Source organism: Trichosurus vulpecula, chromosome 9 (genome assembly GCF_011100635.1).
Source record: "Trichosurus vulpecula isolate mTriVul1 chromosome 9, mTriVul1.pri, whole genome shotgun sequence".
Taxonomy (NCBI): Eukaryota; Metazoa; Chordata; class Mammalia; order Diprotodontia; family Phalangeridae; genus Trichosurus; species Trichosurus vulpecula.
The window spans coordinates 114,326,147-114,460,037 of record NC_050581.1 but is presented as its reverse complement, the minus strand read 5'-3'; the positions used below and the strand labels follow the sequence as shown (position 1 = coordinate 114,460,037).

Sequence of the window (133,891 nt, the reverse complement as noted above, 5' to 3'; positions counted from 1 at the left end):
CTAGCACATAGTAGGAGCCTGATAAATGCTTGGTGGCTGATTGAAAGACTAAAAAATAGTTAAGGGTTTTTACAGCTCATAGAGGTAACAGATTTAGAATTCGAATTGATCTTAGAAACCATCTAGCCCAGCCTCCTCATTTTACACATGAAGAAACTGAGGCCCAGAGGACTGACTTAACTTTCCCAGAATTTACATAGGTAACAAGTGGTAGTCAGGATTTGAATTCCTTTCCGTCGAGCTCTAAGAGGACCCACGCTCAGATTCCTTCTCTTTTCCTATTATCTCCATGACCTTGGGAAAGTAATCTTCCCTCCCTGGGTATTGTTTTCTTCATCTGAAAAAATGTAAGGGTTAGATGACATCATCTACAATTTTTTTCAGCTCTGAATCCTATCATACTATGAGCCCTTGGTAAAACATGAATGGAGTATTTATTTGGGTCCAAGACCTTTAGCGTAAAATAGAAATCACTCTCATAAGCACAATTATAATAATGAGTATTGTTGGAATCATTTTTCCTAGGTTACAAACGAGAAAACCAAGACCCAGAGTAGGGGTGGGAGGCCCTGGAAGTTGCACATCGCGTTGCTACCCAAACTAGAACTGGACACCTGGCGTCCTGCTGCAGTCCGCCAGTAATCAGAGTCAGGGCTTAGTCTGTGCAGTAGCAGGGTCAGGGCTCAGGCTCCATGTAGGTTTAGGGCTCACTATGACTAGGGTCAGCTGGCATCTCAGTGACCTCTGTAGGTCACTCTCTTTCAAATAGGCTGCCCTTTTGTGAGCCAGCCAGAAGCATTCTCAGGAAGCCCAGCTAAATAGCTGATGTCTCAGAGCCCTGCTGCCTCAAAGGGCAAAGTTCCTTCTCAGATTCCCCCAGGGGGTGCGGGGTCATTTGCTGCTACCAATGGCAGCTTCTGGTCCCGGCGGAGGGATGGAGTCTGGGCTTAGTTCTGGGCCTTGGGAAAGCGAGCGAGCATGCCTGTCTGTTTCTGGTCCTTGGAGGAGCCCCAGAGTCAGTCATTCATTCAGGCTGACCACGCCTTTGGCAGGTAGCCCTGCACAGAGAGCCAGGGCTGCAGCCCCACTAGATGCCAAAGCCCTCTTGAACCGGGGGTCGGGGCCAGCCAGCCAGAACGACGACGAGGTCATGGCGAGGCCAGCACCATGTAGTTCTCCCACTTGGCAGACTTGTGCTTGGAGCTATTCCCCGCATGTCAGCTGGCCTGGCTGCTTGGTGGGAAAACAACCGGCCCATCCCCTCTCCTCAGTCATGAATCCTCCGGAAAGAGAGGGAGGCCGGTTCCATCTCAGCTTCCCCACCTGCTGAACAAAAGAAGATTCACCGGCTCCCTGGCCTCGGACCTTGCTATCAAAGGAAATTCCACCACTTTCCTTGGACATCCAGTTCAGGTGTCACATCAGGAAGCTCCTGCCAAATTCTGACTTAAATCTCCCCATCTCCCTTCCTCTCTCACCCTGTCCCACCCCATCATCACCACCCAGCCCCCTCCTTCTCCCATCTCCCAGTGTTTAAGACATGAATAGTCTTAAGCATCAGAGTTTGAATCCTGGCCTCACCAGATGTACAACCTTGGGCAACTACTCTGAACTTCAGTTTCTTCTTCTATATTACCCAGCATTTAACACACAGTAAGCATTTGATAAATGCTTGTTGACTAACTGATTAGACAATCTCTAAAGTTCCTTCTGGTCCTAAATCCTACAAAAAACACTTTCCTGCCTACCACTTCCCCCAATCCTCCTCCCTTGTTTAGACCTTCGTTTCCCCAACAACTGCCTCCCAATGCACTAAGTGTAAGGGCATTCTTAGCCAGCCAACAAGAGAAGCTGTCAGCTACTGCTACCATGACTGTGGCTATCACTTTCCCTACTACCACCACTTCTACTACCATAGCAACTCCATCTGTTGCTACTACAGATATAATCCACACAAGGTCATCTACAAAGATCACTTGGGGATCCTTCTTCCATTCAAATTCAGGGATGGATAACCTTTCATGATGGTAGCCAGAACCTCTCATGAGCATGTGAAGCGGTGAGATTGGATTGGAAGCCAAGGGCTCCAGTTTCAGATTTCAGCTCTGACACTTTCTACCCTGGGAACCTTGCTCTGGTTCTCAGTTTCCTTATTTGTAAAATGGAGGAGATTGGACTAGAGGACTTCAAAAATCTCCTCCATCCAGGGATGTGCCAGTGAAGGTTTAACAGCCAGCTTCTCCCAAAAGCATAATACACTTTTAAGTTTAATCTGAATTATTTGCATTTTCCCCATCACTTTCTTAAGATGAGACCACAAAACAATAAATCAAACCCTGATTTGTGATGATGTCAGGCTCATAAATGCTCACACTGAAAATTAATTGTACGAGCTGGCTCCAACATATCCATGCTTCCATCTCTAAATCTACTAGCCAAGACATGAAAAATGAAAAATTAGTACAGGAAAATAACTTTTTGAGTTTTTTTAACTGCAAAACCAGATGCACTTTAAAAAAAATCTATCTCCCAAAGGGCCCACCAACAGAAGTGCCTCGAGGCCTATAAGAACCTTAATTTGTACTTGTTGGGTTTGCATCTTGACTGACATGCTGTTTCCTAGCTCCATGGCTTGAGGAAAGTCATTTTCCATGCTGCGCATCAATTTCCTTCTAATATACAGTCATGAAGGGGTACCTCTTTTTTATTTTCACTTTAGTCATGTTGTATAGAAGAATTACAACAAATGGGAGAAACCACGAAAAATAAAAAACAAAACAAAAAGAAAAGAAAATAGTCTGCTTCACTCTGCATTCAGACTCCATAGTTCTTTCTCTGGATGCGGATGGCATTTTCCATCATGAGTCCTTTGGAATTGTTTTAGGTCCTTGCATTGCTGAGAAAGGCTAAGTCTATCAAAATCAGTCATCACACACTGTGGCTGTTACTGTGTACAGTGTTCTCTTGGTTCTGCTCACTTCACTCAGCATCAGTTCATGTAAGTCTTTTGAGGTTTTTCTGAAATCTGCCTGCTCATCATTTCTTATAGCACAATAGTATTCCATTACATTCATATACCACAACTTGTTCAGCCATTCCCCAGTTGATGGGCATCCTCTCAGCTTCCAGTTCTTGGCCACCACAAAGAGAGCTGCTATAAATATTTTTGTACATGTGAGTCCTTTTCCCATTTTTGTGATCTCCAGGGATATCACTTGATACAAGGAAGAGAATTGGTGAGTGCTACAAGATTTCGCAGACTTATTAAATCTTTGAATGGGAAAGGCCAACCTTAGAGGACCCTCTTTGGGTAAGAGGTGGGTCATACTAGGCCCACTTCTTATTCAGTGCTGGAAATCCCTATCGTAGACAAGGGAGGCAGAGGATGGAGAGATCAGTGCTGCCTGGAGTAGTCAGCAAAGACTTCTTGGAGGAAGTGGGATTTAGATTCGGCCACAAAGGATAGGGAAGATTTGGAAACAGAGAGAGGAAAGTGGGGAACATCTGGAGGGGGTAGGGGTATGAGCTGTGAACTAAGGCAAAGAGGGAAATGAGGAAATTGTGAAATGGTTATTACAATTGTAGCACTTTAATAGTTTGCACTGTTTTGCATGCATTATTTCATTTGATCCTCAGAACAACTCTATGAGGTAGCTGCTATTATTATGAGGTTGTGAATCATTAAATGACTTACCCAGGGTCACACTGAAAATAAATGGCTGGCTTTTCTGACTTCAAGTTAAGGGCTCTCCTCACTACTCCACTGAGCTGAATTCCTCTTCTGCAGTCAGGCAGAAAGGACAACAGGTTCAGATTTGGAAAACAGGGACTGTGACAGGTCACAGAGAGGGCCTGGGACCTGTGAGGCTAGGGCTGTGGACCATGGCACTGGGGAGGCAGAGGCAGAGGACAAAGGGAGGCATCCAGTAACCCCATTTAAAATCAATTCAATACAGTCAGCAAACATATTAAGTGCCTACTCTGTGCAGGTCCCAGAGGGTGATACAAAGCTGGAGGAACACAGTCCTTGCCTCCAGGAGGGAAAGAGGCTAAAGGAGAATAAGGCACAGACCACTACATCTTAACGTTACACGATGAGCTCAGGAGAGACAGTCAAAGTGCTTGGTGAAGTCTGATGGAGGAAGACTCTTTGTAAAGCCTAGGGGGATGAGGATGTTCTCTGAGGTTCCTTCCAGAGTGAGCTCTAGGATCCCATGAGCCTGTGAGTCTCTGGAGCGGGCTGCCCATTTTCCAGCCTGCCTCCTGCGGCTGTTTCCCAAGTGTTGTCTCTGCAGCTGGGTGGTCTCTTCTGGAGCAGAAGATGTGCAGCATCGGGAGCCAGCTTTGCTACCACGAACCAAACCATATGACCTCATGCTCACCACATCATGGGGTTCTGTAGGTGGTGGGGTGGACCTTGCCAGAGGTCCTCCAGGCCAAAGCTTGGTATGGTGTTTCATAGTATTACAGGATTTAGAGCTAGAAGGAGCCCTAAACATCCTCATGTTCAACCCTCTTATTAGGGAAAAGAGACTGAGGCCCAGAATGGGAAGGGAATGGAAGTGACTTCTCTGTGGTCACTGAAGTAGTAGGAAGCAAAGCTAGGATTCAAACTCAGGTCCTTCAACTCCAAATCCAAGGTTTTTTCCTAATACCACCTCATTGGAAATATTAGAACAAGTACAGGCTAGACCTCAGTAGAAACCCTTTTAGACCAATGGAGGTTGGTTGGTTCATCTAGGTGTTCCGACATGTCATTGTCACCCTTGTCGTCGTTGTCTTCTCCTCCTCCTCCTCCTCCTTCCTCCTCCTCCTCTTCCTCCTCCTTCCTCCTCCTCCTTCCTCCTTCCTCCTCCTCCTCCTCCTTCCTCCTCCTCCTTCCTCCTCCTCCTCCTTCCTCCTCCTCCTCCTCCTTCTCCTCCTCCTCTTCCTCCTCCTCCTTCTTCTTCTCTTCCTCCTCTTCCTTTTTTTTAAGACTGGGTCTCCTTATCTTGCCCGGGGGGGAGTACAGAGGCCATTCATTCCCTGGTTCTATACCATTCTGATCAGCACAGGTATTTTGACCTGGTTCACCTCCACCCTGGATTGGTTCAATCCTCCTTAGGAGAGGTTCTCTACTCTTGGGAGCTTGCCGCATCAATGCTGAACTAACGAGAACACCTGATTGACTTTTGTTCTACTACAACTCAACTTTTCCAGTATCAGGGATTAAAGGCATGTGCCAACACACTACTCAAGTCTTAATTTAAAACCATCAACCTTGTCACTTCTCGCCCTTATGAAGTCCTTCCTTCCTTCCATCCAGCTCAAGCCATTCTTGCTCCAATTAAGATAAAAGCCATAGGTTGGGGACTCTGGAGACTCAGGTCAGCCAGATTGTGAAGAGTCAAGACTCTCTGATTCCTTGAATATGAGTGTTGGGAGGGATCTCAGAGATGATCTGGCCCAAATCCATCATTTTGCAAATTAGCAAATTGAGGCCAATTTTCTCACAGACCTAGGACTCCAACCTAGCTCTTTTGACTCCAAATCCAGGAATTAATTTTTACTTCTAACCCAGAAGCTCTTTCCAATGTCTCAGGTTATCAATAAATGATTCATCATATAAATGTATGAGTTTATGCCCAAAGGGCTATAATACTGTTCATACCCTTTGTTCCAGCAATACCACTGCCCAACGACACTTTTTTAAAAAAGGGAAAAGGACCTATCTGTGCAAAAAATATTTGTAGAAGCTCTTTTTGTGGTAGCTAGGAACTGGAAATCAAAGGGATGCCCATCAGTTGGGAATGACTAAACAAGCTGTGGTATATGGTTGTGATGGAATATTATTGTGCTATAAAAATGACAAGTAGGATGATTTCAGAAAAACCTGGAAAGACTTACATGAATTGATGCAAAGTGAAGTAAGCAGAAACAGCAGAATGCTGTACACAGTAAGAGCAATAGTGTGCGATGAAGCACTGTGAATGACTTAGCTATTCTCAGCAATACAACGATCCAAGACATACCCAAAGGACTAATGATGAAGTGTACTATCTGCCTCCAGAGAAAGAACTGATATTATCTGAATACAGACTGAAGCATGCTATTTTTCACTTTCTTTCTTTCATTTTTTTTAAAAATTAGAGTCGTTTTGTCCAAAATGACTAATATGGAAATGATTTACATGATTTCACAATAAATAAATGAAGAAATAAATAAATGAGTTCCTTCCCTTTCATTGGTGATTCTTAGCTTCCTAGCAAGAAGACTGCACATAGAGTCAGCAATCAGCTGACTCATATGAATCATGAGGTTTTGTGCAAATTTCAGGAGTTTCCCTAAAATGGCAAAAACAAAAGCTCCACAAAGAGTAAATAACTCAAAATAGTTTCTTTGCCTTGAGAATGGACTTTTGTGCTTCTATTTGAACACAGAGGGGTCAAATGTTCTGTGAATTCACTTCAAACCAAACGTTTACACCTTCTTCTGGAGATTTAAAGGTACCTAGTTTCTTCATCCTTTCTTCCAATTCCCTTAATCCATGCTGGGAATGTACAGTATCATGTCTAGGACTCATATGCTCTCAGAATAGCTCACAAAGAGGGCACTACCCTTTTGTAGCTACTCCTATTTCTTCCCTCCCAACTCACACTCAGAGGTAAGGTTTCCTGCAGGGTAGCTAATACCACAGGCTTCATAGTATACTGTGCGTGTGGGCTTCTAAGATTATATCTCATGAGCCCCAGTCAATGTGCTCACCTATAATAGTCAAACCATAGACATACTTAGCTCAAAACAAAGCCCTCTACCAAGAACAATAGCTATGAAATATTCCCCCCTAGGATGTACTCACACAAATATACAAAGCATCAGTGAGAAGAATAGACACACACAGAGAACACTAGCAGTTGGCCCCTGATGTCTTTTCCTCATGAAGTTCTCACATTACTTGTCTTGGGGCTCAGTGTCTTTTCCAAGTGCATTATTTAGTTGGAGTCCCTGGATCTGCTCCTCTCTGAAGTTCTCTGTAACTCCCAACTGCAAAGGCTAACGTCCCTTTGAATTTATGGTCAGTTCTGTTTGCTGCCAGAGATCGTTTCCTTGAAGCTGCTCCCTATTTGGAATGCTATCTCTTTCTGTTTGTCTGTCTGTCTGTCTGGAGCATGCGTGTCTCTGTTCCCTGCTGGATGCCTTTCTAGAATGCTTCAACTTTGTCCAATTGCTTCTTGCTGGATTGTAACATCTCCTTTTGAGTAAGTACCCTGTGTTAAAGTTATCATCACCAATAGAAAGAAGAGAGAGAAACTAATCTTCCCAAGAGGTGAAGAAAGATTCTTTCTCAGGGGCTGAGTTTTTGCTCAACTGCTGATTTCTGGCTGGATTAATTGCAGAGCTAACAAGTTTAGCTTTGTAAAGACAACCAGGGGCATGGCCAATCCTCAACTGGCCTATGGCAGTTACCTCTTCCAATTTGTCAGAATTTTTTTCATACTTCCTAAGGGGATACAACATACACACACACACACATATAAATATATATATATATATACACACATTTCTGCATTTAGAATAACACCTCATTGTTTCCCTATTACTTTCTGTGATTACATCTTGAAGTGGAAGAGAGAGGAGAAGGGTTGGTCAGGGTCTTCTACCAGGTCTTCTACCCCACGCAATTAAACATTTCATCATATCCCTACTATGTGTGAGGAGGATGTGTCCTCCCACAGCCATCCCATTCCAGTAAGCATTAGGCTTTTGACAGACTTCTCTGAACTTAAAGAAAACAGAAATGAGAAATATAAATAAAGCTGTGATGAAATAGCGCAGGTAGACGGTATCTATCAGTCAATCATGACAGCATGCTAGATACTGCAGAGAAGCTTCCTCAGGTTGAGTTCTCCTTGGTCAGGACTAGGGTGGGTCATTCTGATTCTATCTTTTACCATGCATTTACCATGCAGGTGGATTATGGGAAGAGACCAAACAACAGCTATTGCCAGTAGCTCTGAGGAGGGCACCAGCACAAAGCCAGTACATTTAAAAAAAAGAAAAAAGTCAGACTAGAAATCAGGCTTGATATAGTTTAGATGAAGAGATTAAGGACTATATTAGGTTCTTCTACTCCAGCCCTTTCTGTGTGTGTCTCTCCACTTCAACAAGTCTCTTGTAAACAGCATATTGTTGGATTCTGGTTTCTAATCCATTCTGCTATCTGCTTTCATTTTATGGCTAAACTCATCTCATTCCCATTCACAGTAATGATGACTGTCTATTTTCCATCCATACCATTTTCTTTTGTTTCTTCCTTTCTCTTTCTTTTTACTCTTTTCCTCCTTGAATCTATTTTGCTTCTAACCACAGTCTCCCTTAATCTGCCCTTCTGTCATCCCTCCCCCTTTCCCTCCTATTTCCCTATTGGTAAGCTACATTTCTATACACAGCTGAGTGTGTGTGTATGTACACACACACACACACACACACACTCACATGTTCTTCCCTCTTTGAGCCAGTTTTTCAGAGAGTGAGATTCAAGCATTGTCCACCATCTTTTATTTTCTCCTTCACTGTAAAAATTCTTCCTTGTACATCTCTTTTATGTGAGAAAATTTCTCCATTCTACCTCTCCCTTCCCCCTTCTTCCAGTGCATCCTCTTTCTCATCTCTTAATTTTTTTCGGGGGGGTGGGGAGGGAGATATTTCCAATATAATTGACTCACAATCCATGCCTTCTTCAGTATTTGACCTTCCAGTAAATAGCCTTAATTTCTTTAAATATTGACTGATATGATCTCCTTGCTGTCCAAGGGATTTTTATTGAGTCTCTTATGATTATTCTTTCCTGTTTACCTTTTTATGTTTCTCTTGAGTATTGTCTCTGAACGTCAAATTTTCTATTCAGCTCTGGTCTTTTCATGAGAAATGCTTGAAAACCCTCTATTTCATTAAATATTCATTTTCCCCTCTGAAGGATTAAACTCAGTTTTGCCAGGTAGGTTCTTGGTTGTAATCCTAACTCCTTTGCTTTCTGCAATATCATATTCCAAGCCCTCCGGCTCATTTAATGTTGAAGCTGTTAAATCTTGTGAGATCCCAGCAGTGGCTCCATGATATTCGAATTGTTTCTTTCCGTCTGCTTGAACTATTTTCTCTTTGATCTGGGAGCTTCGGAATTTAGCTATAATATTCCTGGGAGATGTTTAATTTGGGGATCTCTTTTAGGAGGTGCTCAGTGAATTCTTTCAATTTCTATTTTACCCTTTGAATTTAAGATATCAGAGCAGACTTCCTTGAAAACTTCTTTAAATATGATATGTAGCCTCTCTCTTTAATCATGACTTTCAGGTAGTTCAATAATTCTTAAATTATCTCTCCTTGATCTATTTTCCAGATAAGTTGTTTTTCCAATGAGATATTTCATATTTTTTTCTATTTTTTTTTCATTCTTAAGACTTTGCTTTATTATTTCTTGATGCCTCATGGAGTCATTGGCTTCCACTAGTTCAATTCTAATTTTTAAGGAATTATTTTCATCAGTGAGATATTGTACCTATTTTTCCATTTGGTTAATTCTGCCTTTTAAGGAGTTCACCAGTGAATTTTTGTACTTTATTTTTATTTGGCTAATTCTGCTTTTTAAGGAGTCCTTCTCTTCAGTGGATTTTCATGCCTCTTTTACCATTTGGCCAATTCTGTTTTTTAAGGTATTATTTCCTTCATTATTTTTTGGTGCCTCTTTTACCAAGCTGATAATTATCTTTTCATTAATTTTCTTGCATTGTTCTCATTTTTTTCCTATTTTTTCTTCTACCACTTATCTCTTTAACTTTTCTAGGAATTCTTATTACGTTTGGGTCCAATTAGTATTTTTTCTTTGAGACTTTTTTTGTAGCTGTTTTCACATTGTCCTCCTCTTCTGAGTTTATGCCTTGGTCTTCGCTGCCACTATAGTAGCTTTTTATGGTCAAATTATTTTGTTGTTTACTCATTTTTTCATCTCCCCCTTTTTTGGATTTTAATGTTAAAGTTGGACTCTGCTCATCTGGGGCTGGGGAGGCATTCTTCAGACTTTTTCAGTGCTGCTGCTTTCAGAGCTAGTTCTGGGGATCTGCAGTTGTTTGGTGCTTCAAAGGTCATGTGAGGCAGGGATAGGTGTGGTCACTGTTCTCTGGTCTGTGCTCTGGTCTTTATTTAGGAAGGGCCATGGTTCCCTGCAGCCATAAGTCCTGGTGCTCCTCTTTGCTTTGGTATCATGACCAGGACTCCTTCCTCTCTACCCTGGAATTGCAACCCAGAACTATGTATGAGCAATAGAGTTGCCAATAAGCACCAGCTTTACCTAATGCTAGCAAAGGGTCCAGTTGTGCAAACCCCTTACCATCTTTGAGCTGAAAGCACCTGAAGCAGCTTGCTCTTTGCTCTTGCTGTCGTCACCGTGGTCCCAGCTGCATGTTTGGGGTCCAGACAGGCGTCCACTTTAGTGCCACAAACTTCTCCTGCCAATTTCTTAAGTTTTCTTAGGCTGGAAAAATGTCTCACCTCTACTTTTTGTTGGCTCTGCCACTCCATAATTTGATTTGAGGCATAATTTTTAAGTTGTTTGGAGGGGAATGTTGGGAGAGTTCAGCTGGGTGGCTGCTCCTAATGTACCATCTTGGCTCTATCCCTTTGACTTTGGATCTTCAAAGCCCTTCCCTTCTATGAGGCTGTAAAATGAAGGAGCTAGACGAGATGATCTCAAAGACCCTGGACCAAAAAAGGACAAGGGTGATGACTTAGTATCAAGATGGTTAACAGCACATCCTGAGTCCTTTCCCTCTCCTAAGTGGATCTGGGTTCAAATCCCACCTCTGACACTTACTTGTGAGACCTGGCTTGTGCAAGTCCTTCAACTCCCTGCGACTCAGTTTCCTCAAATATAGAATGAAAGCTCAGACTAGCTGTCCTCTGAGGACTCTTCCAGCTCTGGATCTATGATCCTTAGAGACTTCTTTTTAAGATTCCCTCTCCTCCAGACTCCCTTCATGAAAGAAATCCAATTATGAAAACAATATCCTTTTTCAAATTTATGGTATTTTGCCTGAATTGCTCTTAGACTTTTCATTATCCCTAACAGATTATAAACTCTTTGAAGGCAGGAACTGTGTTGTGCCTAATGTTAAATCTTTGGGTTCTCAGTGTTCAACAGAACACTTGCATATTGCTGCAAATTAAATAATTACTGAGTGAAGTAAATTAGACAAGTCTGTGCCCGAGGCTCAAAGACCCAGATAATTATTAATCTAGGGTTTAGATTGTGGAGGGCTGTCTAGATAACAACTCCACAATTTCCTGTGCTTATGAGCTTGGATTTTTGTGGAGACCCAAAATTTGACTTGTTTTCTAACTATAATCTCTTCATCCCATCTACCACAAATCTAGATGCTTTAACTAAAGGTATGGAAGGAGATGGGCCACATGTCACAATGCCCTCCCAGTCTTAGGGTGTATGTAGAGGTGTTCTATTGCTATGGGAACAAGTCCAGCTCACAATTCTGTCTTCTCCCCTCCACCCTCCCCCAAGCCTGAGGCATTACCTAAATTTAAACCATTCCTCCACCCCACCTCTCACCCCAATACTTATCTCTTGCTTTTAGATTTCTCCACAGCCCACAGGGATTGAAGTCCTCCAAATCAGATCCCTTCTTCCTTCAAAGTAGATCCTCTCCTGTCCTCCAGTTCCTCTAGAAAGAATCTGATTTGGTTGTTTCCACAGCTGGGATTCCTAAGGAATTCACTGTTTCTCTTCTCCCACTCTCTGGGTTTCTTAGGAAGAATAATATTGAACACTCAAGAAATGGCAGGGCAAGAATGAGAGTGTTTTGGATGCTTTGACTTTGAAGAAATATTATGACTCCAATCCTCAGTTTAAGCTCAAGACCTTCCCCAGGAAGTTTCTGCTGACCACCCTAAGCCACACTTTACCTCCTTCTAACAGTACAGTGAGAGCTACACAGCCTAGCTCCCAGTTAAGAGCCAGCTTGGTGCTTTTTTCCACATTGATTACCCTTCCTGTCCCCATATATGTCTTCTTCCAGACTGTGAAGCCCCTCAAAAGGACAGAGACCATGCCTTCTCCTCCTGTCTCCCCTACAATTCATAACACAGGGTCAGACATGTAGGAGATATGCATTAAAGACGTATCTGTAGGTATAATTCGTGTTCATTTTAAACACCAGAAAATAAAGCAAGGTGAGAAGGAGGGTCGTAAGGGGAAGGGGAAGGGATACTGAAAATGTCAAAGCTGGAAAGGACTTTATGCCCCTCACTTTAGAGATGAGAACAACTTGTTCAGTTTCACATAGTGAGTTGGGTAGGGCTGGGCTGAGGTCAGGGCTGAAGGACTGAAGTCAGATATCAGAGCTATAACTAGGAATTCTATGCCCAGGGACAAGTGCCTGTGGTAATGTGGAGGGATATACACAGGACCATGCTAAAGAGCTCACCTGGGATGTAGCCTCCTAGGAAGAAAGCTTAAACTTTGGCTACTTATAGAACCTTGTTATAACTAGGTTAACTAGCTCCTGTTGTTTCTCAGCTGCCAAAGGACTAGGGTACTAATTTAGCTCCTTTAATTTTGATGCCCTAGGGCAAAGCCCCTACAGTTACAGTACTTGAGTATATTCAATCCCATAGGTAACAAATAGGATATTGGGGGAGGGGGAAGGGGAAGTACATATCTATATCTAAGGTTCTGGTCAATTTACTTCTCCAGTAGTTCAGTGGACTGGATATATATGATAACCCCTCAGTTCTTCCTCAGCTCTCATTCTGGAGGTAGAATTTCTCCAAGGCTCCACTGCCCCGCTCCTTTTCCTCCCCAGCCCAGGATATGAAGATCCTGTGCCATCAAATCAGAGACATGGCAACTTTCTTTTAAAATTAAGACCTTTTTTTTTTTATTATTAATGTGTGCCTGCGAGTTTGCCTGAGGGGGAGGGATGGGGAAGATTGCCCAGGGAGATACTCATTTGAGAGGGGATGGAGAGGCAGAAAAGAAACCAAACCACACCAGCATCTTTGAAAAAAGCAAATTAAAAAAGGATTCTCCACGGCCATTGCAGGGGGCTGGGATAGGGGAGGAGGGGTTTGGGAGAAATAAATCAAAGAGGGAATTCTCAAAATAACTCAAACTTAAAACACAAATGGAAAAAGGGGAAAAAAAACAAAAAACCCCCACGAGAATAACATAAAGTTAGTTCACTACTGCCTCCCAGGTATGTCCCTTCTCTCCCTCTCTGATGTCTCTCTGCTTCCTGGTGCACTGGTCATTTGCAACGATAACAGAAAACTCAAACTAAGGTGTTGGTAGGTTTTTCAGGCTGGAATCGCAGGGTATCCCCTCCCCTTTCCTGCTTAAAAGCTGGTCCATGGTTTACTGGTGGGGTGGGCTTGCCCTGGGCAGCGGCCTCTATGCGTGTCCACTCTCCAGGCTGTTGTCCTTGGCCCGGGACCCGATGTCAGAGCTGAGCATAGCCTTGACCTCGCGACCCTCGGAAGGCCTGGGGTTGCCGGGTCTGCGATGTTGGTAACTGAAGTGGCGGCGGAAACGGCGCTGGGGCGACTGCTGGCTCCGGATCCTTTTGCCTTTGTGGTTCTCCTTGTCGTCCTCCGGTCCGTCGGCGCGCACACTGGGTCCCCATCGGCCGGCCCCGGCCCCACGCAGGGGAGGCCTCCCTTCTCGGAAGCCACCGCGCCGACCCACCCGGCTCTGCTCCCCGCCGCCCGCCAGCTCCGTGTCCGCGCCGTCCGCCGGACCTCGTCTCAAGGCCAGAGCCACGTACTGCGAGCGGCGGGCGAAGTGGAGCGGGTAGGCTGGACGGCGGGGCACGCAGCTCTTCCACGTCTCGTGCTCCCCGGCCGGCGGAGCCCCGTCGGTGGGCTTCTCGGGGCCTTCGGCTCTGGGGCAGCCGGTGCGGCTTTTGCGGGGGGCTTGCGGGGGTGGTCCTCCGCTGCTGCGGGGGGGACCTCGGCGGTACTCGCTGCGGTCAGCCGCGTACTTGCTCCCCTGCACCGGAGCGCCCCCGGGCCCGGTGACGTTGGCAGCCTCCACGCCCTTCTCTCCTTCCACCACGTCAAATTCCACGGGCTCGCCATCCCCGACGCTCCGCAGGTACTTGCGCGGGTTGTTCTTCTTGATGGCCGTCTGGTGAACGAAGACGTCTTCCTTGGTGTCGTCCCGGTTGATGAAACCGTAACCGTTCCTCACATTGAACCATTTCACCGTCCCCCACACCTTGGTGGCCAGCACTTTCTTCTCTCCGGACGGAACCAGGGTGGGAGCTGCCTCGACCCCTTTGCTTTCGGAACCAACAAGGGGACCCTCGGGTCGAGGTTGGGCCGTGGCGGTGGCCACAGCGGGAGAAGTGGCACTCTTCATCTCGGTCTCCCCCAGGGGCGCTGACCTCCGGAGCCCCCGGCCACTCCTGCTCCTTTTTCCACCCCCCACCCGGCCCCCCACCCCAACCGTGGCCCAGTCGTCTGGTGGGGGGGGGACGGCCGCTAAGGCCGCGAGGCTTCCCCGGGGTCGTTCTCTCCCACACCCACCGCACAAAATCCTGCTCAGCAACCTGACATCTCTGAGGGGCTAGGTAGGCAAAGAGGTAAGTTTTATAAGAGCCACTAACCAATCGGAAAGACGCTCTCAAGGCCGAGAGTTAGATTGGCGGGGATTGGCCAGCCCAAAGGTAGGTCACAAAGGTGTGGATCTGTGCCTCTTAGGCCCAGGGAAAGGGGGAGGGGCGATAGAATTCTCCTGAGAGGTGGGAGAGAGGCCCTTGGGAGAGTGAAGAGATGCACCCTAGAATCCTCAAGCTTATCACTTCCAATTGTCCTCTCAGCCTGGCTGTGAAACATGCCAAGGATCTTGCTTAATCACTGTGTGAAATGGACACAGCAGAACAAGTCTCCCTTAAATTTAGGAAGTACCTTGATCAGAGTCAGCCTTTCCTCTCCTTGACCCTTCCTTCGGTGTTGGTATGAATCATAGGTATAAATGCATGGTACTGTTGTTGGGTATTTTGTTATTGTTTGGTTGTTTTCAGTCATATCCAACTCTTGACCATCCCATTTGGAGTTTTCTTGGCAAGGAAATCAGAAACGTTTGTCATTTCCTTCTGTAGCTTATTTTACAGATCAGGAAATTGAGGCAAACAGCATTAAGTGACTAGTAGGTGTCTGAGGCCACATTTGAATTCAGGTCTTCGTGATTCCAGGTCGGGCACTCTATCTTCTGTACTACCTACCTAGCCTTGTTGGGTATTGGTACACCTTATAGGAGTCACACCTTAAAAGTAATCTAATTTAATGGTTCTTAAGCTTTTTTGGTCTCAGGACCCCTTTACACTCTTAAAAATTATTGCAGACTATCCTGCAAAAGAGCGTCCTTTATGCAAGTCATATCTATCCATATTGATCATATTAGAAAATGAAAACATCTTAATATTATTATGAAAATAGTTTTGACCTCATAGACTTTCTGAAAGGGCATTGTTGTTGAGTATAAACTTTATTGGATTCAGAGCTGGAAAAACCTTAGAAATAATCTAATTTGGTGATTCTTAAAACTTTTTTGGTCTCTGGACCCCTTTACACTCTTCAAAAATTATTACACCATCCCGCAAAAGAGCTTTCATTTATGTGGGTTATGTCTATCCATATTGATCATATTAGAAAATGAAAATGTCTTGGTATTATTGTGAAAGTAGTTTTGACCTTATGGACTTCCTTGAAAGGGTCTCAGAAATCTCCAGATATAACATGTTGAGAACATGTTAGATCTAGTCCCAACTTCATTTTATAGAAAAGAAACTGAGGCTGAGAGAAATTACATAACTTGCCCATGGTCACACAAGTAGTAAGGGGTAGAGGCTGAGACCTAATGACATATTTTTTTAAATTTAACTCACTTTTTTCTTGCCACACTTCTACAACTTGTCGTCAACATGTATTTATTAAGCACCTGCTGTATGCCAGGTGCTGTGCTAAGTGCTAGGGGCATAAAAACAAAATCCCTTTTCCCTCAAGGAGTTTACATTGTAATGGGAGACACAGTATGTGTGTGTGTGTGTGTGTGTGTGTGTGTGTGTGTGTGTGTGTGTGTGTGTGTATGGGTGTACATAGTATATATGTGTGTAGGATCTTCATCCAGGTCATACCCACTAACACCTATGGGTTCCTCAAAGTTCAGTCTGGGCCCTCTTCTCCCTCTACACTATTTTACTTGGTGATCTCATCAGTTCCCAAGGTTAATCACCATCTCTATGCTAATGATTCTCAAATCTATTTATCCTGCCCCAACCTCTCTGCTGCCCTCCAGTCCCACATCTTCAACTGCATTGAACTGGATGTCCGGTAGGCATCTACAACTCAACATGTCTAAAACAGAACTATGTTTCTTCCTAAACTTTCCCCCCTTTAAACTTTCCTATTACTGTCAAGAGTGCCACCATTGAGAGGCAGCTAGGTGACACAGTAAATAGAGCACTGGCCCTGGAGTCAGGAGGACCTGAGTTCAAATCTGGTCTCAGACACTTGACACAGCTGTGTGACCTGGGGCAAATCACTTAATCCTGATTACCTCGCCTTCCCCCTTCCAAAGAGAGAGAGAGAGAGAGAGAGAGAGAGAGAGAGAGAGAGAGAGAGAGAGAACCACCATCCTCCCCTAGGTTCACATCCTTGCTATCCCTCCCCTCCACCTCCCCATATCCAAGCTGTTGCCAAGGCCTGCCAATTACATCTTTGAATCATCTTTCAAGTACGCCCTCTTCTCTGACATTGCCACCATCATGGCACGGGGTCTCATCACCTAACACTTGGATTATTGCAATAGCCTGCTAATAGTTCTGCCTTCCTCAAGTCTCTCCTCACTCCAACCCATCTTCTGTCCAGCCACCAAAGTGGTTTTCCTAAAACAGAGGTCTGACCATGCCATGCTACAACTCAGTAAACTGAGGCTCCCTATCACCTCCAGGAATTTGACTTTCTAGACCTTCCTAACTTATCCACCCCACCGCCAGACACATTTCCAGTCTTCTTACACCTTCTACTCCACCATTAAAGTACTCTTTGATTCAAACTTTCAGTCTCTCACCTCTATGCATTTTTTCTGTCTGTCTGTCCTTCATATCTGCTTCCTTCAAGTCCCAGCTAAAATCTTACCTTCTACACGAAGCCTTCCCCAACCTTAATTCAAGAGCCTTCCCTCCGTTAAGTATTTCCTATTGATCCTGTATACAACTTGTTTGAACATATTTATTTGCATGGTGTTTCCCTCATTAGATTGTGAGCTCCTTGTGCCAGGGACTGTCTTTTGCCTTTCTTTGTATCCCCAGCACTTAGTACAATGCCTGAAAGTTAGAAGGAACTCAATACATACTTATTGACTGACTGACAAGATGATGAATAAATGAAATGCAAGACTCCCATGGAGGGAAAGTGCCATTGAGGTGGGAATGGGAGAGGGGGACTAGGAAAGGTTTCTCCAGAAGGTGGTGTTGATCTGAGTTTTAAGGAAATGAGAGATTCCAGGAGGCTTTGTGGTAAGGAAAAAGAGTATTATTCCAGGCATGGTGGCCAACAGTGCAGAAGCACAGAGACAGGTTGTGAAGGGCTAAAATGCCAACCAGAGGACTGTGTATTTGATACTAGAATCAATAGGTGGCCACTGGAGTTTCCTGAGCAAGTGAAATGACTTAGCTAGACCTGTGTTCTAGGAAAATCCACGTCAACAGCTGATGGTTTAGAGAAAGGAGACACTTGAAGCAAGGAGGCCAGTTAGGAGCTCAGTGAAATAGTCTGAGTGAGAGGTGATAAGGGCCTGAATCAACTCAGTCAGTAGCTGTAGGAGTAGAGGGAAGAGAAGGGCATTTATAAAAGAACTGTTGTAAAATTGGAAATGACAAGATACGGCAACTTACTGAACAGTCTAAGCAATAGATAAAGAGAAGAATCCAAGATGACACCAAAATGGTGAAGGTGGGTGATTAGAAAAATGGCAGTGGTGCCCTGGACAGTAACAGAGAAACCCTGAAGAGAGGTGGTTTTGTAGCAGGAAAAATTGTGATCTGTTTTGGAAACATTGAATGTGAGATGCCTACAGGATCCTCAGTGAGACTCAGAGAGCAGAAGGGACATATCCAAGGTCACACAGTGTGTTAGTGGCAAAGCTGACATTTGAACTTAGATCCTCTGATTCCAGTGTCCTCTCATCTCACAATGTTGCTTCCTTTAGACAAGCCCAGGGAAGAAGGCTATAGGATCATAGATAGAGAGCAGAAAGGAATCTTAGGGGTTCATCTACTAGTCCAATCCCCCCTGCCATTTTTGCAGATAAGAAAACTGAGGTCCTCAAGAAGTTGTTATTTTCCTGTGGTCACACAGCTAGTAAGTTGCAGAGCTGGACTTTGAACCCAGGTTCTCTAGCTACACATCTTTTTCCCCTATGTGCAAGATCTCTCTGTCGTATGTCTCCACAGTAGAGCCATATAAGCTGTGAACTAACTGGGGACAGTAAGCCTAGGAAGCTTGGTGCCCCTGCTCCTTGGTCCTCTTTTCTTCTCTGAGCCCAGGTTCCTCTGGCTCCTCTGCTACAGGCCTGTACAACATACAGCCTGTGGGCCACTTGCAGTTTGCCAAAGGATTTCAGGCAGCTGTCATGTGACCTAAGGCAACCAGGCAACCAGCTGTCTCCAGACAAATTTATTGAACTTGGATTTAGGAAAATCTGAGTTCAAATCCCACCTTAGACTCTTACTACCATCACGACTCTGGGCAGATCACTCAACCTCTCAGTCTCAATTTTTCCAAATCTGTGGAAAGGTTATAATAATATCTGCCTCACAGCGTTGTTGTGAGGATCAAATGATTTAATATACATACATTGTCTTGCAAACCTTGAAGTACCACATAGGTGATAGCCATTATTATTATCATTCTTATTACGAACGGATATCAGTGGGTGGAGTCCTATAATCATCATCACCTGGGAGCATGCCTCCCACGAGGATGAGGACTCATGGGGCAAATGTGAAGCTAGAAGGAAACTAAGGGATCGTCAGATCCCATATTGCCCAGTGGCTAATCCAGGAACTAGGGCTAGTCTGCAAACGATAAGTCCACGAAAACTTCACTACCAAAGGTCCTTCCTTCTTAGAACCATTATGATGACAAAGTGAACCCACCACCTTCCCCTTCTCCTCCTTTTTCCTTCTTCTTGTTCCTCAAACCCAGATCCTGATGCCAGTACCCTGAGCCTCCAAGGGTTACTATCTTGAGAATATGAAAGGCAGAGGGGTCCGTGGTAGAACTTGGAGAGATGGAATCTGGAGTGGAATCTGCTTCATCCTCACTTTACAGAAAAGGAAAGTGAGACCTGGAGAGAGAAAGGCCCAGGCCTAAGGTCATCTAACCAGTCAAGGGCAGAATGAGAACTGGACCCCAGGACCCCAGCCCACTCTATGTCCTGTTCTCTTTACAGCAGCAGTATAAGGTAACATAACTAGCTCCGACTAGGCTTGGGAGTGAGAGAGTCAGGAGTGATCGGGGTCTAGATTCTGACCATACTACTAACTAGCTGTGTGGCCTTACTTGGCCTCTGCTAGCCTCAGTTTCCTCATCTGTAAAATGATCATCATAGGAGGTGGATATACCTCCTAGGATGGTGGTTATGAGGCACACACTTTATGTGCCTTCTAGTGCTGTGGAAGTATGAGCTATTATTACTACAATGGCTGAAGAATAAACCGGCAAGCTCTGGGAGGCCCAGCCCCTTCCTCCTTTTTCTAGTTGTCTACCAGGGGAAACACTGAGAAGGCATGGGGATGGGCTATTTTGAGATGAGCTCATGGCCCAGGGAGGATGTCTGGGAGGAGGCCTGGTGGAGCTGGGAGGGTGGGGTGCTGTGGGAACTCTCCTTCCAGCCTCCTCCCTGGCCCTGCCCAGTATTTGGCGGGATGTAGCTGTGTGGGACTGACAGAATCGTAAAGGGGCCTGTCAGCTCAAAGTTGGAGGGGCGAACTCCACCCAGAGAAAGAGGAAGGAGCAAGAGAGGCCCTGGGCCAGACAAGAAAAAGCCAAGTCCCTGGGACGTTTTCCACTGACCCCAAGAAACCTTGGCTTCAGCCAGATCAAGGAGGCCGGGGGACCATGTGCTGGGGACTAGTTGGCTCTTGAACCAAGTGACCGTACTGCAAACTCCTGCTCTTCTTTCTCCCTTTGAGATGGGGTTCAAGGACAGAGTATTCCAGAGGCTCCCTCCATGACAGCCTCCACTCAGTTCAATTCAGAATGGCTTTACCAAGGTTCCACTTGGTGAACAAGCTGATGGTAGGTTCCACAAGAATGAAATCTAGTCTCTGCCCCCTGGGGACCACTCATATGAGTAGGGGGAAACAAGATTCCATAAGTAACATGACAAAAGGCCTAAGCCTAGACTGTGTGATTCAGAAAGTGACTTCTGCAGAAGATCAACGCAGGGAAAGTTTAATGAGGGTTGGGATGGTGTAGTCAGTTAGTCAGTGATGTACCAAGCACTGTGCTAAGTGCTGGGGTTACAAAGAAAGACAAAAGACAGTCCCTACCCTCCAGGAGAATGTGATCTAAAAGAGGAAACAACACGAAACAACTGTACAAACAAGCCATAGACAGAATTAATTGGAGATAATCAATACAGGGAAGACACTAACAGCAATGGGGATCAGTATAGGAAGACTTCCTGGAAGAAGTGGACACAAAATGAGGCCCCAGAAAGCCAAGGAGATTTATATATGCAAGAAGTGGGGTGGGGGCATTCCAAACAAGAATAAAGGCTGAATGGGTCACTGAATTTAGTGTCAGAGGACCTGGGTCAGAATTCCAGGAGTATGTGATAGATAAGTAGACAATTGGGAAGGAAGGGAGGAAGGAAGGGAGGAAGGGAGGGAGGAAGGAAGGAAGAGAAAGAAAGAAAGAAAGAAAAAGAGGAAGAGAAAGGAAGAGAAAGAAAGAAAAAGGAAGGAAGGAAGAAGGAAGGAAAAGAAAGGGAAAGGAGAGAGGAAGGGAAGGAAAGAAGGAAGGGAAAGAAAAGAAAGAGAAAGGAAGGAAGAGAAAGAAAGAAAGAAAAGAAAGAAAGAGGAAGGAAGGCAGAAGGAAGGAAGGAAAAGAAAGGAAAAGGAGAGAGGAAGGGAAGGAAGGAAGGAAAGAAGGAAGGAAGGAGGGAGATAAAGAAGGGAAGAAAGAGAGAATGGATGAAAGTTGGATAGATAAAGCATTTTCTAAATGCTTACTATGTGCCAGGTATTGCGTTAAGGGGATAAAAATACAAACAGAAATAAAAGGTCCCTATCCTCAAGGTGCTTATATTCTGATGAGGAAAGATAACATGAAAAAGGGAACAGAGGCCATGAGGCAAGACTGAAAAATTTGCAGTCAGGAATGGAGCCAGAAGAGAAGTGAGTATGGATGACCTGGGTACTTCACAAAATGGCAGTGCCAGTCAGGAACTTGCCAGTCAGGCTGTGATTCTCGGCAAGGCCCTTGAGTCTTCTGAGCCTCATTCATACTTAACCAAGAATCCCTGAGTGATACATTTTCAAGCAGTGCACACCCAGCCTTTGCCTAAGGACCTCCAGTGAGATCTTTATTTACTGGTAGTTCAGTGGGTACTGTACTGGACCTAGAGTTGGGAAAAAGTGAATTTAAATCCTTAAAAACCAGCTGTGTGAGCTTGGGCAACTCTCTTAGCTTCATTCAGTTTCTTCATCTTAAAATAGGGATCATAATAGTGCCCACCTCTCAGGATAGTTGCGAGGATCAAATGAACTAACACATTAAAGTGATGCTAGCTAGCCAGGTGGATAGGTAACTTACATTCTATATAAACCATTTTTATTATTGTTGTGATTATCATTATCATCTTATTCCATCCTCTAGAAAATGAAGGCTTTGGACAAAATAACCTCTAAGGTCCTTTCAGATTTAAATCTTCTGACCAAAGGTCCTGGGAAGGGACTGTTATATTTCCCACAGGTCTATAGAACAATCAGAGATCCATACTCCAGGATGATCCAGACGGCCATTCAGGAGGCCCCACCAAGCCATGTGGTGGGTCCAAACCAGGTCTGTGGCATGAGCAGAACAACACCTCATGTCTTTCTGAGGCTCTGTGGAACCTGTCTATAATGTTCCTTCCTTGCCTAGGGGAATCAGATGTACAGAGTACAATACATTGGAGAGAGCCCCATGCTGGGAGAGCTGGGAATAAGCTTTGACTGACACCTGGTGATCTTGGGCAAATCACTTGCCCTTTTGGGGTCTCAGTTATAAATGGGATGGGTTAGAAGGCCTTTACAGTGGCCACCAACCCTGGCATTCTAGAACTCTGTGACTTGTCCCCAAGAGTCATGTAGTGAGTTAGAGACCCTAACTTCTTTTCACCATACAATGAAGCTCTTCTCATTGTCTACTTTATTTCTAGACTTAGATCTAGTCACAGAATCTTTGCATTAGAAGAGATCCAGGAAAGTCATCTGGTCCCAGGCCCATAGATAACCAAAGAAGGAACCACTTTTCCAAGGTTCTGGACAGGTGGCAGTCTCAACTTCTGCTTGTCCACTATGGGGTGGTTCTTTTTTTTTTCAGAAAGACCTTTCTTCTGTTGAGCTACGTTTGGCTTCCTGTAACCTTCTCTCCTTGGTCCCAGTTCCGCCTTCATCACAATAATGCAAGTAAAATCATCTCTTCTACAAATGATGAAAGTGAGGCCCAGAGGGGTCAAACAAACTTGCCCAAGATTACAGACACAAGTAGCCAGTAGCAGAAACAGGATTTCAACCCAGGTCTCCCCTATCTCTAGATGCAAAACTCTTTCTACAACACCGTGGTCCATTTTTTTTAGAGAACAGAAAAACTGAGGCATTGAACTTCTAAGTGTGGTGAGTTTCATGGAGAGCCAACATGATGGTGGAGAGGGGAGGGGTTAACCATGGTTTAATTTGGCTGCTGTGGGGAGATTTGGAGAGACACTCTGGAGAGAAACAGGAAGACAGGACAATCTGTCATCTTGGGAAGACCAAACCCTACTGGAGAAACAGGACTCACAGAAAACCACATGAGAAAGATTTTAAGTGTTAGGTTGCATGGTCCAGTTGGACAGACAGTAGGGTCTTGGAGAAGAGAGAGATCGTTGTGGGATGGGGCTATTTTGTAAAGGCTTTCTGGGCAGGAGGAAATACCTTTGGAATTGGGAAATTTGAATTGGCAATGGGACATCTGGCATGAAGGGGAGGTCGGGTCATGGCATCAAAGTCTTTGTAGAATTTCACAACCAGAAGGGTCCTCAAAGATCATCTAGTCCAACTGTCATCATTAATAGCTAATATATACATGGCACTTAAAATTGACAAAGTATTTTACATATATTATTTTAGTTAACCCTCAAAATAACCTGGTGCAGACCTAAATAGAAAACTTCCCTTCCTTCCTGACCAGTCAACATCCAACCTCTTCTTGAATACTTCCAATCATGAGTAATTCACTACCTCTCTAAGCAGCCCATTCCCCCTGGAAGCAGCTCCAATTGTTAGGTGATTTCTCCTTGTACAGAGCCAAAATCTTCCTCTGTGCAATGCCCACTCCTTGTTCCCAGTTCTATGCTCTGGGTCCAAGCAGAATGAATCAAACCCTTCTTTTCTATGGGCCACCCTTTACATATCTGAAAACAGTCATCATGCCTTGCCTAAGGTTTCTCTTCTCCAAGCTAAATGTCTCCAGTCTTCAGAAAGGTTCTTAGATTACCTAATACTTCCTGCCATATTGGTCACCCTCTTCTAGACACACTGCAACTTGTTAAAGTTCCTCCTTAAATGTGGCTACAAATTGCAGCACAATACTCCAGAAGTGGTCTGCCCAGGGCAGAAGACTCTCATTTAGAGAACTCTGACGCCTTTTAATGGAACTTTATTTTTTTAATTAAAAACATTTTTGTATCTTTTGTTTTTCCATCACCTAAGATTCTCTTGTGTTCCTCACCCCCTCCCAGAGATCCATCCCAGGTTACAAAGAATTTCTTTTAGAAGAAAAAGAGTAAGATGAGAAAAAATGTATAGGCAAAATTGATCGATATGTCAAAAAGCCTTGAAAATAATTTTCCACACCCATGGACCTTCAACTTCTGCAAAGCCATGGGGGTTGGGGAATGTCTTCTCATATGTCCTCTTTGGAGCCTGGCTCCTTCTCCATCATTTTGCAACAGTCAGATGTGTTTGTTTTGTGGTTGCCATTCTTTCCATGTACCCTGTTGTAGTCATTGAGTTATCTTTTTCTTGGCTTGGCTTCGCTTCCTCTGCATTAGTTCCTGTGAATCACTTCCTGCTTCTCTGTATTCATCATATTTGTCATTTCTAACAGCACAGGAATATTTCATTACACCTATGTATTACCATTTGTTCAGTCATCCTCCAATCAATGAGCATCTACTTTGTTTCTGGTCCTCAACTAACACAAAAATGTATGTGGAGGACTTCTTTTTGTCAGTGACCTCTTTGGGGTATGAGTTTAGTAGTGAAATCTCTGGGTTAAAGGGTATGAACATTTTGGTCACTTTTTTTTTTTTGACCAACATGGAGGCACCCTTATAGGGCCTTGCAGGATCACATCTAGGTTGCCTAACATGGAGGCCCTACCACACAGGTGAAGGTAATCTCCTTTGATTGACTGCCTGCATCTGTGAAACTGGAGAGACTGAGCCCTTCACTCTCTTTCTGCCGCTCTCTTGGCTGTGTCCAGAGGGCGACATCTCAGTTTAGCCGCATTGAGGATACCATGAACAGAACTTAACTAATAGGGGAAGGATTTGCCTTTCCCTGCTCCTTCTCTTACCTCAGTTCTTAAGAATAGGCCTGGGGGTGTTTGTTTCTATTCTGTGTCAATCATGGTTTTCAGTTTGTGGGTGTTGGTCGATGATCCCCAGGGACTGAAAGGTCCAGCCAGAATTGTATATGGGATGATGCAGCTAGCCAGGCCTCATGGAATCCCTGAAAAGCCAGGGTGCCTGGGGCTTGAGCCCAAGGGGAGTTTTGGACTTGAAATTGGAACTATATTCTATAGGCACTGAGCTAAACTATGAACCTAAACTCTTTCCCCTCCCCAGAGAATGAGGGGAGGGGTATCAAGCCCTGCCTCTTAGGGGCAATAAGTTTGTATATTTGTGATTATACCTTTTGAAGTAAATATTTCTGCATAAAAACTAAGTTGACTTTTAGTGGCTAAATGAGCTGGATGCAGAGAGACCCCCCCCACTAGTTGAGGGAACAACAGTGGTCACTGGAGCCATTTGCGGTGCACCTCCCATTACCCTTAAGGGTACAGGAGAACCATGGGGGTCAAACGGTGAAATCTAACCTACCTGGCCTTCAGGCAGTGGGGGCCAAGCCTGTGTTACATTTGCCTAATTGCAAATTGATTTATGAAATGATCCTACTGATTCACAGCTCCTCCAATAGTGCATTAGTGTGTCTATCTTTAAAGGAGTTTTTCTTAATCAGAAGCAGAGAGGCAGCCTGGCATAAGCATGAAAAGAAGAGACCTCGAATCAGAAGACCTGGATTGGAATGCCAGCCCTGCCACCCTGGCCAAATAATTTCACCTGCCTAGGCCCCAATTTCCTCATCTGTAAAATGGTACAGCGATCCTTGCCCTCCCTATATCAGAGGGTTGTTCAGGGAAAAAAGCCTTTCAGAACCTCACAGTACCATAGAAATAGGAGTTATTGTTATGATTATCATTCTTATTGAGCACAGGCCCCAGCAACCCTGGCCAGACGCTGTTGGAAGGAGCCCTGCCTTGTTAAACAAGGTGATGACGGCATGTGTGTGTGCTGGTGTGTCCCTTCCCCTGCCCCTAGGCCTCTCCCTGGAGCTGGAAGGGCTCAAGATATGGAGAGAACGGCCATAATCACCCAATTATTATTCCATCCCATGGCAACAAGCTGGAAATGCAGTGGGCTGCCCGCGTTTATGTTCCTGAACTCCCAGCCAAGGCAAACTTAGCCTGCCCATGGGAGAGTCCCCCTTCCTGATCATCCCCACTCTGAGAAACTCAGGCCCATTACCTAATTATGGCCAGGATCCATCCACCAGCCACTGCTGAGCCACCCGCCCAAGTTATCTGGTAGCACCTTCTGAAGGGGCACTTGCCCCTGGGCCTAAGGGTCAGGGGCCAAGATGTCCCTTCCCTCTCCTTAACTGGGTCCCCACATACCTCAGCAGAAGGATTCCATTGAGAGAGGTCAAGAGTCGAGAGCCCTGAGCATGGGGAAAGATTGAAAGTGGAAGAGGAAGAAACCATCAGGAAGATTAGAGGGTGAAGGCTGAGGATGGAGGGAGTCAGAAAACTAGAGATCTAGGACTGTGAGGATGAGGAGGAGAAGGAAGGAAGACCATAGAACATCTCCAGCTGAACATCTTCCTGGGGAATTGAAAGGTATGATGGAGGGAAGGATGGAGGGAAGCCTTGAGCCTCTGGCTTCCACACGTGGACTAAGAGGAGCAGGGGATGCTGCCACACAGGGTGGTGGTGGTGGTTGTTTTGGAGGCAGTTAGGTTAAGTGACTTGCCCAGGGTCACACAGCTCACGAAGATGAGTCTTCCTGACTCCAGGCCCTGGTACTCTACCCACTGCACCACCTAGCTGTCCCATCACAGGGTCATATATGCTAAGTACTAAATAAAGGTTATTATATAGATTCTATGAACTTGGGAAAATCTGACTTGGAGCAGATGTGGTCAGTAGAAGCTTAAAATGGATGGTGAAGTCAGGACAGAGTTTGGGAAGGAAGAGAGGAGGGGGAAGAGCCAGGAGAAATTCCTGCCTGCAGTAGGAGGCCCAGGATTTGGAGCAGTGGGAGATATGGCAGGAGTGATTTGGGTCCAGCATATAGAGGGACTTGAATGCTGGGAAATGGATTTATTCCTTGGCCGTACTGTTCACACTGATGACTTTAGAAGAGAGTGCTCAAGGTCCTAGTGTCTCCACATCAATGGCCACCACTCTAGATCAATTTCTCTTGCACGGATTATTGCAATGTTATGTGCTGATATGTCTGCCTGGCCAAGGTCCATCCTCCACGTAGCTGCCAAGGTAATATTTCACATCTGACCATGCCATTCCCTTGTTTAATAAATTTCAATAGCTCCCAATTACCCCCAGTATTAAATAAAAAATGCTGGCTTGGCATTTATTAGAGACGATTCATAGAGCTCCAGATCTGCAGTCAGGAAGACCTAAGTTCAAATTCAGCCTCAGAAACTTAGCTGTGTGACCCTGGACAAGTCTCTCACTTTCTGCCTCAGTTTTATCATCTGTAAAATAAGGTTAATAGAACTTCTCTCCCAGCATTATGTGAGGATCAAATGAGATAATATTTGTAAAATGCTTTGCTAAGTTAAAATGCCATATAAATCCTTGCTAGCTGTTGGTTATTACTTAAAGTCCTCCTCCTGGCTCCAACCCGCCTTTCCAGCCTTATCATATATTGCTCTCCTTCATCCCCTTAAAGATCTAGCCGTACTGCCCTTCTTCCTATTCCTACACAGGCTTTTCCATGTCCCACTGCTTTACCCTTGTCCGTACTGTTCTCCATGACTGGAATATTCTCCCTCCTCACCTCTAACTCTTGAGTCCCTAGTTTCCTTCAAAGCTCAGCTCAGATCTGATCCCTCCAGGCGCCTTTTCCTGATCTCCCCCAGCTGCTCGTGCCTTGTTCTCCCCAAGTTATCTTTGATTTATTCTCAATACACTCTTATATGTGCACATCTTGTCTCCCCCTTAAGACTATAAGCTGCTTGAGGACAGAGACCGTCTCACTTTTGGTCTTCTTCATCCCCAGTGCCTCATCCCTAGCGAGGGGCAGACACTTAATAAATGCCTGTGAATTTGGGAGGAAAACGGGAAAGCTGTGTGACTTACCTCCCTGAACCTCAGTTTTTTCTGGACTAGATGATCTAAATTTCATGAACCTACCCTTAATTAAAAAAATATTTTAGCACCATATTTATAGCCCAAATTTTCTTACCACTTTAGGGTTTACAAAATACTTTCCTTAAAAGAATCCTAAGGGGCAGCTAGGTGGCCCAGTGGATAAAGTACAGGCCCTGGAGTCTGTGTGACCCTATGTGTCACTTAACCCTATTTGCCTCAGTTTCCTTATCTGTAAAATGAGCTGGAGAAGGCAATGGCAAACCACTCCAGTATCTTTGCCAAGAGAACTACAAATGGGGTCACAGAGAGTGGGACACAACTGAAAAATGACTGAACAAATTAAAAAAATGAATCTGTACCATCTCTCCAGTCAAGATAATCTCTCTGGTGCATAGACCTTTCCATGTTCCTCTTTTCTTTCTCTCTAAATATTGTCAAGTATCTGTCTATTACCTGACTAATGTCCAATCAGAATAGGAAGGAGAGACTCTAGTCAGTAAGATGTTTTCTTCTCAGATTACATCTAACACTTTCTTTTTACCCTTTCTGTTGTGTTCTTTAAAGTTTTCATTTTTAAAATTAGCATACGTTTTTCTTCTCTCTTTCCCTCTGGATCAGGGGCCTTCTGACCTTGGAACATCCTTCCCCTCTTTGGCCCCCTTTTCCCGTTGGTGTGTTCCTTCCAAGTTGATCTCCATTTTGGGACTTGGCAAAGGCCAGCTATGTTTCATTCCCCTCCTGGTTGGCCTTCTAACTCTTCTAACTTTATCAACATGTCCCCTCAAGGGTACCTTCTCAGGCCTTTGCCTTTACCTCTTCAGCAACCTTGGAGGTATTATCTTCCTCCATTAGGAGGTAAGCTTCTTGAGGGCAGGGACTGTGTCTTTTTCCTCATATTTGTATTCTCAGCAGTTAACACAGTTCCTGGCACACAGTGGGAGCTTAATAATGGCATGTTGCCTGTTTATTCTTTGTTGTCTGTCTGCCTTCCTAACTCCTGCCCTAATTGAAAAAAAAAAGAAAGAAAAAGAAATGAAGGAAGGAAAGAAAGGAAGAAAGAAAGGAAGGAAGAAAGAAACAAAGAGAGAAAGAAAAAGAAAAAACAAAACCTTTGAAGAAATATTCCTAGTCAAGCAAATCAAATTCCCACCTTAGCCACATAAAATTGTATGTTTCATCCTGCATCTTCTGTGGTGGTTTTCATATAATGTTGGGAATTATAACTTATTTGTGTTTTTGTTTTATTCATTCATTTCTTCCTCCTCTTCTAAGACCAGCACTGACCTTGGCCCTTCATAGGACTTGAAGGAATTGTCTATATTCATCCCTGACCTTTTTTTGATTTATAATATATTTTCCATGCACTCTGCTGGCCAGTAGTATCCAGGGTCAATACCCTAGTCCAGGAGTAGGGAACCTGCGTGCTTGAGACCACATGTGGCCCTCTAGGTCCTTGAGTGTGGCCCTTTGACTGATGCTGTAGCTTCCCCACCCCTGCCCTGGTCTATCTTCTTGGACACAGATGAATAATCCACCATTCATGGTCCTGAGGCTCATGCTGGCCTCTGCCCTTTAAGGGCCACCTGGTTAGATTCGTATTAGATTTGCTGAATCTTCCCTGCTAAAATTCCTTAATCCAAGGGCTTTCTTTAGGTTGGAAAACAGGGAATAAGGGAGCTGATTATAGACAGATCCTATGAAAATGCCCATGTCACCTACAGTAGATGGCTAGCATAGGCAAATAGGAGAAACAATTTTCATGATGCAAAGTCCAGAAAATGCCCCTGGGGAGGATGAGAGGTACCACTGGAGCATTTTGAGCTACAAACTCTGGCAAGGTGGATATCTCAGTCCAGGATTTGGGAGGGGCCCTCTGGGGAAGAGCAACAAAAGTAGGACCTTGTAGAAAGAGCATTGGTCTTGGTGCCTAAGGATGGGGTTCCCATCCCATGGAAGTACCTCTACCCTTCTGAGCCTCAGTTTCTTTACCTGTGAAATGGAGACATTAACATTTGTACTAACTATATTATAAAGTTGTTATTAGAATCAACAGAGAGAATAGATGTCAAACACTTTAGAAACCATGATGAACTATATAAACATAACTTGAGGCTCAAACCTGTTGGCATAAGCTCTTAATGACTGACCCTCCTGCAGGCATGGAACATTGAATAATCATTCTTCACTAATAAGGAGAGTCATATGCAAATAGGCTTGAGCCCCAGGTTACATGGGTATCAGCCAGACTTCTTCTTGCCCAAGGAAGACTTGGGTTCAAATCCTCCCCTTGACAGTAGTTATATGACTGCAAATAAGCTGTTTCGCCTCACTGAGCCTCAAGCTACTCTCTAAGGCTATGGTTCTTTACCTTTCATGTGTCATGGACCACTTCAGCAGTCTGGTGAAACCTGTGGACCCTGACTCTGAGTCATGTTTTCAGATACACAAAATAAAACACAAGAGATCATAAAGGAAGCTAATTATATTGAAATATAGCTATCAAAATAATAATTTCTAAAAACACAAGTTCACCAACTCCTTGTTAAAACCCCCTGCTCCAAGGCTACCTACTAATTCACGGATGGGTTGCAATGAAGGGTGTGCTGGTAAATGTTTAACAACGAGCTCAATGTGGTGGGGGGAGAAGTACATACACACTTTTTTTTAATTTAAAGAATTTTAATAATAGTTTATTTCCAGGCGGAGCCAAGATGGTGGCGGGTAAGCAGGGACTAGAGTGAGCTCTGTACCGAGTCCCTCCAAAAACCTGTAAAAAATGGCTCTGAACCAATTCTAGAACGGCAGAACCCACAGAACAGCAGAGGGAAGCAGGGCTCCAGCCCAGGACAGCCTGGATGGTCTCTGGGTGAGGTCTATTCCACACGGGGAGCGGAGTGGAGCAGAGCCCAGCCTGAGCAGCGTGGAACAACCAAACTTGGAGTTAGGTGGATGGGGCCCCTAGCGCCCTGAATATGTGAGCTGCGGCAGTTACCAGACCCCTCGACCCACAAACACCAAAGACTGCGGAGAAGGTTAGTGGGAAAAGCTGCGGGAGTGGAAGGAGTTTGCAGTTCGGCTTCCAGCCCCAGGGGCAGCGGAGGTGGGGCAGCTACAGTTGCTGCTGCTTCTGGCCCCAGGCCCACCTGGTGGGAGGAATTAAGTGGCAGATCAGAGCAGGAGTGCACGGCCTGCTGAAGATCTAAGCCCTGCCCAGGCTGGGGGTTCTTGGGGAAGGAGTAGTGCAGGTGAGACAGAGCTGGCACCTCCCCCCCAAACGTGGAACATAGAACTCATTAGTCTACAAGCAGTCATACCCCACTGAAAAACTCAAGGGTCAAGTTAGTTGGTTGGGAATATGGCCAGGCAGCAAAAGCACACCCAGATTCAGTCTCAGACTTTGGATTCTTTCTTTGATGACAAAGAAGACCAAAACATACAGCCTAAAGAAGACAACAAAGTCATAGAACCTACAACAAAAGCCTCTAAGAAAAACATAAACTGGCCCCAGGCCATAGAAGAACTCAAAAAGGAGTTGGAAAAGCAAGTTAGAGAAGTAGAGGAAAAATTGGGAAGAGAAATGAGAAGGATGCGAGAAAACCATGAAAAACAAGTCAATGACTTGCTAAAGGGGACCCAAAAAAATACTGAAAACACACTGAAGAAAACAACACCTTAAAAAACAGACTAACTCAAATGGCAAAAGAGCTCCAAAAAGCCAATGAGGAGAAGAATGCCTTGAAAGGCAGAATTAGCCAAATGGAAAAGGAGGTCCAAAAGACCACTGAAGAAAATACTACTTTAAAAATTAGATTGGAGCAAGTGGAAGCTAGTGACTTTATGAGAAATCAGGACATTATAAAACAGAACCAAAGGAATGAAAAAATGGAAGACAATGTGAAATATCTCCTTGGAAAAACCACTGACCTGGAAAATAGATCCAGGAGAGATAATTTAAAAATTATTGGACTACCTGAAAGCCATGATCAAAAAAAGAGCCTAGATACCATCTTTCAGGAAATTATCAAGGAGAACTGCCCTGATATTCTAGAGCCACAGGGCAAAATAGAAATTGAAAGAATCCATCAATCGCCTCCTCAAATGGATCCCAAAAAGAAATCTCCTAGGAATATTGTTGCCAAATTCCAGAGCTCCCAGATCAAGGAGAAAATATTGCAAGCAGCCAGAAAGAAACAATTTGAGTATTGTGGAAACCCAATCAGAATAACCCAAGATCTGGCAGCTTCTACATTAAGAGATCGAAGGGCTCGGAATGCGATATTCTGGAGGTCAATGGAGCTAGGATTAAAACCTAGAATCACCTACCCAGCAAAACTGAGTATCATGTTCCAAGGCAAAATATGGATTTTCAATAAAGTAGAGGACTTTCAAGCTTTCTCAGTGAAAAGACCAGAACTGAATAGAAAATTTGACTTTCAAACACAAGAATCAAGAGAAGCATGAAAAGGTAATCAAGAAACGGAAATTGCAAGGGACTTACTAAAGTTGAACTGCTTTGTTTACATTCCTACATGGAAAGATGATGTGTATGATTCATGAGACCTCAGTATTAGGGTAGTTGAAGGGAATATGCATATATATATGTTTATGTATATATATATATATAGGTGAATGTGTATGTATGTATGTATCTATGTGTATATGTATGCATGTGTATGTATGTGTGTATATATATATGTGTGTATGCTTATATATATATATATATGTAAAAGAGAGAGAGCAGGCACAGGGTGAGTTGAAGATGAAGGGAAGATATCTAAAAGAAATAAAATGAAATTAAGGGATGAGAGAGCAACACACTGAGAGAGGGAGATAGGGAGAGATAGAATCCCTGAGACAGTAAGCAATCCGATATAGATTATACATGTGAAATTGTGTAAAACATTTCCATGCCAGTTATTTACAACACACTATTAAGTTGAACCTGCATTATTAACATTTTATCCATCACTTTCTTAAGTATAGACAATCTACAGAGGAATAAATCAAGCCCTGATTTTAAGCATTTGCTGATTTCCGAGGTACCGGGTGTGAGCGGGCTTCAGCACACCTAGGGTTGCAATCTAGAGCAGTGGAAGGAATTCCCCTACCAATGAATGTAGAGATCCTTAATCTTGTTTAAGCTACTACATGTACTTGTCAGTAACAAAGTTGCATTTCTTAAGTCTATAATTCATCAGATTTTATTTTTAAAATTTTAATACCTTAAGCCATGTCTTATCATGTATCAGTCTTTAGGGACAGCATGTACTTCCCTTTGCCCTCACCTAACACAGGACCTGGAGCATGATAAGAGTGAAATAAGTACCTGTGGGTAAAGTTGCTAACATCAGAAAACAGCAGACAATCCTAAGTAACAAATAATAGGAAAATATTTTCTATTGGGCTTCATTTTGCGTTTGTCTATGTTGGGTTTCTCTTGGGATGGGAGGGGATATTTCTCTTCCTTGCTGTGATGGACCCTAAACGTAAAAGCCTGCTTATTTTCCCCACGTGGGCACTTACCTAATCAACCTACAATATCATTGTTCAGTTGTACTGACTTGGTGCTTTCTCTTTTCTACTCTGCTGCGTAGTTCTCTGGGTGCTGACCCTAGTCTGCATATTTCCTAAGGCAGAAGAAGTCCCCCAGAGCCCAGGACTGTCTCTGATGAGAATGCTGATTGGAGAAGTTTCTTTACATTCTCTTGGGGTTATACTCCAATTATAGGATCCTAGTGGTAGAGCTAGAATGGACCTGGGGTGGGGGGACTAACCAGTCCATCCTCCTCCCCCTCCCCTATTAACCCCTGAGGAAATCGATACTCACTGAAATTAAGTCATCAACTCAAACTTGGAGTTAATAAATGTCAGAGGTAAGAGTTAAACGCAGAGCCTCTCCCTTCAGAGTCAGTTCCCTTTCCGCTGTAGCAGAATGCCTCCTAAGGTCTGATGATGGTGATCCTCGTGATGACACTGACCCTGGTATGTGTGATGATGGTGATGGGGTGGGGCGGGTGGTAGCGGGGAATAAAGTTCTCCCTACCTTCAGGGTGTTCCCAGTCTGGCTAACTCACACAGGGAACAATGAGAGATAGGAACAGGACATGATAAGTCAAGTGTGAGATAAAAAGTAATTGAGATGAAATATATTTAGTGTCTGGCTGCCTTTAGATTCACTCCTTCCACGCCACCAGTCAGGGGTTTGGATGGGTGTGATAGAAACAGCCCCGTATTCCTAATCTCAGGCAATTCAAGCACTGGAAGACAGGGTCCCCAGTTTCCCACACCTCTCTGGCTTCCTTTCAGCACCAAGCCTGGGGTGGAGGGGGGGAGGAGCTCAGTTCAGGTGATGAAGACTGAAGCCTTTCATCATGGCTGAGAACCGAGACAAGTATGGACACATGGAGCTGGGAGAATCAAACTTCATCAAGGGTACTTCTAGGGGCGATGGGGGGAAGGGGAGAGGGTTACAGGAAGAAAGCTGAGATTGTGAGACTCCACTCAGCACCAACTCCCCTCCCTTCTCTCCCAACACCTCCCTCCCCCTCCCACCAAGCCAGTTTCACAATAGGGGTCAGCAGAGGAAATGAAACATGCTGAGAAGGAGAGAGAGGAGACTTATAAGATTTGGGGCATCGTAAATCAAAGGAATATGATGGAATGACATTTCCCCTTGTGTTGGTGAGAACATGATATGTGTATATTTTGGGGGGTGTCGTATACTGGCAAGTGGTCTCTGGATAACTATATCCCTGATGAGCCTAGGGAAGTGAGTAGGGCTTTGCAAAGATGGCAGACTAATAGAATCTGAAAGCTCTGACCCTAGAAATTTGGAGTAGGGCTGGAAAGTCAGTCCAGTTTTGAACTGAGAGAGGTACCAAGAGTGAGGTTTAGAAGAGGCCACAGAAACAGTGCATTTGTAGGCATGCCAACATCCAATACTTCCTCAGCATCTTTGGAAGTCTAGCCTGTAAAAGATAAGTCAGCCAGACAGTGGCAAAGGAAGACAACTCTAAGTCTTACCAGAGCCCTTCCAATCTGGGTCACCATTTCCTTACACCCTAACCAAATGATACCATCACTATTGTCACCAATGAAAAAAAGATTGACTAGCATCACCCATACCAGTGTCACCAGCATCACCATTACCATCACCATCACCAATGTCCATGTAGTCACCGATATAACCATCATGAGTATCACTGGCATCATCCCCATGACCAAAATCACCATCCTCATCACCAACATCATCATTACTATTTTTTACTATCAATACCATCAAAACATTTTCATTACCACCATTGTCCTATTTGCAGTCCTCAACAATTAACCCCACTCCAGCCAATCAATACCCTTTATATTTGTCAGTGTCCAGGGGCCACTTGAAGAAGGTAACCAAAAATCATTGTCTATAAAACTAGCCAGAGGTTGTGTGGTTTGTCCTTTGTTCTCAAAGAGGACCATGACATTAGGAAGATGATGATATGACTTGCAATTGAATTGGATTTGAGGGAGGGAAGGCTGTGCAAAGTCACCAGCCTCACTTTCTCCTCCAGAGCCACCTGGGTCCAGTGGCCAAATGTAGATCAAGACAACTGGAGATGGCCCAGGTTGCAGTGGGGGACCTTGGCTTTTTTAAGCTAAGGTCTTTCTGAATTCTCACTTTGAGTGAGGCAACACCCATTCAGTGTTCAGTGTTCAGGCCTGTTTAAGAAGTGAGTCAAAGGATAGCCCCTTTAATTAAAAAAAATCAGACAGGGAGGGGAAGATCCTCAGGGTTGCTGGCCAAAAGTGAAGACAGAAGAGGTCATGGTTCAACAAAACTCACAAGGCAGAGGCCACAACCATTCATTCTCTTTGCCCTTGTGGTTCTGCACCAGATTTTAAATGCATTTATCTTCATAGCTTTTATAGACCTTTTCACAAAGCCTTTACTCAACTGATAATCAAATAAGGTTCACTGAGTATCTATTGAGTGCAGGATGCACAATGGAGTGCAGGATACTATGGGGGATAAAAAAGAAATCTAATACTGTAAATGACCTTTACCCAAATGGAGCTGCCACTCTATTTCAGGAAATAAGGCATAAGGTTAATGGAGAGTTAAAGAGCAATACCAGAATTAAATAACAATAAATGAGAAACAATATAAAAGATCCCATTCAGTTATAGCTGAAGATATAACTCTCATTTTCCTTCTATTTTCCCTACCAAATAGAATAGTCTTTGAACTTAAACCAGAACAAAAATGGTTGGTAGGGATTTGAAACCCAAGGTATAGAGGGAGATTATATGCTGATGAAAATTTGTAGGTGGTTTAGTAAAACCTCTACTTGATGGCCAACTAAGCATGGTACTGAGGTAGGTGGTCAAGGCAACAGTAGGGTCTCCAAAGGCAAAGTCAGGGGGTTCTCCTAGAGACTCGAGCCCAGTCACAAGTGGAAAGGAGTATCTTTTGCCACCGATGTAGCTGCTGCCCAGAGGCCTGCTCCATCACCACCATAGCCCTCTCCCCCTCAATAGCACAGAGCTACAATTTTGATGCTCCATTGTCCCAATTCCATCTAGCAGTCAAGTCAATTTATGAGGTCATGTTTCCAAAGGGGCATGAGGTCTCTTCGGGCCAGGGGGCTGCATAAATATTATCCCCTGTGGGAGGCTCAGTGGCTTTTCCACCTCAAAGGCAGCTTTGATTAACCTCTGGCACTAGGAGCTGGGGAAGTTTCAATCACAGTTTATAATGTGGCCTCCTCCTCCTGCAACTCTTATTTGCCCAACTGGGCTTTAGCCTGGTCTAACCAAACACCTACAGTGCTATTACTGCCCAAGAATGCTCATAAGTTAATAGCTGAAAAGCCATCTTCATGGAAAAAGGAAAGAACTCACACACCCTGCTTCTAGACATGTCCTTAGAGTCAAGAGCTGAGGGACTTTGGAACATAGAATGTCAGAACTAAGAGGGACCCTGGGATGCAGAACATGGAATGTTGCCTACAGAGGACTCCTAGGATATTGGATGTCAAAGTTGGAGAGACCCTAGGAAATACAACATGAGAGGGACATGCAAAGCTTAGAAGGATCTGAGAACATAGAACATGAAATGTTACATCCTTAGGAGACCTTAAATCAGAGAATTAAAGGAGTCGTAGCACATAGAATGGTTTTCTTTGGCTGCTATATTTTACTGCTCATTTATGTTAAATGAATGAAGAAAGCATTTTATTCAGTGCTTGCTATGTTCAAAGCATCTTGCTAAGCACTGGGGATACCAAGAGAAAAAGTAAGACAATCCCTGCTCTCAAAGTGCTCATATTCCTCATATTCTAAAGGGGGAGATAGGATACATGGAAAATGTCACATGCAAGGTGGATGGAACGGTCTCATAGTCGATTAGTTCTACACACAACAAAGTGATGGTAATTCTTCTTTAATGTTATTTCCACTGATAAAAACATTTCAGTTGTTTATGCTGAATCATTTGATGGTGCCAAGAACTGTCTTTTTGGAGTCTTTAATGGGTATGACTATAGCACCTACAGAAGCAGCTGCCAAGGCTGCCTCTCCATAGAGGTTGCTTTCCAGGATAGTGACTCTAGGAACTTTGCTAGAAGCGCCTTGCAGTTCTAGAGGGTCTTGGGTTTGGCATCTTGGGATGTCTGAGAGGATATTATGGAAGGTGGTAGTGGTAGTTTTATTTGCCCGGCATATGTTGCCTCCTGTCTCTCCCTCAAGGTACCTTACTGATTCACCTAAGCTTGTTTTCCTTCCCTGTGGGTGGTTGGAAGGTGGTATGGATGGCACCTTCTCTGCAGGAATTTCTTCCCCCAATGATGGCTATAAGGGCTGGGCTGAAAGGATCAGTGCCTTAGGGAGAGCAGACACTCCCAGGGTTCCTGTACTTACCTCGTATGAGTTTGCTGTCCACAAAAATCCCTGGAATTTTTCATTGAAATTATTATTTAGCTTCCCATTCCTACTGTACTTGTGCAGTTGATTTTTTGAACCCAAATATGAGTCTTTACATTTACTCCCTATTAAATTTCATCTTATTTGATTTAGTCTCTTATTTTTTTCCAATTAATATGTTACTGGATCCTGACTATCATCTAATGTGTTATCTGCGTCTCTTCTAAATTTGAACAGGCATGTTCTTGTAAATTTCATCCAAGTCACTGATAAATATATTAATCAGAACAAAGCCTTGGGGCAAACTGCTAGACATTCTCTTCTATATTTGTTGAATTAATTCAGTAAATAAAGTCTAAGCTCAGGTACTATCTCTTCTGTGTAACATTCCCTGATTCCTTCTACCTCCTAGCTGTTTAATGTTCTCTCTCCTGAAATATTTCTATAGCACTTTCTCTGGTTTTTCTTCTATTTTCCCTTTCCTTCCCCAGATTGTATAGTACCTGGGTTGCCACCCCCACTGACACCTGAGTCTCCCCTCAAAAAAACTCTCTCAGGTTCAAGGTACTCTGTGGGTACTATGTGGGTCTGTGTCTACACAAAACCATAGCTAATGAGCCCCCACCAATGTGCTTATTTTTACTAGTCATCAATAGAACACAACTAGTTTAAATTAAAAGTATTTAAAGAAATAGCAGAGTAAGAAAAGTGACAATAGAACATTTCTCCCACAAACATTGGACAAGCTAAGAAATATACATGGAGAGACACACCCATGTGGAGAACAAAAGCACCCTCAAGGAGCAAGTCACACCCCTTATGCTACAGGGTGAATGATATTTTCTGGTGTTGCCACCCTGGCTCCACACCATCTCACATGATGCGCCATTTCTGCCCGACTGGCTTTGTGACTGTTACTGGGCAGATGGCTGCAGAACTCCTTTCTGCTCCCACTTTCTGACTTCGGCCTGAGTCCTCAGCTAAGGTCTTACTCACCCACCTAAGAGATGAAGTGAGTTCTACTTTCCCTATTTCAGTGTGGAGGCCAGGTCCTTAAGCTTCAGTTCTGTTAGTGAGGGAGGAAGGTCCTTAGCACACTCATTATCAGATTAGCAAGGTAACTATTAGTTGATTTCTCTTCAAAAGGACAGGAATATTTCCATTTCCAGCGTCCTGGCCTTAAGCCACTCTTCTCTCCAAAAGAAGCTTTTCCTTGAAGAGTCAACCTCTTTTGGAACACAGAAATGGAATAGAACCCTCGGGTATTTATTACATCTTTACACTTCCTGCCTCAGTTTACCACCAGCATCATCTCTGTATCAAGTCTCCGGCTTATTTAGGTCTAAAAAGTCTCCTTTAATTTCACTCAGTTCCTGCTTGCCAATCTGTACCCTTCAAAATCAATTTGAGAAAAAGTCTTATCACGAATTATCAAGAGCTGTCTGGTTTGAGGCCCCAGTGTGTCTTAACGCCTCCTCATTTTTTTCTCCATCTTTAGGTCTGCCATGCAAATGGAGGGAAAAGGCAAGAATAATCCCTCAGGTGGAGTTCCACCTCACTCCTTTGTGCCAAATTCTTGCTTTTTTAGATAGATGAGAGAGATAGAGAGAGAGAAATGGATGGATGGATGGGTAGATGGATGGATGGAGGGATGGATGGATGGAGAGATAGATAGATGGAGAGATAGAGAGATAGACAGACACACAAATAGATAGATAGGTAGATAGACAGATGGATAGATGGACAGATGGATGGATAGGTAGATAGATAGATAGATAGATAGATAGATAGATAGATAGATAGATAGATAGATGGATGGACAGATGGACAGACAGGTAGATAGATAGATAGATAGATAGATAGATAGATAGATAGATGGATGGAGAGATAGATAGATGGATAGATGGACAGATGGATGGACAGATGGATGGACAGGTAGATAGATAGATAGATAGATAGATAGATAGATAGATAGATAGACAGATGGACAGACAGGTAGATAGATAGACAGACAGACACATAGATACACATATATGATGTATATCAGTATACATAAGTATATACTAATGTATAAATATAAAAGTAATATACTCATATACAAACATATATTTATAATTGGCAGTAAGTATTGTAGGTTTTGAGCCACGCTACACAGTTTATTTACTTAAGATCACAGGTTTAGAGCTGGAAAGGACTTTGCAGCTCATCACCTTCGACTTCCCTCATTTTACTGATGAGAATTGAGGCCCAGAGGTCAAGTGACTTGTCCAAGGTTACACAGATAGTAACAACAAGAACAAGAGTCAGCATTTAAATAATGTTTTAAGGTTTACCAGGCACTTCGTGAGTGTCTCATTCGACCCTCACGATAACTCTGGGAGGTAAGCAGTAATATTATCTCCATTTTACAGTTGAGGAAACCGAGGCAGGCAGTGACTTGTCCAGGGACACACACATCTAATAAGTGACAGAGGTAAGATCTGAACTCAGTCCTCAGAGCTGAGCAGCCAATACCAGCACGGAGTACTGGCTCGTTTGCATAACATTACAGAACTAGAGTCACACTTTATGAGCAGTATTGGTGAAGATCAGTGGGAGGGGAAATGAGCTTGTAGAAAGCATTCAAAGAAACATGGGAAGACGTCTGTGAACTGATGAGAAAAGAAATAAGCAGAACCAGAAGAATGATGTGACGATAGCAAAAGAAGTGAAAACATCGCTCCAAGGAAGCTAGATTCTGAGTGATTGAATAACCAGTCATAGCCCCAGAGAACACATGGAATATTCCTCCCTGGTCTCAGCAGAGAGGTGGGGTACTACCAGGACAGAAGGCTGTATACATGATCAGGCGAGGCTACTGAATAGGATGTTTTGCTTAAATGTTTTTTTTCTCTATTATTGCACAGGAGGATTAAATTATTCTTTTCCTTGGGGGCAAAGGATAAAGGGAGATGGTATTTCTGGAAATGATCATGTTGCATGAATGAGGGGTATCAATTAAATTTCTTTTTTTTTAAGAGTCAGTGGTAAAAGTACTGACAGAGGGGAGGGGGGACGCAGGAATCTTCACTCTTCTCCACTTGTCCAGGGAGCAAAGGTGCTCAGACCTGTCACAAACATCCTTGTCCTGTGATCCCAGTGGCACACGGGGTCAACAGATGGACCCAGAGGCTACACTGAGACTGAAATCGACCTTGGTCCTTTCTCCTCTGCCCCCAAGGCGCCCTACCCACAGCATCCTTGCCTGGGCTCAAACAGCTGCTTCCAGGCTGCTGAAATAATATGTTTTTTCACCTGCAGGAGTAAAGCAGTCAAGGGGGACAGCATTACAGGGCGGATCTGGTTAAGGTCATAAAAATGTTGCAGTAACCTATATATTATTTTTATGCTGATGGTTAACACAGCATATTTTATAACTGTGCAGAAGTCCCGTAAATCAGAGCCCCCAAATGTTGACTCGCACACGCAGGGGGCTTGGGGAAGGGGGGGTGTTGCTGCCCCTGGCTCTCCCACACAAGGACCCACAAATGCACACACACACGCACACACGCACACACGCACACACACACACACACACACACACATTGGGCCCAAAGCCCCTGGAGGCAAGGGGAAGGCAGGAAGAAGAGCCCTTGGGAAGCTCCCCAACCATCCTGGGGACTGGCCATCCTCGTGGGGGGTCTCCCAGATATTTTGATGGATGAGTTGTCAAGAGAGAGAGCAGAGGCTTCCTCTCCCTCCCCAGTCCCTTCCCCCAACCATGGCAGAGGAGAGTGAAGAAAGAGCCAGGATCTGGCTGTAGCCACCAGGTCCTCTCCAGCCACCACTACTGTCTCGCTGCAGACAGAGTGTGGTCAGGTAGGTCATTTGGGAACAACATTCCCTGGTCTGGGGACTGCAGATCTCTTTGATGGGGGTAAGACTGGTTGTCACCCACAGAAGGGATGTCTGGTGGGATTTTCCATTGGTTGATGTTGAAAGGTCAAGTGGGGAAGGTGGGGAAGAAGGAGGGGGGAAGTTTGGACAGCTATTTCTTTTCCATTCTCTTTTTCCACTGTGGAATTGGGGGTTGTGGCCAGGATTGGGAAGTTAGACATTCAAACTAGACCAGGCATCCTTGGAAAGACAGAGGGAGGCAGTGCATGGATCCAACATTGTCACAAACTCCTAGAATGTGAGGGCTGGATGAGTCCTGGGGCATTTAAGTCAAACCCTTCCTGAATCACAAATCCTCTCCATAACATCCCTGGCAAAGTAGTCATCCAGCCTCTGCCCGAAGACCTCCAGGGATGAAGAGTTCACCACTTACCAAGGGTGGCCCTTTCCATTCCTGTGTGACTTTAATTGTTGGGAAGTTGTTTTCTTTTTCCTTTTAGCCTCTTATCCCTCAATATCCTCATGGACCTCACTGATGTGGGGACTCCCTCTAATAGTCCCAGTTATAACCCATTCTTACCTTCTCATCTTGGGTGACTAAGCAGAAATCTAGCTTTATCCATCTTCTGTGAATTTCCCCTATTTCTGCCCACTGGAGCCAAGCTGAGCAAGTCTGATCTTCCTGCATGACTACATTTCAAGAATTGGAAGCCATTGATCATATCCCCTTAATGCTAAGTCTTCTCTTCCCCAGGCAGAACAGTCCTGATCCTTTCAACCCATTTTCACAATACAACATGGCACCCAGTCCCATTTCCATTTTAGTCTTTCCCATATTTGTCCATGTCCTTCTTCAAATGCAGTGCTGTACATGAAACTGAGCACAGCTCATAGATGGGGTTTGCCTCCCACTGGATGCTCTGCCTTATTAATGCCATCTAAGATCACATTCCTTCTTTTGGGTGCTGATGTCATAATATTGACTCACACTGAGTTTGCAGTCCCCTGAAAGCCAAGACTTTTTCCAATGAACTCTTTCCTATCTATACAACCCCCACAAATATCTCCTGTCCTTGTTCCTTTGGTTGATAGCATGAGACAGCAGATCTGGGTCTGAATCCTGGCTACCTGTCTGACCTTGGGCAAGTCACCTTTCAAGGTCTCATTTTCCTCACCTGTAAAATAAGCAGGTTGAGCTAGGTGTTCTAATGTTCCACCCAACTCTATGATTGTAGGATTTATTTTTTAATGGGGAAGGCTTAGTTCCCATATCTGAGAAACTCGCAAGGAAACAGGATGCATCAGCATGACGTAATTTCAAAATACTTGCAAAAGAAAAATATTTTAAAATGTGAGTGACTCTGGTTCAAATTGAATCCAGCTATGCTGAAGATGCTGGGAAGATAGCAATGACCAATTATGATGTCAGGGGGCCAGTGATGAGGCATGTTACCCTCCTCCTGACAGAGGCCATGGACTCATGACAAAGAATGATATGTATATATATATATTTTAGGACATGACCAATGAGGGAATTTGTTTGGCTTAACAAAGCATGTTGGTTATAAAAGTTTGGTTCTTATATTTACTTTTCAGATATATTTTTAAAAATATGTGGGGGGTTTTTGGTAGGGGAGGAATGAAGGTGGAAGGAAAAAAAATAAATGCTTGTTAATTGAAAACAATAAAGTTTTTTTTAAGTGATTAGCAAGAAGTTTGGTCATAAATTGAAGGTTTTCTGGAAGAAGTGACTTAGAAATGATCTTTTGGAAAGCATTCTAGTATCTAGAAAGATAACACTTATATTATCTAGCCAACATAGAGAACAAAAGGAGATTTACATCCTGGATCTGGGCATTGTGTACTACTGTTGGATGCAGATTAAGATTGTGGGAGTTTTCTGAGAAGCCACATCACGCTTCTGGCTCACATGGAGGTTTTGGTTCTTGAGAACCTGGCTGGAAAATTCAGGCCAGCCAGAGTGAGGGGCAGGTGGTGGGATTAGCCAAGGGCTGGCTGGGTATAGATCAGGACAGGTGCTGGCTTAGAATGGGATGTTGGACAGGATGCGGGTTGGGGTTGGCAGTTGCTCTCAGGGGCCATGGAAGACCAGGGGGAAAGTTGAAGGCAGCAAGGTGTGAGAGAATGAACTCTGCATTTGGAGTCAACAGAGCTGAGTTTGAGCCTGGGGCCCAGAGGCTTATTACTCAAGGCACTCATAGTCTAATGCGGGAAATAACATGCAAACAGCTATAGACAAACAAGATATAGGCAAGACAAGTTGGGGATGAGTAACAGAAGGAAGGCGCTAATATTAAGGAGGATCTTAAGAAAAGCTCCTTGTAGAAGGTGAGATTTTAGCTGGAATTTATAGAAAGCCCAGGAAGTCCAAAGACCAAGACTGAGAGGGAAAGAATTCCCGGCATCAGAGCTGGGAGACGGAGTGTCTTGTGTGAGTAAAGCAGGAAGGGGTCAGGTTACAAAGGGCTTTAAAAGCCAAAAAAGAGAGCTTTCTATTTGATCCTGGAGGTGATAAGAAGCCACTGGGGTTTATTAAATAAGTGCGACAGTAATCAGGAAGTTTGGAAAAGGAGAGGCTTTTGGGGGGAAAAGAGGAGTTTTAGACATGTTGAGTTTAGGATGTCCATAGGACATCCATTTTGATGTGCCCAATAGGCAGGTGGAGATAAGAGTATGGAGGTAGTTAGGAGTGGTTAGGGCTGGATCAGTGCAGAAATAATTGAGTGGAGGGGAGCTGGCGAGATCCTCAAGTGAAACAGCATAGAAGGAGAAGCAAAGAGGGCCCAGGACAGATCCCTGGGGAACGCCTGCTATTAATGAGCTTGGCCTGGATGTAGATCCAACAAGGGAGACGGAGAAGGAGTGGCCAGACTTTTAAGAGGAGAACTAGGAGGCAGCAATATCATGGAAACCTAAGGAGAAGAGAGTAGTGATGAATTGAAGAGGGTGATTGACAGTGTCAAAGGCTGCAGGGAGATCAAGAAGAATGAGGATTAGAAAAAGGCTGTTAGATTTGGCAGTTAGATCATTGGATGGGGCAGCTAGGTGGTACAGTGGGTGGAGCACTGGCCCTGGAGTCAGGAGGATCAGAGTTCAAATCTAGCCTTAGATATTTAGTAGCTGTGTGACCCTGGGCGAGTCACTCAAGCTCCATTGCCTCCCCCCCCCCCCCACAAAAACAGAAAGATGAAGAAAAAGAGACAGAGTATTTTTCAAGGGTCTCTTCTGTGCCCACTATTCTATATATGTGTCTTGTTATTGTACTAAGTTCTGGGGATGCAAATACAATGCCGTCTCTGCTCTCAAGGGGCTTACGTTGTAATAGGGGAACACAATTCACATATAGGAAGGTTCATCTACAGGGCCTATGGCAAGACCTAGAGGGCCTTCAGCTTTAGTCTTAGGGCAAATGGCAAAACCCAGCTGGTAAGAGAGTGAGAGTGCAGCAAAAATGCAGATGGCAAGGCCCAGGTTTTCTGATGGTGCCACCGCCGCATCAAAGAATGCCTTTGGGGAGAATCTGCAGAGACATTCATCATAGACAGCGTGGAAGCTGAGGTTAAGAGGTACAAATCAGGGCAGAAGCAGGGGGCACTCAGTGCCCCAAGGATTCTTTCAGGGCCGCTTCAGCTGCAAAGTCACAGTTGTGCACAGGCAGGGGTCCCGTGGTCTGCTTGCTGGTGACCGTTTGCAACAAGGGCCAATATGGGATGAGCATGAGCGAGAACCAGATTCTCCATCTATTCTCCATGTATAAGATCAGATTCTAAATATGGCAAATATGAATCGCAGGCAGCTGAACTCACCTCCAGAGTTCTGTTTCCTAAGAAAAAAATGTGCCTCAGGGAGAGGAGGGGACTGGATTTGGGACAACCTAATACCTGCTGTGACATCATTGGGTCATTTAAAATACCTGTGACATTGTTACTACACAACCAACTGTCCCCTTCCATGCTGCTCCACCTAAGAGAGGTGAGAGGTACAGCTGGGTGGTATATAGCATGGAGAGCACTGGAAGTTAGGAAGATGAATTCAAATCACACTTCAGACACTTGCTGGCTGCATCTTCCTAGGCCAGTCACAACCTGTTTAAGCCTCAGTTTCCTCATTTGTAAAATAGGGATAATAATAGAGCCTGTGTCCCAGGGTTGTTTAGAGGATCAAATGAATGAATATTTGCAAAGTGCTTTGCTGTTTTTATTATACTCTTTTAATGATTATTAATATAAGTAATAATTTATAATAATATAATTTTTTATTATTATTCTCTGTTTCTGTTCTGTTTTAGCAGAATCATTATGTTAAGTATGGTAGGTCTACGTTTTCTTCTTCTATAGGCATTTTGCCTTGTTAGATAGGGAGAGTCAGAGCTATACTTTCAGGGAAGAGGCTAGGTAGCCTAGTCTATAAGCCAGTTTTTTCTTCTATCTTTCTATCTGTCTGTCATTCTGTCTGCTTGCCTATCTATTTATCTAGCTATCTGTGCATCTGAGTCTTCCTATCTCACCCAGGCTGGTACTATAGGGGCCCTCGTGGGCCTGGTCATGAGAGCTCTGACTTGCTTCATTTCTGACCTGGTCCTGTTGGCCCCTCCCTAGGCAACCTGGTAATCCTACCCCTCTGCGGTCTTCACCCTGTTAATGCCAACCTTAGTGTGGATGCTCCATGGGCTTAGCCCACTGCAACTCAGAACTCCTGATCTCAGCATTCTATCCAGCAGCCTTAACCTCCAGGTAGCTGGGATTGCAGGCTTATACTCCCATGCCCAGCAGGGCCAGTTTTTATAAACATCTTATTACCCTTTGCAATCTAACTGATTCAGGTCAGGCTTCAAGTTCCTTTCTGCCATCCATGAATAGACACATACTAATTCTGAACCCAAACCCCCAAAGGTTCCCATTCTCCCAGAAACACAGGCGCAGACCGTGGCATCCTTATGTTAGGAGTTAAGGCATACATACAAAGACAAATAAAACACATTTGAGGAAAGGATCCAAGACCACGTAAGGGTTCTGTTCTAATATCCTGCCTGCAGAATGAGTCTCCATGCATATCAGAAGAGCTCCTGACACAGATCAAGGTAACTGTTTCCCCTAGGACAGTAGCCCTTCAGCCTCCTTGTGGAGAGCTGGCAACCCCTTTCTGGTGACAGCAGTTTATAGAGGCCTTGAATCTGAGCTGGAAAGGATCTCACACTTCACCTAGTACAATCAATTCCTAAGCAGGAATCCCCTTTAAAACAACCTGACTAGATGTCATCTAGCCTGTGCCTGAATGCCATCAGTGACTAGATGACTTTGAAGGTCCCATGGATCCATAACTTGAACTGAGGACACAGGGAGAGGTCAGCTTTGAGAAGGACATTCCTTGTTAGGGGAATAGCTTCTGAACTCCAGCGACCACAGGTGGTTCATGCCCAGCCGATCACTTCTGGTGAGATTTAAGAACAGACTGGCATGCACTGGACCGGACCAGTTCCTTCACAGGCCAAGGTTCTACCGCTTTAGGGTTGGAGGCTCTGGAGTCCTTCACCACCAACTCGCCGTATGACCTTAAACAAATCACTTCTCTCCTTTGTGGATATCCCAGAGCCTTACAGTCATTTTGGAATTCAGGAAGCTTCCACAAGACTTCATTAAGTCAATAACAATGAAAGCAACAGGCCTTCATTACAGATGTATTTTATTTTAAATCAAACAGGGATAAGGCATAGAGCCTAGCAAGTGACATAAAGGCTCAAGTATGAGGGAAAAGGGGCAGAAAAATAAGAGGTCAGGGCAAAGGAAACATCTGTCAGAAATGGGGCAACCAGTGTTTGATGACGATGGTTTTCAGGCCACAACAGGAGGAAGAAGGAGATCAGCAATGGTCCTACAGGAGACGTCTCTCCACACTTGGTACACCCAGCTTATCAATCCTCCCAGTCAATGGGTGGGGCTGCCTGGGTCCTTCAGCGTTTCTATATCAGGGCAGCCTGATGACGCCAGTGTAAGGAAGGGCAGAGGCTGTCATAGATACTTCTCATGGGTTACTCATTTCTGATGTCATGGGCAGAGATAAATCATGGATTGGCTAATGAGGACTCTACTCCCTAGCATGAGAATAGGAACTTTCAAGCATAAAGGTTTTCAGCAAGAATTTCCCTCCCAAAAAAGCAGGGCAGAAGGAAGGGGCGTGTTTAGAACAGAGGCAGCCTCTGCTATTACAAAGGAAGGACGAACAAAAAAAGCAGAGCAGTTTTTCTTTTATTTTTTGCTCAGTATTTTCATCTATAATATGAGGATAATAATTGCTAAACTACCTACCTCAGAGGGTTGATGTTAGGATCATAGGAGATAATTTATGAAAATTGATATATAAATGTGAGTGTGGGAAAAGCAAGTGATTTGGTGCAGTTGTAGGAAAGCAAGACAAAGGTCACCAGCCCCACCCTGCCCCTTCTTGTCTTGTTAAATGAAGTTCCAGAATAATATAAGTGGCCAGAGTATTAGATGCCAGGGCTGTGAAGGGAGTTGAAAAGAATTTACTCACCCCAAAACAAATATCAGATAGGACTAGGGGAATTGCACTGAGGTGGAAACAAAGCAGTAAAAATTCAGATTAACCTAAAGAAATCTAGCTGTACTGGCTGGGTGTGGCTATGGATCTGACTCACAAAAGAGCTAAAAACACTCCCCTGAGGAGGCGACCACATAGCCGACTCACAAAATCATAGAATCACAGAATTTTATAGTTGGAAGGGATTTCAGTAGCCTTCTAGTCTAACTCATAAACCAAAAGGAATCTCTACTCCAATTGTAATTCAGCAGCTATTATTCATCAGAGAAGGAGCAGATAGCAGTAGAAGCCTGGAAGAAAAATAACAGAGAAAGTAGCTCATCAGATGGTATTACTTCTCAATTCCACAGAGAGAGCAACACAGAAAATGTCATTAGCACCTCTTCAAGGAAGTAGCAAGCAGCAGCTTCAAAGGCTGAAGAGTTTTCTGATGTTCAGAGAGACTTGACAGCTGGAGGAGTTTTGATTAATTCTTCTATAGTTCATCATAAACATCTAGAACTTGGAAGAAAAACAGGATGCTAACCATTGCTATAAAGAAAAAAAATATTTGTCATAATCAAGAGAATACAAAGTCTGGAGCAGTAAAGATTAGAAAAAGGTAATTTTTTTTCTGATGAAACTCATTTTTTCTTTCAAGTCTCTACCAAAACCATGGTCAGAAGTCCTAGTAAGTCTATAAGTTCTGGGGTTTTTTATATAGCTATAAAACAGCCATCTGAAAAATGCTTTGAAGATTTTTTTTTTACTTCCAGTGGACCTAAAAATATTTTGTCCCCAAAATGAGAATGAAAATTCTGATGAATATATTAATATAGTGAGAAGCAGAATTATTTCAGAATTATGAAAATTCCTTATTGGAGAAGAAAGGTTCCAGCACAGCTTTACAACATACACAAAATTCTAAGAAATTTATATGAGAGAGAGAGAGACAGAGACAGAGACAGAGACAGAGACAGAGACAAATATGCCTCAATGGTCTGGGAACTCATCTGATTTTAAATTGACCCTGTGAAAATTTACGAACTTTAAATCAAGGCTAGACTTATAAAAATGGACTTCATGAAAGGAATGCTTAAAACAGCCAATGTGATAAAAGTGTGGTTTCGTGATGTAAAAACTTAAAGAATATGTATTAAAATCTTGGGAACTTACTGCTATATTATGGAAAAACAAGTGATTGCAACAAAAGGACAGATGGACTATTAAAACTTTTTTAATGATGTAAAAAGTACAGATTTGTCAGATTTGTTATACAAGTCAATAAAATTAAATATTTGATTTCGTTCCAGTTAATTCGCACACAAATGTACGATGATCTTTTCATGACTTTGAAATCTGCTCTATACCAAATGAGATAATATAAAAAACATTATTACTCTGACTCCCTGGAAACAATGAGGCTGGGTTTTTTTGACAATCGCCACTAGTAGAATCATAATGCTACCTTTTATGTGTATTTGTAATTATTCCCCAAGGACATATTTTACCAGCAATAGAATTCTTATCTTTCGTACTAACCCCACCCATTCCTTCCTCCTAGATTCCTCATTTCTTTTTGAGTATACCATCATTCTTCCAGTTGGGCAGGCCAACAATCTAAGAGTCATCCAATCTCACTCACCAACCACACTCAACCACAGTCTCCTTGGTTCTGCCTCTTCCACATCTCTCAAATCTATCCCCTTGTCTCCTCTCAAAGGGTCTCCATTCTGGCTGAGGCCCTCACTATCGCTCACCTTGACTGTTGCAACAAATCCATGTACACTCTGAACTATTCTCCCTGCCAATTTTTCACTTTTCCAATCCATCCTCTGCACAGAAGCCTAGCTGATACTCCTATGGTTCAATTCTTACTATGTCATTTCCCTGCTAAAGTATTGCCTCTAGGATAAAATGGAAACATGTTTGGATTTGGAGTCATAATCTGACTCTGGTCTACCTTTCCAGGCCGATTACACGTTCTTCCCTCTTGTGTGTTCTACATTCCCAGCTACCTCCCTTTGTACAACCTGCCTCCCATACCTGAAATGCCTTCCCTCCTTGTCTCTAACTCTTTGAACCCTTAAACCCCTTCAGGGTTCAGCTCAAGTGCTTCCCTCTAGGAGGCCTTTCATCACTCCCTCAAATTTCAGTGCTAACTCACCAATCCTTTTAATTAACTTTTTGTATATTTTATATTTATTTATCTGCACACATGCTATTCTTTCCCTAACTCCCAATAGAATATAACATCCTTAAGGATCTTCTAAGTATGGTTTCATTTTGGTCTTTGTGCTTCTAACACAAGGTCTGACATACCGTAGGTACTTAATAAATGCCTGTTGAATTGTTGAATAGTAACAAATGTAAAGTCTTACCCTCGGATTCAGACAATCAACTTCTGAAGAACAAGATAGAGGAAGCATGGCTAGATGACAATTTTCCTGAAAAAAGATCTGGAGGTTTTGTTGGTCTACAGGTTCAGTGTAATTCAATAGGGAGATGTGGAAACCAAGAATGCTAGCTACTTTCATCCTGGCCAGGCACTTATAGACCTTTCAGGAAAAAGGATATGTTGGTCCCACTGCCCTCTGCCCTTTTTAGGCCACATGTAGAGTATTGTGTTCAGATCTGGGTACAAGGCTTTAGGAAGAATAAACCTGGGAAGCAGTTGGAAGCAGTTGACCTTGAGTCCATGCCATACGGGGAAGAAGCTGAAGAACCTGGGGAAGAGAATGCTTTGGGGAAATTGGATGGTTTTCTTCAAGTTATTTGAAGGACTTGAAAAGAGGCAAATTAAGTCCTGATATAAAGAAAAACTACTTAACAATTAGAGCTATCCCAAAGTAGAATAGGCTGCTTTGTTGTTGTTGCTTGTCCTTCATTTTTGAAGAGGACCAATGACGTCATGGGATGATGTCTTGACTTATATGCAAATTGGATTTAAGCGAAGCAGATTGCACAAAGTCATCAGCCTCACTCTTCCAGAGTCATCAAAGTCCAGTGGCAAGACAAAAGTCAGGATGACTGGTGATGGCCCAGGACATAGTGGATGATGTTGCCATCTTTGATTTCTGACCAACCTCTATGCCCTCCACAGCACCTCCTTCGCTGCCTTCATGGCCATTGGAATAAATTGTTTTCATCTGCCCACTCCACTGGGAGAGGTCTTCTAATGGTTGGAGTAGAAACCCCCCTAACTTACCAACATATTTGAGGCCTTTTGGTTACCCTCAACCTAATATTTTAGCTCATCTGCCAAGATGGTTTTACCAGAGTGTGGCCACTGTGTATACTACAACTTCTTGAAACCACAGGTGAAAAGTTGGGTGAAAGGCGGACACCAAAGGTGGACGAGCAGCCCTGAAAAGGGATCACAAGCCCTCACACCAGATGTGCTAGTCCTTTCTGAACACCCCATACACTCCAAAGTGGAATAGCCTGCTTTAGAAGGTAGGGGATGCCCTCATAGAAGGTTTTCAAGCAAAGGCTGAATGACCATTCTCAGGTAAGTCATGGAAGGACTTTTGTTTCATGTATTTGTTTTAACTAGGTGGTTCCTGAGGTCTCTTCTAGATCTAAAACATCCTGCGATTCTGTAATTGGGGGAGATAAGGGAAAGCTTTTCAGTTATTTTTACCATAGCAGATAGGACCTCTGTGGAATGATGTTAACAAGGATTTCGCAAGCAGAAGACGAAAGACTTGTGGCTCTGCATTGGTTGAGGGCATTGATCTACAATGAAAACATAGGACTCCCCCCAGCCTCCATCCTCCCCTAACACCTCCCCCTCCCCAACTCCTACCCATTCAAAAGCAAGACATAGCACTTGATATGAGGAATATGAAACAAGGTCACAGCCACTGTGTGATCTTGGGCATGTAACTTCCCCTTTCTGGGCCTGAAACTCCCCCTTTCTGGGCCTGACTCTCCTCCCCTGGAGGGTTGGACTAAGGGTAGGGAGCCTGCAGCCTCCAGGCCACATATGGCTCTCTAGGTCCTTGAGTGTGGTCTTTTGACTGAGTCCAAGTTCTACAGGATTTGTTCTGTGAAATTTGGATTCAGTCAAAGGGCCACAGTTGAAGACCTAGAGGGCCACATGCAGCCTCGAGGCTGCAGGTTCCCCACCCCTGGAATCTCTAAGATTCCCTCTAGCTCTTGTTCTCTATGGTTCTATCCCCCCTTCACCCTGGGGAGTCCCCAGTGTAACGGCTGAGATAGGACACAAATATGATGCCCTAATTAATCACATCTGATCAATCAAGGAAAGATTCCTGCAGGGAATAACTTTTTTTCTGTTTCCCATCCATCCTGTAGTCCACGTATGGGGATCACATGTACATTAAAGGTAGCTAGGTGGTGCAGGGGATAGAGTGTTGGGTCTGGAATTGGGAAGATCTAAGTTCAAGCCAGACTCAAACACTTACTAGCTGGGTGACTCTGAGCAAGCCACTTAACCTCTGCTTGCCTCAGTTTCCTCATCCGTGTAACAGGGATAATAATGTATAGCATCTGCTTCTCAGGGTTATTATGAGGCTCAAACGAGATAATAATTATAAAATACTTAGCATGGTGCCTGGCACACAGGGGTTGGTATATAAATGTTAGCAGCTACTACTACTACTACTACTACTACTACTACTACTACTACTACTACTGCTACTACTATTCTTATCACAGCTCATAGCTATGGGCCTGAGGTGGCATATGTGCTTGGGCAAGGAGCCACATCATCTAGATCATTCCAGGACTATTGTAAGGCTCAGATGAGATGTTGGATGGAAAGCACCGCAGAAATGTCAGCTATGATTAGGCTTCGGAGAGGCAGATTTCAACCCATCATATGGAAAAAATACCCAACATCTAATTCAGTTCTAAAGTGGAGAGAATTGACGTAGGAAGTAGTTCCCTGTCACTGGAGGCCTTCAAAAGAAGGCTCAGAGGGTCACTTGCTATAGATACTGCCTGGCGGGGTACTCATTCATGTTTTGATTGGTGCTCAGAGATGCCCTATGAGGTATCTTCCAATTCTGAAAAGCAGTGATTCACTTAAATGTAGTAAAATGTTAAGCTATTATTACTTCACAAAGTCTAAATCTGGGGTTCTCAGGTTTTTGTGTGTCATGGATCCCTTTGGGAGTCTGGTGAAGCCTGTGGACCCCTTCTCAGAATAGGGTTTGTAGCTACAAAAAATTATATATATACACACATATATATATACATATGTGTATGTATATATATACATATATATAAAATTACAAAGAAAGCCAATATATTGACAGAAAGATGTGTTTTTCCCCATCCAAGTTTATAAACCCCCTGAAATCTGCTCACACTGTAAACCCTTGGGAGTTTATAGATCCCAAGTTAAGAACCCCTGGTCTACACTTCCAGGGCTGTATCCCAATGAGATCGTACAAATGGGGAAAAGGACCCACATGTACAAAAATATTTATAGTAGCTCTTTTTGTGATGGCAAAGAATTGGAAACCAAGGGGATTTCCATCCATTGTGGAATGACTGAACAAGCAGTGGTATATGAATGTAATGGAATAGTGTTGTGCTATAAGAAATGAGGAGCAGGGGGATTTAAAAAAAACTGGAAATACTTACATGGACTGATGCTGAGTAAGGGGGGCAGAACCAGGAGAACATTGTATGTGGTTACAGCCGCATTGTGCGATGACTGACTTTGATAGACTTAGCTCTTCTCAGCAATGCAAGGTTCTAAGACAACTCCAAAAGACTCATGATGGAAAATGCTAGCCACAGCCAGAGAAAGAACTATGGAGTCTGAATGCAGATTGAAGCAAAACTATCTGCTCTCTCTTTTTTGTTTTGCTTCTTCTTTCTCATGGTTCATTCCATTGGTTATAATTCTTCTTTGCAACATGACTAATGGGAAAATATGTTTAATGTGAATGTATATGTAGAGCCAATATTGGATTGCATGCTGTCTTGGGTAAGGGAGGGGGAGGAGAAGGAGAAGGAGAAAAGTTGCAACTCAAAAGCTTGTGGAGCTGAATGTTGTAAACTAAAAATAAATTAATTAATTTAAAACAAACAAACAAAAAAGAACCCCTGGCTAAAGAGTCATCACTTAGTCCGTGCATTGTGCATCAGTTCAGATCCTAACCCCTCCGTGTTTTAGTGGACAAATTCATGAGTTAATGTGGCTGAAACATTCCACCCCGTGGTGGCCAATGTTCCGGTGATGAATTTTTCCAAACTTGAGCGTTCAGTCCTCAGTCAACAGAGGACCACTGCATTTGGAGTCAGGAAAACCCAAGCCCCAATCCCATCTACTAGCCGTGGAACCATCGGCAAGTTAGAGAAACACTGGCTGCAAGCTAGAAGGGACCCTGGAGGTCATCTAGTCCAAGCCCATCATTTTACAGAAAAATTGAGGCTCTGCAAGGAAAAGTGACTGGCCTTCACGTCATTTTGGTAAGGCGCAGGATATCGCCGCCCCCCCCCCACCCCAATAAAGGAGTCCCTTTCCTCTGGCGTTTAAAGAGCTTCCCAACCTGGGTATTTCCTACCTTTCCAGTCTTCTCTTTTTGCCTTTTTTGGAATCTCTAATTAGCACAATGCCTCGCCCATAATAGGTGCTTAACAAAGGTTTGTTGACTGACTTACACAGTATTCCTATCCAGGCACTCTGTAGGTCTGCCCATGCCATTCCTCGCACAATCTCTGTAGCTTTGAGATGGTTGGCTTTATGCTTAGAATATTCTGCCCTCTTCACTTGTGCTTCCTGGAATTTGTTTTCCTTCAAAACGACTCAAGAGTCATCTTCTCCATGAAGCCTTTCCTGACCATCCTCTCCCCCTTCTCCTAACTCCCCACTGGTACTGCCCTCCCTCCCCAAATGGCTTCATATTTATTTTGAATATATTCTGTATAGTGTTTATACATATATATGTTTTATACACATGAAGGTATACATGTTGTCTTCTCTGTTAGAAGGGAAGCTCCCTGAGGGCAGAGAATACTTTGTTTTTGTCTCTGTATTCCCGGTACTTAGTGCCCAGAAGACAGTAAATATTCAGTAAACACTTAGGGATTCATTGGTCTCCCAAGGTCACAGGGTAGTGCTTGGAAGAGAAGGCAAGTCCTCTGATGAAATTCCAGCTCTCCTTCTAGCCCGCCATAGCTGCCTCCCTCTCTGATCCTTTCCTCATCTCTAAAGTAGAGAGGATGTAATACTTGCAGTACCCACCTCTCAAGTGGCTCAGTGGATAGAGCCCTCAGCTTAGAATCAGGAAGACTCCTTCCCGAGTTCAAATCCTGCCTTAGTGAGCCTGGGCAAGTCACTTAACCCTGTTTGCCCCAATTTCTTCATCTGTAAAATGAGCTGGAAAAGGCAATGGCAAACTGCTCCAATATTTTGTGACCCCGCGAGGGATCACAAAGAGTTATACATGACCGAAATGACTGGACAGCACCCACACCATAGGGCTGTTTGGAATATCAAGTGGGATAATGTGCCCTTGGCACTTTGCAAACCTTACAATCATCTGTGAATGTCAACTGTTACCATCTTCATCATTATTATCATTCTGTGTCCTCAAGGCCTTTCCAGCCTGGTAAGGTCTTCCAGAGTGCATCCCATTAGCATAGCCTTCAAAGACTCTGATCCAGTCATCTCCACAGCCCCAAAAGACACTAGGGGAAGACTCCACTGGGAGCAGCTCTGCTGATGGGATGAGAGCACTGGACCTGGGATTCTGGAGAACAGAGTTCAAATCCTGAGCTGTGCTCCTGGCTCGCTGCTGTGTGACTTCAGGAAATTCCACTTCCACTCAGAACCTTAATTCCTCATCTATAAAAATGAGGTGGGGGGGTGGGTTTGGATCCCTCTGGCTCTGATGTCTCATGCTCCAAAGTCTCTTCCAGCTCTGACTATACAGTCTAACAGTATTTTGATCTGGAAGGAATCTTGGAGACATTTAGTTCAACTCCCTTATTTAACAGAGGAGGAGACTAGACCCAGGGATTTGCCCAAGATCCCCCGGGTAGTGAGTGAGCAGCGGAGATGAGATTTGAATCCAGACCCCCTGAGTCCACTCCATCTTCAACGTCTCTCTCAGCGTTCAGTCCTCAGATCCTCAGACTCCCAAGTTCAGAATTCTTCCCACTACAGCTGCTTCCTGGTTCCTCTGCCCAGAGACAGGCCTCCTGTGTGCAGAGAGGAGGCTCCTCCAAGGGGAGGGAGGGAAGGGAACAAACGAATGAACCCTTGGAAACATTTTAGTGGAAATGTGGGCTCACTGCCCTGAGGAGCTGTTGCTGGGAGCTGGACGACAGAAGCTTGGACAGGACTGAATGGGAAGGTGATGGACGAGCAGCCCATAACCTCCAGGGTGGGGAGCGGCGGCAACGGTGAGTGGAAAACAAACAAACAGAGAAGCTGAGGGAAAAAAACCTGCACCTGGCGGTGGGGGAGGGGCTGGGGACAAGGGGAGCCACCTCACACAGTCCCTTGTCTCAGAGCAAATAGCTCAGCTTCGCTTGGCTCCTGGGACACACTATGAGCACCGTCCTTCTTACAGCTATCTGGACAGGCTATTGATTCATTCAAGAAGCATTTATTAAATTCTTCAAGATCTGGAGATGCGAATCAGGATTGGTGGTATTTTAATGCTAGAAGGGCCCTCAGAGACCATAATCAGAGGAATCACTTTACAGATGAGGATCGGAGGCCCAGATGGGTTAAGTGATTCGGCCAAGATCACACAGGTCCTAAGTGGTATTGCTGGGCTTTGAGCCCTGGTGCCCTGATGCCACATCTATCATGCTTTCTACTGCTTCCCAGGGGTTAAGGCTCCATCTGGAACCAAGGTACAAAGCCCATTCTGTGGCCTGGGTCAGAGCTCTGGGTGGTAGACAAACAGCTGGTCTCTGAGAACAGGACATATGCCTCTTCTGTTCCTATAATTATGGTGACTCTGCTCTGCCTTCACCTGGGGCTTCCTGTCCCCCAGACCTGTCTGGAAAGGCAGCTCATTTTTTGAACCCCTCCCTCAAGGAGGACTTGAAGCCTCCAATTTAACCCTTTGGGAAAGGGGAGAATTAAGGGATGCACCTGGTGCTGGGTGTGACCATCACCTCCTGGCACTGAGCTGAGCTTTCCAATGATTCATCCTGGCATCCTGTCCTGGAGACTTGTCCTTTCCATGACACCTCCTTTCCCCTGAAACCTATCTCCTGCCTTCCCAGGCCACTGAAACCAAAGTTGTCCAGAATCTTGGAGGAGTGATGGAGGAAGGGGGATTTGGAGACAGAGATAGAGATTGTGCCATCCAAGGACTGATGGAAGGAAATGGGAATATTTACCTTGGAGAAGGGAGGATGAGTGGGGGGGCCAGGGATGATAAGCTGTTCAAATATCTGAAGGACTGTCATGGAGAAGAGGAATTACATTAATTTTGGTTCTGCATAGAGGATAGAGCTAGAAATAGGTGGAGAGCCATGCTCGAAATAAGGAACACATTTCTAAGAACGAGGGCTGTCTCTACATGGGCTGCATCCGTTACCTCACTGGATCCTCCAAAAAAGCCTGGCCGTAAGGGGAGCTGCAGGTGTTGTTTTCTGTATTTTATAAAACCCAGTTACAGCAAGAATTATCATCATTATTATTATCAATTATTAATAATATTCATTATTAACTGACCTTTATATAGTGTTTTAAAGTTTGCATAGTGTTTCATATACATTATCTTATTCATATACATTATCCCAGCTTACAGATGAGGAAAATGACTCACTACAATTCACACAGCTGAAGAGGGGTTAGGGGTGGGGAGGATACAACCACCATCCCTTGTGGAGGCTACAGTCTAAGGAGGAAGCCACAGCTTCTATCCCTGTTCTCTCTCTAGATGCCCCAACTTTAGGAATGGGACTAGTTTCTAAGCATTGGAGCGAGGTGAGATGTTCACATGAGTGTCAAGTAAGCATAAATGCTGGAAGCAAAGTTGCTGCAGGGACTGGGACCATAAGACCATAATACTATACCTCTTGTTAGTCTCCTTCCCTCTAAATGTGAATGGATCAGGGTTTGGGTTGGGCTGGCCTTTGGTTCTCTTTATCAGTGTGATGCAGTGGAAAGAACAGTGGATTAGCAGTTGGGAGACCTGGACCCAGATTCTGAGGACCAGTTCAGTTTCCCTTTCTGGGACTCAGTTTCTTCTTCTGTAAAAATGGAAGAATAATCCTTGAACTATCTGTCACATAGGGAGGAGGAAAGCATTCTATAAATATTAAGGTGCGTTAGAAATATGAACTATGTTGCTACTGCCTGATTACTAGGGAATGACTAGACCAAACTGTCCACTTTGCATATTAATTTGCACTCCCCTCAGGAAATTATCTTGTGAGGTTAACATTTGCCCCCTTTCCTCCCCTCAGACTGTGAGCTCTATGAGAGCAGCCGATCTCCCCCAGAGCCAGCACGTGGTGATTCATTGATGCTTATTGCATAAATATTTACCCATATATTTGAAGGGCTGTCACATGGAGGATGGATTAAATTTATTCCACTTGGCCCTGGATGTCAGAACTAGGAGCCTGGGGGGGAGAGGGAATTTTAGAGGGACTAATTTAATTTTGATACAAGGAAAATCTTCCTAGAAATGACAAGTTGATTTGATGTACAAGAAAGCAACTTGAACCTGGAACTGGAAGACCTGGTTCAGGATTCTGGCTTTGACACCCGCCAGTTGTGTGACTTCGTTCATGTAATGTGAGCATGAATTGTGCCTCAGTTTCCTCACCTGGAAAATAGAAATAACAGCGCTTGTACTACCTGCCTTACTAGGGTGTTTCTGGGAATGCACTTTATTCATCTTAAAGAGCTTTAGAAATAGGGGCTGTGGCAATGATGGTGATGATGATGATGATGATGATGATAATGATGATTTTTATTCACCTTGGGAAAATCATAGCACCTACAGGATCCTCAGTTTCCTCACTAGGAAATAGGAAAAGCAATTCTCATTCAACCAGCCTTACAGGGTTGTGATGACAAATGCCCTCTGTAAACATTTAAGTTGTATAGAAATGTGAATTATTATTTAGGAAAGTATTTCAGTTGCAAAGTGAATTGCCTCGTGAGGTAGCGAGTTCCCCATCTTGGAGATGTTCAAGTGGAGGCTGACTGACCTTCTGTCAGGATGCTACAGAAGAGCTTCCTAAGGAGTCGTTCACCCCTATATTTCTCTGATTCTTTAAGAAGTTGGAATGGGTGTGCAATGATCAACTATGATAGACTTAGCTCTTCTCAGTAATGCAAGGATCTAAAACAATTCCAAAGCCTCATGATGGAAAATGCTGCCCACATCCAGAGAAAGAACTGTGGAGTCTGAATGCAGATCGAAGCAGACTGTTTTCTCTCTCTCTTTTTTGTTTCTTCTTTCTCTTGGTTTTTCCTTTTGGTTCTAATTCTTCTTTACAACATGACTGATGTGGAAATATGTTCAGTATAATTGTATGTGTATAACCTCTATCAGATTGCATGCTGTCTGGGGGAGGGGAGAGCAGAGGGAGGGAGAGAAAATTTAGAACTCAAAATCTTATAGGAGTGAATGTTGAGAACTAAAAACAAACAAATTAATAAAATTTTAAAGAAAAGGAAGCTGGAATGGACTGGTAGTAGTAGATTAGGGAACATTTGATTTTCTTTCATTGATGCTACAAGAACCAGGGTCAGGATACCATTTGCTTCTGTCCTCAACAAATCCTGGGCCTATTTGCGTGTAAAACACCATTTACACGGTGGGAGCTATCATTGGCATTATCTCTAGTTCACAGATGCACAGAATGGGTTTTAAAGCTGCTGATGAGTTTTGGGGATGCCTAACCCAAGCATGTGAGGACTTCTCTTGGTAGAATGGATGGACGGGAACAATTTATTCACCGCTGGTGTGACAGTGATTAAGGGCCTTCCACCCTTTAAGCCTTGGTTACCATTTATATAAAATTAGGAGGTTGGACTATATCCTCCCTAAGGTCCATCCAGCTCTGAATTTTTAGGCTCCTCTGTTCCCCAGCTCCAAATCCAAGACTCATCCTACTCTATTTGGCTGTTTCTTCCAGAATCTTCTCCCTAATCTTCTCTCCCCATCCATCACTCTTCCTACTTCTTCAGGTACTTGTTTATGATCCTTCACCTTTGTGGTAGAGTTTCCTTCAATTAAGTTTCTAATGCATCTTTTTGTAATGGCTCTGTCTTCCCTTGTATACACACCTGACTCTTCACAGAATGGCCATTCAATACATTTAACTAATAAAAGAGAAGGAAGATCATAGGATCATAGACCTAGAAGGTATCTTAGAGGCCATCTCAATCCAACCCCATCATTTATAGAGGAGTAAACTGAGGCTTAGAGTGCTTAAGCAATTTGCCTACCATTACACAGCTAATAAACTTCACAGGCAGGATTAGAACCCAGGTCTTCCTGACTCCCAGTCCCATACTTTATCTGTTTAATATCCTAGCTCTAAAGTTTACTAGTTAATGGAACTCAGAGCAAGCCAATCAACCCTGAGTCTCAATTTGTCATCAATATAATAGGAATAATCATTTCTAACTCACAAAGTCAATTGTAGAGAAATTGCTTTGTTAACCTAAAAAAGCCTTTAAAAATGTTTTTAAAAATTAAAACAGCTCTTCATTATAGAAATGTGAGTTTTCATCTACTAGCAGGAGTTTTAACCTGGGATCATGAATGTTTTTAAAAAATATTTTGATGACTGTATTTTAATATAATTGGTTTCCTTTGTAATCCTATGTATTTTATTTTATGTGTTTAAAAACATTATTCTAAGAAGAGGTCCATAGCCTTCACCAAAGGGATGGCAGACAAAAAAAAAAACTTAAGAACCCTCCTAACTAGATTTTAAGTAGCCTCAGACATGGTCCTCGGGGGTGAGGAGAAGTCTCAGCATGTTCTGCTCACCCAGTCATGCAGTCTGTGGCCAACGTGAATTCTTGTGATGCCTTTTAAGTGACCTGAAGCCTGGCTCCAGAGGCCAAGCACAGCCTCGGTAGATGAGATGTTTTTGGGGAGGTGGGAGGGGAAGAGAGATGAAAACACATCATGATTGCTCTCCTAGTTCCTGTTCCCAGTGGATCTGTGCTAACAATGAGTGGTGCGTACATAACACCCAGAGGACAGAAGGGGTTAGGACACCCATGTAGCTGCAGCTGTGATCCCTTCTTACTCCAAATATGTGGAGAAGCAGGAGTTTCATAGCCAGTCTGCCCATACCAGAGACAGTCATTGCCCTCCCTTCTCCTTAAATACAATGTCCATTCCCCACCTCAGCTCCAGTCAGTCCCCATAGCTAACATGTCAGCAGATGGCTCCCCTTGTGAAATGCTTCATGGAACTTCCCAACTTCCCCTTTACTTAAATAAACCAATACCCTTTTCAATTCAGCTCACCACATTTTCACTGGAAAAAAAATTTTTTAAGAACTTTGTTCTTCAGTCTATCCTGTTTGTGATTGCCTCTGTGATTATTCTGAAGCCATGACACTGCTTTTTTGAATTTTGTAATATAATAACTACTAATATGGACATTTTCAAAATAAATGAAATCCAAACATATAAGGAAGTTGGAGTTCAATGGGAAAACTGCTCACAGGTTCTCCTTGGAACTGCAGACAAAGGAGTTGGTGGTGTTGGTTTTATTGTGTGTCCAAAGGCAACAAGAAACATCATTTCACGGGACACTCGGGCGTCTAGTGTTACAACGCTCATGATGAGCACAAGCAGAAAGACCACCACGAAGATAATTGCAGCTTGTGCACCAACATCTGTGGCTGAGAATAAGGAGGTAGAAAAGTTAGAGAAAAACACTCAATAAGGCCCTCTGGATTAAATCAACATGTGACACCTCTAACTACTGGGAGCCTGGTATGCCCTGAAGATGCTTCCAGGGATCAAACAGGTCAATCCCCATGTTGGCATTGGTGTCTGACCTGGTTCTGCTGCCAGGAAATTTTTATGGACTCTAGTTCCTAGAGTCCCCCCAAATTCTCCAGACTTTTCTTAGCTCACAAGGTTAGTAACAAAGACTGTTCTATTCTGTCTACAATATTACTTAATCTAAGAGCTAGACAGATCACCAAAAGGGGCAAAGAACAAAGGAGCCATGTTCAAAAATTCCAGTAGGCCTAGATAGGCAGCTGGCGTTATCACACCGCTGATACTCCTGTTCTCCTCACTAGAAGCAGTTATCCCCTTACTTGCTGCCAAGAAAGAGGGAGCTTCAGTGTGCCAGAGCAGGAGTCTTTTGTACAAATGCTCAGTTCCAGCTCAGCAATCAATCTAAGAGGCTTTTTTCTACACCATGAGGCATAGGATAGGAAACAGCCATAGACTACCTTGCCCGTTCTCTGAAGTCCATATCTGGACTGCATCAGGTAGAATAATGTATTGTAAATGCTGTCATGGGCTGGTCCCTGGTCACAAACAGATACACTGAAATCAGTGACTTCATTGCAAAGCAAAGGGGATAATGATGAAAAAATACATTGGTAAATATGGAAAAAGCCTTGCAGACAACATGTAAATCTATTATCTACATATCATGAATGCTTTTTTCTTTACCATATTGTTGGTATTGGTATTATATAAATTGTCCTTCTGGTCCTGTTCATTTCACCCTGCATCAGTTCATATAAGTCTTTCCAGGTTTCTCTGAAACTGTACATTTCAAGAATACTTTTTTTCTATGAATACTGAAGATAATTGGGATTTGTTGGTCATGGTGAACACCAAGTAACATCATAAAAGTGAAATTAACCATCTCTTACGTAGGAAACAACTGATTACAGATATTTGTGCCTTTGGGTGGGGGGGAATCAGCTTTGTGTGTACAGTTGAAGCATTAACTTCTTAAAACAAAGTCCAAAATTAACATATTAGAAGAAAGGATAAAAAAGAGAAAATATCAAAACTTGACCTATTTAAAGTATTCATGCAGAAAAATAGAAAATGAGTAAAAGAACAAACTGTGATCATTTCCTACAAAAAATTTAATTAGTATAATCTAATTGCCACAATAAGGAGACCAAAAGTGCCTAGAAACCACCTTAACCAGCAAACACTTGATCTCTTTGCTAAGCAGAGAGATATAGCAGCCAAGGGCAACACTATGTTAGATTATAAATTCACTCGTAAAATCTTATGGAAGAGAGTGGGGGAAGATCGTGAGCAGTACTACCTAATAAAACTCTGAGAAGTGGTAAAAGGAAAATTGAGTTTACAGAAAGCTTACCATGAAAGCCCACTAAACCAGACACCCTGAGAGTATTGAAGGATGAAATTAGAAGGACAATAAATAGATTAAAATGGTAAAGGTCTGTCACTATTTCTATAACAAACTACTTTCTCCATCAATGACTGTGGAATTATCACATATGATTTCTAATATCTGAGTCTATGTTGGTGACATGAGAAAAGTAAAAGATAATAAAAATGGGAAGAATGATTGGTCAGTTTAAGGGTCCCCAAAGGAGATCAGGGTTGGAGGAGGCACCATTTTGAGACTAGAGGGATTGATTCCGAAGTATATGTAAGAAGAAAAGATGCTGAATTATTGGGAAAAAAATAATGTATTACTATATCCCCCAAAAGGGAGATTAAGGAATTATCAATAGTAACCAACCCACTAAGCTATTTTCATTTATTTTCTTTTTCTTTTCCTTTCTTTTTCTTTCTCTTTCTTTTTTCTTTTCTTCCTTCCATTATTCCTTCCTTCCTTTCTTTTTCTTTCAGACCGGGTTTTCCTATCTTATCCAGACTGAAAGTGCCATGGTCATTCACAGGGCCGATGCAAGTACTGATCAATGTAGAACCTTTGACTGTCTCTACTTCTCATACGGGTCAGCTAGTGCCCCGCCTTGGGTAGCCTTGTGTCCCTTCCCCACCTCCACTCTGACTTCCTGGGGATTCAGCCATAGTGGTGCCAGATTTAGTGTGGATACCAGATTGCCTTTAGTCCTACTGCAGCTCAGAACTCCTGAGCTCAAGAGATTCACCAGCCTAAACCTCCCTAGGAACAGCAATTACATTGTCGGACTACTTTTTAAACTTTATGAAAATAATTTGCATAACTATCAAGGAAATCAATGATGAAAATACAAGAAGGAATAGGTTTTTGCTAATAATATTCTATAGAAGCATATGTACTTATAGCCACATAGTTGATTAAAAAAATATAAAGATTTCACTGTGCTTTTGTTGATGGTCAAAAAAAGAGAGTATGATTTGGTAGAGCTACATACTGCCATAAAGGTTTGCCTCCAATAAGGCATTTCTTGTGCATTCCTTAAAATCATGAAGATTCCTCAAAAAGTGGGACAACGGTGACAAAGATGTCTGATACTTCCCTATTTTCCTTCCTAAAATGCCCATTTCTATATGAAGTCTTTCCTGATTTCTTGTCCTCCACTCCAGCTGCAAAATGTTTTTCTTGTATTTAGTTTATATATATTTATATGTGTGCAAGTTGTTTCTCCTGAAAGAATGTAAGCTCCTTAAGGGCAGGGACTGTTTCAGTTCTGACTTTTTAACCTTACCAGCACCTAACACAGTTCCTGGTATCTCATCTGTGTTTGATAAATGCTTCTTAATTGATTGATTGATTGACAACCCTCTGAATCAAAATGTCAATCAAAGCACAAAACAGGTTGATATATACTCCTCAGAGGGGTTTGACTTTGTCTTGGGCATGACCAGTGCAGTGTCCAAATGAAAGAAGCTTCCCTAACCGATGCTGAGATCCTCCATCTGCTTCTGTATGGGGATATTGTGCTAATGGCATCATACCCCAGAATACTACAAAGCATCTGAATGAGATCCATCATGATTTTAGAGAATTTGGCCCATTTATCCACACAGAAAAAATCAAATGCTCCAATAATGCCCTATTGTCCGGCCTTGGCCCATAGAGCTGGTCCTTGGGCAGATGCTGAAGATGGACAGTGAACCTGGCCTAGAATTGAATGAATGGGAAGGAGCAACTGGGCTGGATGGTATTTGGGAAAATTCAGTTCTTTCAATGATCCCAAGATCTGCCCTGAAACAAAAGGGCACCAATTTCTCTCTCTCTCTCTCTCTCTCTCTCTCTCTCTCTCTCTCTCTCTCTCTCTCTCTCTCTCTCTCTCTCTCTCTCTCTCTCTCCCCTTATTTTTAGTACAATGCAGTGTTCTTCTGGAAATACTGTATGGCTTGTGAATAACCCAAAACCACTATCTCTGAGGAATTTAATCTCTAGGACACTCAAAGGGCATTGGAGGGATTGGTGATGGGTATAGATAGACTGCAGCATAGTATGAATGAATAAAAATGAATGAAAAATTATTTAAATGCTTATTATGCACCAGGGATTATCGTAAGTGCTGAGGGTACAAATATAAGCAAGCAAGTTCTCTCAAGGAGATTCCATTTTAAAGGGAGAAGATAAAACATAAAAGGGAGGTAGAAAGTGGAGGGGAGAGAAGTCACCATCATAGCCCTATGATATGTAAATGACTGGGAAGTGACCAAAAGGACTGGTTCTGGTCATAATAAAGCAAAAGGTCACCAATCAAAGTCAGGAGTCCCAGGGGCAGAGTCTAGGGGGTTCCAGGATGAAGTGGTTGAGAAGAATGTCTGGAATATAGGCAGCAAAGTCTAGAATGGCCAGGCAGTGTTGTGATGACATAGTTCCACATGTGTGTCTGAAGCAGTGAAAAAGACATTACAGAAATGTATGTCAAGATGGGTCAATCACAAAGAGAGGAGAGTTGGTCCCCAGGGAGGGAGTACCAGTGGCTGAAGGCTGAGAAGAACTGTAGGGAATGGAAGAGACAGGGCAAGGACTGAAAGAGAAAAGGATTGAAGAGTAAGGGAGAAAAAAAGAAGTATATGAAGAGTAAGGGATTACGACAATAAAAGGGACAGAGCAAACAAGACAACAAGAAGGGCCGAGTTTTATAAGAGCTGTCAGAGGCAGGAGCTGCAGAAGAAGCAATGCAGGAGGTGCCTTGGGCAGAGTCCAGGACACCCAGGAAGCCTGGGAAGGTCCTCTAAGCTTAAATGTAGCCCCATGGAGGTGGGTTATGAATTCTGTCTAATGTCTAGGGCAGAATCCCTAATAGCAGGATCTGATATTTCTGAGTCAGCTGGCATTAAGTCATCCTTGGGAGTTCTAATGGATGAGCTGAGGTTGCAGGTTCTAGAATTGACACCAAAGATTCTGGGGTTACCACCAAATGTGGAGAAAGGCTCTAGAGGAGCTGTTCCCCTTTTATTATTCTAGGGACCCTTTTGGCTGTCTGGTAAAGCCCAAGAAGACTGTGGTCTTCTCAGAATAATGTTTTTAAATGCATAAAATAAAATATGTAGAACTAAAAAGGAAACCAGTTCTTTTGAAATAGTTATCGAAGTAATTTGTTTTTTTTTTTTTGAGGGGGGAAGGCAGGGCAATTGAGGTTAACTGACTTGTCCAAGATCACACAGCTAGTAAGTGTGTCAAGTATCTGAGGTCAGATTTGAATTCAGGTCCTCCTGACTCCGGGTCGAGTGCTCTACTCACTGTGCCACCTAGCTGCTCCTATCAAAGTACTTAAAAAAAAAAAAACAATAAGGCTACTGACTCCAGGTTAAGAACCTCTGCTCTAGAATTTTGGTTAGACCAGAGAGTGACTGAGCACCAGGGTTGGTTTTTCCAAGGGGAGTTTAGGTCTGCCCTCATTTGGTTGTGTCCTCAGAGATTCGAGCAATGAGGATGCTCCTTCCCTAGCTGTGGTGCCCACAGCTGAACACAACCCTCCCAATGTGGTCTGACCGAAGCAGAGGACACAGGAACCATCGCCTCCTTCTTCCTGGATCCTATGCCTCTCAGAGGAACCCAAGATCACATTAATTATTTTGGCTGCCACGTGCCCCTGTTGACTCATATTGGCTCTGAACTATCTTTCCAGGATGATTACACATTACTCCCCCTCATGCACTCTATGCTCCAGTCAAACTGGCCTGCTCGGTGTTCCCAGTGCATGACGTTCCATCTCCTATCTCTATGCCTTGCATAAAGTGTCCCCACAGACCCAGAATGCTTCCCTCCCCCACCTCGGCTCCTCAGAATTCCTAGCTCCATTCAAGGCTTAGCTCAAGTACTGCTTTTTACAAGAGGCTTTCCCCTGTGTTCCCAGTCCTTAGTGCTCCCCTAACAATCAGAGATATCAAAAAATGGAATGGGTTTCTTTCAGAGGTAACACCTTTTCCATCACTTGAAGCCTTAGAGACAAGACTGGATGCCCATCTAGTGGGGATGGTGCAGAGCAAATCCCTGCTCAGGGAGAGAACTTAACCTCTGAGCTTGACTTATTTGATCTCTACAACAAAGAAACAGGCTAAATAATCTCTCAGGTCCATTTTATAGCCTATTAACAAGAAGCCTTTCTGAGCCTCCTTGTAGGACTAAGAGGTTATAATTCAAATAATAGCTGGTATTTATTTACATAGCACATTAAGGTTTACAAAACACTTGGTGTACAACATTTCATTTTATTCTCTCAGCTTTGTGAGACAGATAATGTGAGGACTTGGGTGTCCATTTTACAGACGATAAGACTGAAGACCAAGGAAGGACAAGTGACTTACTAAAACTCGTGTGGTCAGTAAGTATCGGAGCCTGGACTCAAACCCAGGACCTCTGAGTCCAAAGTCCAGGCTCTCCCTAATACTTTTCTAGCCTCAAGTGATAACCTTTTCCAGCATACCATATTTATGCCTTTGCAGTGAAAGTCACCTTGAGAAGGCTTCTCTCTAATTAATCAGTAGACTTGATTACCTTGATCTAAGCATTAGGAAATATCTAGGCCTTTGAAGCTGGGATCAAGGCCAAGGCCTAAAGAAGCTCCCATCCCAAATTGTCGGCTCATCGTTAAAGACCGGTCTACCTGCACTTGCTTCGATTTCGTTAATACTTTTAAAAAGTGATATTGGTTTTCCCCTTCACAGTGGAGCCAAAGATCTACAGTTAAGAAAAACGAAGCAACAAATTGGCCGTGTCTGACAAAGTTTGCCTCATTCCATACCTGGAGTTCATGAGCTTTCTGCCAAAAGGTGGCAGACATCCTTCACAGTCAATCTTCTGAAGTCGGGACTGGTCAGCCCATAGATCAGAATTAAACAATCTTCCAGTGTTGTTTTCTTTGGACTTCTTGGTTGAGTGCCAAAATGAGTGGTACCAAGTGGTACAATGCCTAGAGCATTGGACCTGGAGACAGGAAGTCCTGAGTTCAAATCTAGATTCAGACACTTTCTCTTCCCTTTCCTCCATTAAAATTCCTTAAGAAAGCTGTCTAGCCCCTGTGCCTTCATTTCCTCTTCTCTCAATTTCTTCTAAACCCTCTGCAGTCCATCCTCAACATCCAACTGAAACTGCTCTATCCAAAGTTACCAGTGATCTCTTCATTGCCAATTATACAATGATCTTTTCTCAATCCTCATCCCTCTTGACCTCTCTGAAGTGCCTTAAACCGCCCATCACCTTCTCTTCCTGGATGCAGTCTTCTTTCGAGGTTTTCATTACACTGCTCTCTCCCAGGCCTTTTCCCGTTTGACTACCCCTTCTCTGTCTCCTTTGCTGATTCTTCATTCATGGCATACCCAGAAGTCATGGATCTCATTACTCCTTCCTCCTCTCAGCTGTTTCTTAGGGCATCTTCTCTTTTCTCTTTATACTATCTCACTTGGTGATTTTGTCAGATCCCTTGGGTTCAATTTTCATCTCTGTGCAGATGATTTCTGCAGTCATATACCCAATCCTGAGGTCTAGTCTTGTATCGCCAATTGATTTGCGGACATCTCCAACTGAATAACTCATAGGCATCTCAAACTCAACATGTCCAAAATAGAACTCATCATCTCCCCCCCCACACACCCTTAACTCTCCCTGCTTCTGAACTTTCATATTATTGAAGAGGGCATGATCAGTCTCCTAGTCACCCTGGCTTACCTTAGTGCCATCCTCAACTTCCCTCTTGTACTTACTCCATGTATTCAATCTGTTGTCAAATCTACTTTTGCAACATCTCTCCTGTGCATCCACTTGTCTCCGCTCATGCAGCTACAACCTTAGTTCAGGTCCTCATCACTCCTCATGTGGACTATTGCTATAGTCTTCTAATTGCTTTCTCTCTCTCTCTCTCTCTCTCTCTCTCTCTCTCTCTCTCTCTCTCTCTCTCTCTTCCCCTCCCTCTCTCTCTCCCTCTCTCTCTCTCTCACACACACACACCTCAATAAATTTCAATGGCTCCCTATTACTTCTAGGATCAAAAACAAAATCCTCTGTTCAATATTTGAAATTTTCTATAACCTAGCTTCTTCCTACCACTCCAGTATTCTTGGACTTTATGACCTTCTGTCCATTCCATTATATAGTTGCATTGGTCTACTTGTTCCTTTCAAACAACACTCAGTCTCCCATCTCCACGCCTTTGCACCGTCTGTTCTCCTATGCCAGGAATGCTGTCCCTCTTCAACTCCATCTCTTGGCTTCTCTGGCTTCCCTCAAAACTCAGCTCAAATCCAACCCTCTGTAGGCTTTTCTAGGTCCATCCTCTTCCCCATCAACACACATACACACACACACACACACACACACACACGCATTGCTAGTGCCTTCTTCTTGAGATTGTTGTCGCTGTTCACTTGTTTCAGTTGTGCCTGACTGTTTGTGACCCCATCTAGGGTTTCCTTGGCAAAGATACCGGAGTGGTTTGCCATTTGCTTCTCCAGCTCATTTTACAGATGAGGAAACTGAGGTAAACAGGATTAAGTGACTTGCCCAGAGTCACACAGCTAGGAAGTGTCTGAGACCACATTTGAACTCAGATCCTCCTGACTCCAGGACCAACTCTATCCACTGCACCACTCTTTGAAATTACCTCCAGTCCACTTTGCATATATTTTATGTACCTAGTCATTTACACATTGTCTTCCCCATTGGAATGTAAACTTCTTGAGGGCAGATGTTATTTCTGTCTTTGTATACAAAGGGCTCAGCACAGTCCTTAACATATCATAAGCACTTAATAATTGTTTGTTGACAGACTGACATATAGATTTCTTGGGGTTTGGGAGCCAAAAGAGCTGTGTCCGGAAGTTCTGAGGCATTGTTGAAGTCCATGGTGAGAAGCCGGAGCTGAGGGACCCTGACTGCTAAGACATATGTAGACGGTTTGTGCATAAAAGTCAAAATGGGCCATAGGATTTAAATCTGAATGTGATCTTAGACCTCACTGAACCCCCCTTATTTTATAAGGAGGGACCTATGACCCGAAGAGAAGAGATTTACTCAACATGACACGGTTACGTCATGAAGAACCAGGATTTGAATTCAAGACTCCAACTTTCAGCTCTTGTGTTCTTTCTTCTCTGGCACCCTGTTCTTCCTTGGGCCTCTCTCTGCAAATCACCATCCCATAGAGTCCCCATTGGCTATGGAAGAAAAGGAGAGGGGCAGAAACTTCTCCAGATAAAGGAAATTAAAGCACAGGGTAAAGATATGGTCTGGTCGCATCAAGCCCTAGGTTCCTAAACCCTGGCCCTGCTGCGTGCTAGGCCCTTCCAACCCAGCCATGAGTCAGGTTTGGAACTTGCTCGTGCTCTTTCAACTCTGTCATCTGTAATCCCAGCGACCACGTCTGCTTGTTTGGGTTGATGTTCTGGGCTATTTTCACCTTGTACTCTATATAAGGATGTCTCCTGAGCTCTCCTCTGCTCCCCCAACCAAGGGAAATGCCATTCAGTAACATGAAAATTACATTCCTCTAACATCCATTAAACAAAACCCTGAGAAAAATAATCATAACTCCCAGATGGGTAATACAAGAGTTGTTACTGCCATTTTATAGATGAAGAAACTGAGGTTCAGAGTGGAGAAGTGACTTACCCAAGGTCACATGTGTGTTAATAAGGAAGATGGCTATGGGACTCAAACCCAGTTTCAATCTTACTGCCTCCCTAAGATGCTTTTACCTCCTGGATTTCTAGACCATATGTGGCAAAGATTTCCAAAGCCCAAGAGATATTGTTCACTTATGCTCCTCTGGTTCAGAAAATGCACTGCAATGTAATCAAGGGAAAGGGGTACGGTGCATCAGAGGAAGAAAAGTCTTCCAAGAGAGGTTGTTTCTAGGGTTTGGGGTTAATGACAGTTGAGGTAAAGCCCTAAGAGCTTTCCATGGACTTGGAAAACCAACAGGGAGTGGGAGGAGTAGGGGTTGGGGGAAAGCCAGACTGGCATATAGTTTAGGTGGAATGGCTAAAGTAGGATTCAGAGAAATTGGCACAGATATCTAGGCTTCAGTGGGCTATGGAGACCAAGTAGTTTGCCAAAATGCAGTTACACACCACCATTACCATCACCATAATCTGTGTCGCTGCCATCATCATTGTCATTATCACCTTCACCATCACCACACTCATCACTATTGCTATCATTGCCATCATCACCACCGCCATCATCACTGGCATTATTCATGATTATTACCATCACCAGAATCAACAACATGATTATCACACTCACCAGCGCCATCTTCATCACCACTACCATTATCATCGTCATTGTTCATCATTATCACCATCGCCACAATCAACAACACAATTATCACACTTACCAGCACCATCTTCATCACCACTACCATCATCATCGTCATTGTTCATCATTATCACCATCACCAGAATCAACAACATAATTATCACACTCACCAGAGCCATCTTCATCACCACTACCATCATCATCGTCATTGTTCATCATTATCACCATCGCCACAATCAACAACACAATTATCACACTTACCAGCACCATCTTCATCACGACCATCACCATCCACTATTGCCATTGTTATCACCCTGACTATCACTAGGATCACTTCCCCCAGCCTCATTATCATCACTCCTGCCATCATCATCCTCAAAACCACCACCACTACTCCTAAAAACCCTAATCCTCTACCTTCAGGCTGAGCCATCATCCTGGCCAGAGATTCATACCTGACTCCAATTAGTAACTGAAGTCACAGACTGACCTCTGATCATAGACTGCACCGAAGCCCACTGTCAAAGTTGCTTTCTAACCACAGACTGGTCCTACCAACCATCTCACATGCACACATATTACTACTGCCTGAAAGAAGACCAGTTGAAAGGTAACTTTAACCTGCTCCGAATAATATTATCGATACTTAGCCAGTGGGAGTAAATTACTGTATTCCATTCCTATTACAGGAGACACATCTCGAATCACATGTCCCACTGCCGGGATGGGAGGAGGAAGAAGAGGGCAGTCTCCATAGAGGAAGGTCATTACTCTCCAGTAATCAAATGGACAGTCCGGAGATTGGACTTCTGTCAATGGAATCATACTCTCTTCTCCCCTCCCTCTTCCTTCCCCCCAATCTCCCTCAAGCCTTCATCTCCCCCTTCCTTGGGCACTGACCTCGGTCAAGGGCCCATAAAGACTTAATTATCATCCAAATAGATTTTCCAGAGCAAAATTCCAAGTCAAACCCCTGGTTTCCTCTCGGGAAAGCAAACATGTTTATTCCCCATTGACAGGCAGCCCAAGCACTCTCCTTACTGACATATGCTGTCATGGGGGAAAAGGGAGCATTTGTAGCTAAGGGAAAACAACTCATTTTTCTTCCCTGGAGGCCCTTGTTTACCTAGCACCGGGGCGAGGGTGTTATTTCAGGGTATTTGCAGAGAATCCGGTTGTCAGCATTTCCGAGCTGAAGATGAGCTCCCAGAAAAACTGAGATGGAACTTCTCAGGATAAGGGTGTGTGTGTGTGTGTGTGTGTGTGTGGGTGTGTGTGTGTGTGTGTGTGTGTGTGTGTGTGTGTGTGTGTGAGAGAGAGAGAGAGAGAGAGAGAGAGAGAGAGAGAGAGAGAGAGAGAGAGAGAGACAGAGAGAGACAGAGAGACAGAGAGAGAGAGAGACAGAGAGAGACGGGGAGAGGGAGAGAGAGACAGAAAGAGACAGAGAGATAGAGACAGGGACAGAGATAGAGACAGAGAAAGAGAGGCTAGGTGGGATTGGGGTTGGGATAGAACCCATCCTAATCCTTTTCCTGACCAGACTACATTCTTTCTCACCTAGTTTATTCTGTTCCCATTCATTCTAATTCTATTCCACTCCATTCCAATTCCTAGCTATATGACCTTGGTTAGTCAGTTAACCTCTCTGAGCTTCAGTTTCTTTATCCATAACATGTGAAAAATAATAGTACATACCTTACCAAGTTGTTGTCAAAATCAACCGGGCCAATGCATGTGAAGCACTTTGCAAAACTTCAAGTGCTATAAAATGGTAAGCTGTTACAGTACTAATAAATTCCACCCATTACGGTCCATTCCACTCCAAATGATTCACTTCTATTAAATGGTCATTTATTAAGCACTTCTAGGTGTGATGTACATTCCATCCAACTTATGTCAATTCAATTTAACAAGTATTTAGTGAGGCTTCCTGTGTGTTCTCCCCTCCCCTTCCCTCCCTTTCACTCTCCCCTCCTCTCCTCCCCTCTCCTTTTCTCTCCTATCCTCCTTTCCCCCTCCCTTTCACTTTCCCCTCCTCTCCTCCCCTCTCCTTTTCTCTCTATCCTCCTTTTCCCCTCCCTTTAACTCTCCCCTCCTCTCTTCCCCTCTCCTTTTCTCTCCTATCCACCTTTTTCCTCCCTTTTCCTCTCCTCACTTCCTCTCTGCTTTCCTGTCCTCTCCTTTTCTCTGTGCCTTTCTTTCTTGAGACTAAATTTAATAAAGATCTATATAAAGTCTTGCACTGAAGTTCGAAAATTGAACTCCACAAATATAAGATGTTACATTCGTAGAGCCAAACCATATGGAGCTGTAGCTTCCATCAAAGAGTAAGGCCAAGGACTGTAGCATATGAACTCCTCCAGCAGAGATGCTATACCCTGAAAAGAACCCAGGGGCCAAGCTATCTGCCTGGTCCAGTAGGGCATCAGATGCCCAGTAGCTGAGCAATCTGTCCAGTGCCACTTGGCAGTAGCTGTGCCCAGCAACCAAGCACTTTGCCTAGCCCAGCTGCACTCAGCAGTAGGATGAGATCAGTGAGGGCTCAGTGACCTGTTTGGCCCAGCGCAGTTGTGGATCAATCCATTTAGTGGAGATACCGTATTCTGTGAGAATGGAGCCCAACTAAACCACCCATCCAGTGGAGGTGCCATGCACTGAAAGAATCTGGCCCAGCCTAGCTGCAGAACGATTCACTCATCAATTTTGCAATACAGTCAAATTCGTAATGACTTTCCAGAGAACGAAAGCAGCATGACAAGGTCCTGCTGTTCCAGAACTGTGCATTATCTTTGCCTTGTGCATTCCTTACACATGTGCCTCACTACAAGTTTTCTCTTCCCCCTCCCTTCATGGACTCTGTGTGGACTCGTGGGAGAGTGTGCCCCCAGGTTCTGGGAAGAATGCGTTGTAACTACTGTTTCTGTCATACTGTTTGAATAAAATACCTTTGATAAGATATGAGTATACTGGCTGATTATTAATGAGAGGCACACTGGTGGGGGCTGATGAGCTACAGTGTTACAAGTCGTTACCCACAGGTTACCCCTAGAATCCAACATCGTAGTTGATCTTCTGGCAGCAGGTGACCCAACCTGCCAATGACAGCATGAACTGAAGAAGTGAGCTCCCAAATGAATGCTATATATGAATTGAATTGAGCTGAAATAAATTGAATTCAAGAGGTAACATGGCATAATACAGAGGACATTGGAGTTGGATTTGGGCACTGGATTCAAGTCTTGTCTCAGACATAAATGAGCTATATGACCCTAGACAGGTTATTTAACCTCTCTGTGTGTGCCTCCGTTTCTTCATCTGTTTAATGAGGGAGTTAAACTAGATGACTGGCTCTAAATGATGTTCCTATGAATCTAATTTGTTGGATTCACATGCTGCAGCAATCTCTGGGAAAAAGATCAGGTAGTTCTTAGTGAGCCTCAAATCCTTTATGTCTAAAATGAGAGTGACAACCAAAAAAAACTCAAATGAAGTTATAGGCTGCTTTAATCAAAGGAGAGTGTCCAGAGTGAGGGCTCTGGTGGTCTACTGTCCTCTCCTCTAGTCAGGCCACAACCGGAGCATTGGACCAAGTTATGATTGTCACATTTTATCTTATTTTGGTTTTTGCTTGTCACATTTTAGAGAAGTCATTGACAAGCTGAGTTCATTATGAGGTAGGTGATGAGGATGAGGAGGGGACAGAGGAGAGGACAAGAGGCAGGAACTGGAACACAATCTCTGTCTTCCAAAGTGAAGCAAAATAAGAGGGATCAGGCTTCTGTTTGGCCCCAGAAAACAAAACTAGGACAAGTGAATCAGAGTTAAAGCTGTCAGTCCACCTGAAAGGAAAGAAGACCCTTCTGATCAGCAGAGTGGCCTAATAGTAGGACTGGCTGTGTTACAGAGTAGTGAGCTCCCCCTCATTGGAAGTATCCAAGCAAAAGTCGTATGACCGCCTGTCAGGACTGCTGTAGAGAGCATTTCTACATGGGATAAGGATATTGAGTAGACGAACTCTGAGGTGTTTTCTGACCGTAGGGAAATCTAGGAACGAGCATACTTCTATATAGGCATATGTCATGTGTGTGAAGGTGTACAAGTGTGTATATGAATGTATGTATGTGAGAGGAGGTGTGAGTATATATAGGAGGATACATGTGGGAGTGTACATGTGAACATGTGTCCGTATGTGAGTGTGCGCATGTATGAGTGTATGTCTCTGTTTGAGTATGTGTGTTGGAGTGTAGTTGTGGGAGACATCTAGGAATCTGTGGTGTCTATTTGTGAGCATGTGTATGTCTTTGGGTCTCAGTTTCCTGATTTGTAAAATGAAGGTGTTAGATTATATGGCCTCCAAGGTCCCTTCTTACTCTAAACTCTGTGATCATATGCTACAATCAATGTATGCGTGAGTGTAATTGTGAATGTGTATGTTTCTGTGTGTGTGTGTGTGTGTGTGTGTGTGTGTGTGTGTGCGTGTGTGTGTGTGAGCACTTGTGTCCCAGTCTCTCCTTCCTCCTCCTTCAGGGCTTATCATGGAGGCGGATATGACAACCAGCAGAACTAAGGAGGCAGCTTGGAGATAACCCCATATCACCAGGGCTTTAGCAGGGCAGAGAGAAGGATACTGGGCTCCTCCCCAGGCGACAGGCCAGATAGACACCAGCGCCACTGACACCTGATAAGGACACCTCCCGGCCCCTATCTGGGAGGAGGATGTTGGAGTTGGAGGGGAAGATTCGGGATTCTCTTTCTCCAGCCTTTGCCCTGGAAAGACAATGGACCCTTCCTTCCGATGGGCCCTCTTTGGGACCTCTTGCACCTCACCCCCGTCGGGGACCGTGTCCTCTAGGCTGAGTCACCAGCAATGGGGATGAGCCTCCTGGAGTGATTTCCCCTTTCTTGCCTTCTGCCCTCTTTTGATCCTTTTGGCTTGGCTGTGAACCAACTAGCGGAGGAGCTGGATTCAGTTTATGCCTTGGCTGCAGCTACTGTGGTCTAAGTCTTCTCTCCTTCAGCTCCAAGGAGGGGCCTGATATCTCTTAGCAAGACCACATACACCCAAGTCCAGCGCAGACAGCGTGTGAGACTGAGGAAATGGCTTGAAAAGGCCGAAGGAAAGCATGAGGAATTACCATTTGTAATGACTCAAATTGGGATCCAGTTACTATCAAGGACATCTTAGAGAAAGGCATAGCTCAAAGAAAGGCCTATCATCAGCCAGTTAGCAAATATATATGTTAAGCCCAGGAAGTCACTGTGCTGCAGAAGAGTAGAGACCCCAGAGAAGAGAAAATGGGGTTAGGAAGATAAGATTTACACAGATGAGGGAATGCCAGCTGAGGGTCAGAGCCAGTCGGGACTGTAGAAGCTCAGAGGAGGGAGCCATCAATGTGGACTCAGACTGGCTGTGTCTCAAAGGTTGGATAGAATTTGGAAAGGCAGAGAACAAGGGTAAGGAAGGATCCAGCGATTTGAGCTGGGGTGGTCTGAGCCTTGAATGATGTATGGACTTTAGAAAGGCAGAGGAGAGTGAGGAGGGAGCCATCAATGTGGACTCAGATTGGCTACGTCTCAAAGGATGGGTAGAGTTTGGAAAGGCAGACGACAAAAGTAAGGAAGGATCCAGCAGTGTGGGCTGGGATGGTCTGAGCCTTGAATGATGAGAAGACTTTAGAAGGGCAGAGAAAAGTGAGGAGGGAGCCATTAGTGTGGACTGTGTTGAGCTGAGCCTTGAATAATAAGTAGAATTTAAAATAATAAAAATAAGTAGAATTTGGAAAGACAGAGAAGAGTGAGGAAGAGCTGGCAATCAAAGAGCCTGAGCTCTTCTAGGCTTTGCCTCTTCTAGCTCTTTGACCATGAGTACCTCAAGTGTCCTGCTTCTGGAGCTTCAGTTTCCTCACCTTTAAAATATTTTGTGACATTTGTCACTTGTGCTACCTACACTGTGAGGACCAAATGAGAAATAATGCATTAAAGGGCTTTGAAAAACTTAAAGTGGTACTATATCCTTGAGGGAGAGAGCCCTATGAGCAAATGCATGGAGGTGGGGATGGGCAATGATGTATATAAGAGGCCAGGGGTCAGAGTTGGGGGTGGGGTAGGGAAGTGGAGATTCAGTTGGCCCTTAATTGATTGAATTGAGTTGGAATGGAAGATATATTTGAAGGAGAAAAGGCTGAAAAGAAGGAAATAGAAGCTATACTGTCTAGCAGAACTGTCAGACACATGGCTGTGTGTACTACACTAGATTAAAATGAAATTGAGAAATATTTAACAAAATAAATTAAAATACAATAAAGCATAGATAATAGTACATTAAGTGAATGTATTTTCCACAAATATCTTTATGGATGGTCTAGTGGTCCCATTTCTATTTGTGTTTCATACCAGCACTGTACTGGGCCTTGAATAGCTGGCTAATTTGGATATTATTTGGATATTATTCTGAGGACATGGGGAGCTGGTGAAGGTGTATCAGCAGGGAAATGATGTGATGAAAGAAGTTTGTAAGGCAATTAATCTGATAACATATGCAAGATGGATCAGAGGAGGAGCCTAGAGGCAAGATGGCCAGTTAGGAAGTCATTGTAATAGTCCAGACATGAAGTGAGCGAGACCTAGTTAGACATGGGACAGTGGATCCCCTAGTACAGGGCACCAGGTTATTGAAGAAGCTCAAATAACCTCTGGAATTCTGCTATGAAGCTTAGGTAAAGAAGGCTTCAGCCCTCAGGGAGCTAGCTTGACGTCAAGGAAGAAGGGAGGCCATTTGATTGAGCTTTTCTCAAGCATTTAGCTAGGGACATAGTTTAGATGCTTTCATGGAGCTTCCCTGTCTCAGAGGGAGGAGGGAGGGGGCAGGAAGGAAGACAAGACATACAGTCCAATTCCATTTGATAAACTTTTATTAATCACTCACTTTGTGTTTATCACTGCCAGGGACTAGGCAGACACATCCCCTGCCCATACTGGTGGGGGATGTGACAAATACATAAATATTTGTAGCACCATGAACCCCAGTGAAGCCACAGACATGAAGATGTACGAATTTAAAAGTCTGGTGATATCTTATAACACTGATTAGGGGAAACTTGGACTGTCCTCTTTTATACTCTAAATATACCAGTATGGTTGTTATGCAGGGATAGATCCTTCTATTCATAAAGAAAGAAACATCACACAAGAGTAGCCTGGATGCCTTGGAGGGTGTCTGGGCAAAAGAGCTTGAGTATATCCTTTTGGCCATTGGGGGAAGGTACAGTAAATTTTGTGGCTTTAAATTAGAAGTTTCAGGAAGAGCTTGTGGGGCAGAGTGGGAGTCCTGTTTCCTGATCCTCCTCCCCCAGTGGTCCTAAGAATGCCAGAGCTCACCTCTGCCCCCATCATCACTCAGAATCTTCCCAAGAACCCTAGGGAATAAGATTGGGTCAGCAATGTCAGTGGTCAGTCTCAGATTCTAAAGTAGTCAAGTCCATTCCCAGAGCTATAACTAGGAGAGAGCACTTGGGATGTTGCCCCAGGGTAGCTTGCATCCAGAGGGCATACTACCCACTTCCTCCTGAATGGTAGAACAGAGCCCTGGTCTCTCACCTAGGCTTGAGCAGCTTATCATTTTGGCACCTCCTGCCTGACCCCCTCCACCACTGAATGAATCCTCCCAAGATCATTGGCCCTGCTACCGGGACTCAGGTTATCTATGCCTAAGGTGGCCCTTTGACAGCAGTGGTGGTAGTGTTGGTGGATACTTTTGCCTTTGGATTCAGTCTTTGTTGACTGAGCTCTGGAATTCTTAGGATTTGACATGGATATAACTAGGAATATGGGCACCTAGGGCAAATTTAGTATCAAACATTCAGAACTCTACATAGCAGGAAAAAGTTTTTTCCCCCTCCTATTTTGAGAGTAAGAAACATCCTTGTGTCATGGTGGAGTTTAAGCGCATTCTCTGTGTATGCGCACACTAGAGGGATATCTTTGGGTGTGATTGTGACACATTTGGTGTTGACACTGTGGAAGTCAGTGTCCTCAGACATGCTTCACTTGCTTCCCACTGAGCAGTGGAAGCTGCAGTCTCTAAGAGCAGATTGACTTTGAAGTCCTGAGTGATTTCATGAAGTTTACCAATGGGACATTTTGTGGGCTTGTGAATTCACAAAAAGCCACAGCAGCCTTGAGGACTGTCCTGAGTGCCCTGTCTTAGTTATGACTCTGGGAATGGATTTCATACTAATCACATTGCAACCCAACCCTATCCCTTAGGGTAACCAGGAAGACCCTGGGTGATGGTTGGGGTTGGGGGCAGTTCTGGCATTCTTGGGACCATTACGGGGTGGGGAATCAGGAAATGAGACGTCCACCCTACCACATCAGCTCTTCCTGATGTGGTTTCTCATGACCTCCATTAGAGATACAAGGACACCAAATGCTGATGCATTGAGTCAGATATTGTCACATGAGGAAAGGGGGTAGCTCAAGGAACCTCTAGGATGTAGATTATCAACACTTGGGATAACTTTAGGGCATAGAACAGTGAATACCTAGCCCCAATTGTAGCCTTTTACTAAAGAGAAAAGGCATTGAATGCTCACTCTTCACATACAACCTCCCCTTTTCCAGTTCTCCAGCCACAACCAAATTAATTCTGCCTTGTTTCTGGAAATCCCACATCAGTCAGGCCTCCTATAGCTCCACTTGCAACCCCTTGAATTTCCCAGACTAAATCACTGATCCTTGGCCACCACCCTCTTGTATATATTGTCTCTCCCTATAAGAATGCGAACTTCCCGAGGGCAGGAATTGTCTTTAACTTTGTGTTTGTACCCCAAACTGATCAGCACAGTGCTTGGCACATAGTACAAATGCATTTTTCATTTCTTCATTCAGTCAGTCCCAAACACTTTTGCTAACAGCTTCAAAGGTTGGCTACTGAGGGAAGTCTTTCCATCTTCAGCTTCCTCTGACAGCTCTTTGTTGGGGCCCCTCTCTGAGCCCCTGGCAGGCAACAGTGGAAGGATTCCTGGGATGTAGGAATGGGAATGAAGACCCAGGGAAGAAGAAAGGGGGCAAGTGAAAAATATTGGTGAGATGACCGAGCCACCTGGCTGGCTCCAACCTGTGTGTTCCTGGGCAAATTCCTTCCCTTCTCTGGGCTTCATTTTTCTCATTTGAAGTACTAAGAGTGGAATTAGATTCTCTCTAAGATCTCTCCTTGGGCAGCTAGGTGACACAGTGGATAGACTACCAGCCTGAAGTCAGGAAGACTCATCTTCCTGAGTTCAAATCTGGCCTTAGACACTTACTAACTGGGTGACCCTGGCAAGTCATTTAACCCTGTTTGCCTTAGTTTCCTCATCTGTAAAATGAGCTGGAGAAGTAAATGGCAAACCATTCCAGTATCTCTGCCAAGAAAACCCCAAATGGGGTCATAAAGAATCATACATAACTGAACAAATCCTAAAACTGTGGTGAGTATCTTGCCCTCTCTGGGACTCACTTTCCTCATCATTCAAATGCAAAGGTTAGACTTGGGTCTCTAAGATCTTTCTTTCCAATAAAGCTCTCTGGGATTTATGACTTTAACAGTCTCTGGGACAGAGTAGAGCAAGAGTGGACTCTTTCCTCCTCCCCCTTCTGCCACCTCCTCCGCTCCTAATCCCCCCTGCCCAAGTGCTTCTATATTATTCCCTTTTCTAGGCTCCTCATGTCTGATCTCTGTTGTCAGACCAAGGATCCAGACCTCTGACCCTGAGGTGTTGTTCCCAGCCTTAGACTCCATGGTCCCCACAGACCGAGGTGTCAGTCCAGCCCCAGCTCAGAGGTAAGAGTCTCAAAATTTGTTGATTGATGGATTTTGAATTTGTTGACTGAAGGATCCCTAATCCTTCCGCTATGAGGATTGGCCTTGGAGGGCCAAGTCCAAAGAGCCCTACTTTGATAAGAGGAAGAGTGTCAACCTCGGCACCAAATCCTGCTTCCATCTAAGATTTCTCTGGCACCTTCTGGGCCCCTGGGTCTGATGCTGTGCCATCGGAGAGAGGCTTAGAGGGGCTTATTCCCTTTGCATTTTTCCGACAGAACTGATCCTTGCCTCTGCACACCCACATTCACACCCCTGAGTGGCCCCACTGGCTGTTCCTCCTACCTACACCAACCTCCTACTTCTTAGTATTTTCACCTCCTTCAGGAAGGGTTTCCAGGCTGTATGGGTTCTCTGAGGATGTTCCCCAAGCCTCTACCCCTGCCCTCTTCTCTTTACCACTTCCTGGTCTCATCAACTTTTATACATTCAATGATCATCCTGTACAGATGATTATGAGATCAATTTATCCAGCCCTGACCTTTCTTCCAACCTCAAGTCTCCCATTCCTAATTGCCTATTTGTATTAGGAGGGCAGAGTTTATAATCTCAAAGAGGATCATATACATGTCTGAAAGGTTCGGAACCGCCGGATATAAGAAACTCTCAAAGTAGAAGGCAGAAGAATCAAAACATATATTTAGGCTCCACAGTAACCAACCCATGAACCAGCAACCCCATTTTGATATACTGATCAAAAGCTTCCAGGCCCAATAAGTACGCCTTGAAAGAGTAACCAGGAGGCTACAGAGAAGCATGATTGTGTAAAGCAAAATCATGCTTCCCCCTCTGTGGTAGACAGATTACCCACTGGCTTCAAGTCCTTGTTCAGCTTCCTCCCGTAGGTCAGCTCTGCTACTGGCAGCTCCTGCTTCAGCTGTGGCTGTGGCTGTGGCTATAGCAGCCTCTGGCTCCAACGGGAGCTGCTTTTAACCATCTGGCTTCTGCGGGGGTGTAAGGTACGCCGGGGAAAGCACAGGTTCTTTCAATCTGCTTAAGCAAGGTGAAGGGGTTAACCAGGAAAGCACAGGTTCTTTCCATCAGCTTAAGCAAGGTGAAGGGGTTGACCAGGAAAGCACAGATTCTTTCCATCAGCTTAAGCAAGGGAAGCAAGGTGAAGGGGCCGACAAGCTTACTCCAGTCCAACATACAAACAGCATTCAGCTCAGGGGAAAAAGCCAAACTAGTCAAGGGCACTTGTTGACTAAGTGCTAAGGAGCCCATTTTTGGTTGCCAACATACTATTAAACATCTCAAACTAGATATCCTGCAGACATGCTGAACCCAACATATCCCAAACTGAACCCATTATCTTTTCCCCAAACTCTTCCCTCTTTCTAACTCCCCTATTATTTTGAGGGTACCAAAAATGCCCAATCACCCAGGCTCAAAACCTATGTGTCATCCTCACTTCCTCACTTTCGCTCTCTCTACCAGTCCAGCCCCTCACATCCAATCAGTTGCTAAGGACTGTCAATTTGCTGACCTTTGTCGCATCTCTCAAATATGTCCCTTCTCTCTTCTGACACTGCCACCACCCTGGTACAGACCTTCACAACCTCATACCCAGCCTATTGCCATAACCTTCTGGTTGGCCTTTCTGCCTCAGATCTCTCCCCACTCTAGTCCACCAGCTATTAAAGTGATCTTCCTAAAATGGTCTTAGCATTTCACTGCCCTATTCAATAAACACCATGACTCTCTGTCGCCTCCAGGATCAAATATAAAATCCCGTTTGGCTTTTAAAGCCCTTCGTGACCTGGAGCCTTCCTACTGTTCCAATCTTCTTATGCTTCCTCCCCTCCTTGTACTGTACAATTCAGTGACTCGGATCTCCTTGCTCTTCCTGGCAGAAGACATTCCATCTCCAGACTGGGCATTTCCATGCTCCATGCCCAGAATGCTCCCCCTCCTGATCTAGCTTCCCTGGCTTTCTTTACATTTTAGCTAAAATCCCACCTTCTGGAAGAAGCTTTTCCTGGTTGGTCCCCCTTAATGTTTGTATATTTCCCCTGATATTATCTTCACTTTATCTCCTCTATATCTTGTCTGTACGTAGTTATTCCGAAGTTGTTCCCTACTAGACTGTGAGCTTCTTGAGGGCAGGGGATGGGTATTTTTTTTTGCCTTTCCTTGTATCCCCAGCCTTAGCAGAGTGTAAGTAAGAAATTAATTCTTCTTGATTTGATGCCTTCCTCAGGTAAACAGTGGACAAACATGTAAGTGCCTACTGTGTGACAGGCATTGGGCTAAGTAGGGCGAGGGGGCATACAAAGAAACAACCTTCCTATGCTCACTCCTTGACTCTGTGATCCCTCAGTCTTTATGTATTCGGAGGATTATACATTTCCCTTTGTCTACAAATTGGGCCCTAACCCTGGTCACAGACTGAGCCCTGATTTTGACTACAGATCAATCCCTGAGCCTAGTCATAGACTGAGCCTGAGCTCTTAGCACAGTCCCTGGCACAGAGTAGGTGCTTAATAAATGGTTGAACTTCCTCACAGATTGAGCCCTGACTGCACCTTATTCTCAGACCTAAATGGGAATGACTCAGTCCAATCTATCTTCACTTTTGGATACTCAGCTCAAAACCCACAAGAGGTTGGCAGAGAAAACGCTCTTGGCTTCCTCTGCTCACAGAGTCTGGTACCAGACGGGATGGGAAGATTTGTTCCTATATTTTCTAGAGAATGACATTCTAAATAGGCCAGTCTGAGGACAGCCCACAATCCCTCTGGCTCAGTGAGTAAGTTTATAAGGGGTTCAAAGGGTATTTGGGGGGAAAGTCAGAGTTACTTCCCCTGGTGCTATCTTCATAGAAGAAAGCATCTAGTTTATCCCTTGACAGAGCAGGAATCCCCTCCAAAGTGTTCCCATCAAGCAGCCATGAAGCCTCTATTTGATGGACAATTCACTACCTCCCTAGGTAGTCAATTCCACTTTTCAACAGCTTAGATTATTAGAGAAATTTTCCTTCCACAGAAACAAATTCTGCCTCAATGTCACTTTGCCTCCTGCTCACCCCCTCTCCATGGCTCTGAGTATTGTCCTCCGGGGACCAATAGACCAAGAAGACTTAATCCCTCTTCCCAGCCTCCTCACACTCTCCTCAGGCATGAAGCCAACCCACTTCCAAGAGAACAGCCTGGGATTAGTTCCCAAACTCCCTTCTCCAAGTGCCAAGAGAGCCCCAAGTCCTAGGGTCCAAGACTCAAAGAGCATGCCCCAGATCCCTTGTGTTCTCCTGATGAATGTCTACACTGTTCATTCAGCTCTCTCTCCACTTGCCTCCTTCCAGACTGAGGAGGAATCCATGATATGTTCAGTGAGGTAGACACAGTTCCCTAGGGACAAATGATAATGCTACTACTCCATTTTTCTAGCACATAAGGTTTAAAAAGAACTTTCTTCACAACAGCCCTATATAGCAGGTGACTTTTTATTGTTTGTTTTTCTCTAAACCTGTGATTTCATCAATGACTGTGTGGTGGGTGGAGGGAAGAGTTTGGGGAACCAGTATGGAATCTCTCCCACCGATACAAATCAGCATTGTCTATGTCTAACTTAGGAAGTCACTTAGGGTGCAAAGATGTGACAGAGACATATGTGCCCAGGATCACACAGCTGGCAAATCTTTCTGACTTTAAGACTTTTACTTGGTAGGTAATGGGACTATTATTAGCCACATTGTACAGGTCTGAAAGGGGCAGCTAGGTGTGCTGGAGGTATGATAGAGGGTGGAACCTGGAGTCTGGAAGACTCATGTTCCTGAGTTCAAATCCGGCCTTAGACACTTACTAGCTGTGTGACCCTGGGCAAGTCACTTAACCCTGTTTGCCTCAGTTTCCTCATCTGTAAAATGAGCTGGAGAAGGAAATAGCAAACCACCCCAGTATCTTTGCCAAGAAAACCCCAAATAGGGTCATGGAAAGTTGGACATGACTGAGAAACAACTAAAACAACAAGAACATATAGCTAAGTAATGTCAGAGCAAGGATAAGGGAAGCTTCTCAGGTGGAGCTAGTTAAGGGAAGCTTAATTAGGAGAGGCTTGATTGTAGGCAGGCCTACACCCTTCACTTACTAGGTTTGAAGCTCCAGACCCACACCTTTTCACTAACTAGGCATGAGGTCCCAGGCCCACAACCTTTTGCTAATTAGGTCGTGAGAAGTGTGAAGCTCTTGGGCCCTAAAAAGAGTATGCATACCAGAAGATAGCCATTGAGGAGAGAGAATTCAGGAGTCAGAAGAGAAGCCAGAATTCAGAATTCGGCCCAAGGAAGAGTAAGAACTCCCAGTCAACAGACCTGGAGCGAGAGTGCAGAGCAGAGAGTGGAAACCAGAGAGCCATGGAGACCAGAGAACTGAGTGGGGAGAGAACACAGGCAAGCAGACAGTCAGGATTCGTGAGTGTTTATAGGGAGGCCCCAGCAGGGGGAAGGTTATAGAATGACTTGGGTCCCTGCTGTGATATCGTGCTTTAAGTTCTTTGCTGTTACAATGAAATGGACTTACTGGTTTTGAGATATAATTGCTATGTCGAATTGGAGTCATTGGTTTTGGAATTTGATTCTCTGGTGTTTGAATAAATGTTTTACTTCTTCTGCCTTCTATATAGAGAGTCTCTTATATCCTGCAATACAGAACTATACAGGCATGATCACGAACATCATAGATGATGTGTTTATTGCCTTGATGATGTACTGCCTCAGTTTCCCCATCTCCAAAATGGGGATAATAATAGCACCTGACTCTCAGAGTTGCTATAAAGATGAAATGACTGAGTATTTGTAAAAATGTTTTACAAAACCTTGAAGTGCTATGTAAATGCTACCTGTTATCATTATGAATGGATCCACCATGGGAGACTGAGAAGGAACAATCAGAAGGATGCATTCAAGGACCCATGAGAGAATAGCACCATGGAAACTAAGGGAGGAGAGAATATCCAGGAGGAAGGCATCCCAACAAGGTCATCAAATCAAGAACCATGGCACTGACTTACTGCTCTCCCTCCCTCAGTGTGTCAGCTCTGGTCTGCAGACCATCCCGCCATGTTTCATTGTCTTTTAATGCCCTATTGAAGGCTTTGGAGATCCGAGCTATGTCTCTATCCATATCAGATCATCTGGAGAAACCCACTCTTTGGCCTTCTCCCTCTTGAAGATCTCTTGTGAACTATAGCAGATATTTGTAAGACCACTGGTGGGATTCAAGTTTTTCCATGACTGAGTTTAGATCTATATCCAAAAAGTCAAAGGCAAATATTTCTTCTAGGTAGCTAGCTGTCATCGTGCATAGAGTGCTAGACTTGGAGTCAGAAAGACTTGAGTTCAAATGTGACCTCAGGTACTTTTTAGCTATGGTATCCTGGGCAGCCACTTAATCATTCTCAACTTCATTGGGTACTGAATGAAATAATATATGTAAAAACATTTAGAAAATTTTAAAGTGCTGTATAAATGTTAGCTGTTATTACTGTAGGAAAATTGCCTGCTGGAGTTTTGCATTGAACCCTCCGTCTTGGCATCATTTCCCTTCAAACATTAAGCACCAGGCCCCAGCCTAGGTGGGGATGACTGCCCAAGTCCCAGGTGGGCCATTTTATAGGGTTGTTTGGGGATAAAGTCTTGTAAACTCACATTCCTGTTGCCCCCTCTGAACATCTGTAAAATCGAAGTAATAAGTCTTGCCCTGCTTATATCATCAAATCTCCACCCCCACCTCTCACTCCAGTCCCTGTAGTTCCTAGGAGGTCCCTCCCCTGGGTCCAGGCCCCTAGGTAACTGGAAGCATACAGTCCCTGGGCTCCACCCTCCTCCATGCATTCCACCCCAGGTCCCAGGGTTCCATCCTGGCCCCAACCTCTTCTTCACTAAGCCTCTTAGGTCCACCCCTCTAAGTTCCCTTCTCTGACAGCTGATCCCTGAGTTTTTAGTCTGTTTTATTTATTGGTCCCTTTTGGCTGTCACTTGGTTTATTTTGGTCTCCCTCTGGCTTAGCTCCCTCTTTGCTTTAACCTGGCCCAACCTCCGCTTCTCTTACCACCCCACCCATCTGCCTTCTTAACTCTGGCTGGATTTTCCTGATGGTCTCCAGCCCCCATACTCCCCCTGGGTTCCTTCCCAGCCTCTTGTCTTCTGTTCTCTGTCTCCTCTCCCACTGTGAGGCCTTGGGGGTTGGTTTGGATTAGATCGATGCATGTAAACCTGATGACAGCAAACTAGTCTACAGACTATCACATTTTCAGAGAATCAGATCAGAGATTGAGATCAGAGAAAAAAATGTCCCTAGATCACATGATTTCTCTTCCGACTTCCCCATCCTCTCATCCTCAGCCTTGGATGAGACACAGTGACGAGGCCCGCAGACTCTCAGAGATGGAAGGGATCTCAGAGTGTCACCAATCTCCTGAGTAACATCTTTGACAAGTGGTCCTCCAGTCACCCCCTAATGATTTCTGATGATGGAGAACTCACTATCTAAGAGACGAATATTTTACTTTCTCGGAGCCTTCCCCTTATACACAAGCCTGACTATCACCTTGCCTTCAGGCCAGCAGCCTCTCAGCTGCCACCATCACTCCCAAGAGGCAGCATTAACTACCTTAGGGGAGAATGACCAGAATTTGAAAGATTTTGCTTCTGAGTCTTTGCTTACCCTGTTCCCTATTCCTAGGGAGGTATCCTTCCTAATCTGTGTTAATTGTTGAATACCTAAAGATCATTTCAAAGGCAGCTCATCGGTCAGCTCATCCAGGAAGCCTTCCTGACTCCTCTGACTAGCAATGACTCCCCAATCTAAGTGTAGTCACTACTGATAAAGACATGGCTAGCAGCCAAGTGTGGGGTGCTGGGCTTAGCGGAATTTTCCCAGAGTCCAGTCCAAGAGGTATCAGGACCAGCAGAGATCACTGCTATGCCCCATTCCCAGCCCCTACCCACAAATGAAGGAGCAGAGAAGGATGGGCCAGAGACTTGCTCAGAATTTGCTGAATTTGCACAAAGGGTGGGGGGAGAGGGGAGGTTGGGGTGGGGGGAGAACCACGTACATTTGCCTAATGGGCCTTAATAATAGGGCTGGGAGAAGGGGAAGGGGGGGGACTGAGATTAACTCTGGGGGAAAAGGCATAAAATGTTATGAAACACATTGGACCACAGCAAGGGCAGGCAGGCAGGCGGCCCCTGAGCCCCATAATTCAGAGCAAATGTTCGCCTGCAGCTCCGGGGCTCAGGCCCAGCAGGGGCACCTGGGTGAGGGGCGGGGGACCAGCCAGCTCCTTTCCAATTTCACCGCCTTGGCCTCTCCTCACTCCCTCCCCGCTTCAGTCCTCAGTCCAACCCTACCAGCTTCCCATCTTTCCCAAGCTCCTTCCCTTCCATCCTCCCAGCTCCCAGGCAGCCGGGATCAGGGGTGCTTAGCTCTGGTGACAGCTTCGGGGTGAGGGGAAAGGTGGAGACGGAGCTAGGGAATCATCACGTAAGTCCTCACCCGCATCAGCATTCTCACAAGCACGTTCTTACACGTTTCACCTCTTCGGACCTCAGCTTCCTTTTCTGCAAAATGAGTGAAGCAGACTCTGATAATGATAATAAGACCAATGATAATAGCATTTATATAGAGCTTTAAGGTTGCAAAATGCTTTGCAAATACCATCCCATGTGATCCTCGGAACAGCCTGTACAGTAGATTCTGCTGTTATCCCCATTATACAGGTGAGAAAACTGAGCCAGACACCACTTAAGAGACTTACCCAGGGTGATGCAGCTGGTAAGAGTGCAAGGGTGGGTTTGAACTTGGGTCTTCTTGACTCCAGGCCCAACGCTCTCTCCTTAGAGGGCAGCTAAGGTATCTTCCACAGCTGTGATACACACAGGATCACAAATGCAGAGCTAGAAGGGTCATTAGGGGTCTTTAAGTCCTTCTACGGATTAGGAAGTTGAAGCCCAGAGAGGTGAAAGGACTTGCCCACTTCACGCAACTGGTAACCCAAGGGTTCCTGACTTAAGTTCACCACACCGAGGGTTCTTTCTGTCTCATGTATCCCTTTGGCAGTGTCTGGGGAAGCCCGAAGATCTCTTCTCGGAATATTTTTCAAAATATATAAAATAAAATACATAGGATTCCAAAATAAGCCAATTCTACAGCAATACAGTTATCGAACTATTTTCAAAATACAAACTCCCAGACCCCAGGTGAAGAAGCCCCTTCCCTGACGACTAAGCTACCTCTCTAAAGTCCCTTGTGACTTTGACTTTCTCTCCTCTGGGTCCTAAGGGCTCAGGTACCAGCTGGGCCCATGGCACCCAGGCCAGGCTTCAGTGATCTCAAGGGCTGAAGGAGGCTGAAGAATAGAGTCTGGACCAAAGAAAGCATTTTCTTCTTTTTCTTGCAGGTCTAATACGGCTCCTGCGTGCCAGGTATGGGTGGTGGAGATGATACTCCATGAAAAGAAAACATGTGATGGGAAGAACCCTGGATTCGGAGTCAGAGAATCAGGATTCAAGTCTCAGTTCAGAGCCACTGGCAGAGCAAAGCACTCATCATCTCTGTAAAATGAAAGATTTGGAAAAGATGGTCCCAAGGGGCCCACCAAGCTTTAAATCTTTAGATCCCATGAATGCTAAAGGGTTAATTCCTTACACTCCTTCCACAGGATTCCTCAGGTGAAGCCTCACTGGAGGCTTGGCTAAAAGGTGACCAGAGATCCTGAATCACTTGTCCAGGGGCACCCAAGAAATCGCGGACAAGAAATATCCCAGAAGAGCCAAGACCACAAGTCAGGACATTCTCTCTTTTGCTGCCCCACGTTCTGCAAAATAGAACTTTGGAAGAAGAGGGGAGCAAGGTTCTTGTTTGGCTCGGTTCCATTCAAGGAACATTTTTATTGAGGACCTACTATGTGCATAGTCCTATGCTTTAGGGCTGTGCTCCTAAAGACAACCACGAAACAGTCCTGACCTCACTTCAAGGAGCATATAGTCTACCGAGGGGAATGAGGTATTAGTTTATACAAAAAAGTATAATATAATATTAGTGATGAGGGCAAAGGAGAGATAGAGTCCAAATTCTGTCTGACTCAGGAAAGACTTCAAGGAGCAGGTGGCACCTCAGCTGAACCTTGACCAAAGTTCCTGTTTCCTAGGGGACCTCCACTGTGCTAAGAAACAAGGCCCCAGTGACCGTGACTGTCTGAGGCCTGGGTTCTCCAATGTGAAAGAAAAGATCTGGGTAAAATGATGCCTTGGAATCAAAAGTGTTCTATGACAGACCCAGGCAGGGGGTGCTCCCAAGGGATGGGTGACCCTAAGAGCTAGACCTGGAAGGGAAGGGACCCTAGCAGACAGCACACAGAAGATGACACTAGGGCCCCTAAGTGTCAAGTGGTTTGCCCAAGATCCTGCTATCAGGGGAGGACTTCAATCCCAAGAGTAGTTTCCTGACTTCTCCAGGGCTTTCCTCACCACACGGGAGTTAATTCAGGAGTTCCCACTGTCTTCCCCTCAGTCCAGGGGTTCCCTGAGGGTATGATCTTATATTTACTCCTCTGACCAGGAGCTCCCTGGGGGCAGGGCTGTCTCTCCCCCAATGCAGGGGTTCCCTGAGGGTAGGGGGCTATATTTATCCCTAATATTAGGATCTCCCTAGGTGCAGAGTCTGTATCTTCTCCTTTGGCTAAAGGCTCTCTGAGGGCAAGGGCTGTCTCTCTTACAGAAAAAGGGCCACCAGGAGGCAGGGACTGTATCTACCCTCCTGTCCCCCACACCAGGGAATCTCCAAGGGCTGTGTTTCTCCAACCCAATCCACTACACACATCACAGACTCCCTAAAGAGGAGCTGGATATCACCCGGCTCAGACAAGGGGCTCCCTGGGGGCAGGAGTTGCATCCCCACCTCAGACCAGACAATCTCTGAGGGCAGGGACTATGTTGCTCCTTCAGGACAAGAGTTCCCTGAGGGTGGGCATTTCCTTAGACTGGAGCTGGCTGGGGGTGAAGGTGGACATCCCTGTGGAAATCTGGAGGAAACAGGAGACTCACCCCTCCCTCTGCCCGGATGGGTGGGACTTGATTTCAACTGCCTTCTCACTTTCTTCCAAGGCAGTGGCTATAGGGAAACAAGATAAAGGGATGAGAAGGGAGGGGAACACTAGGGGAGCTGTTGATTGAAGGGACAAGACCTCAGAAACAGGACCCCAGAGCTTCTAGGCTCTGGACTCTCCGTGATCCTCTGTAAAAGAACTGGCCCCAAGCAAGGGTGGTGGAGAGTGGGGAGGATGGAGTTACCATTAGAGCTGGGACCCCAGAGCTCAGAGTCCAGAATCTGGCTCTGCAGACGCCACAGAATGGCAGAGCCAGAAGGAAACCTAGAGATCATTTAGCTTGACTAATTCATTTTACAGAAGGGGAAATTGATGCCTAAAAAGAGGAAGATCACACACCTAGTAAGTAGGAGAGGTAGGATCTGAACCCAGATCTTCTATCTCCAATTTCAGGACTTTTTCCACAAAATATTTCCAACCAAAAAAATGTTTACTGTTCTAGTCTCGTCGAATGAACAGTCTATGGACGGGGACTGTCCAGATGGGAGGGTGCATCAACACACGCCCAGTATTCTGGGTTTTGCTCAGATCTGGGCTCTAGGATGCCTATGAAGAATGTCCTTGTTGTAGGCTTCATGCTGAGTGTGGGGAGGTGGCTGAGGGATAGTTTGGATTATTAGGAGACAGACCCTGGGCTTCAGCCAAAGCCTTAATCCCAGGGTCCTACTAGACTGTTACTGTAGAGCTGGGAGTCTCATCTTTCATTGAACCTGGACGTACAGGTACAAGGTGACAGTAGCTGAAGGGACTAGGGTCATGGGGGTTTGAGGCAGTTGATAAACTCACATTGTTGTGGAGCCCCTGGTGTGAAGAAGAGAGAGCACTGGTATTCTAAGGGAGACCCAGGTAAGTGGGGAGAGAGAAGGTTCCTGTCATCAGGATATACCTAGGATGAGGGTCTCTGCCCTCAGGGAAGTCCTAGTCTGTGGAGGTAAAAGCACCCCAATATTTGGTGCTGATAGACTCCCCACTCGAATGGAGAAGACTCAACCACTAGCCTGGGGGAGGAGAACAAGAAGGGAGTTTGTATGAGTGGTGCATGAGGGTGGTACCCTCTTAGGATTAGTGAAGAGAAAGTTTGTGATATGCTGTAGTTTTAAGAAGGACTTTGCCATGTAGAAGAGATCCCTTTTCCATTTGGACACTGCACTGGACCTCTTCCAAGAGAGTGTTGAACACAGCTCTGCTACTTATTATCTGTGTGGCCTTGGGCAAGTCACTCAATTTCTCTAGACTTCATTTTCCTTATCTATAAAAGTAGAGGAATAGACTAGATCACCTCTATGGTCCTTTCCAGCTCTAACTCTATAATCTGGTAACCTACGGTCAGTGTACCTCCCTGTTTTATGCCTTTCTTCATTGATACTAACCATCAGAGGGTAACTGAACAAAAGGAACTCCACCCTTCCATCTTTCAAGAACTCTTGTATGCTATTGATATATCTATAGGAGATGTCTTGCTGATGTCTAAAGGTGATATTTTGCTCTACCAAATCAATTGCTTTTCCCCCAGTTAACGAAGAGTAAACCCAGAGAGTTCTTATATGTTCCTGCCCTTCGGTCAATTGTATTACTGTCAAGACGTGTTCTGCCACAGAATCAGCATACAGGAAATCAGGAGAGGAGTGTACCAGCAGGAAGGGAGCTAGGCAAATCCCACAGTGAGACTAAGAGTCTGGGTGTCCCACTAATGACAGTGCAATGTTTAAAGATCATGGGGAAGGCTCCTTTAGACAATGGTGGAATCTCTGGAGATGATTGATGAGGGAACATGATCAAGAGGCACATAGGAAGAGAAGGCACAAACAGGTTGTGGCCTGCGCTGTTGGAGAGACATACTATATTGAGTAGACGGAAAACCTCCCAAGGTATTGAAAGGAAGTGTCTTTAGAGAGAAGCATTGTGTGTTGTGCTAAGGGTGATGGTGCTAGAGCCAGAGGGTCTGGGTTCCAATCTCCACCACTCTGCTTACTATCTATGTGGCCTAGAGAAGAGCATTGCCCCTCTCTGGGCCACAGTTTCCTGAGTTCCCTGTCCAGTTCAAAGTTTTTGATATTAAGATGTTTTTCTATTTTGAAATCTGAAGCTTAGAAAGCTTCCCATTGGTCCTGTCAAGGCTGGTCTGAGAACATCCCAGGATGAGTCATGGAAGATACACAGCACAATTGGAGAGCCAAAGAGTTCAGTCAAGAGAAGATATATGTATTGTCAAAGGTTTTCTTTATTTTAATTAATTTATCAATTTTTAGTTTACAATATTGAGTTCCACAAGTTTTTGAGTTTTAAATTTTCTCCCCCTCCCTCCTGTCCTCCTTCCCCAAGACAGCACTCAATCTGATATAGGCTCTACATATACATTCATATTAAATGTACTTTCACATTAGTCATGTTGTAAAGGAGAATTATAACCAATGGAATGAATCATGAGAAATAAAAACCAAAATAAAACAAAAAAGAGAGAGAGCAAATGGTTTGCTTCAATCTGCATTCAGACTCCACAATTCTTTCTCTGGATGTGGATGGCATTCTCCATCATAAGCCTTTTGGAGTTGTCTTGGAACCTTGCATGGGTGAGAAGAGCCAAGTCTATCAAAGTTAGTCATTGTACAATGTGGCTATAACTGTGTACAATGTTCTCCTGTTTCTGCTCCCCTCACTTACTGTCAAAAGTTTTCAAGGTGAGTCTGGTATCTCAGTTCTACCAAGATGCTGCAGGCCAGGGAGTCTTTGAATTAAGAAGGCTGTGGAGAAGTGATGATGGGAAGCCAATGGGTTTGAACAAATAGAAGATTAGAGTATAGTGGGTGCGGGTAGATTGGAGTAGCCTGATGTGTCAGGGCTTAGGGAAGAAAATTATGGCAGCCAAGAGACAACAAGACATCCTCAGAGTCCTAGGATGTAGGACTAGGAGGGTCTTTACAGATCACCCAGACTAAAGGTTCTTAACCATTTTTTTGGTCACAGACTCCACTGGCAGTCTGGTGAAAGGGGAAAGGAAGAGAGGAGAATAAGCATTTAAATAGAGCCTACTGCATGCCAGGCACTCTGCCAAGCACTTTTTAAAAAACAAATATCTCATTTAATACTCACAACAACTCTCTGTGTATCTTCATTTCACAACTGAGGAAACTGAGGTAAACAGAAGTTAAGAGACTTGCCCAAGGTCATATAGCAAGTAAGTGCCTGAGGTTATATTTAAATTCTTCCTGACTCCAGACCCAGCTGCTAGGGGTGCCTTCTCAGAATAATGTTTTTAAAGGCATAAAATAAAACACATAGGATTACCAAGGAAACCAAAGGTTAGTGAAAATAAAGATGTAATTTTTCCTCATCCCCTGAAAACTATCCACAGATGCTTTGGGGGTCCATGGACCTCGGGTTAAGGACCTCTGCTCTAGCTCAATCCCTCATTTTATAGAGGAAGCAGGCTCCAAGAAGAACTTGCCCAAGCTCGCACAACCAGTAAGGGGCTGAGCCTGGAGAGTCTCCAACCATGCCTCTTTGGGTGGTACCACAGTTCTGAGAACATGGCTCCGGGAGCTGGGAGCCTAACACCATCCAGGCCAATGAGGTGGATAAGCCAAGACTGTCAGCATAAGCCTTTATACTTAGCTCCATTACCAATAAATAAAGAAGGAATTATCAAACCTGCCTCATTAAAGAAATTCTAAAGGCACCTTCAGTTGCAGGGAGCCATGGCAGGAGACAGATCCCAGAATACCATGAGGTCACTTCTGAGGAGCCCAAGGAAAAATCCTATCTGGTAGCTTTATTTTCTGACTAATTATTCTTGATAACTAGGCGGCAAGGACAGGTGTTTCTTCACACTTGGCATATAAGATGGCTGATTACGAGGAAGTGGCCATCTTTACAGGGAACAGATGCTTTTGGAGAGAGGGCTGAAAGAGGCTTTCACCAAATCTCTCTCTCTCTCTCTCTCTCTCTCTCTCTCTCTCTCTCTCTCTCTGTCTCTATCTCTCTGTCTCTGTCTCTCCCTTTCTCTCTCTGTCTCTCTCTCTGTCTCTCCCTTTCTCTCTCTCTCTCTGTCTCTGTCTCTCTGTCTCTCTCTGTCTCTCTCTCTCTCTCCCCCTCTCCCCTAATATCAGACATGTAGGTATCATTGAGTCCTTGGTGGTCTTTGATTCCAGTTCTTTAAGTTTACAAAGGAAGAAAACTGAGGACTCCACAAAGGGAAATGACTTGACCACAGATTGAAATTGGACCGAGCTGAGGTGAGTCATATGGTCCCAAATCTCATTGAGCCATAGATTGACAGAACAGGAAGAGACCCTGGAGATCACACTTGCTCAAAGAACTATTTACAAAGGATGAATCACCTGGCTCTGTCAACTAGTAGGATACTTGCTACTCTTGATGTAACCCCCTACATGACATCCATATAGACAGTTTGCTGTGTTCTTATCTTGGGGAAAGATTTCTAATATATTGGAAAATAAGATCAAGATCCAAAAAGACCTCAACCTGCTAGGCTAATGAATCAAAACTAAGAAAATGAAATTAAATAAATACACATGTGTGTGTGTATGCCCATCCACATTCCTACGCTCAGATTAAAAATAATCAATTGCACAATGGGATCTCATCAGGAGAGGTCGTATTAAAGAAGAGATCATGTGACAAAGATATGGGGTTTCTGTGACCCACAAGCTCAGTGTGACTCAGCAGGGTACTGTGGCAACCAAAAACTATCGTGCAATCTTAAGTCTCATTAAACAGAGTCACCGTATGCAGAGAAAGGGAGGTGATACTGCTGATGTCCTCTCTGGTTTGACCACTTCTGGAGTATTGTGTTTGGTTCCGAGCACCACGTTTTAGAAAGGTTATTGACAAACCAGGATGTTTCTGGAAGAAAAGGACCAAAATGGTGGTGAGACTGGAGATCATATCATATGAAAATTACTTGGAGGAATTGTAGGTGTTTATTTAGCTTGGAGAAGAGAAGACTGAGAGGAAGGAGAGAAAGGTAGGTGGGTGGAATAGCTTTCATGTATTTAAAGCATTGTCATGTGCCAAAAGGTTTAAGCTTATTTTGCTTGGCCCCAGAGAGAAGAACTAGGAGCCATCAGGGGAACATGGAAAGACTCAGGTTAAGGTTTGATGTGAGGAAGAACTTCCTCTTGGTGAGGAGTATCCAGAAGGCAGCCTCTAGAGGGCGGGTTTCCCATCAGGAGAGGTGTCCTATCAGAAACTAGATGATCATTTGTCTAGGAGGGGATTATTATTCAAATACAAATAAAATTACATGTCCTTGTGGTGTTCTGAAACTTATCACCTCTGTGTCCTTGGGCAAGTGACTTAACCTCTCCATGCCTCAGTTTCTGTATCTGTAAACTGAGAGGGGTTGGACTAGATGAGCTTTAAAGTCCTCTCCAGCTCCAGATTTATGACCTGTCTGAGGTCCCTTCAAGTTAAGATTACTTGACTTTAGCTTTTCCAGTCTCCAGTCTGGACAAAATTGAGATCAGCCGGTCCTAGACAAAATTAGGAAAAAAAGAAAGAACTAGATTTAATTATCTGGTCATTACTATGAATGACTATGATTAACTGCCAAGACCTCTGTAACTTTGGAAAAATCATCTGTGACAATTTAACACCATCTAGCAATTAATGGCAAGAACTCTTTCAACACTCCCAAATAAGGTTCAGTGAACCTTTGGGGAAGTGAGGAGAAATGAAAGGAAAAAGTCTGTATCTTCTTCTGCAGACTAAGCTGGGGGAGGGGGGTGGTGGTGCAGAGGTGGAGAAGAGAAGATAAGAGAACCCAGCTCTAAAGAGGAGAGGTGGTGGGAATGAGAAAACTTGTTCCTTGGTGATGAGACATTATATGATCAGAAGACCATAGAATTAGAGCAGGAAAAGACCTTAAAAATCAATACCCCAAATTTACAGATGAGGAAACTGAGTAACAAAGAAGTTTAAATGACTTGCCCAGGTTCGCACAAATAGCAAGTGTCTAAGGCTGGAATCAAACGTAGGTCTTCCTGCCTCCAAGTCCATCATCCTATCCATCAAAGCATGCTACCATTACAGCTCTCACCACTTGCTTAACTTTGGACAAATCACTTAGCTCCTCTGGGCCTCAGTTTCCTCCTCTGTAGAATGAAGTGGTTGGAATAAATGGTTTCTTAGATTCCCTTCTAGCTCTAAATCTCTTATCTTAATTACTAGGTCCAGCTAGTGGACAGAGTACCAGGTCTGGAATCAGGAAGACTCATCTTCAAGAGTTCAAATCCCTCCTCAGACACTCACTAGTTGTGTGACCCTGGGCAAGTCGCTTAACCCTGTTTGCCTCAGTTTCCTCACCTGTAAAATGAGCTGGAGAAGGAAATGGCAAACCACTCCAGTATGTTTGCCAAGAAAACGCTAAATGGGGTTAAGAGTGGGAAACGACTGAACAACAGCAGAAGCCATTAAGTCCATATCAGTATTGGGCTTCAACTTCCTATTAGCCGTTTTCATCCAGTTCATTCCAGAACAAAAACTATTCTCTTTGGTGGAGAAAAATCGGTGTGGAGTGGTTCTTATTTCTCTCTGCTGTTCATTATCATCATCCCAATGTCTCCAAGCAGCAGCACCAGGCACAGGCCTCTCCCCTCCTTTGACCCTCCTCTTCACATGGTCATGTTTACAAAGGCGCCTAATTGTCCCTTCTGCTCAGCCTCGCTGACCCTGACTTTTCCACAATATAAGCTTTAAAAAAGCTCTCTAAATCAGAGCCTCAGAGAGTCCCCCAAATTGAATAGTGAATATTTACAAGGATCTAGTCCAGGTGGAGAGGAAGCTGACCTTGAACTTCAAAGCTCAGGGTCAAGACTTCTGAGTTCAGGCCAGCCTAGACTCCAAACCCAGAACCTAGTTTATGGCCCTATGAAATTTTCTCTGTTTTGTTAATGGGCAGCACTCAGAGCCTTCGGGCTGATGGTTCCTTACTCTCTGGTCCCAGCTTGGCTTTTGGGCTACCCACATCCCCCCTGGTTCTTCAGCCCAGAAGAAAACCCTGTGTCCATTAAGCCAACTGAGACATGATCTAGTTAGAAATGAAACTTGATTAATGAATTAAGGAAAAAGCCACATCTCCCATAATAAGTTACAAAAGCTTCAGATGGTCATGTTTACAAAGACGCCTAATTGTCCTTTCCTCTCAGCCTCTCTGACCCCATCTTCTAGGCCTGGCCAAGCTCCCCTGGTTTAACCTCCCCCTCATCCCTCCCTCCTTCTTCCCAGACTGCCAGAGGAGGGGAGAACAGTTAGAGCCAGCAAAGCAGTTGTGGTACAACAGAGAGCATTGAACCTGGAGAGAAAAGGCCTGGGCTTCATTTCTGCTCTGCCCATGCCTAACTATGACCTTGGCCAACTCATTTCTCTTCTCTCTGAATCTCTGTTTCCTCAGTGGAATAATCCCTAGGGTTGGTGTGGGAAACATGGTTTTTTTTTTTGGTTTTGGGAGCAGGGTTTGCAAAAAAAAAAAGCCCCACTTATGCAAATCAATAGCAAAAAGGAAGTCAGAGAAAGTGTGCACAGGAGAATATATAACAAATAATACAAAGTAAAGGAGCTCTCCCATAACTCAGCTCGACCAAGAGAGAGAGAAAATCCCAGATCTCACCAGGGAAATTCCCCAAAGTAACTAGTATAACAAGCTGAGAATAAGGACAGATTTTGAAGTTCCACATGTCAACTCCTCCCCAGAGTCTTTTTTCCACTTCCCTTCCATTTTTCCCTTCCCACTGCCCTGAAGTGGGGTTGGCATCATCTGTCTTCTCTCTTGAAGCTGAAAGCCAGAAGCACTTGAAGGATGTAAGAGCTCCAAGAAGCCTGAAGAGAACACATCTCTCTTCTTTATGGTTCTCATCAACTCCACCTCATCTCTCATACAGGCCCAGGGCACTGATCTCCACCTGTGAGGAAATCACACCACTGGTCTTTGGAATCTGGGTTACATTCCTCCCCTGCACCAAAACTCTTTGCAATCCTTCGCAGACATTGAGTAAAGTCTTTTGTAAACCTTAAAGTGTTCTAGAAATAAGGGCTATTTTTTCTACTTGTCTATCTGTGGGGTCTGATTTGTTAGGATGCTCTTGGTGACTCTAGGAGACCAGGAATGCTCTACATCCCTTTTCTTTGAGGGATTAAAGAGAACACATCACTCAGATGGGAACACATCTGGAAGAAGAACTAGACCTGACACTCTTAGCAACATGAAGACAGTTTAGGAAATAGGAAGGGTGCTGGGTTGGAAGTTAAGAGACTTGAGTCCTAGCCCTAGGGCTGTTCCTATTAGGGCATTGACCTTTAAGGTCTTTTCTAACTGTTAATTCCATGATCCTCTAAACATATATCTCTTTTATCAACAAGGATTGAGGTTTCTAATTCCTATCATCTCTCCTTTGTAAAGCTGGTTCTCTCCTCTGTAAGAAAGAGACAGAGAGTGAGAGAGAGAGAGAGAGAGAGAGAGAGAGAGAGAGAGAGAGACAGGAAGAAAAGGAAGAAAGGAAGGAATAAAGAAAGGAAGGAAGGAGGGGAGAGAGGGAGGGAGGAAGGAAGGAAGGAAGGAAGGAAGAAAAAAAGAAGGAAGGAAGATGAAATAGGGTAGAAACAGAGGGAGGGAGGAAGGAAAGAAGGACGAGAGAGAGAGAGAGAGAGAGAGAGAGAGAGAGAGAGAGAGAGAGAGAGAATCAGTCCCACAAGAGCATTTACTGTGGGCCAGGCATTCTGCTAATCACAGTATTTCAGATGTGATCTGATCAAAGCAGAGGACAGAACTGCCACCTCCTTTGGTTTGTGCTCTCAGCCTCTATCCATGAAACCTAGGGTTCTCTTAGCTTTTTCAGCTTCTAGGTCACACTGCTGGCTCATCTGGTGCTTGCAGGCTACTAAAACCCTCAGATCTTTTTCAACTTCCCATCTAGCAGCATTGCAAATTCAAGCGTAGGGCGTTCTTAGAAATCCCTTGCAGACTAAAGTCCCATGTTTCTCATTACCCTAAGTATGAGTTTGCTCAGAAGGGGAGGGGGGAACTCTCCTCGGGGCACAGCCTGGAGGTGAAGCTTGGGAGCTTCCCAATATTTGAGGAAGGGGGCAGGAACCACAGCATCCATTTTCCAGATGTGGTTTGATTTTGTTTCCGTTCTAATCATTCCTATGGGCTGGATGATCTCAACAGCCAAACTGGATGCATTGCCAACCTGGTCCTCTTGTCAGGGCAGAAACTGGCCATAGTCACTCCTCTTCCTCCCTTACCCCTAAAATTATTTAACTGCAACCTAGCTGAGTCATAGACTGTACAGATGGATCAGTAAAGCCTAGTTTATATCAAAGGGCATTGATTTTGGATTGATAAGACCTGGGTTCTGGATCTGACTCATATTAGCTGGAGGGCTGTGGACAAGTCCCTTAACCATGGAACCTCATGAGGGGATTGGAAGAGGTGATCTTTAAGGGCCCTTTTTGTTCTAACATTCTATGCTTTCTGATCTGAGTCCCAAATAAGATCTGACATTTTAGGATACTAGATATTCTTAGTGATGAACTGTCTGGCCATCCCTAGACCCTTCCCTCAGGCAAGAAATGATCAGAACCTGCTTGGTCCCTAAGAATGAACTTTGGAGAAAACTTTCAACTCTGCTCTTGTGTCTTTTGGTTTCCCATCTCCTGTCCCAGTTCCCTCTTTATATCACCTGGCCCATTCCTATCCATTATCCACTAAATTAAAAGGTGGGGGAAGAAGAGGAAAAAGAAAGAAAAATGTATTAATCTCCCCCAGGACCACACACTTTGGCCTTTTAGAATTTATGGAAATTATCCATAGCTTGTCATCCCGGGATACATTAATGTCTGCCTCCATCTAGTGGGGGGAATGGGGAACTGTTGGGGGAGGGGGAGGGGAGAAGAGGAGGGGACACTTCTATGCAAATTGATTGTCCTGGAGGGGCTGCCAATTGCCTTGAATGCCTCCAGATTGTGCTTCCTGCTTTCCGTCACCTCTGGGAGTCATCATTAGCAGAGGCAGTTATAAGACTGAGAGCAGTATCATTGTGTTTGTTACAATGGTGTAGTGGGAAAAAGCAGAATTTTGAATCGGGGGAGCTGAGTTCAAATTCCGACACAGCTTTTTGCTACCGCTTACTTCAGGTGTGACTTTAGACAAGTCTCTTCTGCCTCTAGACCTCAATTTCACCCCTGTAAAATGAGGGGAGGTGAATTGAATTATCTCTAGGGCCCCTTTCAGGTCTAAATCCTACAGTGACTCTGGAATATAATTTCCATAGCTCAGCTCCATTAATTCAGTCAGTCAATTAAGCATTTATTAAGCACCTACTATGTGCCAAGCACTGTACTAAGTGCTGGAGATACCCAAAAAAAGGCAAAAAATAATCCCTGCTCTCAAGAAGCTCACAGTCTAAGGGGAGAACCAACATGAAAACAAGAGGGAAGGTAATGGAACTAAAAGGAATCAGAATTCAGATCACTATGTAATAATAATATTAATAACCTTATTTTTGAATAATGAATCCTTCCCAAAAGCTATCCAAGGGAGAGAGTGAAAGCATTAGCTCTCTCATTTTATGGGTGAAGAAGCCGAGGTTCACAGAGGTGAGGGGAGATGGCTGGGGTCACCCAGCTAGTAACAGAACTGCCACTCACATTCAAGTGTCCTGACTCCAAGGCCCATGCTCTTTCTCCTACATTATGTTTTCTCTCATAACAATAACTCTCATTTCTAAGGTACCTTGAGATCTTTGCAGTACTTTCCTCAGAATGACCCTGTGAGGTGGCTGGCATAGCTTTTAAACCTATTTTACAGATGAGAAAGTTGAGGATCAAAGAGGCAAATTGACCCATCAACTCCTTAGAAGTCAGAGTTGGATAGACCTTTGGGATCATCTAATTCCAGTCTGCTCAGGCTAGGACACATGGGAAAACAGAGACTCAGAGATGTGAAAGGGCTGCCCCATGTTCGCATAAATGGGGAAGTGGCAGAGCTGGGATTAGAACACAGTCTCTTGCCTCTAAGTCCTATGTTCTTTGCTCTATGGCACCGCTCTGTGAGAACTTTGCCCCACCCCACTTTTTAGCTCTTTTTTTGGTCATTTTCTCTTATTAGAAGGTAAGCTCTAGGGGGGGCAGGGACTGTCTTTCTTTTACTTGTGTTTGTATTCCTAGGACTTAGTACCAAGCCTGGCACATAGTAATCACTTAAGGAATGCTTGTGGTTGTTCACTTGACTTAATTGATTGATTAAAAAGGAAGATGAGGCCAAGCTCTTGGGGAGTCACTGGTCTGAAGGAGAGACTATGCCCTGCTTTCAAGGAGCCTCCACCATTCAAAGGGCCCTTTCCTGGGTCAGAGGAGCTCCAAGCAGTCTGGGCCCTGGATATTCTCTCCAGGTGAGCGGGTGTTAAGAATAGAGAGCAGTAAGGAAGTTGGCTGGAGCTGAAAGAGGCTGATATGCTTACAGTACCCTCGAGCTTGGAGGTCTTAGGATGGGTTCCTTTAACTTTGGAGGACGCCACTCTCTGGGCCAATGATGAATGATGGGCAAGAATATCAGTGCAAGTGCTAGCCTGCCCTAGATACGATGCCTCATGCCTCCATTGCTTCCTGAGCTGACTTAATCCATACTACATTACCCTCCCATAGACCAGATAGGCATCCTGCCCTCCCTTTGGCAACAATGGAGCACTCCTGCCCAAGCCCTCCACACCCATTGGTTCCTTTTTGAGGGCAGATCCTACCCTTGGGTCTTCTCCTTGGTGGTGGTGTTGCGGGGTGGGGAGGGGAAGGCTATCCCTGAATCTGACCTCAGGATCTGGCTAAGTTGAGCTCCAGGATTTCTCAAGTCTAGACTCACCGAGTTTCCTAAGGTTAGATCCCAGCAGTGACCCAGGGACGGATGGTCAAGAGACGGACAAGGCGAGTGAGGCAGCTGCTTGCTAAGCAAATAGCCAATATGGTTCAGCAGAAAGAATATTGGATGAGTAGCTGTGAGACCTGGGTTCTGTTCAGGGCTACACATAAATTATATGATCATTTCTTCCCTGCCTAATTTGAAGGGTTTTTGTAAAGATAAAATGAGAGAATAAAGTTCCGCATGGAACATTTATATAAATTTAGTTGGGTGGTGGGAGAACAAGGGGACCTCTGGTTAATTGAGTTCCTCTTCCCCACCCCCCAGTCACTCCATGAGACTGTAGAATGTAGAGAGCAGGAACCAGAGACAGTGGGGTGTTAAGACAGTTGACTTTTCACTTAGTAAAGGGTTCACCCCTTCCAATTTTTACAAGATTCTTTTTGTAACTTGTAAAGGGTATGAGACTCACACCCCAAATGACCCATTCGTGGATTATAAAGGGCACAAAAAACAGGGAGTGGTCATTCACAGCTTGTAAAGGAAGTGTAAAGACGATGTAGTTACATTTGTGGGTCCTTTGGGAATGCAAAGAAGCACCTCCATCAGTTTGATGGAATTGTAGGCTGGCCAAGGGATCACCCACACCCCGTGACCTTTCTAAAGCCAGCCAGCTCTGCAGAGGAGAGATGCTCTCTGTGAAGCCAAAGAATTCATCCCCGGAAGCAGAGAAGAGAGCCAGGCACAGAAGAAATCACTCCTCGCCTTTCCCCTGTGCCATTCTTTAAAGTAGGGGGGAGGCACAAAGGGGGAGATTCGAAAGACAAAAGATCTCTCTCTCTCTCTCCCTTTCTCTTTCTGTGTCTCTGTTTCTGTGTGTCTCTCTCTGTCTCTCTGTCCCTCCCCCCCTCATCCCAATGGCAATGCACTCTGACAGTTGAGCAACCTGAGGCTGGCTGTAGGAAGTAAATAAAGTCGAGGAAAGCCTAGGGCTTTGGAATGGTGTTCTTAAACTGTCTTACTCTGCAGGTGTTGGAGAAGTGATGGTCCTTGAAGAGGCTGAAGAGAAGGGCAGAGCAATGTGACCCAGTGGTCTGGTGTTCCTGAACGATCTCTTCATACTCTCTTGTGCTGCATTTATCCCTGGGGACGTCTTGAGTGCTAGGCCGTGCTATCATCTGCCTGAGATCTTAAGCAAAGAGAACAATGGCAAAGGGCTTATATCCCAATGACGGGATCACAAAGTCAATGACACCCGCATACTTACGTATAATAACTCACACTTTTACAGTACTTTAAAGCTTGTAAAGCACTTTAAATGCTATCTCATTCGATCTTTGCAACAATCCTGCAAAGCACATGCTAGTATCATCTCCACCATACAACTGAGGCTGAAGGGTTAATTAACTGGACCAGGATCACACATCTAATAAGTGTCTGAGGCAGGATGCAAATTCAGGTCTTTCCTGGTTCTAAGTCCAAAGCTCTATCCATTGTCCCACCTGGCTTTCTTCCCTGTGTTTCTCAGGTGCGCCCCAGTCAGAGATTATGGGACCCTTGTAGAGTTTGGAAGGGGAGAGAGCCCTGACACTAAGGTTCTAATATTTCACAGATCTATGATTCTAGTAATCTATAACTTCTCATGAATCAGAACTCAGAGGGTAAAGAATAAGCAAACAGGGGAGAGGTTCATCCCCTTTGATGTGGAGCAGGGAACAGGCAGAGGGGTCTTGCTTATGGAAGTGAGTCTTCATCTAGGCCTTGGAAGAGGGGATGGACTGGCAGAGAGAAAAAGAGGAAGCCATTCCAAGAGAGGGTGACAACATAGTTGTGGTCATTGTAATGTCCAGGTTGTGTGATTCTAGATAAAATTCATTTGGCTTAGAAAAAGTAGGGCATGGCTTTCCCAAATGGCACCAATGATAGACAGAGTCAACAATAAACTATATATTATAATGACAGTGGTGCCAAGAAAGCCCTGTTTCCTACTGTTTTCCCGATCTCCCCCACCCAGGCAATGATGCTACTCAAAATGTCACAATCCAATCATATCTCTCTGGTATTTTATCCTGTTAAAATACAAATCCTCCTTATAAGTGTCTTGTAGTACGACATAGTCAAGGATCCTTAACATACCATTTTGGGACTTGTTTTTGAGATATTTTAATAACTGTATTTCAATATATTTGATTTTCTTTGTAACCCTAGGCATTTTATTTTATTCATTTAAAAACATTACTTTGAGAATGGTTCTATAGGCTTCACAAGACTGCCCTAGGGGTCCATAACACACACAAAAGTTACATGCCTCTGTTCTAGAGGACTATTCCTATATCCTAGTAAATGAGTTTCTTACAATCAGGAGGAAAGAGAGAGAGAGAGAGAGAGAGAGAGAGAGAGAGAGAGAGAGAGAGATGGCCAGAACCTGGCTGAGTCTCCAGAAGCAAGGAAGACTGCTTTCCCTGAGCCATACACATATGATTGCTTGGTGTCTACATCAAACCATGTCTTGTAGTTTTGCACCAGCCAATGGGGTTAGGAGACTGGTCTATGGGCTGGATTAGTAAAAAGTCTGTGACCAAGGTCAGGTCTCAGAACTATATGAGGAATAGAAGTAAATCTATGAGAAGGGTTCAGTCTACGATCCAAGTTAAATCTCAATCTTTGACTTTCCTTTGGACTCAGTTTGTGATTGTAAGTCAGTCAGAAAGTCAGAAAGCACTCATTAAGTGTTTACTGTGTGAGCTTAGTTTTGAGGATACCCAAAAGGAAAAACCAGTCCTTGCCCTCAGGAAGCTTCCATTCTAATTGGGGGAAAACATGTAAATAACTCGGTGCATATACAATACATATAGAGTAGATGGAAAGTCACACAGAGAAGTCACTAATAGACAGGGGATCTGCAAATGATGGAATTTATCTCAGTCTTGAAAGAATCTAGGGAAATTAAGAGGCAGAGGTAAGGAAGAATAACATTTCAGGAATGGGGGCAGCCAGGGTAGAAGCATGGAGATGGGAGATGGAATTGGAGAAACAGCAAATGAATCAGTGTGGCTGGATTATAGACCACACAGAAGAGAGTCAAATAGAAGACTACAAAGGTAGGAAATCCAGGTCATGCTAAACAGATGACTTTATATTTTGTCCTGGAGGTAATTGGGAGCCAATAGGGTTTATTAATTGAAGGGGGAAGGGGGGAGGGAGTGGTCAGACCTATGTAATGAAGGGCCTTGAAGCCATAGTATATGAAAATTAGTTGGAAGACCATGGAATGTTTCTCTTTGAGAATGGAAGACTTAAGGAGAGTCTGATAGCTGTCCTTGGATACTTGAAAGGAGTCACGTGGAACAGATTTATTCTGTTTGGCCCCAAAGGACCTTCAAAGAGGTAAATTTTGTTTTCATATCAGGAAGTATTTCCCAACAACCAGAGGCATCCAAGAGTGGAATGGCTTCCTTTGGTAGGCAGTGGGTTCCCCCTTCCTGGAAGAGTCCAAGCAAAGCCTAGAGACCTTTGTCCTATCATGCTATGGTTTCTTTTTCAGGTAGGAGATGGAAAAGATGACTGTTGGTGTGCTTTCTAGCTCTAAAACTTTGTGATTCTGATATTACTCAGTCTACGATCTTGGTTTGTCATCAGTCTTTGACTAGAATTAGATCTCAGTCTGTGACCAGGATTCCTGCTCATTCTTCAAACAGATTGGGGCTCAGACTGTGGTGACTGGGGTTAGTAACCAGGGATAGACCTCAGTATCTTAGCTTTCATTCAGACTCAGTCTGTCCTATGACTCAGAGTTCTATGCCTACAGCAGAGATTAGGAATCACTGAGTGATCTGAGGCTATGGTTCAAGTTGTAACTGAGATTAAGCCTCTCGGTTTTTATCATTATTATAATGGTCTCGGTCTCTGGTTGGGCTTAGGTCTCCTTCTATAACCAATATCACACCTCTGTCTTTATAGAGTTTAAGCTCAGTCCGTTACACAGCTTAGAGTGTGATCTGTGACCCAGGTTGGGTCCAGTCTGTTGCCATGAAGAGGGCCCCAACTGGGGCCAGGAATATGGTTCCACCACATAATTTGACAGCCAAAAAAGCAGCAATCTGAGTCTGAATGAAGAGAGGCAACTCGTCTAGGATTAGGGACAGAGTTTCCCCTGTAGTCTTCCTTGACCAGACTGTATGCAGAGTATTGTTTTCAGTTTTAAGTGTCACATTTTTGATAAAATGGGGAATAGAGAGCATACTGGCATAATGTCTCTCTCACTTGTCCCCTCTACTCTGCTCTCACCACCACATCCAAGTTCGGGCCTTCACCATCTCCCATCTGAACTATCATCATAGCCCATCTTTCCTCAGTTTTTCCCCTCTCCAATTCATCCTGCATTCATTGACCAAATAAACTTCTACATACCCCATTCCCTTGTTCAGAAATCTTTAGTGGGTCCCTTCTGTCCACAGGATAAAGTTCAAAGTCTTGGCCCATAAGCCACTCATCTTGTTTTCCACTTATTACTTAATAAAAATAATAACAATTCAGTTGTATGATGCTCTAAGGCTTGATTAAACACATTCTGCTCAAGCTAAACACATCCTTATCCTTCATCATCTTTGTACCTTTTTCTCACACCATCTTCTCTTCTTGGGATGCTCTCAACCAATCATCTCAGCCCAGGAAAATCATATCTATCTTTCTGGCACAATTCAAATATTACCTCCTCCAGAAAGATGGTTCAGTCTAAGGAGTTCTGGCCTTAAAGTCAAAGGCATCTCAGTTCAGATTCAAAATCTGCCACTTACTAGCCAAGTGACCTTTGGCAGATCACTTCTGGACCTCAGTTCCTTCTTCTAAAGTGCCAGAAAGTTATACTTGATCTCTAAGGTCTTTTCTAGTCTTAAATCTCTTGATCCTTCCCTGACCACTCCAGGACATGATGATCTCAGATCAAAGAATATGAGAGCTAAGTGGGACCATAGAAAATATTTATTCCAATCCTTTCATTTCACAGATGAGAAAATTCAGTTACTCTCTCCAGTCTAGATCTTGTGGAGGTTCTTCTGTACATAAGAAGGAAGGAAGGAAGGAAGGAAGGAAGGAAGGAAGGAAGGAAGGGAGGGAAGGATGGAGGAAAGAAGGAAAGAAGGAAAGGAAGGAGGGAGGGAGGGAGGAAGGAAGGAAGGAAGGAAGGAAGGAAGGAAATGATGTTTTATTAAATAGTTACTCTATTCCCAGCACTGTGCATAGAGTAAGTATTCCCCTGGTGTCTGGGGAAGCCTCTAACTTTTCACTGGAACTGAGTGAAAGTATGATCAAATGATCAGGGCCAGGTAGAGTTGTAGACTGGTCCATGTCCAGTGTCAGTGACCTTACCCAGTAACCTTGGAGTGTTGGAGTTGAGGCCTAGTGGTCTGGTCCCAGTGGCATTTATTGTCTTCAATTGTCTAATTCTGATAGAAGTGTGCCCTGGATATGGTATGTGGCCAAACAGGCCTAGATTGAAGATGACGATTCTAAGATCATGCAGCAAATTAGTTGCAGAGTCAGGCCTAGGAGACAAGCCTCCCAATTCCCCACTCAGCCCTTATTCCATTACAGCAGGCTATCTGATCACTCTGGCCCACATCGCTCTCTCCCTTTCACAGAGTCCTGGGGTATTCAGTAAGGAAGACAGCTGTAGCAACCTTAGGAGACATCTAGCCAACCCTCTAATTTTACAGATAAGAAAGTAGGCCTAGGAAAGGCCTTGTCCATGGACAGAGATGGAAAACAGCAGAGTCAGGATTCAGACTCAAGTCTTCCAACTCCAAATTCAGTGTCCTTGCCACTATGGTGCAGTTGGTCCTTACCTAAGTATGAAGTATATGCAGAAGGTGAATGATAGAGAAGAAGAGAAAGAGAACAAAGAGAAGGATGAGGAGGGGGAAGAGGAAAAAGAGAGGGAAGAGAAGAGAGAAATAGGGAGAGGAAGCAGGGAAGAAAGAAGGAGCCACTGGCTCATCAGAATCGGAGAATTTAACAACTTGGGTAAGTCTGCCCCTTGACCCTTCAGAGGGAGAAAATAATTGTTGACAGGGTTGGAAAAAATGTTCTCATTGTGAACATAAACAGGCAGGCCAGGCTTCCAACCACCACCAGATGTGACTGGAAAATGTTTAGGATCGGAGTCAACATATGAAATTTCCATCAAACTTTTTATTAATCAGGATGCTTTTTTTATCCCCAGCTTGATGTGCTAAATAATGGAGACCACTCCAGTGATATTCCTGGGAAGGACTGCTTCTTTTTGCCCTGAGGTGGGTGAGACAGCCCCCAAGTTAGGGCTAGAAAGGGGGCTCTTTCCCTCTCTGGGTCCCAGGCAGCTCCAGTTTCCTCATTTGATCAAGTACCATGAATTCCCTTCAAAAGAAATATCCCTGGAGAGAACAGGCTGGCAGTTCCCTGGGCAAGTGGGAGTGGATGGGGTAGAAAGCAGTGCATATCCCCGGCGTGACCCTGCGCTGGTCCCAGAGCTATAGCCAGGAATTCTTTCATCTGGTGCAAAGCCACTTAGGAGGCGGGTGAGGGAAGGTGGCAATGAGGAAGTGGGCAGTTCAACCCTAGGCATAAAGGAGCTGGGAGAAAGGATGGCCCTTCCCCCATAGAGTACAACCTATACCCCTAGAGTTGCCCCATTTCGTGTTGGCATCATGGGGCAGAGTGCCAGGTTTCTTGCGTCAATTATGACTCTGGCTGGGGAGTGAGAAGAGGAAGGGGGAGGTGACATGGCCTTGCTTCTAGGGACTCCTTGTCTGTTGGAGAAGCATCACATGGTATAAAACTGAAGTCCAATGTTGAGAAGACTATAGAATATATCAGCCATTATCCAGTAAAATATTTCAAACAAAGTACATAGGGCTTGGATGGGGAGAGAAAATTGAGGACAAGTTAATCACCCAATCACATTGAGTCTTTTGAGGGGACACATGTTCCATCCTGTCTTTGTCCTCAGGCCAAGGGCTCCCTGAAGACACGAGCTATCTTCTCCCTCAAATTAGGGGCCCTCTGAGGGCAGGAGCTCTTGCTCCTTCCTCAAAATAAGAGTTCCCAGAGAGCAGGGGCTACCTCCCCCTTGAACCAGGGGTGTCCTGAAGGCAGCAGATCTGTCTGGCAGATGTGTCTCTCTCTCAGACTCAAGAATATGCCCAGGCCAGGGCAAAAATGGCCTTTCCTAAGTGGCTGAGTGGTGTCCCTCCTCTAAACAGGGATTCAAGAAGGTTAACTCGGGACTGACAAGGACTCACATGATGAGACACTGTGGCTGAGTCCTGAGCTGTTTTTCCCCCTGATGTGTTATCCTTATCAGTGCTAACCTTTCCCTTTTTCTCTCCTAAGTCACACTTGAGACACACACACACACACATACACACCTCAAATATGTTCCCCACCCACAACATACCCCCACACCCTGACACAACTTGTAGATATGCCTGTATCTCATGCAATTCACCCCTCACAGCAAACCCACACATACAAACACGCAGATGATACAGCCCTCTCCCACACACAGCCTACACATGCTCTGGCCACATGCAGACACACACGACACCCTGCAGGCCGCCAAACTCTTCAGTTCCTCTTTTGTCTGGGCAAGGCAGGCCAGATTCAGGACAGCTGGTTCCAGAGGTTCTGGGCAAGAGACAGCAGTGACCTCTTTTATGGGATGGAAGGATCGTAAAGAATGAAGAGCACCACTTAGGAAGCTGAGAAAGTTGGATGAAATCCTCTTCCAGGAGGGGAAGGGAAAGAATCCTAGACTACCCCAGCTGGAAGGGCCTGGGGAGGTCCACTTACCTAATGTCTTGTGCCTGTAGGTCTGCCCTAATCCACTGTTCAGAAAGGTCTCACCTAATCTTACAACAAGAAATAAAAGTTTATAGCATCTAGTGGCCCTCCCTCCCTCCACCTTCCCCTTCATTATGGGAGTTCACAGATCTCATAGGGAGGAAGTCCTCAGGCTCCAAGCCTAAGGTTCTTAACCCTTTTGGTGTCATGGACTCCTTTGACAATCTAGTGAAACCTATGGTCCCCTTCCCACAATAATCCTTTCAAATGATTGAAAGACATGCTAAATTTCAGTTAGATGTCAGTGCAAATTAAGACATATTTTTTCCCATTCAAGTTCACAAACCCCCTTGTCATCTCTCCATGGATTCCTTGGGGCCCCATGGACCCCAGGTCAAAAACTCCTACTCTAAACATTGGAGTCTTTTTTGATCCTTCCCCACCAGCCAATGAATTGTTTATCCAAAATCTCTCCCATTCCAGGCACTGAGCACAGAGAGCAAAACCTTGGGGACAATTGGCTTTACCCAGTCTGCTGACAAGGTGGAAATATCTCCTCCCTCAGGGGGCTGAAGGATGGTGATTCTTCCCTTTAGTAATTAGCAGCCATTCCTGACTCTTATCACCTCACCTCCTGACCCTCCCCAGGTAAATAGCAGGACCACCCCCAGGGTCTTGTAACTGGAATCTTTCCCCCAGGGTTCACCTTGCCCCCAGCCCCCATAAGGGGAAGGACCAGACTCTCAGAGGGCAGGAATGTCCCTTTTTCCTGATGTGACCATCTCCCACCTCCTTGATGGATGGCTTGGAATGACTCTTGTCCTGTCATGCTGTGCCCCCACCCACCCAACATGAATTTTCCCCAGGGACAGTTCCAGTTGATCATGGCTTTAGTGCTTAGTAAATTGAATTGAACTAAACTGAATGTTTGAATCCTATCTCCTGAACTGGACTTTCAGAATTCTAAGGCAGCAACCTATTTATTTCTTCAGGCCTTCGCCTTCTCTGCCTTCAGGCCTACAGAACTTTCACTAGCTCACTCACTCTCTCTCAGGCCAGGATCTTTGTAACTGCATTTATTCTGCATGACTTGTCAAGATAGAGAGGAAGAGAAATAGCTAACAGAAGTACCTGCAAGGTTGAATATCCCCAAATCAGCTTCCCAAGTGTAGGATGAGGGTGGGGTAGGAAGGAGGGCAAGTCACGGACTATGCAAGAAATCCCATGAAAAATGTCTGAGGGTCTTAGTGGGCTACAAGTTCAACGCGAATCAATACTCATAGCAGTGAAATAATACAAAGGTTCATTAAAAGAAAAAGAGTTAGTGTCCAGAGCCAGATGGGCAAAGTGTCCTACCATGATCTGCCCTCGTCTGACCACATTTGAAGTACCTATCTTCAGTTCTGGGAGTTTTAGAAAGGATATAGTCTAATTGAAGTGAGTCCAGTGAGTGCAAACAACATGGTGTCATTTGACATTGGGCCCTTGGGGGATCAGTTGAATGAAGCTGGGAAGGGTTACAGAAGAGGGAGCAGACTTGTTTTGTGTGGCTTTGAGGAACAGATCAAAGATCGGTGGAAAAGACCCAGGAAGAAATGTCAGATCCTCAGCAGGTATCCAACTCTGGGAAGGTCTCAACTTCCTAGAAGTAGCCATGGAAATTGGAAACTCTAAGCAGGGTATGATGGTAAACGGTTTTGAAGGTTTTTTTATTGTTCAATTTTCTTTTTTTTTTCTCTTTAAAAATTTTATCATTTATTTTTTGAATTCTTTTTAAAACTTTAACATTTTATTTATTTTTAACATTACTTTTAATTAAAAATTATTTATGCTTAACATTCTTTTTCAAAGATTAAAATTTTTATTAATTTTTTAAAATTTAAATTTGAGCTCCAAATTCCCTCTCTCCCTCTGGCCCCTCCCCACCCCCCAAGAGAAGGCAAAAACTATGATATCAACTCTGCCTGTAAAATCATTCAAAACACATTTCCATCTTAGCCATGTCACAAAAAAGCAAGCAAAAGAAAGTGAGAAAATTATACTTCAATTTGCACTCAGAGTTCATCTGGTTCTCTCTGGAGGTGGATAAGAATTTTTTGGGGATCATTGTACTGATCAGAGTGCCCAAGTCTTTCACAGTATGATGGTAAGGGCATAACAAGCAGCTCTCTAAAAATGTAGGACACACTTTTAAGTTTAATTTCCATTATTGACATTTTCTCTATCACTTTCTGAAGTCTGGACACTCAAGAAAACAATAAATCAAGCCCTAATTTGCAGCATTTGCTGATTTCTGAAGTATAAATGCTCACACTGAAAATGTACTATTTAGCCCTAGGGAGCAGGTAGGAGCTCACTCCATCTTGCCCATGAAATGTGTAACATTTTACACAGGGACCACCCCTCTGAAATTTCCCTGCAATGAAATTGTCCCTTCTACCTGCTGATAGTGGAAAGATTTCTGTTTAAGGTTAAAAAGCACTTTTCCCAGAACAATACTATGAGATAGGAAGTTAAAGGATTATTGCCCTCAATCAAGGATGATTATGCCCATTTTAAAGATGGGCATAAAGTAATCTGTGTCCTGACTCCAAAATGTGTGACTCCAAAATTAGAGAATATGACATCTCTCCTGTCTTCTAGAAAGCCTCCCATCTCTTTGAGACAGGGAATGTTAGGGAAATTGGAGCTGGGAGCCATTCACTAGGCAATTCGGTAGAACCAAAATTCCCTCATGGTGAGTCCTTATGTTTCCATCTGGAAAGACTACTGCTCTCGGTTCTGGTCTGTGGGGAGTGGGTCTGGCTCTTTATGTGTCCTTGGAGAATGAGGCTGTTTTCCGAGTGTCCGTTTGTTTATTCAGAATTGGAAATTTTACAAGCGGGTCCTGATTTTACCAGGAGGTGGTGGCCACTGATCACATTTTATTTCCATTTGGTGCACAGTCTCATATGTGAGGATTCGCTTTTGAGGTTACTAGTAACAACAGCAACCAGCGTTTCCATAATGCTTTAAGGTTTGTGATGTCCTTTACAGATATTAACTTGTGATTCTCACAACAATCCCGTGGGGCAAGTTTTATTTTGGGGTCCCAAGCCCAGAGAGGTTAAAGCAATTTGCCCAAGGTCACATAGCCAGCAGGTAGGTAGGTGTGTCTGAGGGGTCTCAGTTCTTTCTGACTTCAAGTCTAGTGCTGGAGGTTCCACAATAAATGGGGTCGCAGGGTGTTCAGGGAAGACTAGCAGCTTTGGTAGGAGGGCTGCTGAGCCCTTTTCAGGACTACCTTCTACTTGTGGTGTCTGACCAGTCACCCAACACTCACCTGTGGCTTCAAGGAGCTGTAGCATGCACAGTGGCCACACCCTAGGAAACCATTTTGGCAGATAGGCTAAACCAGGTTGAGTGTAACCAATGGGCCTCAAACTCACTGGTGAGTGGGGGGTGTGTGTGAAGACTTTCCCTGGCAGAATGGGCAGATGAGAACAATTTGTCCCAACAGCCATGAAGGTGGCAGAAGCAGACACTGTGGAGTGCTTAGACTTAGAGCTTGGTCAGACATTAAAGATGCCAAGGTCATCCACTGCATCCCAAGCCATCACCAGTCATCTTGGCCTTTGTCTTGCCACTGGAACTCAATGACTAGAAGAGAGTGAGGCCAATGACTTTGTGCAACTCTGCTTCATTTAAATCTAATTCGTGTGTGAATCGAAAGATATCACCCATACCATTTCACCATTCTTACCTACTTCAAAGTCCTGTGGCAATGGGCATGTGATGAAGCAGCAGGCATGGATACATCGGGAGCTGTAGTCACAACTCTGCACACAGGCAGCCCAGGCCATAGGGTCGTCTTCTCATTGGCCTGAAGCGCCAATGGGATTTGCCAGCCCCCTCTGTGTCTGAGCAGCCTTTTTTAAGAACCAAACTGCTCACCTCCTGGCATAAGGAAGGAGCGAGGAAAAGTGTCCTAAAAATTGTCTGCTTCGCCCAACCTAACCCTGGCCTGCTCACTGTGGCAGACAGAGATCTTAGCCTATGGTCAAAATGCACACAAAAAATGTACAAAAACTTTTGTGCAAATGATTCCACTCACCATCAGTATGTGTGCACACTTATGGACCTCACAAAATCCAGTAGACTTGAAAAGATGAACAGCTGTTGTTGTGAGAGAATTCAACAAGTATTGCATCCAAATGGTAGCCCTGAGTGAAACAAGGATAGCAAATGAAGCCCAGCTTTACTGAAGTCAGAGCAGGATACACATTATCTTGGAGTGGCTGCAGTGATGGTGCATGAAGCTGGTGCAGGTTTCACAATTACAGCTAATCTAGCCAACAGGCTTGTGTGCCTCCCAAACAGAGTAAACAACAAGCTCATGACGATGTGATTGCCAGTTGCAGGAAAGTGCCATGCCACCATCAACTGTGTCTATGCTCCCACCATGACAAACCCTGATGAGGTCAAAGAAAAATTTTCTGAAGACCTGGACCCTCATCATCAATGTGCTGAAAGATTATAAATCTGGGTGATTATAAATAAATCTGATTATAAATCACACTTATAAATCTGGGTGACTTTAACACCAGAATAGGCAGACTATCAGACGTAGCAGAGTTCTTGGGAGGAATGGAGTTGGAAATAGCAACAGCAATTGTCACTTACTACTGAAGACTTGTGAGTCTTCATGAACCTTCTCATCACCAACACTGTCTTCCATTTACCTAAATGCAACAAAATGTTGTGGATGCACCCACACCGCAAGTGTTGGCATTTAACAGACTATGTCCTTGTAAGGAGAAGAGACAGACAGAATGTATGAGTAACAAAGGCTATGTGTGGTGCAGAGTGCTGAACTGATCACAGACTTATCCTCTTCAAGCTAAACATTTACCTTCAACAAAAGTGGCAGCCCCAAGGCAAGATGACTAACCTGAAGACTTAATGTCAACAGATTAGAGCACTTTTCTGGGATTGAGCAGTTTGTTGCTAACTTTGAGGAAGAGCTGAGGCAACACACAGTTGGCAACAGTGGAATAAAAAGCAATAGGCAGCTTACAGAGATTTGGCATACAGCACCGCATTTATTCATCTGGGACAGAACACTTGCAAACATCAGGATTGGTTTGACCAAAATGATGGGAAAATTCACAAGGTGCTAAGTGAAAAATGAGAACTCCACAGGGTTTACCAGCAGGATAGTTTGTCTACCTCTAAGAAGGTAGCATTTAACTCCATAAAAAGTAAAGTACAAGCAAAGCTTAGAGAGAGGCAGGATTCTTGGCTTAGTAAAAAGGCAGATGATATTCAGTTTTATGCTGATAGGAACAATCCAAAGTGCTTTTATGATGCCCTAAAAGTTATTTATGGTGCACCTCAACTACTCTGTGCTGATGGATCCACATTGATTACCTATAGGACATGATACTGGAGAGGTGGGCTGAATGCTTCCATAATGTTCTCAACAGACCATCATCAATCAATGCTGAAGTCATTGACCGTTTACCTCAGGTGGAAGTCAATCTCTCTCTAGCCAAATTTCCAACTGAAGAAGAGGTTTTGAATGGTATTAGGCACCTCTCACATGGCAAAGCACCTGGTGATGATTCTATTACAGCTGAGATTTACAAGACAGGGGGTCCATTGCTCATACAAAAGCTGCCTGAAATCTTCTGAGTGATGTGGCAAGAGGAGGTTCTCCCCCAGGAGTTCAAGATGATTCCATTGCCCATCTCTATAAAGGAAAAGGAAATAGTTTGTCTGTGACAATAGAAGGAAATAGATTGCCTGTGCCATTCATGGGCTGGAGGTGGGGGGGAGGTGTTGTCTCTCTCTCTTAGTCATTGCTGATAAGATTCTTGCCAGAGTCTTCCTTAATGGGCTGGTACTTCACCTGGAAGATGGTCATCTACCCAAAAGCCAGTGTGGCTTCAGAAAGAACAAGGGAATGGTTGATGTGGTGTTTGTTGCCCGACAACTCCAGGACAGATGCCAGAAGCAGAACAGAGGTCTGCACACAACATTTGTCATTCTGACCAAGGCTTTCAATACTGTCAGTTGTGAGGGCTTATAGAAAATTATGGCGAAATTTGGTTGCGCAGAGAAGTTCATCAGTATTGTACACTGGTTCCATGACAGCTTGCTTGCATGGGTTCTGGATAATGAACAATGCTCTCATGCTTTTCCAGTCACCAATGGAGTGAAACAGGGCTGTGTGCTTGCTCCCATGCTTTTTGGCATGATGTTTTCAGTGATGTTGTTGGATGCTTTCAATGAGGACAAAAATAACATCAAGGTTAGCTACCACGCTGAAGGTAAATTACTTAACTTGAAGAGGCTACAAGCCAAAACTAAAGTAGAGGGAGACTTGATGCCCAACTTTTTTCTTGCAGATGATTGTACACCCAATGCAGTTTCTGAGGCTGAAATGCAACAGAGTAAGGATCTATTCTTTGCCACTTGTGATAATTTTTGGCCTGACAGTTAACACCTAGAAAACAGAGGTTCTCCACCAACCAGCGCCACACCATCCATAGGTGGAACTACTGGTTACAGCAAATGGAGAAATTTTGAATGCTGTGGGTAAGTTCACTTACCTTGCAATATACTTTCCAGGGATGCACACATAGATGTTGAGGTTGATACACACGTTACCAGAGCTAGCTCAGCATTTGGGAGGCTCCAAAAGAAAGTGTGGGAGAGAAGACAGAGCTGTTGTGCTGACCTCATTGCTGTATGCCTGTGAAATCTGGACAGTCTACCAACACCAAGACAGGAAACTGAATCACTTCCATTCTGAATTGTCTTAGGAAGATTCTGAAAATTACGTGGCAAGATAAGGTACTGAGGTCCCTTCTAGAGCCAAACTGCCAAGCATTCAAACTCTACCACAAAGAGTGAATCTCCAGTGGGCTGGCCACATTGTTCTAATGCCAAACATATGTTTGCCTAAAGGACTATTTTATGGAAAACTCACACATGACATGAAAGTCAGAAGAAGCAATACAAGGACACTTTAAAGGTCTCTCTGAAGAACTTTGGAATAGATTGTGAAACATGGGCACAGGACTGCCCAGCATGGTGTGCCTACATCAAAGAAGGCAAACTTCTCTATGAGAATTGTAGCAGCTCAAAAGAAATGCAAGATGTATAAATTTAGAGACATCTCCACTCCAAATGTCCACATGGACTATTTGTGCCTGACCTGTGGCAGAGCCTTCCAAGTTCATTTTGGTCTGATTCCCTCAGTTGGACACACTGTACCTTGACACCAACATAATGATGCCATTTTTGTCCTCTTCCAGCATGAACAACAACCAACCAACCAACCACCCAGCAGTAGGAAGAGCAAAGTCAGGGGAAGGAGGTGGGGAAGGATGAAGAAATGGCCCAGGATTGAGTTATAGTGTAGATTCTGACTTGAGCTCCTCACTAAGAGAGCTGCCCTCCTACTGAAGAGGTGGCCCCCGAAGTGAGACCTTTCTCCATTGCTTGAAAGATTCACACAGAGGCTGTAGGAGGGACCATTGTAGGGAGGTTGGTTTGGGTGCTCAGAGGCAGCCTGAGACAGTGGAAAGAGAACTGGACTTGGAGGCAAGACACCATGCTTCCCAGGTGATTTGGGGCAGATCACTTCACCTAAGTTCTCCTTTCCTCTTCTGAAAAATGGGGATAATGGTGCTTGGGAGAGATGGATGACTAAGAAAATTGATAGTACTGGAGAGGCTGCTACTGGTATAGGGAAGATGGCAGAATTAGGAAAGATAGAGGAGGAAGAGGAAGAAGAGGATAAAGAAGAAGAGGAAGAGGAAGAGGAGGAGGAGGAGGTGGAACTCGTGGTTAGGGAATAAAGAGGAGTCTCATCTGGTAGTGTCCTGTTTTTAGCTAATTGTTAGAAAAGCAGTTTCCAAGCTCCATAATTTCTACCTGTTTAAGGAGTACAATTACAGTAAGCACACTCTGAATTTCAATCTCCCAGGGAAAAGGCCCCTTTGCTCCACCCTAGGTTGGACTCTGATGGTGTGGAAAATACTTTGTAAATCTTAACTCTGTACAAAAACAGGAACTTTTAAGCCTGTTTTAGCATTGTCTCCCTCAGAATAAGTAGCTATGTTTACTTAAATCATCTAGTTCTTTTCCAAAGAGTAGCCTCAAGGACTTACAGGATTGGCCTTGATATCTACAACCACCTCCAATTAAAAGCCAATCAGGAAGGATAGAGGAGATGCATGGGAAAGATAATCCATCCAAGTGAACCAGTACTCTCAGTCAAAGCAGAGGCTCATTTTTATGCTAACAGTAAAAGGGACAATAAATTTTAAGACATATTCAGTAGGATGGCGCATCCCAACAGTTGGTTCCATTTCAAACCACTTGGGACAGTGCCTGTGAGGGCTGATGAGACCATCGGTGTATGCATGTGAGGATGATGCCTTTTGTGAGTGGAGTCATAGAAGTAGGGTCTATGCTTACAATACAGGATCTGGCAAAGTTTGGGGTGTGGAGGTCAATGAAAAGCAAATGGAGCACTAGACTTAGTGCCAACCTCCCACTGAACATCTTCATCCAGGTGGTATATAGATCTCTCAAACTCAACAGATCCCAAACTGAACTTATTACCTTTCTCCCAAAACCAGCCCTTCTTCCTAACACCAATCTTTCTTTTAAGGGCCCCATCCTCTTTCCAGTTAAATAGGTTCTCAATTTCAAAGTCACCTTGAACACTTCACTGTCCCTCACCACACACCACCATCCCCATATTCAAGCAATGGCCAAATCCTTTCTACTATGCTCGCACACCATCACCAGAATCAGGGCCCTTCTCTCCACTTACACAGTAACCACTCTTGGGGAACTCTTTAAGCCAAGCTTTCTTAGCTCTCAAAAGACTGGGAGGGGATGCAGGCTGTCTGCTGAGCCAGACTCCAACCCTCATATTCTTCCACTGAACCCACAACAGGGAGAAGAGATCCCTTCATGGTGTTTTCCACATCATACTAGAGAGGCTGACCTCCTCCATGTAAACATGGAGTTAGCCTGACTCCTCTTAAGACTATGGAGCCAAGAGCATAGTAGATAAAGGCACTCCTCTAGGAGACAATCAATCAATCAACACTTATTCAGACACAGGGTTTAGAGCTGAAAGAAAACTGAGAGAAAGCAGCTAGCTAGTCTCATTTCTTCATTTTACAGAGGAAGAGACTGGAGGCCAGAGAGGGAAGTGACTTATCCCAGGTCACACAGAAAGTAAGGAGCAGAATCTAGACTCAAACTCTCACCTTCTGACTCTATATACACCATGAGTCAAGAGACTTTGGAGCAGGACCTCAGCTTAGCTGCTTTCCAGTGGCTCGACCATAGGCAAGTCTAGGCCTCAGCTTTCCTACAAGGTCACAACTCGGAGTCCCTCCCATACCAGACCTTCTCTAGCCTCCAGTACAGGGGGTATTGTCAGGCCAATGCTTTGTCCATCCTAAATCTATTATTGAGATGTGAGATGTCATTATCAGTGTTCTCTGGGATTGGGCAGAGATAGCCAGGCCTTCTTATCTCATTCCTCCCATCTGCAAGGGACAGTGGTAATTTCAGGTCTTGACATTTTGACTTCTTGGAAAGTTTCCTTACACACACACACACACACACACACACACTGTTGAAACTCCTCCAAGGGCATGGTTTCTCCAGAGGTTGGAGGTGTGTGTGGCAGGGTACTTCCTCCAGGTCCACGTGCCTCTTCCATGTTCTTAGCTCAGGGGCCCTTAGATGCTCCCACCTTCCAGTACTGCCATCCATAAACCCAGCCCCTTATCTCTTCTGGTGGCCACGTGCCCCTGGACCCAGGCACGCATTGCCCCAGCTTCCGGAGCATAGCATTCTATCCCCAGAGCTCCTTCGCCTGTCAGAGAGAAGATGGGAGAGGGGGGGAAGGAGGTTGCTGATTCATCACCCCAACCTAAGGCCTTCCCCAGGCTGACCTCAGATGATAAATGGTTCCCATGTTGGGAAAGAGCACATTGTGATTCCCCTGCCTTAAGTTACAGCCTACCACTCATCATGGAAGAATCATTTTTCACCCTGCGGGCCTGCTTTGCTCATTAGTCTGTGGTAGAGGGTTGAAAACACGAGGAGGACGGGGTGGGGGGGGGTGTGTGGGAAGAGGGAGCCTGTTTTTTCGATTAACCCATGTTACTACTACCCACTCAGACCTGCTGGGCAGCTCGGCCTTTTAGCCTCAGTGGAAATAAAGAACCCTGGGCTTGGGGTCAGGAGACCTGGATTTGAGTCACACTATCAACTTTCTAGCTCTGTGACCTTGGGCAAATCACTGAAGGTCCTTGGGCCTCAGTTTCCCTCATCTTCAAAACAAAGAGCTTGGCTCAGATGGCTTCTGAGGTTGGTTGTCCCCATCACTAAAGCTGTGATTCCCCCTGCCCCACCCTGAATGTCAATTTCCTGATCGAGGGTTATGTGGGATCAATTCAAAGGTCCCTTCCAGATCTCACATTCTAGGATTCTATTGACTTTCTCTGTGACCTTGGGAATCCACTTCCTCTCTGGGTCTCAGCTTTCACATAATTTCAGGGATGTCATCAGGTCTCCCCACCTCCTATCCCCCACCCAAACACCTCTCACCTACTGGGCGATGCCTGAAACTCCACCATTAGGTGTAGTAGAAAAAAGTACTGAAATTATAATCGGGGGACCTGGGGACGAGCTGGACTCTAGCTCTTACTAATTCTGTGGGTGAGCTATTTCCTATCTGAACTCAGTTGTCTCATCTGTAGAACTGAAATAATACTCCTACTTCACAGGGTTTGGTTTTTTAAGGAAAATATTTTATAAATTTTAGAAATAGAGTCTATAGAAATAGATGAGATTTTTTATTCATTGATTTCATGTAAGTTTTTGATACTTAACTTCCTAATATCTACAAGCCTCAGTCTCCTCGTTTGCAATAGGCCCAGTTCCACCTTGCTTCTCTCCCAGAGGTGTTTTTGGGAACAGATCAGATAATGGATGGGAAGACATTTAACTGTAAAGTACTTTGTAATATAAGATTCCTTATTATTATTTTTATTTGTGTACTGGCATCAGACTTCCATGAATCCTCCAGAACAAGCTAGAAATAAGTGGGATGAAATCGAACAGAGATGTGCCCGGGGCTGTTTTCCGCAGGTCCCCCTTTGTATTGCTGGTCCCCCACCCCGATCCAGTGTAGCCCACTCATATATAGTGAACCTTGCTCAGAAATGCAATGGAAATCAGCTGATTTGTCTGGAGACAAAACCAATTACAGAAGTATATGCAGAAAATAAACAAGGTTTAAGGACCAGCGATGCCAGTTTGCCAGGCAGCATAAGGCAGGGGAGAGGGAAGAAATGTAGCAGGGGATAAATTCACCCTGCCCCAGTTCAACAGCAAATTTTTTCCACCAGATCACTTCTTAAGTAGGTCAGTCGTAAAGACCAACCTCCAACTGCTCGTGATTATATTCAGTTTGGGGTAACAGCACCTTCCCTTGCAATCCATCCGTAGGCTCAAGCAAACTGGCTACAAAGGTTCTGGGCTTCCCCTGCATGACACTGGCTTCTACCTTTCCAGATCCTTCCACATAGGAAAAACTACACTTTCCACCATTCCCCTTGCCAATAAGGGGCAGCAGAGATAAATGAAAAATCTTGGTCAAAGCATCAAACTCATAAAGGAGTAGGAAGAGTGTTTAAATCAGCTTGTTTGTACCTTTCATATACTTCTATGTGCATAGGTTGTTTCTCCCATTAAAATGTAAGTTTCTTGAGGACAGGGACCATTTACCTTTTTCTTTATATTCTCAGTGCCTAGGACAGTGGAAAGTATATGACAAGAATCTGATAAATGCTTGTCGATTGATTCTATCCGCAGTTACAAGACCTGGGTTCAAATACTGACTCTGCTGTATGATCTTGGTAAAATCTCCTTCCATCCCTGAGCCTACAATAAATGCAGTGTATTTATCAGATAGACTGCATAGACTGAAGGAGGCAGGGCTGGACCATAATTCCTTTGCAAAGAACCTGTGGGTTTTAGGGGACATCGAGGACAATAAAGTGAGCTTTTCTCAGGGAATACTAGGGATAAGGAAGCAATGAAGAATCAATGGGGCCTAGCCTATGCATGGGGTGGGGGGAGGGGGTTAGTCTAGCTCCATGTCGGGGAAAGATGGGACTGGATAGAGGAAGGTAATCAGTGCAATCTATATTCATATAGATTCATAAGTTTGGGGTGAGAAGGGAGGAGAGCCACACATGTAGATAGCTGGTAATAAATAAATACATGTCTCTATCTATCTATTGATCCATCTTAATAAATATTTACAACTACAAGGCATAATTGTTGTTAGGAGTCGTTACCCTCTCTTCACACATGCCCAGCAAATTCCAAAGCACATCCCAGCTCAGGAAAATCTGAGAAACATTGGCCTAACAGTAAGCTCCTGCTTCCAGAGCACAGTACCAGGTACACTGTGCTTGCCTCACGAGAGCCTTGCACAGCAGGTGATGTAAGACATAATAATAGTTACAGCCCCCATGTCTGCAGCATTTTAAGGTTGACAAAGCCCTCCCCTCGTAGTATTGTGTCTCACGTCCCCATTTTAAGGAGGAGGAAACCGAGGCTCAGAAAAGGTGTTCGAGTTGAAGTAAACTATCCTTGGGTAGGCAGTTTAAGTAGGAGCAACGTTGTTCATTAGTGTCTTAGTTTTCGTGACCCTATTTGGGGTTTTCATGGCAAAGACACTGGAGGGGTTTGCCATTTCCTTCTCCAGCTCATATTATAGACGAGGAAACTGATGGAAATAGGGTTAAGTGACTTGTCCAGGGTCACACAGTGAGTTAAGTGTCTGAGACAGGATTTGAACTCGGGTCTTCCTCACTCCAGGACCTGGGATCTATCCAATGCACCACCTGGCTGCCCCACAGACATCTTAAACTCATCATGTCCAAAACTGAACTCCTTGTCTTTCCTCCAAACTCTCCCTGCTTTTTCATTTCCCTGTGATGGTCAAGGGTACCACCATTCTTCTAGTCACCCAAGCTCAGAACCTCAATGCCATCTTTGACTCCTCACTCTCTTCCCCCTCCCCCACTCCCATACCCAATCAGTTGCTAAGTCCTGTTGATTCCTTCTTCCCAACAGCTCTCATTTATGCCCCCTCTTCTTTTCTGACTGCCACCACCCTGGTACAGACCCTCATCACCTCACACTTCAAGTATTGCAATAGCTTTTCAGTTGGTCTCTTTGCTTGGTTGGTCTTTGTCCACTCTACTCCATCCTCCACTCAGCTGCCAAGATGGTCTTCCTAAGGCAAAAATCCAATCATTTCATTCTTCATTCAATAAACTGCAGTGTCTCCTTATTACCTCCACGATCAAACATAAATCTCTGTTTGTCTTTCATAACCTGGTGCCTTCCTACCTGGCTCACCTTCACGTACTCTACAATTCAGTGACACTAGCCTCCTTCCTGTTCCTGGTACGAGATGCTCCATCTCCTGACTCCAGGCATATTCACTGGCTGTCCCCCATGCCTGAAATTCTCTTTCTTCTCATCTCTGCCTCCTGGCTTCCTTCAACTCTTACACTTTCTACAAGAAGTCTTTCCCCATTTCCCTGAATGCTCATGCCTTCCCTCTGGGATTACCTCCATGGTTGTCTGGTATCTATCTGGCTCATACATAGCTGTTTTCTTGTTGTCTTCCCCATCACACGTGAGGGTGGGGAATGTTTTCACCTTTCTTGGTATCACCAGTGCTTAACAGAGGGCTTGGCACATTGGAAGTGAGATAATATTATTATTGTCCCTTTTACAGATGAGGTAATTCAGTTCTATTCAATAAATATGTGTTAAGTTCCTGTAAATACAAAGTAATTTGAGGAAGGAGAGAATATTAGTTGATGGGGGATCACAGAAAAAGTGGCATCTGGACTGAGTCTAGAAGTATGATGAGAATTATTAGAGACAGAGATAAGGAGAGTATATACGCAGGCATGAGAGAAGGTGTGTAAATGTATAAATTCACAGATGCAGAAAATAGAGAAGAAGCGGGGATATACTCATAAATTCTCCTGGAAAAACTACATACACAATACACTTTTAAGTTTAATTTGCATTAGTAACATTTTCTCCAATACTTTCTTAAGTCTAGACAGTCAACAAAACAATAAATCAAGCCTTTGTTTGTTGATGTTCAGTCATTTCAGCTTCTCTGTGGATTTTCTTAGGAAAGATACTAGAGCAGTTTGCCATTTCCTTCTCTACCTCATTTTAAAGATGAAGAATGGAGGCAGATGTTAAGTGACTTGCCCAGGGTCACACAGCTAGTAAGTGTCTGAGGCTGGATTTGAACTCATGAAGATGAGCCTTCCTGATTCCAAGCCCTGTGCTCTATCCACTGCACCACCTAGCTGTCCCTTATTCATAGCATTGGCTGATTTCTGAAGTGTCAATGCTCACTCTGAAAACTTAACAATCGGGTCTTGTGACCTGATTCAAGCTGACTCCAGCATGCCACCGAGTACAGGAAACAGCTCGTAGTTCCATTGAGGTGGCACATACAGGGTGTCCCTGAAGTCTGGACACATAGGCAAAAAAAATGCATATTTTGAAATATTTGGAATATTAACAGAACTTAGCCCCCTTGACTTCTTTTTCTGGGGTATGCTGAAGGAGAAGGCGTAATCAATGAAAATCACAGATGCAACACACTTGATGAAACGCTTAGAGTGAATGTGCTAAAATTGACGGCAATGTGAAGTTATTGCATCGAGTTCACGTGAATCTTGCAAAGCGCATCAACCTTTGCATCACAAATGATGGAAATCATATTGAAGATGTTATTTGTTAATATTCCAATTAAATAAAATGTTGTTGAAAATTTCATTCATTTCATTTCTTGAAAATATGCATTTTTGCCTATGTGTCCAGACGTTAGGAACACCCTGTAGAGTGCATGAAGTGGTGTACTATGAAGTAAGATTGGAAAGGCAAGTGAGAGTCTCATGGAGAGCTTTAGGTAGCTAGAGGAATAGGAAGGCACTGAGGTTTTCTGAGCAGTGAAGTGATGTGGTCAGACCTATGCCTTAGGAAGAATTTTTTGACACTTTTATGGAGGATAGATTGGAGAGAGGAGAGCCTGGAAGTAGGGGAAGGAGTTAGAATGCTACTACAATAGACCAGGTGAGAAATTTTGATGGTCTGCATCAGGGCGGTTATGGTGTGAGAAGAGAGAAGGAGGAAGATGTGAGAAATGTTAAGGCAAAATTGACAGTGCTTGGCAAATATTCACCTCTGGGGTGAGCAAGAGTAAAGAGTTAAGAATAGGTCCTATGTTTCAAACCTTGCATATTTAAGCATTCCTGGTGCATTGAACAGAAATAGCGTAATTTTGAGGAGGCTCAGGTTTAGGGTGGAAGATAATGAGTTTCATCATCATGTTGATTTTAATGATGGTTGCCTCAATAGAGGTAGCCAATTGGTAGTAGACAATGCTGAACAAGAGTAAAGAAAGAGATTAAAATTTGACATATAAATTTGCATCCCGATAGAGATGACAATCAGTCAGCAGCACAGCTGAGATCACTCTGGAAGAGAAAGTAGAGGAAAATGAGAATAAGGCCCAGGATTGAGAACTGGGGGAGAGACATAGGTGAGTGTCAGATAAATTGAGTGATTTGCCAGTTGTCACACCCTTAGTAAATATTAGAGCCAGGATGCAAACCTAAGTCTATCTTTATTTTGTGTTCAGCGTGTTTCTCATTGTACCTCAGTGATATCCCCAGGATATACTCAGGAATAGTCAGCTGGAAGGCCCAGAAATAATCAACATAGTAGCTTAGTGGCTGAACAATCTCCAAACACAAACTGATGGGAAAAGAATTCCCTATTTGACAAGAATTTATGGGAAAACTAGAAAGAAATTTGGTAAAAAATAATTTCAAACCAACATCTCACACCATATATACTAAAATAAATCTTAAATGAATACTTGGGCTAAATATAAAATATTATATCAGTTTTTCTTTAAAAAACAGGGGAGTAGAAGGAATTACCTTGTGCAATCATGTCCAAGAGGAAATTTAATACAATTTAATTTAATACAAATAAGGAGGAAAACTGTCCACTAGGAAGAGTATCAGAGCCCTGATAAAGAGCTGATGTTATATATCATATATGATACATGTTACACATGCACACAGAGGCACTACAAATAAGAAGTAAAAATCGCTCCTTAACATATAAGGGATAAAAAGATATGAACAGGCAGTCTTCAAAAGAAGAAATGCAAATAATCAACAATCATTTGAAAAATGTTCCCAATCACTAAGAATAAGAGAAATAGAATTAAAACACATATGAGGTTTCATCTCATTTCCATTAGGGTGGCGAAAATGGCAAAAGACAAGAATGATAAATGTTGGAAGGACTATGGGAAGTCGTGTGCACAAATGCACTTTTAATGGAGCTGTAAATTGCTCCAACAGATCTAAAAAAAAATTGGAATGATAATAACACAAGTAATCAGGTTGTATATATTGGGAGGAAAGGAAAGGAAAGGGGAAGAGAGAAGGAAAGGAAGGGGAGGAAAGGAAAGAGAAAGGGGAGGGGGAGGGAAGGGAAGGGAAGGAAAGAGAAAGGAGAGAGGGGAAGAAAGGGGAGGGGAGGGGAAAGTAAGGGAAGAGGAAGGAAGAGGAGAGAAGGGGGAGGAAAAAGAAAGAGAGAGAAGGAAGGAAGGAAGGAAGGAAGGAAGGAAGGAAGGAAGGAAGGAAGAAGGAAGAAGGAAGGAAGGCAGGAAGGAAGGAAGGAAGGAAGGAAGGAAGGAAGGAAGAAAAAGAGTCAGCTGAAGGATCCAGCAACTATCCCTTGACTTTGCCAGTTGACACTTGGGTGACTATGAGGATTGCTACTGCCTCCACTCTGTGGGTTAGGGAGACCTCTGACTTAACAGGGAATGCTGCAGGGAACATGAAAGCATGCTCTATTACAGAGCCCCCTCTGTAGAACTCCCTAGTCCTGGGACCTACTCTCTGTATCCTTGGCTGTCTTCTCTTCTCCCTCCATACTACTTCTCATCAGCTCTCATTGATTTAATTGCCATCTCTTTGTTGATGATTCTCAAATCTGCCTTTTCTGCCCCAACCTCTCTGCTGACCTCCAATCTCTCATCTCCAACAGCCTTCCAGACATCTTGAACTGGGCGTCCAGTAGACATCTGAAACTCAACATGTCCCAAACAGAACTCATTATCTTCCCCCTGGATGCCCCAGCCTCCTACTTTCTCTCTTACTGTGAAGGGCAACACCATCCTCCCAGTCCCCCAGGCTCCCATCCTAGAAGTCATCCTGGAACCCCCACTAACTCTCACCCTCCACATTGGAGCTATCTCCAAGACCCGTCAATTTCACCTTTGCAATATGTCTTGAATTCATCCCCTTCTCTCTGGTGTAAGCCCTCATCATCTCTCACCTGGACTATTGCAATAGGCTGCTATTGGTGGGTCTGCCTGCTTCAAGTCTCTCCCCACTCCAGTCCACCCTCCATTCAGCCCCTGAAGTGGTTTTCCTAAAGTGAGGGTCTGATCATGTCACTGCCACCACTCAACAAACTCCAGTAGCTCCCCATTACCTCCAAGACCAACTACAAAATCCTCTGTTTGACATTCAAAACCCTTACTAACCCATCCCCCTCCTATCTTTCCAGTCTTCTTTCACCTTACACCCCAATACATACTCTTCCATCCAGCGACATTGACCTTCTCGCTGACCCATGAACAAGACACCCCATCTCTCAACTCCAGGCATCTTCCCGGGCTGTCCCCCATGCCTAGAATGCCTCCCTCCTCCCCTCAGCCTCCTAGCTGTCTTCCTTCAAGCATCAACTAAAATCCCATACTCTACAGGAAGCCTTTCCTAACCCCTTTTAATCCTAGTGCCTTCTCTTTGTTAATTATCCTACAGATAGTTTGTTTTTTTGTTCTCTGCCCCCACCCCATAATTTTGTGAGTTCTTTGAGGGCAAAGACTATCTTTTGTCACTTTTTGTATCCCACCAAAACACTTTAAAACATGAGCTAAGCAAGAATATTTATAGTGTGGCATCTTTTCCCTAAACATGTACTTCCAGGTCATCATCTATTTAGCCCCCTCAGGCCAGAGGACATCCCTAAAGTTCTGGGGTTTTTGTAAACTTTCAGATGAGGAACTTCATCTCTGGGGACCAGCTATCCTAACTGGGGGTTACCTCACATTGATCACATCGAGTCTGTTCCCTCCCATCCTCCTTTTGGAAATACGATTGAGTAGCATGCTCAGTTTGCCTAACATGGAGCCTGCTGTGTCCTCTATTACATGGGTGGAGGTAGCCTCCTTTGTTTGCCTGCCTGTGTCTTTAAAACTATCAAGACAGAGATATTTGCTTTCTTTGGGCTGCACTCTTTTTCCCACCATCTTTTTCAGCTGTTTCACTCAGGATGGACGCCATGAACTGAACCAATGAGAGGGGAAGGAAAATTCTTTCCCTCGTGACCTCTCCTTTACCTCAGCTCTGAGAAGCGGGCTTGGTAGTGTTTACGTCCATTCTGTGCTGTTCACCCTTCTCAGTTTCAGATGCTGGAGGTCATCCCCACAGAACTGGAGTTTGAGACATGATGACCTTGGAGTTAGGATTGCAGGTAGTACGGTCAGCCAGGCTGGCACGGAAGCCCTGAGAAGTCAGGATGTGTGGGACTCAAGCCCAAAGTAGGGTTTGGACTTGGAACTGGAACTAAACCATGAACCTAATCGCCTTTCCCTCCCCAAAAGCTGAGGTGGAACAAAGGAGGAGGAAGATTATGCCTCCCACCTGTTTGTTTATTTGTAATTATAGCTTCTGAAGTAAATATTCCTTTGTAAAAGGACCAAGGTTACACCCAGAAGGTGCTTAATAAACGCTTGGGGTAGGAAGAAGAGAAAAGATAGAAACTCAGTTTCTCCCCCTGGAGTGCCTGTTTTGGAGAGATGAGAAAGACCTTGGTCTAACAGAGGAAGGTAGGCCACCCACAGGAAGAGACCCAGAAATGCATACATTCATGTATAGGCGTGTTGGTGGTACCGAACCAAGAGAAGTCATCAATATCCCAGGAACTCAAGAATCTATATGATTCATCTGGGGAGAAATGTCTTTCAAAGAGAATTGGCCTATTACAGGGTGAGGGTGGGGAGCAGAAGAGGCAGGGATGCTTCCTGCAACAAGCAGATTGCATCCCCTAGACACTCTGAGCTTCATGAATTACTGTAGCCAAAAAAAATCATACTCAATGGCTGCCATGTGTCCCCCTCTCCACTTAGCGAGGTAGTTCTTGGAAATTAGATGAATTAGAATGAATGTTACTAGACCTATACTCAAAATCTTTCCAGCATGGCAGGACCCATTAAAGTTTTCACTCTCCTAGAAGTGCTTGCAAGAGCTCAGGGTCACCTCCACACCACAGGAAGAAATCAGGGCTGAGTTCCATTAATAAATCCATCCATCACACTGTGAGATATTTGGCAGGGAAAACAAAGTGTGGCAGCTTGAGTATAGGAAGCCACCCACCAGTCCTCTGTCCTCTGCCCTGCTTCCCCCCCCAAAGGATGGTGGGAGAAGGAGGAAGAGGAGGAAGAGGAGCAAGAACGAGATTTATGTGATACTTCTAAGATTTGCAAAGCACTTTGCTTATATTATGTAATTTGATCCTTACAACAACCTTGGGACATTTTTTGTCAGTGGCTAGCTGGGTGGTACAATGGATAAAGCACTGGGTCTGGAGTCAGGAAGATTCATTTTCCTGAATTCGAAAACAGTTGCACACACTAGTAAGGAAGCTGTGTGACCCTGGACAGGTCACTTAACCCTGTTTGCCTCAGTTTCCTCATCTGGAAAATTATCTGAAGAAAGAAATGGCAAACCACTCCGGTATCTTTGCCAAGAAAACCCCAAATGGGGTCACAAAGAATCAGACATGACAATCAGACAGGAATCAGTAAGGGTCTGAAGAGAGATCTGAACTCAGGACTTCCTAATTCCAAGTCTGGCGCTCTACGCACCGTGTCATCTGCAGCACGCAGTCCAATACGGACACCATGAGTATAGAGAGACGTTGACAATTTGGGGAGCATCCAGAGAAGGCCCCCCCAGGTTGGTGAGGGGGACTGGACCCCATGTCCCACAGTTTCATTAGAGGAACTGAGGACACTTAGCCCTGAGGACATAAGACACTACTGCTGTCTTCGAATATTTGAAGGGCTGTCCCGTAGAAAAGGGATTCCACTTTGTTCTGTTTGACTCCAGGAGAGCAGACCTACTGTAGTGGGCAGGAGTGACAAGGAAGAAGATTTCAGGTCCGTGTTGGAGCTTTCTAACACTGAGGTATGCCCAGCGATGGAACGAGCTGTCTTGTGTGAGGCAGCGAGCTCTCTGTGAGTAGAAGTGTTCAAGAGGAGGTTAGATGGCTATTTGTCAGAGTTTATAGAATGTGATCTTTGCCCTTGTCCTACCTAAACTTAGCATCTGTCTCAGCACAGAACCCAGCACCTTGAACACATCAGAGTCTTCGTAAATGGCTGATGAGCTTCCTCCTTTCCTTGAAGGGTGCTGAAGAGGAAGGGTCCGGGTGCTGAATGCTGTATATGCTGTCAAATAGATTCCTCTGTCAGCTGGTTTTGCTTAACTTTTTCTTTATCACAAATGAAGGCTCACTAGACGGGTCGGGGCTGGGGGCTGGGGGCTGGGGGGTGGGGAGCTAACAATCCAGATTGCCTGCGATCTCAGAACACAAGGCATCAATAAAACCCTAATTTTTTTTTTCAAAAATGGCTGCTGAATTTAATTGAATTGAGGTTGAATTAAATGAGCTCTAAGACCTTGTCTAGCTCCAGATTCCTCAGTGCTGCAGAGTATAGGCTTTGACAGCATGTTTTGTTTTGGTTTTTTGATGTTTTTCCCATGTTGCGGTGTAGACACACCCCTTGGGTGTCTATGGAAATAAGACCATCTGCCCTGAGGACAAATGCAGAACTCGGGGCTCTCTGCTTTAAAACACTTTAATTAGATCATCGGAGCCTCAGTCTTTGTTACCACTCAATGAACTGTCTTTTTCCAGCACCCTAGCCCAGTCCTCTCAATGCCCATCATACCATCCCAGGATTCCTAGCTCTCTAAGGAGATTCAGGCCTTGGCTTTTCCCTTCTTTTCCATTAACTAGAAGCCAGTTCACCATCACCTTCTCATGTCTTATCTGTACTAGGACCCAGCATTCATCCATCTCCCTTCCCACCACCATCCAGAGGAGGCAGAGGGGAGGGTCAGCATGGAGACAGGGCAGATGAAGAGAGAAGAGGAAGAAAGTCTTGCTGAAGCTGTAAGAGTTGAGAAGGGATTTGGAGGAAGAGGGAAGGTTTCTAAAGATGCTAAGAAGGCAAGAAAGACAGGTGGTATTGAGGTTCGGGGTGCTTAGGACCCCAAAATACCGATACACCGGGTCCTGCCTGAATGAATTCGACTCAAGCCTTCTTTCAGTCAAAGTAAAACAAAGTTTATTAAAGATTCAACATGTTGTGTAGGCTCTTAAAGAATCTGAGCATTGGCTAGACTTAAGGAATCTGAGCCTTTGTGAGGCAATCTGAGGCAGACTGAATCTGAGCACCTTCATGACTGCAAGATGGATCTCACATACAGAAAGACTGTGGGAGGGATCTAGGGATAGCCAAGTAGTCTGGGGTGACGGGAGGAGGGCTTTAGGGAGGATCTTGAGACTGGGGTGACTGGGGGACTGGGGTGAGGTCACACTCCAGGAATGGGATTAAGGGTATAGCTGAAGGCTACCTGGAGATGATGAACAATGGAGGGCTAGGCTAGTTTAAGGGGAACAGATTGAGGTATGAAAAGCCTAAGGCCTCGAGCCAATGCCAGATCAAGTGGGAAGATTCAAGGTGGGGTTCAAGGGGGTTCCCAGAGCCTATACACCATCAGTGGAATAGTCAGTGGATTCTCAGGACATGGAGAAATAGCAGAGGAGTTGGGAGAGTTATCCAGGAAACCATGATGGTTGTTGATCTGGAGATGACCACGGATTTTATGGTACTTGAGATCCAGTTTGAGAAGTAAGGTACTCTAGCAAAAACTCCAGGGAACAAAGGCACAGTACAGCCTCTGCCCCAGGTCACCACCCCAATCTGGGTCCAGGTGTCATTGAATCTGCAGACAAGGGGTCCTCCAGAATCGCCCTGGGAAGAGGGAGGGAAGAATTAATTAATGATGAGATGGG

At 44.3% G+C, this 133,891-nt stretch overlaps 2 protein-coding genes across 2 annotated transcripts in view; both read right to left on the bottom strand.

The window, feature by feature from the left end:
* Positions 1-12,908: 12,908 nt before the first annotated feature.
* Positions 12,909-71,948, bottom strand: LOC118832216 (Y-box-binding protein 1-like). The gene is made up of 3 exons (XM_036739618.1): positions 71,750-71,948; positions 62,081-62,151; positions 12,909-14,611 (listed from the first exon to the last, which is right to left on the bottom strand). Exons 1-3 carry the CDS (start codon positions 71,946-71,948, stop codon positions 13,436-13,438), a joined length of 1,446 nt encoding a protein of 481 aa, XP_036595513.1. The 3' UTR covers positions 12,909-13,435.
* Positions 71,949-133,604: 61,656 nt separating this feature from the next.
* The window catches only part of LOC118832215 (serine protease 38-like), a 15,105-nt gene continuing 14,818 nt past the window's right edge, over positions 133,605-133,891 (bottom strand). The window contains exon 6 of the mRNA XM_036739617.1: positions 133,605-133,850. Within this exon, the coding sequence (XP_036595512.1) occupies positions 133,605-133,850 (246 nt within the window). The remainder of the gene's footprint in view (positions 133,851-133,891) is intronic.

Excerpts from the sequence above, each read along its gene's own strand:
- LOC118832216 (XM_036739618.1), bottom strand. The coding sequence starts at position 71,948 with ATGATAATGGTAGTGGTGATGAAGATGGCGCTGGTGAGTGTGATAATC. Across the intron at positions 62,152-71,749 it reads CGACACAGATTATGGTGATG|CCACAGATGTTGGTGCACAA; the intron begins GTAATGGTGGTG and ends CCTTATTCTCAG. Across the intron at positions 14,612-62,080 it reads TTGTGCTCATCATGAGCGTT|CCCCTCAGAGATGTCAGGTT; the intron begins GTAACACTAGAC and ends TTGCCTACCTAG.